Source organism: Rhinoderma darwinii, chromosome 10 (assembly GCF_050947455.1).
Source record: "Rhinoderma darwinii isolate aRhiDar2 chromosome 10, aRhiDar2.hap1, whole genome shotgun sequence".
NCBI classification, from domain to species: Eukaryota; Metazoa; Chordata; class Amphibia; order Anura; family Rhinodermatidae; genus Rhinoderma; species Rhinoderma darwinii.
In genome coordinates, this window is record NC_134696.1 from 96,642,150 (window position 1) to 96,786,328 (window position 144,179).

A 144,179-nucleotide genomic window follows, 5' to 3' on the forward strand; every position below is an offset into this window, starting at 1 on the left:
TGACCATGAAGATCTATCAGGACGGGGGAAACGTCAGCAGCCGCCGCCGCATGTGGTGCACCGAGGTCACCGGGTTAGGACCAGCAGCATTTCATAGGGTTATGGGTACGTTCACACGCTGTGTTTTTTTTAGGCATGTTTCTTTGGGGGGTAAACGCCTTGAAATACGCCTTGAAAAAAAAAACCCCCCGCTAAACACCTACAAACATCTGCCTAATGAATTCAATGGAGCAAAACGGCGTTTCGTTCAGACTGGGAGTTTTTTTTAATGACGCGGCTATAAAAAATGACGCGTAAAAAGAATTGCCCGCCACTTCTTGAGCCATTTTCATGGTTTCAATAGGAAAACCGCTCCAAAACCGGCCGTAAAAAAACGACTCAAAAATAGTTTTTCCGCTTCAAAAACAGCTGAAAATCAAAGGCTCCGTAATTTTCAGCCGTTTTTACTTGTGCGTGTGAACACAGACCAAGGGTACGCATTAGAACTGATATATATATATATATATATATATATATATATAGTGCAAGCAATCCAAGGATTGTTGGTTCATGTTCCTTAAGGGAACTTTATAAAACAAAAAAAATTTTTTTTTTTTTTCTCTAAACGAACACTAAAAATAATTAACACGGCCAGTATTGCTGTTTTTTGGTCACCTTAGCACCTCCCAAAAAAATGTAATAAAAAAAAGTGGTCAAAACTTAATATGTACCCCAAAATGGTACCAATAAAAACTACAGCTCGCCCCGCTCAAATCGACTTATAAAAAGAAGTTCTGGTTCTCAAAATGTAGCGACATGAAACGATTTTTCCCCTCCTTGTAAAACAAAAACAAAACTATGAATTTGGTATCGCAGGATCTGTATCAACCCCATACAGGTCATATATACTGCACAATTAAAGGGTAACTAAACATTTGACAAACTTCTGACGTGTCAGAAGTTTGGATTGGTGGGGGTCCAAGCACTGAGACCCCCACCGATCGCTCTAGAACGAAGCAGCTGCAGCGCTAGTGTGAGCGCTCGTCCGCTTCGTGTCTGTTCGGCTTTTTCCGGAAATAAATGTATCGTGTACAGACTCAATAGAAAGTCTATGAGCCCGTACTCCGATACATCGTCTTTTTCCGGAAAAAGCTGAACAGACACGAAGCAGAAACTGACCTGGACATTAAGTGTCCTCTTACATGGACCGACATTGGCCAATCAGACAGCTCGTTGATCGGCGCTCGTTTGCTCCTTTCATATGGCATGATGAACGATCGTTACATTTTATGATCGCTACGCCTCCAGTTGCCCTTTAAATTACTTATTATATGACGTGGTCACACATCGGACTCCGGGTGAAGACCGTTGGTCGACGACTCAAGAAACACGCGCATGTTATTCTTCACACACACGCATCAAACCACAGCAGCTCCCGGCAGTCCTGAAGATCCGGTCAGGGATTGTGACTCCGAGCCTCACTTACCAGCAGTCCCTGCTCTTCTCTGAAGGTCGGTGGAGAATTTTGGTAATAATAAAACATGTTGGAATTTTAAAAGGGACCCGAGTGCAAGATTTTACGGGAGAACAGACATACGTGAAGGCTGACTCACGGAGAATCATCTGTAACCCTTTCTGGACCAGGGCTTCAGAATAAACAACCTAAAGTCTATGGGATATATTGACCTTGATTGTAGAATACAAAAATTTACACTATGGAAAAGGTAAAAACCAAAACAGCCGGGAGATCAGCACAACATACAATCACGCGGCAACATAACGGACTAATTTCCTTAGTTCCTATCCCTTAGGCCTCATGCACACAATTGTAGCCATGTGCACGGCCGTGATTTTCTGGTCAGCCAGGGCCAGAGTGTCACCTACGAGCCACCCACAAATCATGCACATGGCCGCTGCAGTTATTTGCTTTGACCCCGGACCGCAGGACACGGCCGTAATAGGACATGCCCGTTCTTTCTGCGTTCCCGGCTCCTGGGCCATGCACGGACCGTGGAAACCAGTCGTGTGCATGGCCCCATAGAAATGAATGGGGCCGCAATTCTCCTGTGGATTTTCAGGGGAATTTCGGCTACAAAGCACGTTCGTGTGTATGGGGCCTTATACTGTAATGGAAGACCAATGAACTTCACCATGTAACTATCCGAGGATCATAAATCTATAGTCACCTGGCATAGTCAAAGCCCAGAACCTCTTATTGATCGGCGCCAACATTTTGGCATTGAGATTTGCTGTATTTCTAACGGGGTTTAGCAGAGTGGGTGGGGTTTAGCAGAGTGGGTGGGGTTTAGCAGAGTGGGTGGGGTTTAGCAGAGTGGGTGGGGTTTAGCAGAGTGGGTGGGGTTTAGCAGTATGTATTAGGGCCCCATGCACACGACCATATTTTCATCTATCCCAAAATATGGATCCATAAATATAAAATTATATATATATATATATATATATATATAAATAAAAGCAAATGTCAACATGTTGTATAGCTACATTTCCGCAAACAGACATTTACACCTCCGTATTTACAGAAGTACCCATAGGCTATGGAAGAGTAAGTGCCGTAATTACGGCCAACAGGACAGGTTCTAACATTTTTTCTCAGCCTGGACACTCATCCATAAAACCACTGAGAGCTGTCCATGGCCAATAGAAATGAATGGGTTTGTGATTATGGATGAAATATACGGTCATGTGCATGGGGCCTGATGGTTAATGCCAGAGGAGGGGGGGGGGGGGGGGTGCCAGTCTACAACTAGATATCTTCATTAAAGTCACTTATCTTAATGAGTTTGGTGCGGTTTACTCCATCCTAATGTTGCTGAAACTCCATCCTAATGCTTATCCCACTAAAGATCCTATTGGGGTTCTGAGCATGGCCCCCTTCTGCGTGTGGGCACACCATGTTATGGGCCATTGGCATTTTGGAAAGGGGGTACAAAGGACTAAATAAAAAAAAAAGTGTCTGGAGAGGAAAGTGGTAAATTAGATGTAAGACAAGAATGAAGATATCTATTCAGACTCTGGGCGCATACACGTTAGACCATTTTAGTTTAGCAACATTTAGTAGGACCAAGTTGTCTGTACTTGCCTGGGAATTGTAATGCCTTGTTAAAAGCAATGTCATAAAACTGCTAACTGAAAGCAATCGGCCAAGATAAGAACATGGCTACTCTTCCAGCTACAGCGCCACACCTGTCTACAGTTTGTATCTGGTATTGCAGCCCAGGCCCATTCACTTCACTGGGGCTACAAAACCAGACAACCCATAGACTGGGGTGGTACCATTACGGGAAGGAAGCAGTCGTGTGCCTCTAAAGGCATAGTCCAGGATTAATATGTAGAGAAACTCTACATTTCAGACAAAATACAAAAAAAAATAAAAAATCTAAAAGAAATCCGCACACAATGGACCATTTAAAAGATTTATTCTGCAGTACAAAATCGGTTACACTATCAGTTGTCGACTTGTATATAATAGAAGTTACTAGCCAATAAATCAGTCATGACAACCCATTTGTCAACCGACACCAATAACCATTCAAGGCAAAGACATTTTAAAGGGATTGTCCAGGATTAGGAAAACCGGTCTGATTTTTTTCAGAAACAGTGCTACACCTGACCATGGGTTGCATCTTGTATTGCATCTTAGCTCCATTGTTGATTGAATGGAGCAGAGCTGCAGTACCTCATGCAACCTGTGGACAAGTGTGGCGCAGTCTTAGAAAAAAAAACACACACAACCAGGTTCCCCCCCCCCCCCCTAATCGTGGACAAGCTCTTTGAGAACCAATCTCCAGAATGAGGATATGGCACATCATGGATGACAAAATCACCTGTATGGAAGAGCCACAAAATTTCCCATTTTCTAGGCATGCTGCTTAAAAATAAAACTATGGACAAATTCTTAAGCTCTTCCCATCATTGGCCAGAAGGTGCCCAGATTGTGAAAATGGCCAATAGTCCTCATGGTTGTAGACCTCAATTTGACCATCTTTCCTGGAAATCAGTTGTAGTGTCCAATGATCAGACACCATGTATTGCATAGGACTGCCAAGAGCCACAAAGACATTTGATCTCAGGAAGACGCCATGAATAGTTCATCCCCCAGTCTTGCTCATTGAGCTAGCTGAACTAAATTACCAGCCCGTGACTCTTCAGGTGTCTAATGTTGGACTCCATTCTATAATAAGTGTAGGGTACATGGGTCATCATAGGCTTTCCTATATCACCAAGGATGTACCATCTGGTCTGGAGCTAATAAAAACCTTCTCAACTCACCCTGTTGAGAGATCCAAAACCCCACTTTGAAGTAGAGTCTATAGATGGCCAAGACATCGTGAAGACCAACATATTACTCCTGATATTAGGAAGAAGACTCATCAACCCTACTGACATTCTGTAGTGTAACCAGTAACTTGTACCTGCAGTTTAGCACTGACCCCTCTGGGACATGCACAATGGATTGAGAACGTGTAAAATACCCTATACCCGTCAGCTAAAAGATGCCTATATATCCATTGTGGTGCCTCCATACAGCTGAAAGCTAAACCTTGTTCATTGAAAAGGCAAACTATCTGGGTTTAGCACATTTGTAGCAGTACCAAGTCCAATGAGGCCACAACTTTAGGCCGTACTAGGACCTCCATGCTCAGACCCTTTGTCGTTTTACCCTACCAACTCCTCCACCTGGGTGTTGAATGCAAAAACTGCCAACCCAACTAGGATTTTCTAACCAGTTACAGAACCGGCTCTCATCAGATCTTTGGTATCATTGTTGGTTCGGTTAGTGAAAAAGCTACAAACTCCATGAATTAGTGAAAGGTCTAAGCCAAAATAAAAAACGGTCAGGTACAGAAAAAGTCTAAAATAGTAAAAATAAATAAAAAAAGTGCTAAAATACAAGAACCCAGCCCTTACAGGAGCTAAGAACCCACTCTGGAATAGGCAGAGAACAGTTAGCCCTTCAGGACCAGTTACGTTGACCATTAACCCAAGGTGCCCAGGCTCTAATAAGCCAAGCCACCTTCAGACCTTGACTACACTTCACCCTCTACTTGAGGATCAGGGTCAAGTTAAGACACATTTGATTGACTTTTCCCTAGCTCCAAAAACCATGAAGCAACAGATCAGTCCCACCAATAGTTGGATGGCAATGTCCATGGCATGACTGATGAAGGTAGTCAGCTGAATGTACCTTTGACCCATTACACTAGGCATCGTGACCCAAAAAAGGTATAAAGCATCTCAGGCCAAAGAGATTAAGACTAGACCTGGTGGACATCAGGAGCAAACTCCATTCATCCTTACTAACAAAAACATCTAAATACATCTAGCTCCATTATAGAGCATTGCCCATTCTGGTCAAGGTTTAGCATCTTAGGTCATCTCAAGCTTAGTCTATTCTCAGAGTGTTAAAATATTTTTAAAAAGTAGTAGTGCCGTGTCTAATGTTCTACAAGAACATGGGACTCTTAGCTTCCATTTCCTACTGACAATTCTCTGGTTTCTTGGGCAACTTGCTCATCCATGTCTGAACCAGTATGACACGTCGTCACTTCAGAGTCCATCAACTCATCCACTGGAGTCTCAGCGTTTGAAGAGGATATTCCAATAGCTTCATCTGGTGCAATCTCATTTTCTGTAGTGGTGGCTTTTTCTCCAGAGGTCTCATCATCGGATGAGTTTTCAGAAATTGTTCCGGATGAAGGCCCCGCAGAGGAATAGTCAGAGGTCTCCCGTTCTGGACAGTCAAGAACTGGCTCCGATACCACAATGTGTTCAAACGTGGCAATTGTGAAGTAATCGGTGTGTTCTCCAAACCTGTGGAAGAGTTTAGACAAGGTTTTATTCTCCAATATGGTCGATCTAGTCCAACGCTATGGAATAGATGTGGGAAGAGGTTGAATTTGCTCACAGGTCTTTGTTTGAGAAGCCCTGAAGGCCCCTTAGACACAGAAGACTACTGTAGAGGTACAGTGTTGGTGGAGATCCCACATGCATTGGGCTCCAGAGGACTATGATACATTGAGGATTTTTATAGGATGCAGAAGGTCTACACCGTTGTCCTCACATTTTAGGTTAGTCAGAAGATATTAATCTAACCTAATACAGGTTTAGCTAAGTGGTCCTATGAAGTGTCAACATTGGTTTATGTATTTTACTTCCGGAGAATAATCACATCCGCTCTTACCTTCCACACACGTCAAAGGGATCAATCCAGAGGGTAATTTCTTCTGGAAGAGGAAGCCTGGAGTATTCTATACCACATTTATTACAGGCCTGAAGCAAGGACTCATCAACATATTGCCAGGAATTAATACGGATACACCTGCCGAGAGACAAAAAAAAAAAAATCAGTATATCATTGGGCCATGTCATCTATGATCATGTGGTCTTAGACTTCAGATATTCCTTTCATGGAGTTGACTTGGACCATAACACAAGAGGAACATGTCCAACATACTAGAGTCCCAAATACAAAGATGGAGCTTCAGACCAGTAGGCTAGACAAGGGTGGAGAAGCAGCCAAAAAAAGTGTCATGTGAGTTCAAGATGACCAAGACTCCCCACCGTTTTATGAACCTCGGAAACTTCTAGCTTCATAGTTCAAAGTGTATTATAGGTCACCATTATAAACGAGCCATGTCCTTGGGGTGGTGACTGGGCATTGGAAAACAAAATCCTGGAGATGATCAGTATGGCCTCTATTGCCAGATTGTGATCTATAGAACAGATTAGTCAGCCATGTAGGTGGGGGGGGGGGGGTGTGTATGGATCTTGTGGAGACCACTAATATACAACCGACTCAGAAGGTTGAGACCAATGCAAGTTAACCTCCCAAGCCCAAATCATAAGGTTATTACATTATACACTGCCAACCCTTGTTAGAGAAGCTCCACCTTCATACAAGGTCAGATAATTTTGATGCAGAAGGTGGACAGGATCTGTTCCGGCTGGTACTACAACCCACTGGATTTTTTTTAAAACAAATCTACAGGATTTCCACACTGTGTGGCGGGCCTCTGGGTGAACTTGCACATAGCGGATTTTCCACGTAGATTAGTTCATAGATAATTTGCAGCTGATTACAATACCAGCCACGTAGGGAGGTTTGGAACAAATCCACATCGGCAAAATTTTTGGCCATGGAAGTTGACCTGCAGTGCGGATCTTTAAATCTGGAGCATATCAGTTCTCAATGTAGAATCACCACAGATTTGTTACATTTTTTCCATGGAGTTCATTGTGGATTTACCTTGTGGCATCGATCACATCACTGGTGGCTGGTACAGAGACTAGTGGGGGGCAGAGAAGAGTTGCCATGAGAACACCAAGGGATTGGTAGGGAGCGTTCCTTCTTTTTGCGGATCAGATATTAAATAAAAATTCCACAATGAGGAAATCCACAAGACCAGGATCTGATTGTCCAAATTCTACTTCTTCCCGAATGAATGCAATGGAAAAATTGGAAACAAAATCCACAGCAAATCTATTGTGTGTTAATTACCCCATAGAGTGGTTTGGCACAACTTGCCACACTTTTCGTAAGTGCGGTAAAAATTGTGTCAAAACAGTCGTGGATTTACCGAAATTGTAAATATACCCTACAGAGAGAAAGACACGTATCTGCCCAACCAACTAACGTGGTCACCGGCTGTTATGGGAATGCAGTAGCCAGGTGCAGTTGGCTCCGACCACTGATTAGCGGCCATTCAGCAGAACTGCGGCTCTGTCCTACACATTTTGATACCGCATCTCAGCCGCTATTCTTTGACCGGAGCGATCAGTTTCCGGCAATATTGTCCAATGCCTGGAAACAGCTGTGTCAGAGGATAGTTTTTTGCTCCCTGTAGGAGCGGTATCAACATCCACAGCTTTGGCAATGGAGTTGCCGGGGATTCTGCCCCAGGATAAGTCCCTGACTTCACTGTCCATATATGGACAGTGAAGCCAGGGACTTCTACTGGAACGGTGGTGCCATCTACAGAAAGGGGAGGCAAAAAAACAAAACAAAAAAAAAAAAACACAAATGAAATTAATCAGTTTTTAAAACGGACAGGGAAATAAAGCAGAATGGGTCAAAATCGGCCGTTAAAAACGGAAACATGGCCCGGAACGGATGCAAAAAAGGCACAGAAACAGACCAAAAGGGCTGTTTTTATCAGCCAACACTGACAGTGTCGTGTGAATGGAGCCTAAGGCTCTGTTCACATCTGCGTTGGGGTCCCAGTCTGATGTTCCATCAGAACGGGACCTTGAGCAGACAAATGGAAACCAGAGGTTTCTGTCTCCATCGCCATTGATTTCAATGGTGATGGATCTGGTGCCCGTGGTTTCCGTTTGTCTCTTGTGCACCAGATCCGTCATTTTGCCGGAAGCAGTAGTGTAGACTACGCTATTGCTTCCGGCAAAACTACGGATCCGGTGCACGAGAGACAAACGGAAAGAACAGGCACCAGATCCATCACCATTGAAACCTCTGGTTTCCGTCTGTCTGCTCAAGGTCCCGTTCTGACGGAAACCTCCGATGGAACATCAGAACGGGACCCCAGTGCAGATGTGAACAGAGCCTTAGTCAATAATACCAAGACGGGTTACTGGAACCGGGCACAAACACTGCAGTTATGAAGGTAAAAATAAAACTAGGACCAAGAGACGTTCTGAAGAATAGATCATACCTGAAGGCTTGGCCCCTGGCCGGCTTGTCGGGGTACCAGTGTCCTTGGTATTTATCGCACAGTAGGCATACGAGGTTCTTGCCCAGAGCATCCAGTTGATCCGGCTTCAGGGTCTTCTTCAGACTAAAGATCTTCACAAGGAAGTTGACGGCAGCCTCGATTTCTAGACGCATGTTCAGATGTAGGTGGGAGTCTGGACAAAGAAGAAGTCCACCAAAATTATTTTCCACCTGAAGCTTGAAGTCAGGGCAGTAGTTACGCTTGACAGTACATTTGACAGGGAAACTACCACCCAACTTGCTGACTGTCTCCCGCCACCACAAAACTTAAAATGGAAATGAAGTGATAACTATATTTTCATGAAATTACACATTTAAAGGGGTACTCAAGTAAATTATAGAATTCTCCAGCCAACAGTTTTATGGAAACCCAAAACTACAAGACGTTTGCAGCCACCGGAAAGACCCAAAGGCAGGAGGCAGCGATTTCTCTACCCAGTTGCAGAAACTCTCAACCAGACAAAACGCAGACTCTATTTTCCGTGTTGACCCTCCTATATGGAAGAGGAGCTGTGAACATATTGCATTAGGTTGTGTAGAACGATACAGATGTAGCAGTGCTGAGTTGGTCATCTGTCATACACCACATGATTTACATGTAACCTTACATTATCTTCAGAGTTAAATTGCCAGCACACAAGTAACTTAGCAGAGGTTGTCATTTATATAAAAAAAGTTTTCCAATATATATTTCCTATATTAAGTACTCACAGCTTAAGATCTCTGCTTGTTGTCATTCAGTAGGAACACTCGTTATACAGCCAGTGGGTAAAATTCTGTCCCCATTGTCATGCGAAGGGAGCACAGGTACAGGGATCGTGTGTATCAGAGCGGAGTCTTCCCAGGGCTCGTCCACATAATGGAATTGCTGCATATTTTCCGTCCGGAATTGCGGAGGGAAAATACGCAGCAGAATACGGTAGCAGCAAAGCGGGAGAGATTTAACAAGTCTCATCGACACGCTGAGTAAATATTCCGACCAGAAATTGGCCTCTGGTGCGTATTGGTCGTACCGCAGCATGTCAATTCCTGCCGCGGAAAGCGGACAATTTTTTTTTTTTGCCCGTGGTGCTGAGTGGCCGCAGCTAAGAAAGTGGTGGCCGGTCAAATCTCTTCGAGGAATTTTGAGGCAGATTTCAAAATCTTCAGTGTGAACAGGGCCTAACAGTCCCAGCACCTATGTGTCCATCACATGACCCTGTAACAAGCCGCACACCTGTCATCACATGACCACAACTTTATCAAGTGAATGTAAATAAACGCTGTTACTGAATGGCAAGCAGAGATCTTGAAAACCAGGAGGAGCAAGTACAGAGAGAGAAAAAACAAAACAAAACATTGAGATGTATATAAAGTGGACACCACCATTATTGCCTGGACACCCTGCACCAGAAGCCAGTGCCCGGAGGCAGACAGAGCAGCTGATCGGTGCAGGGTCCGGGTGTCAGACCCCCCAGAATACATACTGATGACCTATCCAGTAGGTAAGCCATCAGTAGACAACCCCTTTAGTTATAAACAAACACTATATTATGTAACAGAACCAGCCGGTAACACCACAGCCAGCCACTAGAGGGGGCATCAGAGATCACTGCCACATGAGCAGGCGAGAGTATAAGCCCTCATTCATACAGTGCAGGTTTTTGTAGCCATGACTAGAAGCAGTGGGGGGGGGGGGGGGGTAGTTTACATGAAAAATTCTACTTCTCTTACTTTGCATCCACTCCCTTGTTGGAATGTCAAAAACGGCACTGTGTGAATACACCCTAAACCGCATATAATTTGGGGCACACAGATTTTGTATCAGAACCGCAAGGAGCACCCCCAATGGACACTATAACTATATATATATATATATATATATATATATATATATATATATAAACTTAACCCCCACACACCCATTATCACAGGATTTCTGCACAATGCTAAAAAGTAACACATAAAAAAAAGCTCTACTCCAGCCGCCACTGACCTCAGAGCATCAATCTTCTCACCCACTCAGGTAGAACACAGCTACGACACTGACACCCTACAACAGCACTGCATCATGGGACTATATATGGCGGGAGGTTAGAGGTGATTGCCATCAATTGGCCAATTAGTAGATAATTCCTGCCGGACACCTGGGCACGGCTCATACATGGGTCACTGACATCTTATTCTTACCTGTATAATATAATATTACACCCAGGTATAAGATGCTACGCACTTATATTATATCAGACGTACTGCAGGTGTGATTACTGTCCGATATAATGTCAAGTCTGGGGTATAAGACTGTGATTATTGGATGAGGTAAAGATCGCCACCTAATGGTTAATTCCTGGAAAAACGAAAAACATTTGTTCACTCCGTGCAGTTTTGGCTGTGAGGACATGCTGGGAGTTGTAGTTTCGCAACAGCAGGTAAATCGTGAGTTGCAGAGCACTGTTCACATGTGTGTAGGAAAAACATGCAGTGAAATTAGTTGTTGGTACCACAGTTTTGGTGCATTTTTTTCCTTAAAGGGGTTTTTCCAAAAAGAGAGCCCCTCAGTATCTGATGAGTGGGGGCGACTCCTGGCACCCCTGCCGATCAGCTGTTTTGAAGGGGCCGCAAGAGCCATGGCGGACCCCCAGTGATCGGCTATTAATGTCTTATCCTCAGTAGAGGCCATGAATTTCCTCTATCCGGAAACCTCCTTTAGGCCACATGCCCACGTTGCGCAATACCTGCAGATTTGCCACGTGTTTTTCCCCGCAGCGTAATACTGTCCCAGATTTCAAGAAATCTTATCTACACGTCGCAGAATTTCTCTGCGCGTAAATTGACCCGCGGGGCGTGTTTTATAATCCTCAGCATGTCAATGAGTCTTGCGTTTCCGCCTGCGAATTGTATCGGACTAGTTCATAAAAAGAACGCACCCAAATCTGCACCTTAAAAAAAAACGCACCTATTTCCGCATCAATATGTAAAAAAACGCACCTGAAAACGCATTGAAAAACAGTATTACGTGCGGATTTTACATGCAGAATTACCTGCGTTTACCTGCGGTTTTGCAGTAAATGCCTTAAAGCAGCTTCGCAACGATTGTTTTTGGTCGTTTGTGAGCCGCGGTAAAATTGCGGCATTGCGGTGTCTTCCAATGGGAGTAAAGTCCTGTAACGATCGCAAGAATTTCCACATTGGGCCAAATTTACTTTTGGTATTGCGCCAAAATTGACCGTCGACACATTTATCATTGAAATGAAGAACAAGAACGTATGTTTGAGAGTTTTCCTAAAAGGGGCGTGGTATACAGAAAAGGGGAGTGGCTAAAGAGGCACTAAAATTGTGTCGCCAAAAAGTGGTGTAAATTAAGCCAACCAAGAGGTGGTATAAAGTTAGAAAGAGGTATCTAAACGTGCGCCAAATAGAGTTTTTGACACTATTAGAAAATCTGCCGCATTGTCTCAAATTCTTGAAAAAGGAAACATTGTTTCAAGTCGCACAATGGTTCCGGTAATCTGTGATTTTCCCGTATCTGTTAAGCACCAATCATACACAGATGACCTGTCCGGTGGATAGGTCATCAGTTGTCATAACGTGGAAAACCCCTTTAAGTGTGATGTCATAAGTAGGCGGGGCAAAGGTGTGATGACATCATATCAACCACTTTCTTACTATACACAGGGTTTTTTATTGGTTAGGTGGAGGGTCCCCAGGTCTAGATTTTGCGCTGGGGCCCAGGAGCATCACACTGCACCTCTGCTATACGTAGAAGGCACAAGGTCAGTGCAATGACACAGATCTTTCTCGTGAGCTATTTTCCTGCTAGACTGAAGCGTCACTTGTAGCATTAACAGCAGTCAGAGCAGGAAATCTCTTGTACATAATATTCACCCAGGGAAACCCAATTATAGAACACTTCGTCTTGGCGTTACACATGGACGTCCTGGTGTCGGAAACTTTTCAGTGCCACATTGTAACTACATAGGTCCAGGCTCCCCCTAGTGGTGAGTACTGGAAATATTTTATATAAAAGTGTATTATTGGCACAAATACTTATTGTTTGTCATATCTGCTTGTTAACCATCTACATGTCAACATAACTATAGTGGAGGAGGGGAAAGGAGACTCTTAATATAAGTTGTATTCCGTCATTGTACCTAGAGCAATACCAATACATTTTGCTCTTATCAGTATTTATATATTTAGAAGAGCGTGCAAATTTTTTTTTCTAATATTCAGGAATCCGCACTTGGAATACGGTGTCATCAGAAATACATACAGGACTGATGCACTTAATGCAATGGCTGCTAGGGTGGACTCCTATGTTCAGTCTCCCTCTAGTGGCCATCATTGGAAACATTCTATTAAACTTCAGAGCTTGTCCTTTTCAAAGATACTCAATAGCCTTTCCTTGTGGCAGACTGTTTTCAGTTTAGGTATGTGGACTTAAGTATGCAAAGTCTTTTCTTTTCTATGCAAAAAAAAAAGTTGGGTAACCTACACCAGTTATGAACATTTTTACCATAAAGAAAGCTGCATTCACAATTCTGCAGCCTTCAGTGCTGAAATCTCTCTACATTCCCTTGTGGCTTAGCGTCTGTTTAGAGCTTGCTGTGGGAATTTGCATTGTAGGAGCTCAGCTAATGTGTCAGAGGAGCGTCTGATGAGCAGCTCGCTGACTGTTTCCAATGACAAACAGCTGTGACTGTAACTAACGTTCAGTACAAGATATTTTTACAAAGTGACTCAAATTTTTATGCAGATTTATGTCTATATGTTATTTCAGTAATACACATTAATGACTTGTCCTTATGATAGTCATCAATGTTTGACCGGTGGACTGCAATTTGTGGCGCAGCTACATGAACGTATGCACCACTGCGTCTGGAGAACTATTAAAGGGGTCACAGGAAGTGCAGGGAGATTTCAGCTCTGAAGCATGCAGAATTGTGAACGCAGATCTGGAGTATAATACAGGATGCAACTCAGGATCAGTACAAGATAAGTAATGTAATGTATGTACACAGTGACTCCACCAGCAGAATAGTGAGTGCAGCTCTGGAGTATAATACAGGATGTAACTCAGGATCAGTACAGGATAAGTAATGTAATGTACACAGTGACTCCACCAGCAGAATAGTGAGTGCACCTCTGGAGTATATTACAGTATGTAACTCAGGATCAGTACAGGATAAGTAATGTATGTACACAGTGACTCCACCAGCAGAATAGTGAGTGCAGCTCTGGAGTATATTACAGTATGTAACTCAGGATCAGTACAGGATAAGTAATGTATGTACACAGTGACTCCACCAGCAGAATAGTGAGTGCAGCTCTGGAGTATAATACAGGCAGTAACTCAGGATCAGTACAGGATGAGTAATGTATGCACACAGTGACTCCACCAGCAGAATAGTGAGTGCAGCTCTGGAGTATAATACAGGATGTAACTCAGGCTCAGTACAGCATAAGTAATGTAATGTATGTACACAGTGACTCCACCAGCAGAATAGTGGGTGCAGCTCTGGAGTATATTACAGTATGTAACTCAGGATCAGTACAGGATAAGTAAGGTAATGTATGTACACAGTGACTCCACCAGCAGAATAGTGAGTGCAGCTCTGGAGTATAATACAAGATAAAACTCAGGATCAGTACAGGATAAGTAATATAATGTAGTACATAGTGACTCCACCAGCAGAATAGTGAGTGCAGCTCTGGAGTATAATACAGGATGTAACTCAGGATCAGTACAGGATCAGTAATGTAATGTATGTACACAGTGACACCACCAGCAGAATAGTGAGTGCAGCTCTGGAGTATATTACAGTATGTAACTCAGGATCAGTACAGGATAAGTAATGTAATGTATGTACACAGTGACTCCACCAGCAGAATAGTGAGTGCAGCTCCGGTGTATAATACAGGATGAAACTAAGGATCAGTACAGGATAAGTAATGTCATATATGTACACAGTGACTCCACCAGCAGAATAGTGAGCGCAGCTCTGGAGTATAATACCGGATGTAACTCAGGATCATTACAGGATTAGTAATGTAATGTATATACACAGTGACTCCACCAGCAGAATAGTGGGTGCAGCTCTGGAGTATATTACAGTATGTAACTCAGGATCAGTACAGGATAAGTAATGTATGTACACAGTGACTCCACCAGCAGAATAGTGAGTGCAGCTCTGGAGTATAATACAGGCAGTAACTCAGGATCAATACAGGATGAGTAATGTATGCACACAGTGACTCCACCAGCAGAATAGTGAGTGCAGCTCTGGAGTATAATACAGGATGTAACTCAGGATCAGTACAGGATAAGTAATGTAATGTATGTACACAGTGACTCCACCAGCAGAATAGTGAGTGCAGCTCTGGAGTATAATACAGGATGTAACTCAGGATCAGTACAGGATAAGTAATGTAATGTATGTACACAGTGACTCCACCAGCAGAATAGTGAGTGCAGCTCTGGAGTATAATGCAGGATGTAACTCAGGATCAGTACAGGATAAGTAATGTAATGTATGTACACAGTGACTCCACCAGCAGAATAGTGAGTGCAGCTCTGGAGTATAATACAGGATGTAACTCAGGGTCAGTGCAGGATAAGTAATGTAATATATGTACACAGTGACTCCTTCAGCAAAATAGTGAGTGCAGCTCCGGAGTATAACACAGGATATAACTCAGGATCAGTACAGGATAAGTAATGTAATGTATGTACACATTGACACCAATTATTTGTAGATTTATTCTATACATGAACTGTAAAATGGTGATTATTGCTGGACATAGACTTTTATATCGGGTCATGTCCATGGGTGATGTCATATCTGCAAATGTCCTTTAATGGAATAAATAGTAAACATCTTCTCCTTCCAGATCCGTTGTGCACTGCTCCCCACCCTCCTGCCTGCGGGGTATAGGGCCCTTTTTCCACAATCTGCGGTTGGATCAGTCCAAACCGAGGTAACACCCTAAACCTTTATAACACCATTAGAGCTGGGGGCGGTGGAGAACTGTATATAAGAGTTGCCCATGTAGTCACCTTTTATATACAGGTGACTATACACTACGTATAATATTGCATGTCGATGGCAAACTTAAAGGGATGTTTCATATTTTTATGTAAGTAATTATAGGGAACTGTACATTTCTTTTCTGCATATTTTTTCTGCTGCATGTGGATGAAATTTCCTCAAATCTGATCCACTTTGCTGTTACTGTAATTTCTGCACAGACAATCCGGACGGAAATTCTGCAGCAAATATGCAACGTGTGCAGGAGGCCTAAGGTGGTTGTTTACGATTAGAAAAACATGGCAGCTCCAAGCCTGTCCACAGGTTGTGAGTGGTATTGCAACTCAGCCCGATTGACCTCAATGGAGATAAACTGCAATACCAGACCCAACCCACCTATAGGTGTGGCGCTGTTTCTGTAAAAAAAACAGCAATGTATTTCTAATCTCGGAAATCCCTTTAAAAACTCCGGAAAGACGTGAGATGTCGATATCTCGCAACATCACTCTCCCGTGTAGGACTGGCGTCCGGCTACTAGCATTTAAGGGGGTTCAGGTTTTTAAGAGAATTTAAAGGAACCATTAAGGAGCAACGGTGGGGGGTCCTGATAGTCCAACACTGTCCAGATGGCAGATTCCTTCTTCGCTGGCCACATCCTTGTTCTGTTGCTGGATATTCCGGGTTAGTTCAATAAATCATGACACTTTATTTTATTATAGTTTATTACAAAATTAAGATATACAGATCTGTAAAAAAATATATAAAATGTGTAGAAAAGACAACAACACTGCTGATCTGTACAAAGTACGGGACCCCCTCCCCCACCCCATGGCATTTACATCACTGGTGTTCTCCTATATGGGACCCAGTGTAACAGTAACATTTGCACCCTCCGTATACGTCACTGGATTTAAGTTTATGTATTTTTTGGATTCGCAGAACAGAAGATAATGTAAAAATCCTTAACAGCTAAAATAGCGTTTCTTCACTTAAAGTCTCCTAAAATAACAACTGGAGGAGCAGAAGAAGCAGCCAACACCCCTGACTCCTTAGAAAATTACAGTTCATGGATTTAAGGAGGTATAAATTCCCTTTCAACTCTGCTGCATGTCTGAGGGGTCTTCTTGCGGGGAGGGTTATACACACAGCTCGTATATTGGCACTTGGGTCCTCTAGTTTACCACAATGAGGGCATTTATAGGGTGCCTTATAAGAGGTTTGTACCAGTATGGGGTTTCCTTTAATTTTGTATTATTGCAATGGCCTCCTCCATGTCTTGTGCTGCTTATTTGTACGTCTTTTTGGTGCTGAAAAATATATACAATCCTGACATTAAATCCTATACCATCACTATCGTCACCTGCCTGCAGCATCACTGTCATCACCATCACTATCATCACCTGCCTGCAGCATCACTGTCATCACCTGCCTGCAGCATCACTGTCATCACCATCACTGTCATCACCTGCCTGCAGCATCACTGTCATCACCTGCCTGCAGCATCAATGTCATCACCATCACTGTCATCACCTGCCTGCAGCATCACTGTCATCACCATCACTGTCATCACCTGCCTGCAGCATCACTGTCATCACCTGCCTGCAGCATCACTGTCATCACCTGCCTGCAGCATCACTGTCATCACCTGCCTGCAGCATCACTGTCATCACCATCACTGTCATCACCTGCCTGCAGCATCACTGTCGTCACCTGCCTGCAGCATCACTGTCGTCACCTGCCTGCAGCATCACTGTCGTCACCTGCCTGCAGCATCAATGTCATCACCATCACTGTCATCACCTGCCTGCAGCATCACTGTCATCACCATCACTATCATCACCTGCCTGCAGCATCACTGTCATCACCTGCCTGCAGCATCACTGTCATCACCATCACTGTCATCACCTGCCTGCAGCATCACTGTCATCACCTGCCTGCAGCATCAATGTCATCACCATCACTGTCATCACCTGCCTGCAGCATCACTGTCATCACCATCACTGTCATCACCTGCCTGCAGCATCACTGTCATCACCTGCCTGCAGCATCACTGTCATCACCTGCCTGCAGCATCACTGTCATCACCTGCCTGCAGCATCACTGTCATCACCATCACTGTCATCACCTGCCTGCAGCATCACTGTCGTCACCTGCCTGCAGCATCACTGTCGTCACCTGCCTGCAGCATCACTGTCGTCACCTGCCTGCAGCATCACTGTCGTCACCTGCCTGCAGCATCACTGTCGTCACCTGCCTGCAGCATCACTGTCGTCACCTGCCTGCAGCATCACTGTCGTCACCTGCCTGCAGCATCACTCTCGTCACCATCACTGTCATCACCTGCCTGCAGCATCACTGTCATAACCATCACTGTCATCACCTGCCTGCAGTATCACTATCATCACCTGTCTGGAGCATCACTGTCATCACCTGCCTGCAGCATCACTATCATCACCTGCCTGCAGCATCACTATCATCACCATCACTGTCATCACCTGCCTGCAGCATCACTGTCATCACCTGCCTGCAGCATCACTATCATCACCATCACTGTCATCACCTGCCTGCAGCATCACTGTCATAACCATCACTGTCATCACCTGCCTGCAGCATCACTGTCATCACCTGCCTGCAGCATCACTGTCATCACCTGCCTGCAGCATCACTATCATCACCTGCCTGCAGCATCACTAACATCACCTGCCTGCAGCATCACTATCATCACCATCACTGTCATCACCTGCCTGCAGCATCACTGTCATCACCTGCCTGCAGCATCACTATCATCACCTGCCTGCAGCATCACTCTCGTCACCTGCCTGCAGCATCACTATCATCACCTGCCTGTAGTATCACTATCATCACCTGTCTGGAGCATCACTGTCATCACCATCACTGTCATCACCTGCCTGCAGCATCACTGTCAAAACCTGCCAGCAGCATCACTATGATCACCTGCCTGCAGCATCACTAACATCACCTGCCTGCTGCATCACTATAATCACCATCACTGTCATCACCTGCCTGCAGCATCACTATGATCACCTGCCTGCAGCATCACTATGATCACCTCCCTGCAGCATCACTGTCATCACCTCCTTGCAGCATCACTAACATCACCTGCCTGCAGCATCACTATCATGACCTGCCTGCAGCATCACTATGATCACCTGCCTGCAGCTTCACTAACATCACCTGCCTGCAGCATCACTATCATCAGCTGCCTGCAGCATTACTATCATCACCTCCCTGCAGCATCACTATCATCACCTGCCTGCAGCATCACTGTCATCACCTTCCTGCAGCATTACCTGCCTGCAGCATCACTCTCATCACCTGCCTGCAGCATCACTATCGTCACCTGCCTGCAGCATCACTGTCGTCACCTGCCTGCAGCATCACTCTCATCACCTGCCTGCAGCATCACTATCGTTACCTGCCTGCAGCATTACTGTCATCACCTGCCTGCAGCATTACTGTCATCACCTGCCTGCAGCATCACTATCATCACCTGACTGCAGCATCACTATCATCACCTGCCTGCAGAATCACTATCATCACCTGCCTGCAGCATCACTATCATCACCTGCCTGCAGCATCACTATCGTCACCTGCCTGCAGCATCACTGTCATCACCTGCCTGCAGCATCACTATCTTCACCTGCCTGCAGCATCACTATCTTCACCTGCCTGCAGCATCACTATCTTCACCTGCCTGCAGCATCACTATCTTCACCTGCCTGCAGCATCACTATCATCACCTGCCTGCAGCATCACTATCTTCACCTGCCTGCAGCATCACTGTCGTCACCTGCCTGCAGCATCACTGTCGTCACCTGCCTGCAGCATCACTGTCGTCACCTGCCTGCAGCATCACTGTCCTGACCTGCCTGCAGCATCACTATCGTCACCTGCCTGCAGCATCACTATCGTCACCTGCCTGCAGCATCACTATCGTCACCTGCCTGCAGCATCACTATCGTCACCTGCCTGCAGCATCACTATCGTCACCTGCCTGCAGCATCACTATCGTCACCTGCCTGCAGCATCACTATCGTCACCTGCCTGCAGCATCACTATCGTCACCTGCCTGCAGCATCAATATCGTCACCTGTCTGCAGCATCACTATCCTCACCTGCCTGCAGCATCACTGTCATCACCTGCCTGCAGCATCACTGTCATCACCTGCCTGCAGCATCACTGTCATCACCTGCCTGCAGCATCACTATCTTCACCTGCCTTGCAGCATCACTATCTTCACCTGCCTCCAGCATCACTATCATCACCTGCCTGCAGCATCACTATCTTCACCTGCCTGTAGCATCACTATCGTCACCTGCATGCAGCATCACTATCGTCACCTGCATGCAGCATCACTATCGTCACCTGCCTGCAGCATCACTGTCGTCACCTGCCTGCAGCATCACTAACATCACCTGCCTGCAGTATAACAGCCTGCTACTCCATAAAGGATCCTTCTCTGCTGTGATCACTTCAGGTGATGACTATTCTTCTTGGTCATTGCTCTCATAAAGCAAAATGTCACTACCTCAGACACGTGCTCAATGATGGTGGATATAATGTCATGGGCAGACAATCAGGAGAGGAGGTATTCCGCAGCAACATTATCCCAAATGTCATTCATATACATCCCTGTCCATAGTGGTCATTCATATAGGTCCCAGTCCTCATTGGTCTTTCATATACTATAGGTTCCCATTCCATAGTGTTCCTTCATACTGGTCCCTATCCCCTCTGATATTAGTCCCCATCCATAGCGGTCATTCATATTGGCCCCTCTGGTCACTCATACTGGTCCTTGTCCATAGTCGTCATTCATATTGGTCTATCTCCTCATTGGTCTTTCATATAGGTCCCTGTTTTTTTTGGTTACTTAGGTTGGTCCCTGTCCGCAACAGTCACTCACATTTAATCACTCATATCGTCGTCATTCATCCAGATCTCTTTCCTCATCAGTCACTCATATTGATCGTTATCCTCAGTGGTCACTGATATTCACCCCTATCCTCAATGTAACATCCGTATCTCATGTATGTACTAGAGCCAATTAAGAGGGTAGTAAATGTAACTATATGCATGTTTTTTGAGTGTGGGAGAGAGCTAGAGAAGTAGGAGTAAACTGATGTGAATACAAGGAGAACATAGAGTCTAGATGCTGCGCCTAGTGGTGCATGTGTGCAATTACACTTTATCTGCCATACTCTCCTCGATCACTCAGTGATCACATAAGGTTATGGGATTTCCTTCATCGGTTGGGTGGCGTCTTTTCATGCAGAGTTGCAGTAATACACGACGCCCGGCTCCTCAGAACCTCACCTGTGACATACTTTTCCTCACAGGTTAAGGGTCTCAGGGACAGAGAGAAGTGCTGACAAGGCAAGAGAAGACCGTCACCCCCTTACCTGGACGACACTGAAGAACCTGGAGGAAAATAAAAAGAAGAAGGGTTTATCAAGAAGGGATCATGAAGGACAAAAGGTGAAACAGACACGGACTATAAACTTCAGATGAAAATTTTCCTATAGACGTGAGGGCACACGACGTACATACAGGGTATAACTAGGGGGCGCTATGTACCCCCTGTAGAGCTCCCTGGATCTAGCTGGAATGGAAACATTGATACTGGAGACCTTCTCCTGGCATAGCTGAGAGTACCATTAGCGCCCCCTAGCTTAGCCATATATGGGAAATTCAAAAGGAAACACAATGCAATCTGTAGGAATTCCCGAATAGATTTACATGGATATTTAAAGGGAATAAAATGTTTCTCCGATGGGGCTAACCCTTCCCCCATTGTGTGCTAACCTTGGGTTTTTGTAGACGTTGGCGGTCTATATAATAGATGACCCTTTCCAAAATTAGACGATTTTAGCAAATTGGGTTATAAAGGGGTTCTCCGAGATGTATGGTTTTTTTTATACAGAAGAATAAGAATGATTTGTAATATGAGCTCATTAAAAATCAAGAATAATGGGGCCATATATAAAAAAAAAAAACGCCCCGGAGAACCCCTTTAATGTCAGATACCGTCTGTTTATCCTCCGGGTTCTGTCTATAGGTCCCTATGGATATACCTCATGTGACGCGTGTATTTTGACAAATCGAACCTCAAACTGTGGCCCCTGCCCCAAGATCAGCCCCTCTCCGGGGCCAAATTCTATATTCCGAAGAGTAAGCATTACATGTGTCATGTTAGCATAGCTTTAGGAAAAAGTCTAGGACCCCTTTATGTGGTAAAGGGGTTTCTCCGGCAGATAAGGGGGATTAAGGCCAAAATATATGAACTCTGAAGAAAAACAAACTAAAAAAAGAATATTCCGGGAGTTAATGGCCTAAATTTTTACAAGTTTAGCGGGAAACACATGAAAAAAGAAAAAATTCCTCTGTATTGCTCCAGGGGACGTGATGTTTTTGAGGATTTATAAAGATGTTACGTTTCTTAAAGTGACAGAAGTTGTTCTATAAAAGTTTTTTCAGAACTTTTACGAGCAAAGTTGAAGCTTAGAGGATCGGGGGCAACAATTTGAGTTTATTCCGCGCAGCCTCCACATTATCAGGAGCGATGAAGAGGGAAGATTGAACCTAGATAATGTGAGGGCACAGGGGTGAACTGACAGGGTCCCAATACTGGGACTGATGATGTCACTTATTCTGACATGTTCATCCGATCGAGTGATTGAAGTGATGTTTACTATATTGACAGCTACAGACGGGGTGCAATACTGAACCCCCTTACCTAAATGGGGGAAGAAGACCTCTTTTAGGCTTTTTTTTTCTCTCAACCACTCAGTCCTCAGCTTGATCGTGACTTGGAATACATCATTTAGTTATTATGTGACTTCATTTTTAGGTTTCCCTCACCATTTAGGCTACAGCAGAGCTGAGTTTGTCATTTGGCACAACTTGTAGGATATTCTGTAGAACTCAAATTAAACCTGTTGCAAATTACCACTAGCGGAACAGTGAAATGACACATTCAGCTCTGCCATATTTGTCCATAGTATATGGACAAAGATAACGTGTATAATATATGTAGCAGAGCTGTGTTTGTCATTTGGCACAACACATTTCGATATCACATTGAGTTACAGGACTGACAATAAACCAACTACTTCATCTTAGAGGAGTTTTCTGTGACGTGTACAGATGACCGCACAGTTGTGACGTGATGAGGATTAGTCGTATTGTTTACATATAACGGCAGGTGTCATACAGCGGGGGTTGGGGTTGAATTCATAAATTGGTAAATGCCATTTTTATTTTAGGATGATTCCAGCACAGTCTCATAACTGCTTCTACTCCAACAGTTACCTCCGTGCACAAGAGAAACCGTTCATTGACAAACTCAGCTCTGCTACATCACGATATTCGTTTTCACAAACCGTATTTTGCTTTATAGGAGGTTTTGAGCTAAAAAAAAATTACCCTGCAGGGAAACCGTATTATCTAAGCCTCATATATTTTGTAGACAGAAGAACTGGATTTCCAGTAAGGTGACCACCACATTACACTGCCAACTAAGCACAGAGCTGGTAGTCACCCAGTGTTCTATGGGCTGTTGCTAAGCAGCGGACTCCAATTAGTAAATATTCTTATATAAAAAAATCTATAAGGCAAATAAGTCAACAGTACTCAAGTAAATCAGAAACGTAGAATGTAATGTGGAGTATAAGACCGAGAACATACAGATAAGTGGAGTTTCCCTTTAAGCATGGAAGGATTGGATGGAGGCGGTCACTAAGACGCCTCCATCCAATCAGCCTTAAAACATTCTCTTTCTAACCACATAGATCTACATTGATTTGATAGATACTGCTTTATCCAGAAACAGCGCCACTCTTGTCCATGGCTGTGTCTGGTATTACAACTCATTCCCATTCACTTGGTTCAACTTTTGTTTGTCTAAAGTGATTGGATTGGTTTCCTGTTGACATGGCCCCTCCCACATTAATTCTTTTAACCACTCCTATTTCACTGACCCGGAGAAGAGTTGTCTGGCCCGTCCCACTTTAACGTTCTACAGACATGGAGGAGTTAATGAGTGGATATTAGTTGTTCAGTTTGTGGGTGTCGATTACTCAGCCTGAATATATATCAGCACCATGGGGAGCGCCCAACGAAGAAATAATGATGCAATGATTTGTACCAAATAGACCCTATAATAACTGTAAGCTGATAAGAGGCCGGAGGTTTGTCAGAGGGATTGTATTTTCCTAGAGTTGGGAATTCGTTGGATTAAGCTCGTAGGGGGGTGTAACTGAGCGGCACCCCAAAAAATAAACCAGATTCGAGTTGTTTGAAAGCTCCGTGTGTGAGAGGTGTGAAAGGAACACTGATGGATTTTAGACAACTCTAGGGTGTGATCAGAAGGGACAGCAAATATTGGATAGATAGATAGATAGATAGATAGATAGATAGATATGAGATAGATAGATAGATAGATATGAGATAGATAGATAGATAGATAGAGATAGATATGAGATGATAGATAGATAGATAGATAGATATGAGATAGATATGAGATAGATATGAGATAGATAGATATGAGATAGATAGATATGAGATAGATAGATAGATAGATAGATAGATATGTCTGTGTGTGTCTGTGAGTACGAGTATATATGTATGTGTCTGTGTATGTGTGTCTGTGTGCCCCTGTATATATGTATGTGTCTGTGTGTACCTGTATATATGTCTGTGTGCACCTGTGTATATGTATGTGTCTGTGTGTGTGTGCACCTGTGTATATGTATGTGTCTGTGTGTGTATATGTCTGTGTGTGTGTGTGTGTGTGTGCATCTGTATATATGTGTCTGTGTGTACCTGTATATATGTCTGTGTGCACCTGTGTATATGTATGTGTCTGTGTGTGTATATGTCTGTGTGTGTGTGTGTGTGTGCATCTGTATATATGTGTCTGTGTGCACCTGTATATATGTATATAAATGATCACAATATATTAACCGTTAGAATGACAAATGAAATAACTTCAGACTATAAATCCTCACAGACGACGCGGTTGCAGAAACGTTGCGTCCCAGACAACAATAGAGCGGACATCTTGTCTATTGTCTGGCTCAGGACTGTGGGGTTTGAGCTCTGGGGACAGCAGACACGTCCACACCTCATCACATTCATCCGTCTTACCTCTCGCGTCCTGTCGCCCCTTCTTTTTCCTAAACGTTCACAATGAAGAGCAACCTCCGGAGTCTTGGACTAAGACACAGGATGAAACGAGTTAAAGATGATTCAGTATTAAAGTAACACGCTCAGAAAAAACAAATGGCTTCAAACGATTTTTGGCCAGGACTTTGCAAAAATAAAAACACTCTGTATAGTCGGTGCCATCTTTCTACCTTTTGCTGCGCCAGATTTGCCGTCTCGCAGCCGGGGGCGGTGGATTCCCTCTGCATTATCCAGGAGTAGTCACAGAGCAGCATAACAAGTGTCCGAAAATGGCACTTCACGGACTGTCGAAGCAGCGCACCCCACTAATGCGTGTCCTCGTTTTGCCCAGTCTGTATTAGCAATTTAGGGAGTGGTTGCAGGAAGTGTCGGCAATAATTGGGGGGGCCTGGTGCCATAATACTTCTTCTTCACCTACAATGATCCTCGGTATGAGGAGACCTCTGCCCGTCTGGGCGGCACAAGCCTCGGGCCACCAGATTTGGCCGGGCTTATTGATGCTTTTTCTGTCGGTAAAAATTGACGCCAGGCGTAGCAACAGGAGTCTCTGCAGTGACCTGCACCCTCATTACATGCAGGACGTATATATATATACTGTATCTAATGCTTGGCATGTGAGGGGCACAGACCATCTGCTGCACGTACAAGAAGACAAACACCTCTAACTATAAGAATGCAACTGGCAAGAACCCCCGACCGAACGCCGACACACCTCGTCTGACACCTGCCGTCAGTCTACCACCTGCAGCAGTAGCGACGGGTAACAAAGGGAGGCACGCACACGTACAATGTAACAGGTGCATCCAGACTGGCGAGGAATCACCCAGACAGACAATGCGCAAAATGGCGACTAGACCGCCGCAGAATATTAATCAGCGATTGACCCAAAACTGAGACGCAGAATCAGACGGTCGCCCCGGACCCACCAGTCTGCCCGCTACCGATACCAAAAAAAACAGCAATACAAATGGCACAATATGCAAAGACGGACGACATAGAGGCAGCGACGAACAAGACGCTTAAGATCTTAATGCGAGACAGAACCCTACATACAGGCGCCCCCCAAAAAGAGCAAGCAGATGTGTATGCCCACTACAACAAAAGAATATGCAAGCACTAAATCACTGCCAACCGCACGTGCAACACCGGCAGGAAAAAAGTGGCAAAAATGCACATTGGCATCCGTCGGAGATGCCCGCCAACCCTGTACCTGACCTCCAGCTGCCTCTGCCACTCTCCCACTGCTGTCTGTCTGTCTCCATCCTCAGTCTGAGCTGTGAGAACGTCATGAGCGAGTCTATGCCACCCCCTCCTCCTCCTCCTCCTCCTCCTCTGCCCTCACATACACTCTCACCCCTCTACATGCAAAACCTGACAACCACCACGGGCACATCGCCTGCTGAGTACAGCTAATCCGTGCAGCCTGTAACAGGTAGCTATGCCCACCGTGCTCAGTACCACCGCCGGCCTGTGGAGCACCTGAATATACAGACTCCCCCCCCCCCGTGTCTATAGACCGTCTCCCCGTTCTCCTAATCAATAATCGCCCGTGCTGCCCGGCGCTCCACGACCGGCACCTTGTGGCTTCCTTTAATTGTTGCAGCGGATACAATTGCTGTGGGTTTCCCTCCGCTGCCTTTGTGTGTTTGCGTTCCTCTGTACCTTTATCCATCATACACCTGCCGCTACCTCTTTGTCTGCTCTCCTCTCTAATGTGCTGCCTCTGTCTGCCACCTCGCTCCCCTTGCTGGCATTATACTGTCGATGCTCTGTCTATGCCGTCGCCGGTGCTGCCTTGCTCCAGTTTTTGGATGTTTTTGCATTTTTCCCTTACACCTGTCCTGCCTCTTGCAATCCAATTCGGAAAAAAAAAAAATTACCCGTAATTTTGTGCATTGACCCCCTTTCGCTTTACGGGTTAAATCCCATTGTGCGCTGCGCGTTTCGCCTCCCCCAAATACCTGTTAGCCTTCTTCATTTCCTTGTCTGACCATTCTCTCTTCCTTCTTCCTCGCTGCTCTCTTTCACCATCTCCCCCCTCCTTTTGCTGTCTCTCGCTCTCCATTCTCCCCTCGCTCCATCCCTCCCCTCCTCCCATGCTCACTCTCCGCCTCCTGGGCTGCCTTTCATTTCCAGACAGGCAGAAAGCGCAATGCGGTTCTAGTCAGGATGGGGGGGGATTTATTAAACTTGTCTGGCTCAAGATACAGAGGGAGGGTCTGTCTCCGTCTATGGGGTGATGGGACGGAGGAGACACCGGAAAAAAAAAAAAGAAACAGGGAATGGCGGGGTGGTAGGAAAAATAGTAAAGGTGCGTAGATCTCCCCCAATTGTTTGGATCTACGATATGTCTATATAGATTAACTCTTCGCTGTCAGGAGACGGTGGCGCATTGCAGAGCGCGCTTGGAGCAAGAGTTAATGTGGCGTACGGAGACGGCACACGGTGTAAAACCTGGTTTAATCCCGCGCCAGTTTATAATGCTCGAGCCGAGACTGGCATATTCTGCCACCTGTTACAGGTCTAGCCCGTACCGGTAACGTATCTCTATGTACGTAGGCGTTACATCTGTACGTGTCGGCTATTCGAGGTGCCAGTCATGCGCCCAGTTTGTTTGCGTCGCCGTGCCGTGATATATTTGACTGCCGCTGCAAATATAAAGCGCCACATATTTCTGCGTCTGGCTCGTGTGCTTTTTAAGGTCCGTCGCATGGCCGTGCCCCTGAGCAGCCATAAATCTTCATTTTTTTTTCCTCGTCCTCAGTCTAGACAGAGACGTGCCGGTTTATTTTTGAAGCTCTGACCGCACGTCTGTCCAAAAAACGCACGCTTATACAGGTTATAGACCGTAAAGCGCAAAGTGAGACTGGAGGCTGAGTACAGTCCTGTGCCGTAAATACCCCAACGGCTCATTTTGGGGGAGCAGACACAATGCGACTGAGGGTGAGGGGCAAAAACGGACCCTACTGGGTGTAGAAGCATCTTCTCTCTAGTCGGCATCCGTTAAATAGATCATTTAGAACTACAATAACCAGCATGCCCCATCAGCCTAGGTCTAACTAGATTTGCTAGAAGCTCCGTTCTACAATTGCTGGAGTTCTGGCACTGTGTACAGGTTGCCGATATAAAATATTATTCAATGCAAAGTTATTCTGGCTCCTAATATTTTATTCTATCCTTGTCTGTCTCTGTTGGAAGTGATAGAACAGACGGAGAAGTTGTGCAGCTTTACAATGCAGCTTCCTCCAGGGGGCGCTGTAAGACTATCCACTTGCAAGGTGCAGCAGAGGTCGCTGAAGGCCTGAGGTTGGGTAATTTCCCAGTGTAGTGCCGGTGTTCGAACAGCAGGTGACGCTGCGACACTGAGGAGACGACTCGGAGCTGCGTACAGACTGAAAAAAATCATGCAGCCGCCCTCTGCATGGCAGCACAGACACAAAAGATTAAAAAATGATCCTGCAGCCTTTGACTCTACAAACCGATAGCGCCAACAATAAAAATATGGGAACACCGGGTACAATACAGTGTTCGAGAAAACCAGGCAAAATATAGAATATATAAGATCACAATTAAAATGAATAACTGGGCGTCCATCCTTGAAGACGATACAAAAAGATTCCTGCGGTCTTCTTCACATATGTATTGAATATCGTGATCCCGCATTTGTCCCCCCCCCCCCCCCCTACCCAACATCATGTTAATATCGGCAGAAAAATCCAATAATCCTAACGTATGGTAGTGGGGATTTCAAAAACATCGCCACAGCCCTTTAAATCTGTCAGCAGTCCCAGGACTGTAGTTCGGAGTCCACCGACTGCTCCGTTGAAGTTTGCTGAGAAATTGCTATGGCGGCCATTGTTGGAATACTTTGACTATGGGCTTTGGCACAATATTGGGCAATTGTTAGATAAGCGATGCCCTAAGACACTCTGGTGGGATCACTCAAGATGCCCCTTCTGGTTGAAACCACAATGGATGGAACATTGGTCACACTTCTTCGGGTGGCATCCTAAACGAATACTCCTTCCTTACTTGCCTGTAGGGTCCCGTATCCAAGGGATTGATCAGAGTTGCGACGTCATGGTGAAGCCCCAGGGAAAGATAGGAGGCTGTACAGTTATCTCCTGTGGTGTTATCCTCAACTATACAACCTACTACCTCATCCTGGAGCTCACTGAGCAGAGGTCCCCTACAAGCCGTAGATGAGGTGTTTCATGGGTCCCTACTAAGAGGAGTATGATGAAGAAGACAAGATGGAAATCCATATATTAGAAGAACTCACATGCAACATAGTCTTCACCAGCCAGGACGTATTCAGAACATCCATACGGAAGTCAAGCAAGACACAGATTCAAAAATTTTGTGACCCAATGCCATCTTCTTACTGGGCATGAGACCAAAACTCTACAGAGAACATGTATCACTCGCCGCCGTGGCCAAGCCGACACAGACCCGCACACTCGAGCTTGTGAGAAGGGCACAGCACAAGTTCGGATCTACGGGTTTATGGCAACCAGCAGAACATGTCTATTGTTAAAAAAACTCGAGTAAAATAAACTTTTTGTAATTGGAGCAAATATGGGGCATCTTCGTCTTATACGGTATTTGTACAATTGACTTAATTGGTACACACAGGTTCATTGTTGGCTCCGAATGAACCAGGAGGTTGTCGTAGTGAGTCTTGAGCAGAAGATCGTACGCCAATATTTTAACGAAGAGCGGACAAAAAGAGAAAACTCCCGATCACCATTACGATGTCCAAGTTACCTTATTGGTGGCTTCCTATCACCCCTATATGTCCTCGCCGGATTGCACGGTCGACAAGTAACGGCCATGTTACATGCTGCTTGGTGTGGGCGGACGTACTGGGCCCTGTGCCATGACACTGAAGGCGGCGTTGCATTTTTCGTGGCCTCTCTTTCCTTCCTCCCCCACCCTATGGACAGTCTCCGTCGCAACTAGAAAGAACAAAGGAGAGAAATTAACATATAAATGCAGGTTGCAGGTTGGCACAGACTGGTAGATTTGCTTGGCAGTATCTGGCCTTGAGAAAAGGAATCCCTTCCTTCTTTCCTAAACCCTTCAGCATGCCATGTGTCTGTCCGCCCTGTGTTTTCCGAGCATGAACGTTGTCTACCAAACCTATGATGTCACCGCTTCTTAATACTCTTTGTCTACCTTATCAATACTTCCCTGGATGTCGTCATGCCCTTTCCTCCTAGCTGCCACTTTTGTCCTTCCGACGACTTTTATTTTTTCTCGTCAAACCACCAGTTAACGGAGTCATTCTGCTCTCCCTGGTTTCGAGGCTACGATCTTACCGTTTTTTCCATCCCTTCCATGGTCACTTTGACGATTCTTTGTTAACTATCGATCCCTGGCTCCAGTCCTCTCCCACCCCGATTCTCTTCATTCCTTACACTCCTCCTTTTTTTAACACTATCTCTTTCTTCCACTCCACTCATATGTCTCACAGCTAGACTCATATGTCTCTTCTTCTCGCCTAGGTCTCCTCAGACTTTTCTTCGCTGAATTCTCTTGATCGCTCATGTCCCTTTCCACAACAGTCTCCCTTTACCTCCCTCCCTTTCCCCACCCGTCTTTCTCTTTTCCTGAATACCTATTTACCCTTTTTTTTCCGACCCATACAATACAAACTTTTTATTTCCCCTTTCCAAATCAAAAATGAGATGCCAACAGCTCGAGTGACCCTTGCATTTTTTGCCATTCTATATGTCGATAAAATACTACGTATTCAGATATCTTTTCTTTATAGCTCTCTGGTATCCCCCGTTCTTTGTATCAAAAATTTCCAAAAATGACAATCGATTTCAGGCGGAAAGACAAGACCATAGGGCTCGATGTTGCCTGTAGAAGCCAACAGCATTCTGCCGTCTGTTATGGCACTGTACATGTTAAAAATAGGAGGCATTCTCCAACCAGGGAGCCCGTGCCAGACCTCTCAGCATGTGCAAGTCACAGCAGAGCCCAACAACATTTGCAAGGCTGAAGATCAAATGAAAGTAATGAAGGGAAAGATATCCGATTATTATTTATGTATCCCATACAGAAACTCAAATGCTCTAACATGAGGACGCTTTCCGGCTTGCTTTTAGCTTACAATTTCAATAAATCCAAATCTACCAGAACCGATCGAGTAGACCACACCGCCCCCCACAGAAACCCTGTTTTTTCAGAGTATCGGTGAACCAAACTCATGGACCTTCACCGAGGTTATGATGACCATAGACGTTTGTGAAGACTTGGAAATCTCCTTAAGTATTCCCATAAGGTATTAATACATGGTATATACAATATCTTTCATTATCAAATTGGTCTAGTGTGGTCAACCCCTGATACGCCTAGGAATATTGAACCTAAAAAGAACTCAATTACCCCAATTTTTAAGACTGTCCACATTTATGTTGGTTGGGCACAGCCTTATGATGTCACGTTGGTCACCATAACACCTCAGTGTTGTGTCTCTATGTTCACGAGATGGCCAAATTTTAGAGCATCCCATTATTATGTTTGGATACACCAACCCTATAAGCAAATGCCTGACTTTCCACATCGCCAGTTCAGGCCGGTAAGAACATGTCATAGGTCATACTGTATGTGTATCCTATTGCAACCTTTCTCTGTAATATTTTTTTCCTTCTCCAAACATGTGCATGCAGGTCCTAAGGCTTCACGTTTAATACAGGACGATACGGGTGAATTCCTGGGTAATGTTCGTAACCTCAACACATCGGTGAATTCTTAACATTTTTTAGCGATTTGCATTATAGAGGGAACAAAGAAAGTAGGTGTGAACAATATAGCTAGTAGGAAAGGAAAGTGCAGACTGGGTATAGCATAAATGTTTTTGCGAGCTATTGTAATATTGTAGTGTTAGTATTTGACAAGAAGCAGCACTCAATGTCAGGCAGCTGCTGCGAAAGCCAGAACAAGTTTTGAAAAGGAAAATATATGTGAGAAATAATCACTGTTTTACAACTGTAAGAAAGTCACTGAGACAAAAAATGATGATCACACCAAAAAAGCGTATTGGTCTAGCCCCTAAAACGGGAGACCGCATGATTTTTAGTTCCTAAATGCTTGTTACTGGTTGTATTGGCTGAAATATTAATGAGCTCCCTAAATTTTTGTACATTTTAAATTGCCTCCCTTATCTTTTTAGCAACGCATTCGCCCATCTCTACCGCTACAGAATATTTCACCCCCATTGTAGCACATTTTCTCCTTTCCACCTGATTCATCCAGGGGCTCAACTAGATCTATTTGGATATTATTTATATATAATTTTTTTTAAACCTCACCCCTTCCGCCAAACATTAGTAATAAGGGACTAAATGGGAGACATAGTTAGGCCTCATGCACACGGCCGTGTTTTTGAGTCCACAATTCACCCGCAAAAATGCGGATGAATTGCGGATCCATTCATTTCTATGGGCCCATGCACACGACCGTGGTTTCCATAGTCCATGCATTGGCCGGGCTCATCTAAATCAAGGTGTGCACTGTCCGTGAATTACGGAGGGCCCGCGGATGACACTGTGCGGCCGTCTGTGCCGTAATCACGGCCCATGAACACGGCTACGGCTGTGTGCATGAGGCCTTAGAGAGATTTATGAAAACTAGTTCAACAAAAAAAAGAGGAGTTGCTGATTTTTTTTTTCTCCCAAAATTAGCTGAAATCTGATTGGTTACAATGAGAAAATTTAAGTCATTGTTTCTTGCGTAAAGTGTTCGGTGGTCTAAATCGAGATGAAAGAGGGGAAGCCGAGTTTAATAGGGTGTAAAGTTCCAGGTTGTGAATTTGTATTTTATGTAAAGGGTCTGAGCTGTAATGATTATTGAAAACACATGTTCCTAAGAGTGTTCGGGGCTTAACGTCGTTATTTCCACTTGTTCTGTGGCTACAATATAGAGGCCGATTGTACGTAGTAATGCGACGGAGCTGCACCACATTTTTAGTATGTAACTTAGTACTCTGGCTGCACAACACGAATATTCTTCTGATGTGGAAATGCTGGTCATACAAAGTCAAAATATACTGCCCATTGGGAAGCAGGACCGAGAGAGTTGGAAGTGCTTGTTGGTGCGACCATTGAGGTTCCAAAAAGTACCTTCCTTTCTCCAGAAAGAAGGAAGGTATCCCCCACCATTATGGCGGTGCATAGGAACCTAAGGACAGAAAGATACCCTACGATTATTGGTGGTAGTGCAACATCTGCCTGCCCATGGTTACCCTAGAGGACTAGTCAGGGAAGCCTAACCACCACCTAAACATCACCTCTATTTGTCTTGATGCTGCATCCGTCTACCTTCCCGATTCTACTATACGAGGGCCGTCTTATGAATATAGATTTGGTCAGAGAAGTTAAAAACTTTAGAAAAGAGGCACCACTTATCCAGAGAAGAGAGGTCAAACCAGGTAGGTATGCTTCAAGTCTTTATCGGCAGGCGCAAATCACGTCAACTTGTTTCAGGACCAAACTGGTCCACCATGGTGGCTTTTGTCTTGAAAACAGGACCAGTTCGGTCTCAAAACACGTTGACGTGATTGGCACCTGCCCATAGAGACTTGAGGCCTACAACCTGGTTTGACCTCTCTTCTCTGTATAAAAGGCACCTGATGAATTCTTTCAGGACAGGTGTCTAGAGAAAATGAATTTTTCTGATTTGGTGGGAAATTCCACCTGTCATCACTCTACAGAAAAATGTTGGTGGTGGGATGAAGTTCTAGAAGTTGATATTTTGGGTCTTGGCTCTTTCAGGTAGACGATACATGGGCACACTCATAGAAATGATCATTGCGTAAGCATCAACAGCTTGTAACGGGTCAACCCTTCATGTTTATTAATTTTTTTGCAACTTCGAAAAGCAATTGCGTTTTGAGATGTTGTCAAAATTAGGGTAGGACTTTACCGCCATACTGGTATCTAGTAGTAGGCAACACATCCATTGTTTAGGGTCTTTCTGGCCGCTATCAACACGTCATTGCTGCGTTCCCTCATGATAACTTGGACCAGTGGTCAAAATTTGAGCCACGATTGCTGCTACCACTGGATCGGAAATATGGTAGACTTTTTGGACAACGATAAGACATGTCCAGAAGTTGGGAACCTCTATCATGTTGAGAAGGAACGTGTCCCTGCCAGCCAGGACTTGTGTTACTCAACATTGGCAGGGTTTTTTAGATGTTAGATCACCCCACTGATGTGACCCTTACGGCAATAATTAATTTTCTCCTCCCATCCCATGCAACTTGCTTTGTGCCCCTTGGAGATATGCAGGCCCAGCTTAGGTTGGCTCCATCCTCTGTATACAATCTTCCCACATGTAAATCATCATTAGAAAATAAGTAGAGATAAGCAAATTGGCCAAAATTTGTTTCGGGTCCAATTTGATCAAATCAGCCGCCCGGTTCAGTCTAAATAAATTTGCTGCAAATCACAAGTGCTCTGATTGCCCTGAAAGCTCGCGTCTGACTCTGTGATATCATCTAGGACTGTATCCAACCCCTTTTAAGCCAACATTAGTGATGTCATCCAAATATACCCTTCATGATTGGCTGTACTAGAGGGAAGGATAACCACAGTACATTTTTGGAAAAGTGCCTGCAAGGCATTATGGGGAAGTAGCCCCAGGTCTTGTGATCCTTTTGTCTAATGTGTAAAATAGTGGCCCACGCAGGCAGCTGCCATCTTGTCGCAAACTCGAAAAGTTTTGGATTTCAATGAAGTCGAAACTTTCGGGTAATCCGGACCGAATTCAATTCGTGCAGAATCGGTTCGCTCATCTCTAAAATAAGGGATTATTGAATCGCCCCAAAGGTTATGGAAAGGTCATGGGGTGCAAACAACCAAACTAGGACCAGATTGTCTAGTTTTGGCGTTTAGACTTTACGTGCCGCCTTTCTATTTTAATTTGAAGCTATGGATCTACTCATTGCGCCGATGGTGGTTGTTTTCCAAATTCCCTGATGAATTTTATAGACCCACCACAAGAAGTTGAGGAATAGGTAAAATCTTTTTTTCACTCAATAAAACTTTTGTGGGTAATCGCTACAAAAATATTCTCGTCGTTGTAAATGAAGGAGCTCGTCCCCCGTCACCTATTAAGAAAGCCTTTGAAAAAAGTTTACAAGGACAATTTTTTTTTCGATGGTGGGAGGAGAAGACGAGAAGACAAGAGGAAGTACGAAGACATCATCCATAACCTGCAGAGTAATATGAGATTTCATCCGTGCGGAGAGGGTAGACGGTGGCAGAAGTGAAGCCTTTAACGTTAGTCCTGACCCTGTTGCTATGGGAGCAGAATCAGCCGCTCGACAATATATTGGGCACATGCCCAGATATCTCTCCTCCTTTGTCTCTCCCTCCTTCTTCTGCTCCCCCTCCCGAGTCACGGTCTGCCTGTTTCTTGTTCCTCGCACCTCTCCTGCTTCAGAATATCACACCTTTTGTGTCTCGCACATCTCACCCTTATTCCTTCATTGCTTTCTTGCCATTTCTACATAAAATTCCGGTTGTTATTTTTTTTCCTTCCTTTTTTAGCCCTCCCTTCACCTCAGAACATTGCCCTTGCCCGCCACTCGCCCATTATTGCCGTTTTGCGTCTGTTCCCTTTTAATATTTATTTCTTTATTCCTTTTTCGTCTCTCGTCTACCCCCCCCCCCCGCATTTCTCGCCTCTCCTCGTCTTCCTCTCCCTCCCCCTACTCTCATTAATTCATAACACGCAGCACTGCGTCTGATGCCAGGATACCAGGCTGGCACCCGCCATCATGCTGAAGCTCGCAAAGTGCCACCGAGACACGGCTATCCGCAGTGCCTCCATGAAATCCGCTGCCCACGATTTAGAAACATAATTTTTTGCTATTTTTGGAATTTTTGCTATTTTTGCTATTTTTGGTATGTCTGCAGCGGTCGCCTGTAGCATTTTATGCCCATAAAAAGTCGTGTTGACGGGCACCGTAGGGGTTAACGCTGTATGACTAGGACTCGGGCTTGTAGGGATTAGTTGGCAATCTCGTACTCTGTCACACACCGTTAGTCCTTTTTGAGTTATTGAGTCTGCTGTGATTGCCACAGCCAATTCCGACCAGCGTGTTATCCCCCCACCCCCAGACTCACATAGTTATCTGTGACCGTGCCCAGAACGACTCTCTCCCTGACCTGCTTTATGTTTTCTTTGTATGGTATATATATATATATTGTTAGCTATTTCTTTCTATAAATTGCTTCCACAGCAAGTGCCATTGTGTTCTTGGAAATCTGGGAAGCTAGAAATTAGCAACCAAGTGTCCTGTATGAACTTGAAATCAATGGATGTTATGGCCTTATGTAAATTGTATGTCGTGCTGAGAGATAGATAGATAGATAGATAGATAGATAGATAGATAGATAGATAGATAGATAGATAGATAGATAGATAGATAGATAGATAGATAGATAGATAGATAGATAGATAGATAGATAGATAGATAGATATGAGATAGATAGATAGATATGAGAATGATAGATAGATAGATAGATAGATAGATAGATAGATAGATAGATAGATAGATAGATAGATAGATATGAGATAGATAGATGTAGGATAGATAGATAGATAGATAGATAGATAGATAGATAGATAGATAGATAGATAGATAGATAGATAGATAGATAGATAGATAGACAGATAGATAGATAGATAGATATTTGTTTGGATATTGAGGATAACATCAGATGGACGGTTTAGCAGGTGATTTTCCTGGGACTTGTATTCCTACGATCTCCGGGTAGCCATAGATACGTACGCCATTTTTTGTGGCTGGGGGTCACCTCCACTAGTCGACCTTTCCTTTATCTCTATTCTCCTCCCCAACAGAAAAAAATAAAACCAGAAATGATCTCACGACTTGAACGGAATCCAGAATTGTCAAGTTTTTTTGCTCTGAAGTGAAACAGATGTTAAAGTGGTATCGCCCTATTGTGCGCACCCTGAGAAGGCCAACACCGATCCCCTATAATATTGCATCAAGACGGGGACCGTTTATAGAAACTTCCGGTTAGTCTGGTCCGTCCACCCCCCCCACCAACATTTCCTCTGCCCACAAATATACCTTGTGCCCTCCTTGACCTGGGCGACTGCCAGGAGCCAAGTCCCAAGTGTGGCGTGACCCTTATTACATGATTATATTCGCCGCTGCTCAGTGCCCGCAGTTCTGTCGCCTAAGACGTCGTCTTCTAATTATTTCGCACAGACGCAAATCAAAGACTACACAGCAAACATCTACAGATATGATAAAGGAAAATACGAAAAAAAATACCTTCACGCCATCGTTACGGTGTCATGACAACGGGCGAAATGGCTGCCGATCCCTTGTTTCATTGTCAACTTAATGTTTGTCGTCTTTTTGCGACGGCCCCTCCCACCGAGCCTGACTTCACCCGGGCACGAAAACTTCTTCCTTAAGTCCTTGAAACGGTAACGGCAGAAAAATGTCCTACATACGGGGGAACTCAGGAGGGTGAACGGACGGTATAACGGTGGCGAGTATCACCCCATGCCATAATTACTGGGGCTCTTCCTCTTGGTTTCCCTCGCTCTTCGTCTCGTTTTCTTTCTCACCCCCCCCCTCCTCCGCATGCCACCGGCTGGCGTGTCAGACTGCCAGGGGAGCCAGCTCCCTGGCAACGCTGAACCCTGGCACATCTCCCAACACTCGCTGACTCAAGCTGCGTTTAACACCTTCAAGCCTGAGCTCGCTCTGCCGTCACGGAAGTCTGGTGCATCGCGCAAAAAAACAAAAAACAAAAAATAACCATAGAATTTCTAAAAAAAAAAAAAAACTTGTAATAATTTTCACTGTAAAGGAGGAGAAATTTTGCCACTTCCAGTGGTGATGATTTCTCGCCGCATTTATTAACCCCTAAGCGGGTCCGGAGACTTTTTGAGTTTTTTAAAAAAAAAAAAATTATAAAAATTCGGGCAAAGTCGGATGGTTATCGTAACATAGCCAGATAATAACTTCATCTAACAAGGTCCACTAATTTGATCACAATTTTAGGACCTTTCCCCGTAAAAAACTTCTAAAAATATGTTGTTTTCCTACATGGGTAAGAAGTGCTGGGTGACAACCATTTGAGGCAGCCATTATTGTGCCCATGTGGGTTGTCACACCGCTTTCCACAGGCCCTAGGTGGCATACAATCTGTATGGTTAGGTGATTCTGCACGAAAGTGTCTCAGGTGGGGAAAAACCTGGGTGACAACCATACAGGAGCACGGTAATGGCGGCCATTAGTGGTTCAGCACACGAGAAAATGACGACAGCACACTGCGAACACTAATGTTACCTAAACACTATAAATATATAAATAAATCTGCATTACTGATGAATCTACTTACAATAGGGAGGTTCTTAGCGCACATTTTGATCAAATTGTGTAAGCCCACCTGCCACGACAAGGCGACCTCTATGAGGTGGGAACCTACGCTGCACATACACCCAGAACTGGGACTAAGCCTACATATATACCTGGGGATGGTAGGAACCAGCATTCAACAAATTAAAATCACTAAGGGCAGAATGTGAGGAGTGCAAGAACAAAAAATGGAGGCACAGGCGTAAATAAATATTTTTTTTGGGAATGTGCTGATCAAGCTTTTGTGTTGTTTATGTGATCCATATATGTGGGGTTAGTGACTGCCTCCATTTTTGTTCTTGCACTCGTCCCATTCTGCCCTGGGTGATTTTAATTCGTTTAATGCTGGTTCCTATCATCCCCAGATATATGTAGGCTTAGTCCCAGTTCTGAGTGTATGAGCAGCATAGGGACCCACCCTATAGAGGTCGCCTTGTCATGGCAGGTGGGCTCACACAATTTGATCAAAATGTGCGCTAAGAATCTCCCAATTGTAAGTAGATTTAGCAGTAATGCATATTTATTCATATTTAGTGGTTTAGGTAACATTAGTGTTCTCAGTGTGCTCTCGCCATTTTCTTGCGTGCTGTATATATTTGCAGTCACGGGCGTTCCGGCACCTGTATACACGTTTTTTCATTTTGTTGGAATGTGCTGTTCAGACTTTTGTGTCTCTTCGTAGTTGTCACCTTTGAAATGCCATCATCTTATAGGCCAAGATAGTTCAAAAACAGCCGAACAGTCTTCACAAAAACTAAAGGAATTCATATTTTTTGGGGGGAATTATGCTTTAATGTATGATCAAGAATTTCAAGGGATTTTCCAATTTGGGATAACCTGCTAGACGCACGCCAAATAGCTTAGACAGGGAGCCTCATCCAGAGGTTTGTCTTGACGAGGTACACATTCCCCACCACCAACCCACCCCTGATATGAAAAAACATTGTTGAATATAGACAGCCCCTTTAAGTAATATTATATTATTTCATTATGATAGTATTGGGGGAGGAGCTTTGACAACCTCTCAATCATTTTCATTTTTTTTAAATGCAAATGCACACATAGCGGGAGAGCCACTATTCATGGTGAGAGAGACCTAATGTAGCACCAAGACCATGAGGTGCCTCATACCTCATTGATTATTAAGTGGTAACCACCACTGTGTACACTCAACACATACACTTGAAATATTAACAGAATTGGGAATGACCCGTAGCGGTTGTGTTTTCACTATGTGGTGACTTTACTACCATCAGATTACTCTCAATCTGCTTCATAGGATAAGAAAAAGGCTATAGATGGACACACTTGGCTGGAAACCCCCCTCTGAGTCCTTCATGAGAAGCCAAAATAAATTCTAAAACTTTCTTCTGCCACTAGGGGGAGCTTAGTGCATTTTTATTTATTATATTATTTATTATATATGCAATGAGCTCCCTCTAGTGGTGACTGAAGGTAGACACAATTTTATCATGTAATTCTATGGAAGCCGGACATTGAGAGCAAAGTTTTGCACGGGGAAAATACATGGTGTAATCTTCTAATCAGTATTGTCGAGGCTTGAAGTTACAGCCCCTATGTCTGCAGCAATGCATGCTTATGACAACACTTCCTGTCCTGTGCTCTGGTGGGACACTGTGCGCATTCAAATCCCCATCTACAGCAATGTCTTCATCCTAACTGAATATTTGAATATTGACACTTTTGTGCTTGAAGGCTATTGTCCCTATGATAACACTGAACCACCAGAGCACAGGCAGGAAGTATTGACATAGGAACACAGAAATAAAGAAGTTTCAGGCCTGTAACTTCCAATACTCACAAGACGTAAGATATTACAAAAAAACTTTTTTACATTTTATGTACAAAATAATGGACTATTATCCTGCAATGGACGCGGCGGAGGGCTACACGTACCAGAGACGGACTGAAGGAATGACATAGTAATTTAGTAAAACAGAAGAAGAAAACCAAGCGTGAATAACGTTTCATGTTTAAGGGATATTTCCATCTTGGACACTTATGGCAAATCTACAAAAATATATCGGAAAAACCCTCAAAGATTATTGATAGCTTTATAAAAGTATGACATTACTACAACACTTGTGGGTAATAAATATCACTTCAGGATAGATAGAAATAGATATGATATGAGATAGATATGAGATAGATAGATAGATAGATAGATAGATAGATAGATAGATAGATAGATAGATAGATAGATAGATAGATAGATAGATAGATAGATAGATAGATAGATATGAGATAGATAGATAGATAGATAGATAGATAGATAGATAGATAGATATGAGATAGATAGATAGATAGATAGATAGATAGATAGATAGATAGATAGATAGATAGATAGATAGATAGATAGATAGATAGATATGAGATAGATATGAGATAGATATGAGATAGATAGATAGATAGATAGATAGATAGATAGATAGATAGATAGATATGAGAGAGAGAGATATGAGAGAGATAGATATGAGAGAGATAGATGATAGATAGATAGATAGATAGATAGATAGATAGATAGATAGATAGATAGATAGATAGATAGATATGGGATAGATAGATATGAGAGAGATAGATGATAGATAGATAGATAGATAGATAGATAGATAGATAGATAGATAGATAGATAGATAGATAGATAGATAGATAGATAGATAGATAGATAGATAGATATGAGATGATAGATAGATAGATAGATAGAGATAGATATGAGATGATAGATAGATAGATAGATAGATAGATAGATAGATAGATAGATAGATAGATAGATAGATAGATAGATAGATAGATAGATAGATAGATAGATAGATATGAGATAGATAGATATGAGATAGATAGATAGATAGATAGATAGATAGATAGATATGAGATAGATATGAGATAGATAGATAGATAGATAGATAGAGATAGATATGAGATGATAGATAGATAGATAGATAGATAGATAGATAGATAGATAGATATGAGATAGATAGATAGATAGATAGATAGATAGATAGATAGATAGATAGATAGATAGATAGATATGAGATAGATAGATATGAGATAGATAGATAGATAGATAGATAGATAGATAGATAGATAGATAGATAGAGATAGATATAAGATGATAGATAGATAGATAGATATGAGATAGATAGATAGATAGATAGATAGATAGATAGATATGGGATAGATAGATATGAGAGAGATAGATATGAGAGAGATAGATGATAGATAGATAGATAGATAGATAGATAGATAGATAGATATGAGAGAGATAGATGATAGATAGATAGATAGATAGATAGATAGATAGATAGATAGATAGATAGATAGATAGATAGATAGATAGATAGATAGATATGAGATAGATAGATATGAGATAGATAGATAGATAGATAGATAGATAGATAGATAGATAGATAGATAGATAGATAGATATGAGATGATAGATAGATAGATAGATAGATAGATAGATAGATAGATAGATAGATAGATAGATAGATATGGGATAGATATGAGAGAGATAGATGATAGATAGATAGATAGATAGATAGATAGATAGATAGATAGATAGATAGATAGATAGATAGATAGATAGATATGAGATAGATAGATAGATAGATAGATAGATAGATAGATAGATAGATAGATATGAGATGATAGATAGATAGATAGATAGATAGATAGATAGATAGATAGATAGATAGATAGATAGATAGATAGATAGATTAGATAGATAGATAGATAGATAGATAGATAGATAGATAGATAGATAGATAGATAGATAGATAGATAGATAGATATGAGATAGATAGATAGATAGATAGATAGATAGATAGATAGATAGATAGAAAATTATACGAGATAAATAAAAATTCCTTGAATTCAGCATCCAATGGTCTAGTAAATCTATATAGTCTACAACTTGTTTCTAGTACAGAAAATAAAGTTAATTGACAATTTCAGAAGATGGAGCAGATATAACCGGTGATGACGGATAACGAGGTGATAATAATATATCTTATGTTGGCGCTTTCTTTTGGCCTGTGTTCCGGAAGTTTTCTACCTTTATAATGAACCTTCAATAATCCACAATATTCCAGAACTGGGAAGTAGTTGTTGAATATATAACATGGGACCTGCTGCTTATGTATAAACTCAAACATTGATTGGAAACTACGAGGGCCTCATGCCCTCTGGTGGTGAGACTGGGAAGTGCAGGAGGAATTTCATATATTTACCTGGCATGTATGCTGCTGATAATAGTGTTCTGCTTACAGGTGACTCATGTAAAACACAAAACAGGGAATCTGTGAATGGAAATAAAAGAGAATGAGACTCCGCAGTTGTGGGTTATCAGTGTAGGTACAGAAACATATTACAGCCGGTTGTGATATCATATATTGCCGGATCACTCGTGTTTTATTGAATTGGTGTAGAACGACATGTCAGACGATCTTGTGATCTTATTGCAGTGGTAAAAGCTGCTGGACACAATCACAATATGATATGGAACGCCCATAGGAAATAATGGGTATTACATGTGATAATGGGCCATACATAGTCTATTAAACTGCTATAGGGCCCTTTAGAGGAGGGGCCCGCCTCAGGCTAGCCCTTATTTTCTATGGCCTGTGTGAACCTAGTGGCTATCCTGTCCCTAAATGTGAGGGTGCGATGGCATAAACCAGCACCAGCAGGAGACCCCTTTAAGTTTTCGCTATGGGATCCCATCTGCTCTGTATATGCCCCAGTTTTTGCAGCCGCCGACTGTCATCGAAAGGCGCAATTTAAATTTTTTATAGTCTCTTGCTCTGTAGAAAATGATGTAGGTCGAATGCAAACCATTATTACTGAATCTGATTCTTAGCTGCCCCGGGTTGTTACAGTTGTAATGGTTCTTGATGATATATAATGGATGGGATAAATTGTAGCGGTTTCCGTAAAAAAAATAAAATCCTATTTGTACCAATTTTCCTGACGGTCCTTAGGCCCTGTTCACACAGAGTTTTTTGCAGGCAAAAAATTCTGCCTCAAAATTCCGTCTGGAATTTTGAGGCTGATTTTGATCTGCCTGCACGCCGTTTGCCGCGTTTTTCGTGGCGGTTTTCGCCCGCGGCCCTCCAGAGAAGTAAACGCACGAAAATAGGGCACGTCGCTTCTTTTTTCCGCCAGACGGTTTTTCCGCTCGCGGGGAAAAAAAACGTCTCCGCCTCCCATTGAAATCAATGGGAGGCATTATCGGACGTTTTTTTGGGCGTGTTTTCCGATGCGGTTTCCGCGTTAAAAAACGAGTCAAAACACTCTGTGTGAACTGGCCCTTATTAATGTCTCAACGCTTCGTAAAATCAGCAAGAAAAAAAAATAAAAAATTCAAGAGTGATTGCAGTAAACCCTAATATTCCCCAGCCCCCATGTCACTCAGCAATCGCGGAAGCTGAGATATAAGGAGCTGTTTGGTGAGGTCTGTATAATCCGAAGCAGACGTACCATAGGTGCGCCCTGTACAGCTGCACCGGGGCCCAGTAGGTATTGGGACCGTTAGATTGCATGTAAGGGACTAAACTCATTCATTTCTTAGGTGACCATTACTGGGGGATATAAGGGGGAGTTCTTTGATGAACAAGGGTCCCGTATTCTGTTTTGACATGGGGCTCTCTGCGGTTCGCGTCCACTCCGCTCAACCTGTAGCACTTCTTTAGCTGCCCCTACGTCTGCGTGTGACATAGTAGGAGTAGTATTTGACCCGGGTCAAATAAAAAAAAAATCCTTGACCCTTGTAAGGTTCTGTCTACACCTGCGCCGTCGTTCCCTTGTATAGCGTCACGTCCCTGTGCCGGCCTTCATTGGTGTCCCATCTTGGCATCTTGTTGATTTACAGCCTACAAGACACCGATACACTGAAATGACGTCATTGCGGCTGTCCGCACCAAGATGCCGACGGCGGAGTAAACGGTGGAGCATGACAGCTCCCTGCTTCATGGAGGAGGCAGATACAGTTGGCAATGGTGCCCGCCCGGGGAACCGGGGCACCGGACAAAAGTCTGGGGCGAATGACTTGGATGCTCGATGCTAAATGGGCCAGACTCTTGTGGGAAAAGAATCACAGTGGGCCCCTTCGAGCCTTGAGCATGTTTACCTATATTGCCATGGGCCCCTCAAGTCCATTGGGCCCAGCCATTACACCAGCCGTAGTCTCATTTCTATGGGAGCATTTAGACAACCCCACCATCATAGGCTATCCTGGCATGCCTCTACCTTTTGTTTGGGCTGCCCCTATGGTACATATACCCCCTCCCAGCAGAAACTTGTTTCATTGCCGACTGTTCAAGGTTCAGATTTTGTTAGTTTGGTTGAAAAAATAAAAGACAAAAGTCGATTAAATAAGTGCCCCCCCCCTCCAGTTGTGTCATCGTACTAGGGAATGGCGGTACATACTGTATATTATACTATGATAGGATAGGCTGGTTGACCTGTGCCATTACATCTGATGGATTGCTGGAAGTTCGTCCTCATCAGGCAGCTTGGCTCATTAACGGCGAGCTGCGATCAGTAGGATAATTAGATATGCGCATATTACATTTGGCATGATGGGTAGAATAGCACACAGCGCCTTTTCTCAGCCGCACAGTCAAATGGCTTTTATATTTATTATACTCATTGGCTTCAATCACTGACTGTAATCATGTCCAGGATATTGTCTCTCTAATGTGGTACACAGCGACTCCACCAGCAGAATAGTGAGTGCAGCTCTGGAGTATAATACAGGATGTGACTCAAGATCAGTACAGGATAAGTAATGTAATGTATGTACACAGTGACTGCACCAGCAGAATAGTGAGTGCAGCTCTGGAGTATAATACAGGATGTAACTCAGGATCAGTACAGGATAAGTAATGTAATGTATGTACACAGTGACTCCACCAGCAGAATAGAGAGTGCAGCTCTGGAGTCTAATACAGGATGTAACTCAGGATCAGTACAGGATAAGTAATGTAATGTATGTACACAGTGACTCCACCAGCAGAATAGAGAGTGCAGCTCTGGAGTCTAATACAGGATATAACTCAGGATCAGTACAGGATAAGTAATGTAATGTATGTACACAGTGACTCCACCAGCAGAATCGTGAGTGCAGCTCTGGAGTCTAATACAGGATATAACTCAGGATCAGTACAGGATAAGTAATGTAATATATGTAGACAGTGACTCCACCAGCAGAATAGTGAGTGCAGCTCTGGAGTCTAATACAGGATATAACTCAGATCAGTACAGGATAAGTAATGTATGTACACAGTGACTCCACCAGCAGAATAGTGAGTGCAGCTCTGGAGTATAATACAGGATGTAACTCAGGATCAGTACAGGATAAGTAATGTAATGTATGTACACAGTGACTCCACCAGCAGAATAGTGAGTACAGCTCTGGAGTATAATACAGGATATAACTCAGATCAGTACAGGATAAGTAATGTATGTACACAGTGACTCCACCAGCAGAATAGTGAGTGCAGCTCTGGAGTATAATACAGGATGTAACTCAGGATCAGTACAGGATAAGTAATGTGTGTACACATTGACTCCACCAGCAGAATAGTGAGTGCAGCTCCGGAGTATAATACAGGATGTAACTCAGGATCAGTACAGCACAAGTAATGTAATGTATGTACACAGTGACTCCCCCAGCAGAATAGTGAGTGCAGCTCTGGAGTATAATACAGGATGTAACTCAGGATCAGTACAGGATAAGTAATGTAATGTATGTACACAGTGACTCCACCAGCAGAATAGTCAGTGCAGCTCTGGAGTGGGTGGAGTAGGACGTGTGGAGAGAGCTGCTGAGACTACCGTGCAGGCCTTGGATCCAGGGACTTTCCTTATTCTATCTGCCCAGGCCTCATACCATCTGCCTGGGCTTGGAAAGTACCCTGAGGGGGGTTCCATCCTAGGATGGAGCCTCAGACCTCTACCTCCCGGAGCATGCCAGCGGGGGGTAGAGGGTCATCCCAGCTGGCTGGGAATATGCAAACAGTCGCGGGGGTGAGGAGATCATCTCGGGGCAAGGCTGTCCTGGCTCCCCCTGACGCTGGAACCCTGGATAAGGGTATGGAGACGCGGTCCGGCAGGGTGATCGAGGTGCTGTCATCTGGAGAAGGACCAGCGCCGTCCGGACATTTGGATGACGGTCGTGTGGAGGAATGGGGACAGCTGAGGACCGGAGAGACGGTGGAGAACTTCAGCTCCCGTCTGGCTATGCGGTTGGAGGAGTATCGGGACCTCAGGAAGTCGCTGCAACGGCTCCGTGCGGACTTGGCGGTCGCCAGAGGAAGAGCTGCAAAAGCCTCAGGAGGTAAGAGGTCCCGATACCTTTTAAATGTGAAATCCTTGTTGGAGGAAATAAAAGAAGTGGAAGAAAGACGTGAGGAGATTTTGGCAGGCGGAGGGGTGTTTGGTGAAAAATTAAAAAATGAAGAGAGGTTTGCCGAGATGGCAGAACCTATAAAAATAGAATGTGTGGAGGAAGACAGCAGAGCCCCAGACACAGCAAAGGAAATTGTGGGGGAGAAAATGGAGCATGAGAATGCAAAGTCCAGAGAAGGCTCAGATTCTGATGCACCCAGGAGCAGTGAGGAGGAGGAGGGTGGACTCACAGCTGGGAGAAATCAGGAGAGTTTTGATACTGACAGTGAGCGGCCTCCAGGATTACTTACACAGATCCGTAACGTGGAGTCGCCGGTATCCTTCCAGGGATTTTGTTTCGGTACGGAGTTACCCGCAGAGGAGGAAAAGCAAAAGAAAAAAAAATTTAAGAAGAAAAAAAAGACAAAGGAAAAAAAATCTGCTGAAGGTTCATTTAAAATGGTGTACACAGCAAGATCCTTCCTGTGCTCTGAGCCTGATGAAAGTCAGGATCAGAGCGCAGGTCCCGCAAGACCCCCAGCTCAAGCCTCTGCAGTGGGGCTGGAGCGGGAATGCGGGGAGAGTGTTACGGGTCCGGCATTAGAACACGTGGTGGTCAAAATGGCGCCGGACGCCAACCCCTGCAAAGGGGGCGGTACTGGTGGCCTGGTGACGCCAGGGGGTGTGTCCCCGTGTCCGGTTAATGGCGAGCCCGGGAAACTGGTCTCTGATGCGAGTCAGCGGTCTGGAGAACGGGTAAACCAGAAACCGGATGTGGTGTCTGAAAGCCGGAAGTCTGTCGGTGTCGCAGTAAAGCCATCAGACGTTCCGGACAAGGGCGGTCACAGAGGGGGCTCCGGCTCTGTTGGCCACTCCTCTGTGGGAGGGGGGAGTGGTCCGGCGCCGGAGGCGGCTCCAGTGACATCAGTGGCTCCTTCGTCCGCATCACTGAAAAGTGGTGTAGGCGAGAAGGGGGCTGCTGGCGTCGGGGGCGGCGGTGGCCCCTTTCCCAAAAATGTTCCGCACATAGAAAAGATGGAGGTTAATGAGGCGGAGGGCACAGCGGGGACACCGCTTATAACATCTGGTGGCGTCCCTGCAAAGGTGCCTGATGATGCGGAGACTGAAGCAGTGTCTACCCACACAAAATGTACTGAAAAAATGCATAACATAGAACCAGGCCTGGCCAGAAGGATGACTGCAGGGGGACCTGGTGGGTTAAATAAAAAAGTTGCGGCTGTGGATGTGGGAACTGCTGGGGGTATGCAGGTGTCTGTAAATAAAGATGCTGGAGTGTCTGCTGGTAATGGGGTGTTGAGTGCTGTGTCTGTAGGTGGTGAGGTGGTGGGTGGTGGGGATGGGGTATCAACCAGGGGCAATGGGCCTGGCGCTCCTCTTGCTGTGACATCCGGCAGGTCTTATGCTGGTGTGGCAGCGGGGGGACAGCGGGCCCACCCATCTTCATCCTCAAGGTCCGGGGACGGTAACTTGCAACAACGTCTCTTGGACGCTTTAAGAGAGGGAAAGCAAACCCTAACCATAGGGGGAGTGCAGAAGGACCTGTCTTTCTGGATAGACAGATATGGTCTAAATGCCTTCCGAGAGCAACGAGGAGATCAGTGGTCGCTCCCAACAGCCGGGCAGGCTGTAGCCAGGAGGAATGTGGTCCGTCTCCGGTGGCGTGGCAATGATGCGTGCCCTCCCAGAAAGAGGGTGGTGGAGCTGCTGCTGGGGATGGGCTTCAAGGCGAGTGACATCTTTGCCTTGATACATCCTCATGGCTCGGTCGAGTTTGACATCAGCTTTGTTCACCTAGGGGGCCTTGAGGTCTTCTGGGGGAACTACGAGCTGATGAAGGACGAGCCTGGCTGGCGAGACTTTGCTGCACAAGCAATATCTCGCCAAAGTGGTCCCAAGAGAGTGACCGTTCTTACCCGTAATGAGTCACTCTCTTGTATTGATATCATGACCTGGTTGGGAAGGTACGGAGAGGTAGTAGAGATGCCACGGAAGAACATGGATGAGTTTGGCATCTGGTCAGGGGCCTGGACGTTCATGGTTAAACTAAAGCGTCTGGGACAGACGGTGTCCCACATACCATCGTCTGCTTTCCTGGGAAGAGATCGGATCCTTGTCTTCTACCAGGGGCAGCCGAAGTTGTGTCACCGGTGTGGCGACCCCTCACATTTGAGTGCAGGCTGCAAGGTGCAGAAGTGTGCTCATTGTGGGGGGATTGGTCATCTAGCCGCATCGTGTGACCGTATTCGCTGCAACCTGTGTGGTGACTTAGGTCACCCGTTCAGTCGGTGTCCTCGCTCTGTTGTCAATGCTTGTTCCAAACCTGCGGAGGATGAAAGGAGGGAGGCCTCCGTGGGTGAGGGTGCGGGCAGGGACGATGGGGCACAGGGGCAAGGGAAGAATGCAAAGAAGGGTCCCCCTTCTCGCCAGAGAAGGGCGGAGAAGCGAAGGAAGGAGAGGATTTGGAGGGCGCTCCAGGAAACTGGGACAACCTCTGATTCGGATCTGGATGCCCCCCCTGAATCTGATGCCCCTGGGGAGGCCGAATTGAATGGGGAGATGAGGAGGATCCAAAGGGAGCAGAGGGCTGAGGACTCTCAGTCCTCCCACTATGAAAGTGTGGGAGAGGAAGAGAGGACTCAGCCTACAGCAAAAGGGACACCGGGCAAAACCCAAGGGCCAAATACATCTGGCCCCGCCCTGGCCCAGGAAGGTAAATCCTGTACCCCCCTGGTGCGCTCTACTGATCGATACTATGCTCTCGTGGACATTCCAGCCTCTCATACTAAGAGGGAGGGCATGGTAGGGCACCCTAGAGTCGTTGAGCCTCCCCTGCTGCAGGGGCCGTTGCCCCCAGAGGGGGAGGTTGACCCGGTACTTGGGGATGAAGATGGGAATAGGGTGGTGAATATGGACTCCTCAGTTTGCAAGAAGCGAGGCAAAGAAGGGGGGTCCTCATCAGATAGAGGGGGGGGTGGGAAGAAGAAAGCCGTCTAACTCAAACATCCATGATGGCGGCACCCACTCCGTTGACGCTGGCATCAATTAACGTTGCCAGCATTAAGTCAGATAGGGCGAGATTTGCAGCCTTTGATTTTCTTGGCCGAGTTGAAGCCGACATTTTGTTTTTGCAGGAGACCAGGCTGTCACTTTTGGCAGACGTCGTTAAATCTAGGAGGGAGTGGCGACGCGGGCCCTCCTACTGGTCTCTTGCGGCTGAGCCCTATAGCGGAGTGGCGGTCCTTTTCACCGCACCGGTAACATGCCGACGGATGATTGAGTTAGAAATGGGGAGGTGCTTGATCTTAGATGTCCTCATGAGGGGACAGGAATTAAGACTAATCAATATATACGGACCCCAGAGCAAATGGGACCGTAAAAGTCTCTTCATGAGGATTAAGCCTTTCCTTTTTTCAGGTCGACAAGTTATCTTTGGAGGGGACTTCAATACTGTCATGAGACCCCGAGATAGAGGAGGTTCCGGAGATAAAAAATTGACCTACGATAGTGTAGCATTAAAAAATATAGTTAGCGATGCTCGCCTGGTGGATATCCACATCAGGCATACCCCAGGCCACTCGGGTTTCACCTATCGTAGAGGTAGTTGTAGGTCTAGGATAGACAGGTTTTTTTTGAAGGAGGAAGCCATCTCTTCACCAGTGTCCGTTGTTGAGGTGGAGTTCTCCGATCACTGTATGATTATTTTCTCTTTGAACATTGCAGAGTCCCTCCAGATGGGAAGAGGTATATGGAGGCTGAATTCTACTCTCTTGGAAGAAGCGGAGATAAGACAGGCCTTTGAGGATTTTCTTCAGAGCCAGGTACCTTTGTTGGATCTCAGTGGTACTAAGTCTGAGTGGTGGGAGTTGTTTAAAGTCCGGGTGGCAGGATTTTTCCGCAGGCTCTCGAGCCTCAGGTCCATGAGTAGGTACCGCCTATATCAGGAACTGAGGAGGAAACTCGAACATCTGGTCTCAACCGGGGGTAGTGGGGAGGAGATCTCCGTGGTGAAAGCTTTGCTCAGGAGGTGTCAGTATGATAGGCACACATCTTTAGTTCTTGAGAGGGATTTCGGGAGGTACCGCTCGCCCGACCCCTACAGGAACTGTAAGATGTCAGTGAGTCGTAAGGTTGTGACAGGACTGATTGATAGTACAGGATCTCTGAAGAGATCCAAATCAGGGATCTTGGAGGTCGTCAGATCCTTCTACTCGCACCTCTTGGGGAAGCAAGACCCAAACCGAGACGAGATGTCGGCTTTCCTGGCTGAAACCATCCCTGAGCCAGGGGTAGACCCCTCTCTCGGTGTTTTGATAGATTCGATCAAGGAAGAGGAAGTGGGATTGGCGATTGATGGGCTTGCCCTCAAAAAATCGCCAGGGCCGGATGGCTTAACATCCGAGTTTTATAAGACTTTTAAAGGAACCCTAGTTCCCCTCTTGACTGAGGTGTTTAATGAGTGCCTTTCCTCGGGTACTTTGCCAATGTCAATGAGGAGGTCGGCCTTGATCGTTTTATCGAAGGGTAAAGACTCGACCCGTATTGAGAATTGGCGTCCCATAGCGCTGCTCAATACGGACAGAAAGGTTCTCGCAAAGGTGCTGTTTAATCGGCTGGTGAAGTTTGCATCCCGGCTCCTTTCGCCGGTCCAGCATTGCTCTGTTCCAGGCCGCAGCACATTTAGTGCTGTCCTCAGTGTCAGAGAGGCAGTGGAGCAGGGAAATTCTGGTCGGTGGGAGGGGTACATCCTGTCCTTGGACCAGGCCAAGGCTTTTGACCGGGTGGACCACGAGTACCTCTGGTCGGTCCTTCTGAGGTACGGCCTACCGGGGGGGTTTGTCAATTGGCTACAGACCTTATACACTGGGGCTGAGACTTTTGCGCTGGTGAACGGTTGGGTTGGAACCCCCTTTGAGGTTGGGTCTGGTGTCCGCCAGGGTTGTCCCTTGAGCCCTTTGCTATATGCGTTCGCAATTGATCCTTTTCTTAAAAGGATCGATCGTGGGCCATTGGCGGGAGTCGGGGCCGGCCTGGAGGGGCCGGAGGCCACTCAGAGGGTGGTTGCGTACGCAGACGACGTCTCCATTTTTGTCTCCTCGAGAGGGGAGGCAGAGTGGGTGATGTCGGAAGTGGAGCGTTACTCATTGGCATCTGGGTCCAAGATCAACCGGGATAAGTGCAAAAGTCTCTGGCTGGGAGGAGGAGATCCTGGTTTTGATCTCCCGGACACCCTTCCAGAGCCTCAGGGGTCTGCTAAGATCTTAGGAGTCGAATTTGGCCCGGGTGATTACCCCAAGAAGAACTGGGAGGATAGGCTGAATCTAGTTGCCCAGAAGGTCGACCAATGGAAGGGTTGGTCCTTAACCCTGAGGGAAAGGGTTCACTTGGCCAAGGCCTACCTGGTGCCCATGTTGCTTTACCTGGGCAGTGTGTGCATCTTGCCAGAACCTCTCTGGACTCGGGTCTATAGCCTGTTCTTCCAGCTGTTATGGGGGAACAGGCTCAACCTAATCAAGAGGGAGGTTACTTACCTACCAAGGACACTAGGCGGGTTAGGTATGGTTAACCCGGTGGTGTTCCTAGTGAACACCTTTGTTAAGATCAACCTGGCAAACCTCTGGCAAGAGAGGGCTCCTTGGTGGATATCCTCCTGCAGGGGGTGGTTTCGGCCTTTCTTCCAGGAATGGGAGAGAGGAGGGCAAGTGAAAGACCTGCGTACACCTCACGGACATCTCCCGGCTTATGCCACCCTGGCGCTGAAGATTGTTCGCCGGTGGGGTCTGGAGGTGTGGGAGATCAGGACCATGTCGAGAAAATTTCTTGACAGGAGGGTCCTGATGACCCACTTCCAGAAGCCCCTGGCGCTCAAAGACTGCCCAAGTAGTGACCTCGGGGTGGGATTAAAACTTTTAAATTCAGCGAGGATTCCCCAGAAGTTTTGGGATCTGGCTTGGCGTTGCTTCCATGGGAGACTGTATGTGAGGGACAATCTAAAGTGCAGAAGCTCTGATGATCGGGATTGCCCCCGGGAGGAGTGTGGCGGAGTGCTGGAAAGCATGGAGCATTTCCTGCTTCATTGCCCTTTCAATACAGAGGTATACAAAAGGGTGGGAGCCTCCATTGGTTGGCCAGGCCTAACCAGCCTCTCCTATGCTGGGTGGGCCTATGGAGTGTTCGGAGACCTCGGTGGTAGGGACCATTGCACCTTGTTTCTAGTCAGTATAGTGGTCAGGCACTTTATGTGGAATGCACGATGTCTAGTTTCTACCCAGAAGAAAATCCTCCTAGTGGATGAGGTTGTTAGCAATATCATGGGTGACCTGGTGAAGGTGCATTCTTTGGAGGTTGGCAGATTGGGAGCATCCAAAGCCTCTCGTCTTTGGAGGGGCTTTTCCTTTTGGGTGCCTTAATGTGTCTGCCTTCATGAGGGAGGGGGAGTCGTCACCGGTGCTCAACTGGAGGTGGGGGTCTGCGTTCCGCTGAGGCACCAATAAAAAATATAGCGATAGGACTCGGAATAAGGGAAAGGTGAGGGTCAGCATAGGGTCAGCTTTCAATAGGGTCAAGAAAGGGTTAGTAATAGGGTAAGGAGATAGGGCAAGCGATAGGGAGGGTGCAGCGGTGGACGTGGTACCTTGGCCTCTGGGGGGGAGCTGGGGGGGGCTTTCCCTTCTCTCTATCTGGTGATGGGCTAGGTAAGCACTGGAAGATTTTTGTTTTGTTTAGGATTGAAATGGCAGGAAAAAGGTTTACAAGCGACCGAACTTGGTGCTTTCGGGTACGGTGTATTTTGTATATGGTTTGGTATTTGGACAGGTTGGTGACGTGTATTGTATTATAATGTAGAAATGTTGTTAGAATAGGGATAGACTTAAGGGGGTTAATAGATAGGTTGGGAGGGGGTCGGGGGGGGGGGGTTTGCCTGACCCAGCCCCGGACTATGCGGACATGGGAGGACATGGGGCGGGGGGCTGGGCTGGGGTGTTGGGTGTGGTGGTGGGGGCCAGCATCTGGACTATGCGGACGTGAGAGGACATGAGGCGAGATGCTGGCTGGGGTGGTGGAGTTTAGGTAAGAAGGGTAAGGTTAGGGAAAGTCAGGATGTGTATAGTGTGATTAAAAAAAATATATATATATAAAAAAAAAAAAAAAAAAATTGGGATTAGTATTATTATATTTTGGATTTTTGGGGTTATTATTATTATTATTTTATTATTATGTTGTTGTTGTTTTATTATTATTATCATCATTATTATGTTGTTTCTTTAGGCCCTTGGTTGACGCGGGTCGGGGGATTTTCTGTTAGTACTTTTGATTACGTTTATATGAGGTTTGTATATATTCTAGTTATTGTTTAGTTTCGGATGAAGTGTAGATGTAAGTATATAAGAGTGGGGTGTATGTGGCCGGGTCTGGTATCGTTTTCTCTTCTCATATACAGAGATGTATAGAAGAAAATTTGTTTATAAGAATTGGGTTGTGACTTTTTGGTTATATGGAATTAGTTATGTATTTGTTTTTCAGTTTATGTTTTGTAAATTTATATAAAATAAAGAGATACAGGGTATAACTCAGGATCAGTACAGGGTAAGTAATGTAATATATGTACACAGTGACTCCACCAGCAGAATAGTGAGTGCAGCTCTGGAGTCTAATACAGGATATAACTCAGGATCAGTACAGGATAAGTAATGTATGTACACAGTGACTCCACCAGCAGAATAGTGAGTGCAGCTCTGGAGTATAATACAGGATGTAACTCAGGATCAGTACAGGATAAGTAATGTAATGTATGTACACAGTGATTCCACCAGCAGAATAGTGAGTGTAGCTCTGGAGTATAATACAGGATATAACTCAGGATCAGTACAGGATTAGTAATGTATGTACACAGTGACTCCACCAGCAGAATAGTGAGTACAGCTCTGGAGTATAATACAGGATATAACTCAGGATCAGTACAGGATAAGTAATGTAATGTATGTACACAGTGACTCCACCAGCAGAATAGTGAGTGCAGCTCTGGAGTATAATACAGGATATAACTCAGGATCAGTACAGGATAAGTAATGTAATGTATGTACACAGTGACTCCACCAGCAGAATAGAGAGTGCAGCTCTGGAGTATAATACAGGATGTAACTCAGGATCAGTACAGGATAAGTAATGTAATGTATGTACACAGTGACTCCACCAGCAGAATAGTGAGTGCAGCTCTGGAGTATAATACAGGATGTAACTCAGGATCAGTACAGGATAAGGAATGTGTGTACACAGTGACTCCACCAGCAGAATAGTGAGTGCAGCTCTGGAGTATAATACAGGATGTAACCCAGGATTAGTACAGGATAAGTAATGTAATGTATGTACACAGTGACTCCACCAGCAGAATAGTGAGTGCCGCTCTGGAGTATAATGCAGGATGTAACTCAGGATCAGTTCAGGATAAGTAATGTAATGTATGTACACAGTGACTCCACCAGCAGAATAGTGAGTGCCGCTCTGGAGTATAATGCAGGATGTAACTCAGGATCAGTTCAGGATAAGTAATGTAATGTATGTACACAGTGACTCCACCAGCAGAATAGTGAGTGCCGCTCTGGAGTATAATGCAGGATGTAACTCAGGATCAGTTCAGGATAAGTAATGTTATGTATGTACACAGTGACTCCACCAGCAGAATAGTGAGTGCCGCTCTGGAGTATAATGCAGGATGTAACTCAGGATCAGTTCAGGATAAGTAATGTAATGTATGTACACAGTGACTCCAACAGCAGAATAGTGAGTGCAGCTCTGGAGTATACTACAGGATATAACTCAGGATCAGTACAGGATAAGTAATGTAATGTATGTACACAGTGACTCCACCAGCAGAATAGTGAGTGTAGCTCTGGAGTATAATACAGGATGTAACTCAGGATCAGTACAGGATAAGTAATGTAATGTATGTACACAGTGACTCCACCAGCAGAATGCTGAGTGCAGCTCTGGAGTATAGTACAGGATGTAACTCAGGATTAGTACAGGATAAGTAATGTAATGTATGTACACAGTGACTCCACCAGCAGAATAGTGAGTGCAGCTCTGGAGTATAATACAGGATGTAACTCAGGATCAGTACAGGATAAACAATGTCATGTACGCATAAAGTTACACAACTGTTCATTTAGATTGATAAATTGGTATTCACTGCTTGCCATTGGCTCGTCCTTTCACAACACTGGAGAACTACAACTTTGCTCATCTTAATCAATGGATTGCATAGAGAGTTATTAATATGGAATAGACGTTATTTCTGTGGCTTGTTTTGTCAAAACTGGAGAATCCCTGTAAGCAGTTTATTTTTGGGTCAGTGGTTCTTTTACTATTTGCAATAAATATCTGTGGCCCTCAGGATCTCTTGAGTCTATCTATCAAAGAGCGCAATACTTGCTATGCTCAATGGTTGTCTTATGCCGCTCTGGTTACTATGACAACTAGCATTAGGCGCTGTGACACATAATTTAATTGCCCGCTGGACAGATACAGAATGACAGATCAGATGAGGCAACCGTGATCGCTTAAGACATGAATCATTCAAGGCTATTTATATATATAAAAGAAACATAAAGAAGTCCATATAGAAGGTTCCTGCAACGGCTACGGGGCCTATGGAGATGGGGGATGCTTAGGTTGGGTGCTGCTGTGAACCTGGCGGTCGTTCCTCCTGCTGACAGGCATTACAACGGAGGAGAAGTGGTCAACAATATACCAAGGCCCAAGGGTCTGACCTTCCTTCCCTATTAGAGGGCATGGGACGGAGGGTGACCATGTCAAAACATCCGAGCAGCGCTTACTTTACGGTTTCCACATCTCCCATAGAGCAGAATGTAAGGAGTTGCGCGCATGCTTGGAGACCTCTCCACCTAGTCCGCGCCTGGAATCGGCTGCCGAAACGGGGTTTGATCAACTCTCAATCCTTATATAGGGCGGGTTCCAGATGCATCTATCAGACATTTATGGAATATCCTGTGAAGGGAAGGATTGGTGCAACTTTCTAATTAGTTTTTATTACAAATTATTTTTGCTTTTTGAGATACAGCTGCTTTGTATCCTGTATGCAGAGCAGCTGTATCGTGCGCTAAACCTGAATCCGTCAGATCAGCGGGACTGACGGGTTTAGTGACAGCGGGTCCATGAACTTACACGTCATCGATAACAGCTCGATCCTGCGTGACAGAGACCCGCAGGACCCGCTGGCACTGGACCCGTCAGTCCCGCTGATCTGACGGATTCAATCTTTGCACACAATACAGCTGCTCTGTATACAGGATACAAAGCAGCTGTATCACAAACTAAAAATTATTTTTAATAAAAAGTATTTAGAAAATTTCACCAAACACACCGAAAAACTATTTAAAAAGGAGTACATAGACTTTAAGGGGACTCGGGACCCCCGTTCTCTTGATTGGTAGGGGTCCCGATAATTGATAAGGGGTCTGGGGATAGGTGATAAGTTAATGGGTGGGATACCCCTTTAGGTCATTATAGTGGATAACTTTTCTGGAGCATCTCTACACCCCCGAGTCCCGTGTCTTGACCGGACCTGCGCATAGTCCACATATATTATTATCACCCGGTGTTACATTTTCACCAGTCACGATCAATATCGATTTGTTATCATGAAAAATAATTGTACTGGGAAAATATATGAAGTTTCCAACTCTCTGATGTAGTCACCCATTTAACCCCTTCCCGTCGTAAACAACTTTCACATTTTAATTTTCGTTTTTTCCTCCCCACCTTCCAATAGCCATAACGTCTTTATTTTTCCGTCTATATAGTCCTACGAGGGCTTGATTTTTGCGGGACGAGTTGTAGTTTTTTGTAGCGCCATTTATTGAGATTCCTCCATTGTTTTTTGCGCTTAGTTTTTACGGAATTCACTGTGCAATTAAAACAACATGATAACTTTATTCTGTGGGTCAATACGATTACGGCGATACCAAATATGTGTAGTTTTTTTCTATATTTTACTTCTTTTACAAGTAAAAACCTAAGTGTAAAAAAGAAAATTTATTTTGTGTCGCCAAATTCCGAGAGCCGTAACTTTTTTATTTTTCCGTCCATTAAGCGGTATGAGGGCTTATATTTTGCGGGATAAGCTGTAGTTTTTAATGATACCATTTTCGGGTACATGCGACGTTTTGATCTCTTTTTATTTAAATTTTCTGGGAGATGAGGTGACCAAAACATAGAGATTCTGGCGTTTACAATTTTTTTTTTTTACGGCGTTCACCGTGCGGGTTATATAACGATATATTGTAATAGTTCAGACTTTTACGGACGCGGCAATACCAATTATGTTTTTTGTTTTTTTTTCACTATGCTCTAGGGGGAAAATGGGAAAAAGGGGTCTTTTTGAACTTTTAATTCTTTTTTTTTTTTTTTTTTTTACATAAAAAAACCCCTTTATTTTACAAATTTTTACTTTTTTTATTATTCCCCCTAGGGGACTTCAACCAGCGATCGTTAGATCGCTTGCACGATATACTGCAATACTAATGTATGGCAGTATATCGTGATTCTGACAGGCCGGAGGCAGGGCTTAGTAGGAGCACAAAGATGGCGGACCTGGGGGTCTTCATTAGGCCCCCAGGCGGCCATAGCAACCATCGACCCCCCCCCCCGCGAATGCATTGCGGGGGGGGCGCGATGAGCTGCCAGAGGGGGTCGCCCCCCTCTTTCTAACGATTTAAATGCCGCGGTCGCTATTGACCGCGGCATTTAACGGGTTAAACGAGTGGGATCGTGCTCAAGCATGATCCCGCTCGTTACTGTGAAGTGTCGGCTGTAACATACAGAAGACACCAGCATCGTATGGAGCGGGTTCACTCCGTGAGCCCCTTCCATACTTCCCTTACCCGGCTATGCCATATTAATAAGAGAGTAACTCCTGTATTGCCTCGGTGATGGCGTTGCGAGGACTTGTCCTCCTCCTGTATGATGATGGCGTTGCGAGGACTTGTCCTCCTCCTGTATGATGATGGCGTTGCGAGGACTTGTCCTCCTCCTGTATGATGATGGCGTTGCGAGGACTTGTCCTCCTCCTGTATGATGATGGTGTGAGCCGCCCTCCACTTGTATGTACCAGACCTATTAGTCATGGAAAGAGTAGGATGAATAAATGGGTAAGGAAGTTGGAGAAGGGTGGGAGCAAGAAAAACAAGACGACAGAGAAAGTTGTTTTCATGCCGAGCTTCCATGGTGCATATCAGCGTGTGTAACTGCCCGGGAGAGCTGCCTCCTGCAGGAATGTCCAGGACAATCTGCTCTCCCCCTGCAATAACAAAGCACAATTTCCCACTCCTTCCTGCCAAACACTTGTTAGAGAAATAATCCTCACTGAATCTGGAACTCTGATCTCATCGCTGGATCCCATATACATAGAACACTACATCTCCCAACATTGCCGACCACTGGACATGATCATAATGCAATTCTACTATGCTCCATACATAGAACACTACAACCCCCAACATGGCCTTATCAATGGACATGACCTTAATACAATTATTGTATACTCTATGCATAGAACACTACAACCCCCAACATGACCCAACCAGTGGACAAGACCAGAATACAATTCTTTTATACTCGATACATAGAATACTACAACCCCCAACATAACCTTATCAATGGACATGACCTTAATACAATTATATTATACTGTATACATGGAACACTACAACCCCCAATATGGCCCAACCACTGGAGATAACAACGCAATTCCATTAAACTCATTATATAGAACACTACAACTCCCAACATGGCATGACCAACAGATATAACCATAACACAGTTCTATTATACATAGAACAATACAACATCCAACATGACCCAACCACTGAATATGACTTTAAACAATTCTATTATACTTCATAAACAGAACACTACAACCCCCAACGTGACCTGATTACTAGACAGGACCATAATACGATTTTAATAATACATAGAACACTACAAACCTCAACAGGACCGAACCACTGGACAGGACTGTAAAACAATTCTAATATACTCTTTACATAAAAAACTACAACACCCAACAAGACCCAATTACTGGACATTACATAATACGGTTCTATTATATTCTATACACCTGAAGACTACAACCCCCAACGTGACCTGACAACTAAACATGATCCTAATACAATTCTATTATACTCTATACATGGAACACTACAACCCCCAACATGACCCGACCACCGGACATGACCGAATACAATTCTATGACACTCTATACATAGAAAACTCCAACCCCCAACATGACCCGACCACTAGACATGATCATAATACAATCCTATTATACTCTATACATAGAACACTACAACACCCAACATGACCCGACCACTAGAGATGATCATACTATAGTTCTATTTTACTCTATACATAGAATACTACAACCCCCAACATGACGTGATCAGCGTAATACAATTCTATTGATTTAAAGGTAAAGTACACATCATGGACCAATAGTAATTCTTTTACTTAATTGCTTATTAAAGAAACAGGATCTAAGTACTGGTGAAGCTGGACATGGAAATCCTATTATTAACCTCGTATTTTATGAGCGTCTTCACTGACCACCACAACTAGTCTGCGTCACCGGAAGATCACGTGACTTCAAGAGGTCACAAAAAGTTGACGTTGGGATTTGAGATGTTGTCTATGAAGCCCCCCTTAGTGTTACTGGTGAGTGCTGTTAACCTTTGGCTTTCCTTTTTGTGATCCTTTCCACCCACGTCTCCTGTGGCCTCCCCCATATTTCACCGCGGAGGTCCAGTAGACCTTCAAACCACACAAAGAAATAACAGCCGAAAGAAAAACTCTTCCCACAATTCATCGCACTAAAAATGCTCTCTGATCTGGACATGATCTAAAGCTCTGTTCATCCTGCTCCACCTGGTTCATGACTACAGTGAACACTGGTAATTACACAGGGGAGAGGAAGCAAAAGGAATGCTCCAATATTCGCTATTTTGGGTCGGTGGGTGGCTGGGGGGGGGGGGGCATGGTACTGTAATGTAGGCCATGGGTAGTAGTCATCCAGTATCTGTTACCTGCCGAGTAAATACTTCACACAGAAGAAAAACTCAGGACTTCTTTAGAAAATAAGACCCAATATCAAATTTTACTTTAGATAAACATTGGCCCACCATGGTCCACACATAGAGAAGTATCAGAGATGTTCCAGTCCTGAACCTCCAAGATTCATCAACATGATAGATGGACCTTCCTAAATGGAAAGTCTAGATCCAAGATGGGCCTTTTGATGCATGATCAGTTCGGTAGAGATTTGACCTTGTGGGGATAGCGGGGATCGTGCCATCTTTTCTCGTACCTCTACTCAACTGACCACGTATGGAAGGCTCGATATTGACATCTTAAGTTAAAGGACTAATTGTACATCACATGCAGTGCATAAATATAATGGTTGTCCACCCTGGACAGTCCGTATCCATATGCCTTAGTAATATTGTGGGCTCCCCCCTCAATTAGACAAGACAACAAAGACTGTCACTTTGGAGAACCATTGATCACATGGTGTCTATACATTGAGTTCAACAGGTGCCACCAATGAAAAATGGGTGTTTACTGAGTGTTTTTTCTGGTAAGAACATCTGATCATGAGGGAATCGGCAGTGGAATCCTCACTATCACATGTCACTAGAAACTACCTGACTAATGTGATGGGGATGCCCCAAGTAGACAACTTCTATAAACTGTACATTTCATATCGAGACAAGTGACAATAAATGAAACTACGGAAATGAAAATATATTTTCTGTAGAGAAATTTTTGAGATTGTGGACACTTCGGCCCAGTTTCCTCCATTCTAGGTTTTTGAGAATACTCTAGACAACCATGAAAAAAAACCAAGTCGATCCTTGAAGAAACCAAGCTCAACCTTCCACTGAAGCACAAATGACCAGAAGATGACCTCATCTTACTCTAGACCAAACTCATTGAACAAGACATTCTTGAGCACGCAGTTGAGAAGTTTCCTCTAAAGGTGCCCATATATATTAGATTAAAGTTGGCCGAACCCGTCTTTCATGCCCCAGTCTCACATGTTGAGGGAAAGAAGCATCAGGCATGCCCAATTCTTTGTACCCACGGGAGATTAACCTCTGTCACAGAGCTCTGCCAGTGGCTTATTCCTCTCTCCCCATTGAAAACACATGACGAGCATGCATATATATAGGGGAGTCGGGAGGAATAGCTGTGGGTCGAACGAACATTCAGCCGAAAGTTGACAGTTAAAGTATTGGGGCCTCTGATTGTCAGTGTTGATGAAGATTTTTAAGAATCCAATGCTCAATAAGGAAAAAAGAAAAGATGACCATTGACCAAACCAAGCTGAACCCTCCCCAGGGAGCAAAAATTACCTCTATCTTCTGGGCCAGTTATGAGAAGATCCAATTAATTGGCGAAGACCAATATAATTAGAAGAGTTTGAGGAAAGATAAAAAAGGACTACCAGGAAGAAAATGGATAGAGGCAATCCTAGAAGCATCATCGAGACTCCTACCCTATAAAAAGTCAACCAGCCACCTCTGAAAGTTGAGGCCGGCACTTTGAATAAAGCAGTTTACAGGCTATAAAGGCTCCACAGAAAACATCACAAGACTTCATATATGAACATATTCATTCATTATTTTTGAGCATACTACCAAAATCCATATTATCAAATATATATTTTTTTTAAAGTTATCAAACAGGCAACAGATCTTCTGTGGGTCCCCATGCCCTTGCTTCCACACTTGCTGGGCAATCCATGCACTAGGCTAGGATTGTGAGCTGGTGGCCATCTTCTTCTTTAGGTTGCCAGTGTCCAGAAGGCCTGGAGGTATCTATATTTGCCCCTAGCGCTTCCTAACTATAGGACGTGACACATCTCCAAATAAGCGTGGTGGTCCAGACATATCAGCCATTGGCCGTGGCCTCCGCAACTGAGCAACCAGTAGGGGCAAAAATAAATAGTCAAAAAGACTGGGGTACAAATGAAAAAAAATTCTTGGGATTTTTTGCCATACTTTCTATTCAACCACTAACTGTAAGGATGAAGATCTGACACCTGTAGGACCTGGTAGTGGTTACGATAAGATGTTTTTGAACAGATTGAACTACAAACCTCAAGTATATAGTATTTCCCATTGTTGTGCATTTCGAGGCCCTTTAAAGTATAAAACCACTTAAATAACTATAATGTTTTTGTATCTTCCCCCTTCTTTCCAAGATTTGGGCCGACTTTGTATTGCCCGAGCTGTAGAACCAAGCCCTCTCGGGTGTGGTGGATCTTTCTTAGTAAGAGATAGTCAAAACATTGTTTGAATTCTCAAGGCAGAAATGTTTGAAGAATTCCAAATGTGCGCGAGGGGGCAGGATGAACGGAGCGGCGGGTGAGAATGGATGTTCTGCAAGAGGAGTCAAAAAGGAAAAATAATAACATTTCTAGTTCCAGCGTAAATATCTCCCTCCCTGACCTGGGCGTTGGTGATTATATACGCCTATGGCTGATATTCTGGCCTCAAAATTAAGGGTTACTTCATTGAAAAAGAAAACCTCTTGTTGCAAATCTATCTTCTCTACATCAACACCACATGATCGTATATATTATCCCGTGTTACGGTTTCCTATTCAAACCTATTCCATATTGTAGACCAGAAACCCCATTAGTAAATCATGTCTTGGGACAAAGGCCGGTGTCAGCAAACTTGGGCAGATTCCAGGGCCCTCTGGGCTTCGGAGGCCCATAATGATTTGGGAAAACATGCTCTAGGATTACCAAGCCAAGAATGGAGTAGACAAGGGGCCCACTATGACTCTGTTGCCCAATGGCCCACATAGTCCTGGAGCCGGCCCTGGCTAGGACAACCTCTTTAACCATGCTACACAAAAGGATGTTATATCAAGATGAGCTCTTGACAAAGCACTGAATCCCACCTAAAGTGTTTTTTCGGGAGATTTTTTTTAATAGCCCTTCCTTAGGATAGGACATCAATGTTCGATAGGTGATGTTCCTACCCCAGGACTATCACAGATCAGCAGGAGCACCACTGCACCTTAATTTTGTTGATCGGTAGGGGTCCTCAGGGTCAGACCCCACCAATCAAACATTGATGGCTTATCCTAAGGATGGCCTATCAATTATTTACTTCTGCAATTATGTTACCCAAAATTCTTCAAAATAAATTGAGGGATTCATTGACAAATCTTACTATCTATGGCCAGCTCTAATAAAGTGAGGGCATATCGCAAGGGGATGCCATCAATTTATGATCGGTGGGAGTCCGACCTCCTGGGACCCCAACCGATCCTGAGAATAAAGGGACCACAGCACTAGCTTAGCACTGTGTCCCCTTCTACACTTCCCTGCACAGTGGCGCTCAGTGGATAGACAGCAGCACTAAATCAACTATGCCGTGCCTTTATTCTCAGGATTGGTGGGAGTCCCAGACGCCAGACCTCCATGGATAATACAGTGATAGCATATTCTAGCGGTATGCCCTTACTTTATTTGATGGGGAAGCCCTGCATAGGTTTACACCACATATAATGGCGATTGGGGTCAACTGCCCATCCCTCCATCTCCACCACTGCTACCGGGACTTTATCATACCGGCACAAAGGCAAACATAGAAAAAAGGGGAGTCCATTACAAAACATCAAAGGGTGCCCCTATCTTGCCACCCCACCCCATCGGCCCCATACCATGACAAAAAGGCCAGTGCTCATTTTTACCCCCTCCCTAATATTTCTATAGTGTTGGGAGTTCGGATGGCAAGACCCTTGGTCCAGTTCTACTTTTTCTTGCTTGGCAATGTTGAGAACCCTGCACAGGTCCACACCACATATGATAGAGATTGAGGGTAATTGGAGTGAGACACCTTTCCCCTTCGACCCCATACGGCCCAAAGGGGCAGCCTCTTGCACAATGGAGACGAGGTATCTGTATACATTTTTTATCCCCTTGGATCACTTTTGCCTGATTATCGAAACTTGACATTTACTTGTAACGGACACTTCATAGAATATTTATAACATAGATAGAAAGTTTTTACCAAGAGATACAAGCAAAAATATAATTGACTGCCCAGCCTGGATATATGTGATCTAAATATTTCATACATCTGATACTCTTTAAATATGGATAGATAATGTGTCTGCATCAGGTCCTCATCCGATATATATAAGCATGGGGGTAAAAAAAAAAAAAAATGGGTCCATTCCAGGAAACGGGGAAAAAAAATTTCTTATAGTCAAATTCTTCTCCAGTGAAGCAACACAAGGATTTCATCAAGTCGCCCACGGTGACATTCACAGATTTCACAATATATGGCCCCTTGTTTTCTGGCATTACTGCTCACACCCATTTGCGGTGATGATACCGGAATTTAATGTCTTCAAAAACCTCATTTCTGGCATCTCATGAAGACGGAGCAGCCGTGACCTCCAAAATTTGGAAACGTAAATGGTGAATCACTCAATTTTCCCCGAAGCAGAAGGTAAAAAAATATCCTTAGGAGGAACACTTCCGATACCAATGACCTTCTAGACGTCAGCCAAAAGACCAAAACATGATCTGGGGATATGAATAGTTCTCTTATGTGAGGTCTATGAATATTCTGTTCTTTTTACCATTATATTTTAGGTATTTTTTAGGCTGTTACTAATCTCCCACTGAGTAATGACCACCAGTAATGGGCCCAATTACAGTGTCCATGGGGTTGTCAACTAGATAAAAAAACGATTATATATTATTATTCGATAAAGGTCTTTTTACACGGGAAGATATCAGGCATGTTAAACGAGCGCCGATTGACAATACAGTCGATCGGCGGTCGTTTGCTCCATTCACATGAAGCAATGATCGCAAGTATGAGGACGAATACATTATGCATCTTGTTGGTGGCACATCCTCTGTTTACATAGGGAAATGTGTTCTGGACAACCGACCATTTTTTTGGTCGCATAAAAGGTGTGATTGGCCATTGAACGAGCGTTTGTTCGATCATCGGCTGATTGTTGCCCTGTTTATACATGCCATTGATCGGGAACAAGTGTTCATTGGCCCGTGTAAAAGGAACTTTAGTGATAGATAGATAGATAGATAGATAGATAGATAGATAGATAGATAGATAGATAGATATGAGATAGATAGATATGAGATAGATAGATAGATAGATAGATAGCAGGGGCGTAACTAGGAAAGACTGGGCCCCATAGCAAACTTTTGACTGGGGCCCCCCCTCCGCTGGGTATCACACAACCCCCCCTTGTAGATAGTGCCTCCCTAAAGATTTCACCACACAGCGCCCCCCTATAGATAGCACCATACACAGCCCCCTGTAGATTGCGCCATACACAGCCCCCTGTAGATTGCGCCATACACAGCCCCCTGTAGATAGCGCCATACACAGCCCCCTGTAGATAGCGCCATACACAGCCCCCTGTAGATAGCGCCATACACAGCCCCTGTAGATAACGCCTTACAGCCCCCTGTAGATAACGTCTTACAGCCCCAAATCCCCCTGTAGATAATGCCATACAGAACCCCCTGTAGATAACACCATACAGACACCCCCTGTAAATAATGCCATACAGCCCCCCTGTAGATAATGCCATACAGACCCCCCCTGTAGATAACGCCATACAGACCCCCCTGTAGATAAAGCCATACATAGTCCCCCCTGTAGATAACGCCATACAGAGTCCCCCCTGTAGATAATGCCATACAGACCCCCCTGTAGATAACACCATACAGTACCCCTTTGTTGATAACACAACACAATACAGACCCCACCTGTAGATAACGCCATACAGAACCCCCCCTGTAGATAACGCCATACAGACCCCACCTGTAGATAACGCCATATAGCCCCCCCCCCCCCAAAAAAAAAGGCCTATAGTTTGTCCTACAAAAGAGATGTATCCCCTATCCACAGCGATAAGTAGAACGGGGGACCGAAAGTCCCCCAATGTTCTCCATGACAAACCTCGGACTTCCGGCGTCTGCGCAGTTCAATAAAAATGAAACAAGCGCTGGTCACGCATGCGGACAAGCACGACCGGTGCACAAGTCATTTCTATGGAGCTGCAGACAGACCCCGGAAGTCCGAGGTTTGTCATGGAGAACGTCAGTTCTCCCTATCGCTGCCAGCGATCACACATGTATCCCCTATCCTGTGGATATCCTGTGGATAGGGGATGCATGTCTTTTGTAGAAACAACCCCTTCAGTGGCGTCGCGCTGTAGCAGCCATAGCGGCTGCTAGCGGAGCTTCGGGCCATGGGAAGGGGGGCCATGCTGCAGGCCCCGTAGCAGCCGCTATGGCTGCTATAGCGGTAGTTACACCACTGATAGATAGATATGAGATAGATAGATAGATAGATAGATAGATAGATAGATAGATAGATAGATAAGTAGATAGAAAGATAAATAGAAACAAGGGTATACATATCTAAGGCTTCGTTCACATCTGCGTCGGGACTCCGTTCATGGGTTCCGTCTGAGCTTCCCGTCAGGGGAACCCATGAATGGAAACCAAACTGAAGCAAATGGAAACCATAGGTTTCCGTTTGCACCTCCTTTGATTTCAAGGGTGACGGATCCAGTGAAAATGGTTTCCGTTTGTCACCGTTGTTTAAGGGTTCGTCCACTTTGACGGATTCAATACCGTAGTCGACTGCGCTATTCATTCTGACAAAACGACGGAACCCTTGCACAACTGAGACAAATGGAAACCATTTTCACTGGATCCGTCACCCTTGAAATCAATGGTGATGCAAACGGAAACCTATGGTTTCCATTTGCTTCAGTTTGGTTTCCGTTCATGGGTTCCCCTGAACGGAGTCCCGACGCAGATGTGAACGAAGCCTTAGAGGATGCTATGGGGCCCCTGAAGAGAGGTGCTATCTCATTTGCTACTCCAGAGGTACTGTATTTATAACATACAAAGGGCTAGGGAACTGACCTAAGGGTCAAGGAGAAGAAAAAAAATACTAGGTCCCTTTGTCATTGTGGCAAAACATGGCACTATAAAGGGGGGCTCATTTTGATCTTTGCTATGCGGCTCTTCTAGGAATATAGATAGATAGATAGATAGATAGATAGATAGATAGATAGATAGATAGATAGATAGATAGATAGATAGGGATCGGGCATGTTGAAACCCAACTGCCGTCTAAGGTGTTTTGTTGGAGGGAAAGACGGGAGACCCCCATAAACACATAGAAATCTGCTGGTTCTACCGACTTTTATCTGATGTACAGTATATGACCAGCTTTAGATTATATTCACATTTGGCAGATTTGTTGCAGAAATTCTGTGACTGAAAATCTGTTCCATACTGTTACATGTGAATGGGGTCATTTCTGCAGCATGTGCAAATCCGCTAGGTCTGAACTTGGCCAAAAGGTGGTTTTACATGGACAGATTTTCGTAGGGTAACGAGTGCCGATTGACTATAACAGCTTGACGCTTGTCGCTTGGCGCTCGTTTGCTCTACTTAAACAGAGCAATGATGGGATTGTCCCCATACATTTGGCATCCTGTCAGCAGCACGTCCCTTATTTACACAGGAGGATGTTCTGCTGACAAGCAACCAATGTTTTTTGGCTGCATAAAAGACGCGATCACCCGACAATGAGCGTTTGCTTGTTTTTGTCGGCTGATCGCTGCCCTGCTTACCCGGGGCAATGATTGGGAATAAGTTTACTTGGGGACGCTCGTTCACCTGATCATTGGCTTGTGTAAATGGTGGATACGGACAAGTAGTGGCAAAGACTCATAAGTAGAGCCAGGACTCTTCCCTGTCTGGGACTCCCGAACATCTTATTTGCATAGGTTTCTGGGTACAGATTGCCCCTATAGATCCAATTAGAAAACAGAAAAAAAAGTAATAGTTTTGCTTCGAGGACCGGACTACTCCAGTATGCGCATTTTATATGGGGACAGGGTCCCTTTAAATACAATCGGCTCTTACGCTCCCCTACGGTTACTTGTATATATCATTTTACATAAGGCGTTTGACCAAAAATATCCAATTTGATCAATTTGGTGAATGTCCAACCACCGGAGATCAGGAGGCAAGAAAAGAATGAATGACAAGCCGCATGTGACCACGGCTATAGGGGCTGCACCGTTTCTTTAGCACCGGTAGTCTATAAGCTTTTCCGTATCTACTACTCGCCAATGGTCTTGCTCCAGATCGCCAAAACATATCACAGCCATGGTCGTATGTCCTACTGATCGCCCACCGGCATGATCCATGTATCCAATCCCTGTGCCGCCGTCCTATAGGACAGAATTTCCATAGTAGTAGAGCCCCTTTAAATGGTCCGAATATACACGGTTGTCTCCATTACATTCAGTATATGTAAAATTTGAAAAAGGAGCGGAGAATCGACATAAAAACCAGGATGTTGGCGGCGTGATAAGGCGTAGTTATAGAGCGTGGTGTAATGTAGGAGAATGTGGCTTGTGACCTTGTATTGCGGGCCGGGGTCAGGGATATATATAAGGCAAACAAGGTAATGTCTGTAAAAAAGAGTCACTTTCTCCTGTCCTAAATCAATACGGCCAGGAGGCATGTTCGCTATTAGGCCTCGTCGTCATGGCAGCAGACACGGAGTCTAACCTTAGCACAACCCTCGCACCCCGTCATAATGACCTGTTTTCCCCGTCTGAAGAGATTACACCTACTGAGCTCTACCAGGTGTAAAAGGCTTTGCTGCCGGGGCCGTATATCTATTCAGAGATAATTATATACAACACGTTTACCTAAACTGTGTCCACATATTTATTGTTTGAGAAAGATTTGACATAAATAGAAAATTGAAAAAAATATTGAAAAATAATAAAAGTTTTTGTTTAAGAGAAATTCTACTAAAATAGAAAATTAAATACATAAAAAAAATATAAATAATGAAAAAAAATTGTTGCTTACCGGAAATTCTACTAAAATAGAAAATTAAAGGGGTTTTCCCCATCACGGACATTTATGACATATCCACAGGATATGCCATGAATGTCAGATATATGTGAGTCCCAGCTCTGGGATCCGCACCTATCTCTAGAACGGGGTCCCCTAACCCCTGTTCTACCTTTTTCTGCTCCTGATGCCTCCCGGCTACTTCCAGACTATATGGTCGGGACTTATGGAAACAGCGTAACTCAGCGAGCTACGCTGTTTTCTTTTTCATGGTCGGACATCACTCGATGAAGCCGCAACACAGAGCGGTAGAACAGGATTTAGGGGACCCCGTTCTAGAGATGGGTGCGGGTCCCAGAGGTGGGACCCGCATCTATCTGACATTTATGGCATATCCTGATGGTAAAACCTCGTTAAACTTAAAAAAAAAACCACCTAAATATTTCAATAATATCTACATTGTGGCTTGAAGGGAAATTTTACTAAAATAGAAAATGAAACAAATTAAAAAAATAATGAATTTGTTACTTGGGAAATTCTACTAAAGTAATAAAAAAATAAATAAAAAAAAATGGACAAATACAAATACATTTTTGCTTAATGGACGTTCTATTGAATTAAAAAATAAATTGCTGGAGGGAAATTCTACTAAAATATAGAAATAAATAAATAAATTATTATATAAAAATTCTAAAATAAAAATACTAAAATAAAATGGCACAGTCACGTCTAGATATCATTTTATTTTTTTTAAATTAAACTTATAAAAAAAAAAAATACAAAAATTTCTGTTGACATTGGGAAGGAAAACCTTTCCAAGACCAGAAGAAAAAAAATAAATTAACATTGACTAGAGCTTTACGGCGGGGGGGGGGGGGGAATCTTCTATATGTAACGTATTGATGACTAAAGAAGACAGGAACAGGTTGTATTGGCTTAAGGATAATGACCTGGGCTAATCACGTGGGTCAAAGGTTAATGTGGGGGGCGAGCCCATGAAAGACTCTCTGCAAATCAAAGACAAAACAATTAGAAATCCCTGTTCCTGGAACAATCAATAAGTGAAGAACAATGCGTCTTCTCATAGCGGCTTGACCATTAGTCCCTTGACCGTCACTGCCTATAAAATGTCCCATCAGTCATTCCTCATTATAATCTGCCCGATCGGGGGCGAGAACATGTGACCAAAAGAAAGCCGCTCTGATTATTCGCCTTATTTTCTCTGCTATATATTTTTGTTTTGTTACATTTTTAATAAGAGTCATTATTTATTATATTATTATAATTTTTTTTATTTTTTTTATTTTTTTTATTATTATTTTTTATATTTTTTTATTCTTTTTTTTTAAATTATAACATAAAAAGATTTTTATTATAATTTTTCACCCTCCTCACTACCAGTTCTTTTGCATATTAATTATTTTAGCTGCCATGCTAAAGACTGGGCAGATTATTATTTTTTTCACCTTATTCATATAAGCACCTTCTGCCGGTGAAGCCCGCCGTATAGGGGCCAATATTATCAGTATAATATTGGGAATGATCGAGGTCGGACGAATGGGCAATCGTCGCTCTAACCCTCATTACCCTTTCAATGACGTTTACCTTAAATGAATACCATTAGAGCCTATGGACGACAGTGTGCACGGCCCGTGATTACGGGCACGGACGGCCGCGGAGTGTCATCCGCGGTCGTCCGCAATCACGGAGCGTGCACATACAAGACGTGCATTGACTCTAAGTAGCCCAGACCGCAAATGCGGCCCGTAAAATGACTCGTCCTATTTATTTGCGTTCTGGGCTTCCGACCAATGAACGGACCGTGGAATAAAATGTGTCCTATACTATCCGCAATTGCGGATAGTACGCGGACCGTAACGCACAGTCGCGTGCATGAGGCCTTAGGCTTTATTCACATGACCGAGTATCAAATCGGGTGTGTAAAACGAACGTTTTTCACGGCGATTTGCATCCGTGCGGGACCCGTTTTTGCAGATCCCACATAGACTCTATTTAGGGATCCGGGAAACAGGGCAAAAATAGGACATATCCGATTTTTCCCGGGCCGTTCACACGCCTTGTAAAAAATAAATGGCCTTGTGAATAGCCCCCAAAAAAACCCTGCAGATTATCCCTATCATGTGAATAAGGCCTTAGGGTCCCGTTCACACAGATTTTTGACACTGATTTTGACGCAGAAACCGTATCGGAATCCGCGCCAAAAAAAATGGCCAAAGTGGCCCTCCATTGATTTCAATAAGACGCAGAGGCGTTATTTATTCCGGGCAGCTCGCGGCGAAGAAAGTTGCATGATCTGTCTTGTCGCAAATTCCGCCTCTAACCTCCTATTGAAATCAATAGGAGACAGGAAAACCCGTGGTCTTGTTTCTAAGCGGTTTTTTTTTTGGTCATTTTTTGCCTACAGTCCTTGCATTAGATTCAATGGCCACAGGTGAAAAACGTGGAAAGAAAAAGCGTTAAAACAATTCTGTCAGTTCAAGATTTTTTTTTTGCCTACCAAAAACGATGTGAACAGGGCCTTAGGTATCTTACGCATCCGTCACCCATAGATTATAATGGCGTCCGTTTAACGGATACAGCTCTAAAAAAATCTTATGACGTATTTGTTAAACGGATGTCTACAACAGACACCATACAATGGCGTCCGCTACCCGTCGGCCATCATGATAAGAAAAGTATAAATAGAACATATACGTTATTTTACTGACTGGCGTAGTCTACCACGCTATTCCATAACTTTTTGCGGTATACTTACACACGCTGGCCAGACGGAGGCCAAAAGGACAGTGAAACCGTATGAACACGTTTAACGTGTAACTCGGGAGCTTTTCTGACGCACGCGCTAAAGGTAAACAAAAAACGTAATGTGAGCAGAGCCTTAAAATGTTTCCATGAGTGCGCTGTTCCCTTAAAGAAGACCGATCCCCCTCTCCTGACACGTCTGTTTTAGTAAATACTTGTATTCTCCATGAAATAACAATTGTGGAATTCTACATTGTTCCTCTGTCATTCCTCCTAGAAATTATTATGAATGAATTGACTACTGGGTGTTACCAGTTGGGGGTGTGTCCTTACACAGACTGACACTGTCCAATCAGTGCTGACAGAAAGCCAAGTGTTGCGACTTTTACGGCGTAGTCGCAGCGATTACGCTGCAAAAATCCCAACTCCGGAAAAAAATAAATCATACTTACCTAAAATCCTCTTCTTCTTCCTGCAGTCCGACGTCCTGGGATGAAGTTGCATCCCATGTGACCGCCGCAGCCAAATCGCAGACTGCAGGGTCACATGGCCTGCAACGTCATCCAGGGAGGCCCTAGCGGGCATCGGAGGAGGGAGGGGGTAAGTATGAACCACTTTCTTTCGCAGCGGATATTCTGTTCAGCAAATTTTTAGTTATATCTGTTTCTGGGGAATTTGGATGAGAACTTATATGGCCGGGAGGGCCATACGTACCATAGAGGTAGCCCATGTGGTTGCTAAAGGGTCCGTGGAGAGAAGGGGCCCAGTTTTGGTCTCATCCCATTTGCTATTTAGTGATGAGAACCCGTGCAGGACGCCCCTCTCCAGGGGAACTGCATTGTTAGCAAAGAAGGGGGTAGGGAATTGGCCCAATGGCCATGGAAACGCAGTATATGGGAAAACAACCTCCAAAATAAGAACTCCGGTTTGATCTTTACTATGGGGCCGCTCTCTTCTACATATGCCAGTGGTTATCAATGGAAACCAAAATGCAAGTGTGAACAAAGCCTAATAAAAAATTAATACAATTTTTAAAAACTTAATAGTAGGGGACAACTGTAGGAATTTTTTGAAGGAAATTTTTTGATTTAAAGGGGAAATGCTTTTAATTATTTATTTTTTTCTAAAAATAAAATGGATGTAAAAGCAAAACAGGTGTGATAATATCAAGAAAGGTTAAATGTTTAACGGCCTCGGTAAGCAGCGCATGACTAGAAGGTGTGTGAGTAGAGATTAGAGGGTATGTGAGGTGACGAGTAACTAAGAGGGGATCTAGGGTGAGACATGGGTTGTTATGAGAGAGGATAGTAAGTCCCCCAGGGCCTGTTGTTCCATTTCTCTGCCTTGTTTTATAGAAAACCATTTACATTTCCGCCTATTTCGATGTCAGGAAATGTAACTAGAGCTTTGTGAGTGGAACATTTCCACGAAGGGCCCTTGGTACTAGGTCGGCACAGGGACGCAAAGGCATTATAGTGACGACAAGATGGAAGCAGAAATAAAAGTACAATATTTTAGCAAATGAAAAAACTTTTTAGGGGTGGTGGTGGTCTGTAAACTATGATCAATAAGGGGTAGACATGACCCAGAGTGGTATAATCTAAAAATATTGCTTTATTTACTTTGTACTAATCCTGTATTATACTCCAGAGCTGCAATCACAATTCTGCTGGTCGTCATTGGAAACAGTCGACAAGCTTGTTGACAGACACGCCCCTAATAGCAAAGCTGAGCTCCTGTAATGCAGTGGAACAGTTCGTTTTTCCTATATTAGATTTTTACTAGATTTGAAATTCTTACCTTTCCATGTTTTGTGTCATTTGGGACAATTACCCTATGGTGGCATAGGGTAACAGGGTCACTGAGTATGAATAAGAGGTGAATCACTGGTTGGACTGGCTACCCCAGAAAGCCAGTTGAAATAATTCGCACCTGTACCAGGGGGCTAGGATTGGCCCAACCGGTGAAGGAGCATATAGCCTGGGCAGGTTGGCCCGATTTAGGGATTGGTTGAGCAGGTCTTTAAAAATGTGTGCTAAGCCAGCTTCCTGCAAAAATAGTCCCAATGCCTCAGGTAATCCATCCCGCTTACAGATTAGGTCCACAAAGGCAACATTACTTACGAACAATAGTCCCATAAAACAATGTATCTGTCCTCTCACAATTCCATGCACTACGAGACACTGGACTTACAGTACTGTTCAAACTGGTCTTTCTGATCAATGAATAAAATGCCAGACATTTGCGGTAAAGACTGACACACAGGCAGAGCAGTGAATGGAAACAGGTGGAATGTAATTCTGCATTAAGCACAGACTGATATGCCATTCAACACTGGTGCAAAGATGGGTGACAAGCCCGAAATGCACCGTAGTTGTCACCCAACATCTGTTACCCATGCAGAAGACCGGTTTTTTTTTGGGGGAAAAAAACATCAAAGACTGTAACAAACCCAGACATTAAAATACTGCAGGAATAGCAATTCCCCAATACTTAATACCCCCTTAAAAAAAGCAGGAGGGATTCACACCCCCGCAGTTTCCCTGTCAGCCCTTTTAGCAGACTTGCTGTTTTACGACAGCCCGTATCTTACATCACTACATGCAGAATACAGGCTGCCATACATGGCCACTTGTAAAATGAATGAATCTATAGGCGGCTTGACTCCGCTTTGCGTCCCATTTTTTAGGTGTTTTATACGCTTTTTTAACATGCTCGGCGTGGAGGTGTGGCTTAGGGAGAAAGAGGTGTGGTTTAACGGAAATAGGTGTGGCTTAAAATGTGACATCGTATGCCAAAAATGCGCAAACCTATAGGTGGTATAAGAAAGAGAAAAGTGTCCAACGTGTCTAGCAAGTTGCGCCAAATTTATCATACAGCGTGCACAACTCTGATCAATTTGGCGAATTTTCTGATTGTCTGGTGTAAGTTTATGCTGTATAAATTATTAGTAAATCTGCGCCAATGTATGACGCACGGGGCAGAATTTTTAATAATGGCTTAGAGATAGCGGTGCTAGGCTGAAGATGCGCACAATTTTTCAATGACGTGCGCGCTGTTGATAGATTTGGCGCATCTTGGCGCATGTTAGGCTTCTTTCTCTTCTTTACATCGCCTTTTCGGTGGTATACTTTACGCCAGTATTCTGCGCCAGAAAACTGGCGCACAAAAGTGTTAAATCTGCCACATTTCACGATACGACAAATCCACGGCCATTTTTTAAGTAAGCCATCCGAAAATCAATGTCCTTTCTGGTGCACGCATTAATAAATTTGCCCATCAACATATGCGCCAAGAAAACAGACACAGGAAACGCCAGAAACCAGGCGCAAAGACAAGAATAAGGCGCACAACCGAACTCTACTTCTACCCGGTAATGAGCGTTTATATAATAATCATGTTTATTTTAGGGGTTGTGTCCCTTTAAGTTAAGGAGGAAGGGAACAACCGGCGGAGCTCTACTAAACCCATTACAATCAATCCCCCTGATCAGAGCTGATCGTGGCTGTGGTGGTGTGGGATTTATTAGACGTGATGTGTAAATGTTTGCCGAGTTTTGTTGTGTGTTTATATGTGAATTGTAAAACAAATATTTATAATAAGATCCCAGTCACATTGTGCTGCGTGTCCTCAGGAGGCTTCAGATCCGGGGAGGCGGGGCCTGTTAGTGGTATCACCAACGTGGTCTGCCTTCTATATAATTTACAGCTACTATCTATCTATCTATCTATCTATCTATCTATCTATCTATCTATCTATCTATCTCATATCTATCTATCTCATATCTATCTATCTATCTATCTATCTATCTATCTATCTATCTATCTATCTATCTATCTATCTATCTATCTATCTATCTATCTATCTATCTATCTATCTATCTATCTATCTATCTCATATCTAATATCTATCTATCTCATATCTATCTATCTATCTATCTATCTATCTATCTATCTATCTATCTATCTATCTATCTATCTATCTATCTATCTATCTATCTATCTATCTATCTATCTATCTATCTATCTATCTATCTATCTATCTATCTGTCTATCTCATGTCTATCTCATGTCTATCTCATGTCTATCTCATGTCTATCTCATGTCTATCTCATGTCTATCTCATGTCTATCTATCTATCTATCTATCTATCTATCTATCTATCTATCTATCTATCTATCTATCTATCTATCTATCTATCTATCTATCTATCTATCTATCTATCTATCTCATATCTATCTATCTATCTATCTCATATCTATCTATCTATCTCATATCTATCTATCTATCTCATATCTATCTATCTATCTATCTATCTATCTATCTATCTATCTATCTATCTATCTATCTATCTATCTATCTATCTATCTATCTATCTATCTGTCTATCTCATGTCTATCTCATGTCTATCTCATGTCTATCTCATGTCTATCTCATGTCTATCTCATGTCTATCTATCTATCTATCTATCTATCTATCTATCTATCTATCTATCTATCTATCTATCTATCTATCTATCTATCTATCTATCTATCGTCCACTGGTTCTGTTTACTATGGACTTCTATAAACAATATTTTTGCCTTTACATTTTGTGGTCTATTACTATGTTACGTCCATACGTGAGCCCCCAACGTGTCTATTTTGTTGTTATTATTATTAAGCGTTATTTACATAGTAGATCATAGAGGATGGACTCACATTCACTCCTGTCCAGTATTTCATTTTCCAATCTCAAGCACACACAGGCCAACTCCACGGGAAGCCAAATAACTTCAATGATCAACAAACATGACCATGAAGAGAACATTCAAACCCCATTGAGTCTCCTAGAATACCCAATCATCAGACAAGGTTGTCCTAACACTGCGTCTACCTCACCTGACACCATGTAGGCCCTGGCCGAAGAACCTTCAACCCTACTCCTCGGTGAGGGAAGACACAATAATGGAAACTAATTATCTTCTCTGAATCTTCTGGCCATCATCCAGATTTGGGACTCCTGGCCAGAGCCACAGCTTAGGTTACGCTTTATCTGGGACAAAGGTCCAGTTTGCTTTCCACATCCCTGAATCTAGTTATCCTGGCCAAGGTAAAGTGTCTTGTTGGCACCCTCCCGGTACACCCCAAATTTTGTAAACTTTAAGAGAACTTGGCACTTTCATGATCAGGCGATGACCTTTAATCATGATTATAAGTTACAGGACCAAGCTGATAAGGACCACTTGGCAGAAGTTGTCTACTCACGGTGCCACCAGCTGCTAAGTCCCAAACACCACTTGATCCTGGATTTTTTTTATATTTCAGATACTATTTCATTCATCTCCAATGGGTTATACATTCCTTCACTTTGTTGCTACAGCAAATCTGAGAACCGAGGACAAGATCCAAAGTCTCTTCTCCTGAGGATTCAACATAAGATGTCTACAACCAAAGACTCAGCTCATGTCCAACCTGCTCACTTATGCTGTGGTTCTCAAAAATTATTATAAAATATGTTTTTCCTCTATAAATTATATGGATTTGCAGATTTTTTTGATATGCACCCATCATGGTATGGTCCACCAAAATTTTCCAAACACCTTTTCTATCCGTTATCATGGTATGGACCTTTCCATATGAATTTTTATTAAAACACTTTCTCAGTCAACTCATCATGGTATGGTTCCTTTTATCTAAAATATTCTCTCTATCCCTCTAGCATGGTAAGGTCCAGTGGATTTCATTAGAACACTTTTCTTAATCACCGATCATGCTATGGTCTACCGGAATTTTACATAAACAGCTTTTTTTAAATATATACCCAGTTATCATGGCATGGACCACTAGAATGTGACATACAATGCTTTTCCTATCCACTGATCATGGTATGGTCCACCAAAATGTTACGGTATCTCATCATTTTTTTAAATCAATTTATCATGGTATGTCCACTGGATTTTATACAACTCTTCATCTATCTATCTATCTATCTATCTATCTATCTATCTATCTATCTATCTATCTATCTATCTATCTATCTATCTATCTATCTATCTATCTATCTATCTATCTATCTATCTATCTATCTATCTATCTCATATCTATCTATCTCATATCTATCTATCTCATATCTATCTATCTATCTATCTATCTATCTATCTATCTATCTATCTATCTATCTATCTATCTATCTATCTATCTATCTATCTATCTATCTATCTCATATCTATCTATCTCATATCTATCTATCTCATATCTATCTATCTCATATCTATCTATCTATCTATCTATCTCATATCTATCTATCTATCTATCTATCTATCTCATATCTATCTATCTCATATCTATCTATCTATCTATCTATCTATCTATCTATCTATCTATCTATCTATCTATCTATCTATCTATCTATCTATCTATCTATCTATCTATCTATCTATCTATCTATCTATCTATCTATCTATCTATCTCTCTATCTCTCTCTATCTCTCTATCTCTCTATATCTATCTCTATCTCTCATCTGTCTATCGTTCTCTGGAATTTTTGTTGCACTTTTCCTTGACACATAAATATATGATGTATCATTTGATTCCATTACCAAAAAAAGGATAAATACGGACAGTATATGTTTTCTTAGTCAGTGATTGAATACATTATACGAATAAACATTATTTTTGAAGGACATTTTGGAATGGGGCATATGAAGAACACTTGTGTGGGGGCACAATCTCCTCATTGGCATTCATGGCTCATGTATCCCGGGCACACAAGAGGTGAACAACGTACAACCTGATTTCGGGATTAAGAACGATTCCTTTAATTCGCCCCGTTCCCTCCTCCCGATATCCAAATCCCATTGATATGATACACATCACATTTTTGTATATGGGGAATTCAGACCCGTCCCGGACCTGTAAGAATTCCTCCTGAAAGAATTTTTCTTTTCAAGGAGTCACCCCATTTCTTGTCGCCCTTCTTCGCCGTCGGTGAGTTTCCGAATTATTCCAGCATCTGAATCAGAAAAAAGGGGGAGAGGCGGGCGCGTGTGACTGGACGATACAATGGGGTGGGCGAAAATTCATATTAAAAGCGCATCCTTGTTAACTTCTTCAGTGCCAGAAATATCCCCGCGGTGCACTGCAGTGCGACATTGTCACCCAGGCAGGGGTTAATAGGAAAAAGAATGACGGCAGATAAAAGAAGTCGGGTACGGTGGAAAGGGAAATCTCTCCGTCACCCCACATCTTCCAGCACAAGCTCCACGTGCTTTATACAATGGTTGGAATTTCTTTTTATATTTCGACCCCCCCCTCCTCTTTTACAGGCGCATCCCCCCACCACGGTGCTGTCTGCCGCCGGCTGCCAGGTGCATTATACAGAGTCATCCTGGTATACGGTGCCAAGTGCCAACCTCAATTTTTGCATATTTTAACACACAATTTAGAAAAGACGTCTAAACGCCGGACCCACGTGCCCCTTCCAGTACCAAAAATGGCCGATAGCGTCGTACCGCCGAGTCACTCGTTCCATACGTCCCTTATATACGTGGACGATAATTCACTTATACAAAAACCAGCGTGGATCCATGTGACCCTCGGGAGGCAAGACATTTTTTGTGCCCGATCACAGGTGACAAAATATACAGTAACGACTTACGGCTCCCACGTGCCCCTCTCCGGTATGGCACCCCTCACAATCCAATTACAACCATCCAATGTGCTTTTACGCTACGTATGACCTGACCCTAAATGGGTGCCCCTTACCCCCTTACATGCCGACACTCTTATAACCCTCCACACAATGAGTAATACAAGACATAGTATATATATAAAAATGAAATCGCGTACATTCCGATTGATGTATTTTTTGGATACGCCCTCCATCACCTCTTAACTTCTCCCATTTCAAAAAATTCTAGACTCTCAAATTTTTGAAAAAATACTTTTTTTTTTTTTGCAATTAAAGGAGAACTTAAAACTTACATTTTGTCGACCCGCGTTAAATCCGCATTTGCTGTAAAATCTCGTACGGTGCCAGATGTTGCATTGATGGAAGATGAAGATTTTTTTTTTGCCCCCTGTGAAATCCACAGTTCTGGCCTTGTAGAGCGCTGCCTGGTTAACCCTGCGCCTCTCGCTCTCCACTTCTCCACTGTATGGGGTGAAGGAATTTATAAGCACGTGTTTTCTGCCTTTTGAATCCTTTCCAACTCCCTTGGTTTTGCTGTATGAAAAGCAGAAAGGATAAGACCCAGCCAGCTCTATATTGCCTTTCGCATGATCTGACTTTCTGGATGGCCGCTTGCTGTGTTTTAGTGGGAGAGGGGGGGGGGGTGGGAGGAAGAGGAGGGAGGGATGAGAAGAGAGAGGGGGGGCACGGAGGGAGAGAGAGCGAGAGAGAGAGAGAGAGAGAGAGAGCTAAAGTGGCATTGGCTTTGACAGTGTGTAGAGGAGACTGGAAGGGGTGGAAACAGAGAAAAAGGAGAGGGCGGGAGGTGGGAAAGAGAGAGAAAGGCAGAGGAGAGATGAAAAAAAAGTGAAGGTGACAGAAGGAGAGCGAAAAAAAAAAAGGAGAGCGTAAAATAAAAAAATTAATTCACAACGACTCCAATGGCACAACTTTTATGGCAATTTTGGCCAATTTCCCAAATTATGAGCATACACGGCCGGCCTTAAGAGTGTGCGATCTGTGCGTTGGCACAGGGCGCATGAGTCACCCCTGCCTAATGAGGCTCATCCATCAGAAGGCCTGGCACTGAGATTTGTGACTACCATCAATCATAATATAAATTTTATAGCACTGTATGTTGGTATTATTTGCGCACTGTATGGTGATATTATATGAGCACTGTATGGTGGTGTTATATGAGCACTGTATGGTGGTATTATTTGAGCACCCATATGGTGGTATTATATGAGCACTGTATGGTGGTATTATTTGAGCTCTGTATGGTGGTGTTATATGAGCACTGTATGGTGGTGTTATATGAGCACTGTATGGTGGTATTATTTGAGCACCCATATGGTGGTATTATATGAGCACTGTATGGTGGTATTATTTGAGCACTGTATGGTGGTGTTATATGAGCACTGTATGGTGGTGTTATATGAGCACTGTATTGTGATATTATATGAGCACTGTATGATGGTATTATATGAGCACTGTATGGTGGTATTATCTGAGCACTGTATGGTGGTATTATATGAGCATTGTATGATGGTGTTATATGAGCACTGTATTGTGATATTATATGAGCACTGTATGATGGTATTATATGAGCACTGTATGGTAGTGTTATATGAGCACTGTATGGTGGTATTATATGAGCACTGTATGGTGGTGTTATATGAGCACTGTATTGAGGTATTATATGAGCACTCTATGGTGGTATTATTTGAGCACTGTATGGTGGTATTATATGAGCACTGTATTGAGGTATTATATGAGCACTGTATGGTGGTGTTATTTGGCCACTGTATGTTAGTATTCTATGAACACTGTATGGTGGTATTATTTGAGCACTGTATGGTGGTAGTATTTGAGCACTGTATGGTGGTAGTATTTGAGCACTGTATGGTGGTATTATTTGAGCACTGTATGGTGGTAGTATTTGAGCACTGTATGGTGGTAGTATTTGAGCACTGTATGGTGGTATAATTTGAGCACTGTATGGTGGTATTATTTGAGCACTGTATGGTGGTAGTATTTGAGCACTGTATGGTGGTAGTATTTGAGCACTGTATGGTGATAATATATGAGCACTGTATGGTGGTATTATTTGAGCACTGTATGGTGGTAGTATTTGAGCACCGTATGGTGGTATTATTTGAGCATTGCATGGTATTATTTGAACACTGTATGATGATATTTGAGCACTGCATGGTGGTATTATATGAGCACTATGTGGTGGTATTACTTGAGCACTGTATGTTAGTACTATAGGAGCACTGTATGGTGGTATTATTTGAACACTGATGGTATTTGAGCACTGTATGGTGGCATTATTTGAACACTGTATGATGGTATTTGGGCACTGTATGGTGGTATTATATGAGCACTGTATGTTGTATTATATGAGCACTATATGGTGGTAATATTTGAGCACTGTATGGTGGTATTATTTGAGCATTGTGTGGTGGTATTATATGAGCTCTGTATGGTGGTATTATTGGCACTGCATGGTGGTATTATCTAAGCACTGTATCTTTGTATTATATGAGCACTCTATGGTGGTATTAGTTGAACACTGTATGGCGGTATTATTTGGGCACTGTATGGTGCTATTATTTGATCACTGTATGGCGGTATTATTTGGGCACTGTACGGCAGTATTATTTAGGCACTGTATGGTGGTATTATTTGAACACTGTATATTGGTATTATTTAGGCACTGTATAGTATTATTTGATAACTGTATGGCGGTATTATTTGGGCACTGTATGGTGGTATTATTTGAACACTGTATATTAGTATTATTTAGGCACTGTATAGTATTATTTGATAACTGTATGGTGGTATTTACATTGTCTGGCATTGCCACTTAGGTGTATGGTAATGGTGGCAGCACTGTATGGCATTGTTACTTAGGCAAAAAGCAGTCTAATTAGAATCAATGCGTTATCAAAAATGTTACAAGATATATGTAATAAATATAGAATATAAATATATATTGGTATGGATGATTGTTATTAGTCACAACAGATGAATGTATCACATTCACAGTAAAATCAGGATTGATACAGATGTAGCAGAGCTAAATCTGTCACTAAACTGTTTCTTTTGTGCACTATGATGAGTCTTTAAAAGTTATTATTCCCATTTCAACCATTTTATATCATATCCACAGGATATAACCCATACATTTTTCGGACCTATGGGTACCTCACCTTTTGAGAGAGACCCCTATTCCGCATACCTCCCAAAATTGAAATCCCCATTTGTTGGACATTATTAAGCTCCGCCCATAAGTGCCCACAAGACCACCCAGAACGCCCACTTTAGGACATATCTTCATAAGCCATGCTGCCTATAAGGTATAAATGGATGTACCAATTCCATAAAAAAACAAAACAGGACAGTTAAGAGATATGCAGTCCGTCAGTTCAACAGATACAGATCGAAGGAGAGGTGGGCGCACATGTACACGGCTCTCCCCCTTTAAATCGGACGCCACTACGCCTTTCGGAATGCGGGATGGGGGAGACTGTCATCCATCAGACATTTATGGCATATCCAATTTCTCTCTCTAGCTCCGATACCCGAATTTGTATCCAGGTTATACTTAACCCCCACAATTACCCCAAAACCTTCCCGGTTTTTGCAGTTGCCGGGAGCGTCTCCTGTTATAACATGAGGTTATGGGATTACTACTTAAGCAATTGTCTAATATTCTCTATAGTGTGGGACCAAAGGCGAAGCTTCATTAATAGTTGATATCTGACATTGCTGGAATGTGTCTGGTCTTTGGAGGCTGTCCAGGAGATAAGGCGTTATTAATGGCCGACCCTCTCATACCGTCTCTGAGTCATCGCGTACGTTGTGATACGTCTGAGTAGATGCAAAGTATTTAGCCAGCCGCACAACCCTCTGTAATATAATAATGTACAGATATAGCAACATAAGACGCGTAGAATATAATACAATGTATATGGAAGAAGAAAAGAGCAGGAGCCGCAGAATATAGAGAGATGTACAACAAAAGTCCTTTAGTCCGGCAGTAACGGGACCGGATATATTATAAAATGAAAAGTACAAAAAACTGGGACACTTCAGGTAAGAACATGTCCACGGCTTTTGGTTATTCTGCTCCATCATAGGAGCAGAACAACGGAAAACTGGAGCCGCCGGATCCGCCGCATGATGGAAACCAGCGGCACCTGATGGAACCCATTGACTTTATTAAGTTCCGCCGGGTTTCTGTCATGGTGTTTGCCTTTTTGGCAGAAAAAAATAGCGCAAAAGTGCCAGATAGACGAATATAGATAATTCTTTGGTCAGTCTGAAAGATTGGCCACAATTATCTATCTATCCATCCATCCATCCATCCATCCATCGGGAAAAGGCTGAGGGAATAAATTAAAGGGCTATTCCGGGTTCAGCAAATAAAGGCTATGTTTTTATTTAATTAAAAGCTATACAATATTCTAATATACTTTCTGTATTTAGTCCTCACGGTTTTCAAGATTTCTGATGGTTACACGAACTGTAACGAGCCGTAGACCTGTGTGTCCATCACATGACCATGTAACGATCACAGCACCTGTGTGTCCATCACATGACCATGTAACGATCACAGCACCCGTGTGTCCATCACATGATCATGTAACGATCACAGCACCCGTGTGTCCATCACATGATCATGTAACGATCACAGCACCCGTGTGTCCATCACATGACCATGTAACGATCACAGCACCCGTGTGTCCATCACATGATCATGTAACGATCACAGCACCCGTGTGTCCATCACATGACCATGTAACGATCCCAGCACCTGTGTGTCCATCACATGACCATGTAACGATCCCAGCACCTGTGTGTCCATCACATGACCATGTAACGATCACAGCACCTGTGTGTCCATCACATGACCATGTAACGATCACAGCACCCGTGTGTCCATCACATGACCATGTAACGATCACAGCACCCGTGTGTCCATCACATGATCATGGACACAATTGTGTCCATTGGAAGGAAACAATGAATGTGTCCTACGGAATGACAACAAGCAGAGATCTTAAAAACAGTAAATAATACAGAAAGTATATTAAAACATTGATTAACTTTTAATTACACAAAAAATAACATTATAAATAATTTGCTGAATCCGGACAACCCCCTTAACATGATAACATTAATAATAATTATAATAACAACCCTCATGTTCAGCCACCATGTTAAAGTCCCATGAAAATTGAGACTCCATAGAAAAAAAATGTCGTTTATCATTGGCTAATTGCTATATTTCTATCAGTGCGGTGTCAGCTATTGATCTGTGTTATCAGCCACATCTGACATGAAAGGTATAGATCTTCGCTTAGAATATTTCATCACATTGTATATAAAGATTTTCTCGGCCTCCTTGATTATATATAATTGTATTTAATGTGAACGGTCACTGGGTTATCTTTATTGGGTGTTAGTTATGTGTAAGCGGCCTGTTTAACAGCTGCCGTCACCCTGAGGGACCCGGTGTACAGAGGCGAGGTGACGGCTGAGGACTTAATGAGCCGAGAACCTCCCACTTGTAACAGAGTTATGGGGTTTCTGAAAATAATATATATTTTTTAGGTCTACTTCCCCTTTAAGAGATAACTTTTTGTTTTCAGATGTAATATTTAAAAATATATATATTATATAATAATAATAATAATAAGAAGAAGAAGAAGAAGAAGAATTGCAGGAAAGTCCTAAAAGCTGTTAAGATAAATTGTAATATATAGTAAAATTCCTTTAATCTGGCATCTGATAGTCCAGAAATTCTGATCTTCCGACCTTGTTTACGACACAAATAATCAGACAGTCTGATCAGAGGGATGAGATCCAATTATGAGAATCCACGGACTAAAACATGTTAGTTTGATATATTTCTTTATGACTGTTTGCTAATCCGGAAAGTTTTATAATCTGGAACGTTTCATAATCTGGAACGTTTCATAATCTGGAACGTTTCATAATCCGGAACGTTTCATAATCTGGAAAGTTTCATAATCTGGAACGTTTCATAATCCGGAACGTTTTATAATCTGGAACGTTTTATAATCTGGAACGTTTCATAATCTGGAACGTTTCATAATCTGGAACGTTTCATAATCTGGAACATTTTATAATCTGGTTCCTATAGACTACAGAGTAAAGAAAGCCAGCGCAGAGATTATCCAGCATATTTCATAATCTGCCGCATATCAAGTCTCGTTAATGCCGGATTAAAGGAATTTTACTGTTCACATATCTATATCCCACGGCAGTCTTGACCTATTCCACATATGCTCTCATCCTCTTATATCTTCTTCTATATATTCTATTCTGTATTTTATACTTTCCATTCTATTATCTAGAACATTTGGTAATCTGCAAATTCTGAATTATAGGAATTTTGCTGCAGATTATATCTACAAGTGTCACCTAAGACTAAACAATCGCCATAAATCAAATGGATTTCCCCCTGGACATACGATGAAAACATGAACCAAAAATACTAATATTCAAGTATAGCAACATGGCATCAATCCAACATCAATGGAACCTGATAGATGCCGAATTATCAGATATTCTGGATTATCGGACAATCATAGAAAAGTCTATAAACCTCATTCATAAGGATAGAGAGCCCTCAAGAAGACCATGAGCCCAAAACTCAATCTTCTGCTTCTATTCGTGTGCTATTTCTTTTCTGGATTACCAGATGCCGGATTAAAGGAAGTCTAATTTTACGGTTTGCTCTATTTTACTTTTACTACATATGTACAGACGTCTCATTTGGCGCAATTCGTGGTGATATTACAATGTGTTATCTGGTGTTTTACATGGGACTGCAGGTAAATCTCTGCCCGATTGAACAAATAAAGTGATTTGCTGAGTATAGGAAGAAGACGCAGGGAATTCAGGGGGGTTTCTGGGGGATAGGGGGGTGTATGACCTGGGTTTTGGGTGCCAGATGGGCACCCTGCCTTAGCCATAGACTCCTGGATCATTAATGAACAGAAACGGGCGGGTAATTTGCCGTCTCCGTCCTTGACTTTCCTTCAAGTCTTCTAAGAACAGAGTCTCGCACGTGCAGGGGAATGTAGTTATTCCTCCACCCGTCTATCCGGGGTCCTTCGTCTTGGAGTGTATTCGGCGCTATTCTCAGGGTGCGGGAGGGGGGAAGGGGGATTTTTCTAGCAATCCATTCATCAGCCTTCAGGGAAGGATTCTTAGAGTTCACTTTCCCTTTTTTAGTCTTAAATCCCCCATGTAAACTTTTACTAGTCACCTCGGGAGGTGGCCGAAGCCATTGTGTGGGTTAAACCGATCTCCAGAAGACTAAATTCCAATAATCCGGCGCCATGCAATCATTGACGTTCAACATACATAATTCTCTTAAGTTTGGTCAGTGACCACTCAATTATTTATGAATATCGGAAGCCACCGGACACCTGAGATTGGGCCAAATTGAAATGCTATACGTGGACGTCTACTTGGCTCTTGGGATCTATTTTCGTTTTTTAAGGGGATGAAAAAAGTGGGTAGAATAAGGACGGTAGATATGCCAATGCTCATGTGCCCTTCTGTTCATTAGGACATTTTATACATGTCCGAACATCATGGGTTCTGGTGCCAATCACGGAGGTCTACCGGCTGACAACGATGAGTAGACTTCGCCGTTCTGCCTCCACTGCCCTGAATCGCATCTTAATCTGCGACCTCGCCGGCAGCACGTGACACTAACACCAAACCGGGGGGCTGCTCTCAGTTGTCCCACCCATCATATTAAAGGGGGCTGCAGACAGGTTAGGTTGTACCACAGACAGGTTTATTGTACCCCTAGTAGATGAAAACGTGTCAGTTTCTATCATTCATAACATCTAATACCCATTAGATACCCCAACATAACCATCTTCTAAGAAGAACGACATAGTAAGGATAACAGATACCCCAACATGACCATCTTCTATCATCCATACTATGCTGTACCTCTTAGAAGATGGGTATGTTGGGGTGTCTATCATCCATACTATGCTGTACCTCTTAGAAGATGGGTATGTTGGGGTGTCTATCATCCATACTATGCTGTACCTCTTAGAAGATGGGTATGTTGGGGTGTCTATCATCCATACTATGCTGTACCTCTTAGAAGATGGGTATGTTGGGGTGTCTATCATCCATACTATGCTGTACCTCTTAGAAGATGGGTATGTTGGGGTGTCTATCATCCATACTATGCTGTACCTCTTAGAAGATGGGTATGTTAGGGTGTCTATCATCCATACTATGCTGTACCTCTTAGAAGATGGGTATGTTGGGGTATCTATCATCCATACTATGCTGTACCTCTTAGAAGATGGGTATGTTGGGGTGTCTATCATCCATAATATACTGTACCTCTTAGAAGATGGGTATGTTGGGGTGTCTATCATCCATATTATGCTGTACCTCTTAGAAGATGCGTATGTTGGGGTGTTTATCATCCATAATATACTGTACCTCTTAGAAGATGGGTATGTTGGGGTGTTTATCATCCATACTATGCTGTACCTCTTAGAAGATGGGTATGTTGGGGTGTCTGTCATCCATACTATGCTGTACCTCTTAGAAGATGAGTATGTTGGGGTGTTTATCATCCATAATATACTGTACCTCTTAGAAGATGGGTATGTTGGGGTGTTTATCATCCATACTATGCTGTACCTCTTAGAAGATGGGTATGTTGGGGTGTCTGTCATCCATACTATGCTGTACCTCTTAGAAGATGGGTATGTTGGGGTGTCTATCATCCATACTATGCTGTACCTCTTAGAAGATGGGTATGTTGGGGTGTCTATCATCCATACTATGCTGTACCTCTTAGAAGATGGGTATGTTGGGGTGTCTATCATCCATACTATGCTGTACCTCTTAGAAGATGGGTATGTTGGGGTGTCTATCATCCATACTATGCTGTACCTCTTAGAAGATGGGTATGTTGGGGTGTCTATCATCCATACTATGCTGTACCTCTTAGAAGATGGGTATGTTGGGGTGTCTATCCTCCATAATATGCTGTACCTCTTAGAAGACTGGTATGTTGGGGTATCTATCATCCACCCTATACTGTACCTCTTAGAAGATGGGTATGTTGGGGTTTCTATCATCCATACTATGCTGTACCTCTTAGAAGTTGGGTATGTTGGGGTGTCTATAGTCCATAATATGCTGTACCTCTTAGAAGACGGGTATTTTGGTGTATCTATCATCCACCCTATACTGTACCTCTTAGAAGATGGGTATGTTAGGGTGTCTATCATCCATACTATGCTGTACCTCTTAGAAGATGGGTATGTTGGGGTGTCTATCATCCATACTATGCTGTACCTCTTAGAAGATGGGTATGTTGGGGTGTCTATCATCCATACTATGCTGTACCTCTTAGAAGATGGGTATGTTGGGGTGTCTATCATCCATAATATGCTGTACCTCTTAGAAGATGGGTATGTTGGGGTGTCTATCATCCATACTATGCTGTACCTCTTAGAAGATGGGTATGTTGGGTTATCTATCATCCATACTATGCTGTACGTCTTAGAAGATGGGTATGTTGGGGTGTCTATCATCCATAATATACTGTACCTCTTAGAAGATGGGTATGTTGGAGTATCTATCATCCATACTATGCTGGACCTCTTAGAAGATGGGTATGTTGGGGTATCTATCATCCATATTATGCTGTACCTCTTAGAAGAGTGGTATGTTGGGGTGTTTATCATCCATACTATGCTGTACCTCTTAGAAGATGTGTATGTTGGGGTGTCTATCATCCATAATATACTGTACCTCTTAGAAGATGGGTATTTTGGGGTGTTTATCATCCATACTATGCTGTACCTCTTAGAAGATGGGTATGTTGGGGTGTTTATCATCCATACTATGCTGTACCTCTTAGAAGGTGGTTATGTTGGAGTATCTATCATCTATACTATGCTGTACCTCTTAGAAGATGGGTATATTGGAGTATCTATCATCCATACTGTTGGGAACTCAAAAATGATGGAGATCACTCGAACAATACTATGCTGTACCCCTTAGAAGATGGGTATGTTGGGGTGTCTATCATCCATAATATACTGTACCTCTTAGAAGATGGGTATGTTGGGGTGTCTGTCATCCATACTATGCTGTACCCCTTAGAAGATGGGTATGTTGGGGTGTCTATCATCCATAATATACTGTACCTCTTAGAAGATGGGTATGTTGGGGTGTCTATCATCCATAATATACTGTACCTCTTAGAAGATGGGTATGTTGGAGTATCTATCATCCATACTATGCTGTACCCCTTAGAAGATGGGTATGTTGGGGTGTCTATCATCCATAATATACTGTACCTCTTAGAAGATGGGTATGTTGGGGTGTCTATCATCCATACTATGCTGTACCTCTTAGAAGATGGGTATGTTGGGGTGTCTATCATCCATAATATACTGTACCTCTTAGAAGATGGGTATGTTGGGGTGTTTATCATCCATACTATGCTGTACCTCTTAGAAGATGGGTATGTTGGGGTGTCTATCATCCATACTATGCTGTACCTCTTAGAAGATGGGTATGTTGGGGTGTCTATCCTCCATAATATACTGTACCTCTTAGAAGATGGGTATGTTGGGGTGTTTATCATCCATAATATACTGTACCTCTTAGAAGATGGGTATGTTGGAGTATCTATCATCCATACTATGCTGTACCCCTTAGAAGATGGGTATGTTGGAGTATCTATCATCCATAATATACTGTACCTCTTAGAAGATGGGTATGTTGGGGTGTTTATCATCCATACTATGCTGTACCTCTTAGAAGATGGGTATGTTGGGGTGTCTATCATCCATACTATGCTGTACCTCTTAGAAGATGGGTATGTTGGAGTATCTATCATCCATAATATACTGTACCTCTTAGAAGATGGGTATGTTGGGGTGTTTATCATCCATACTATGCTGTACCTCTTAGAAGATGGGTATGTTGGAGTATCTATCATCCATAATATACTGTACCTCTTAGAAGATGGGTATGTTGGGGTGTTTATCATCCATACTATGCTGTACCTCTTAGAAGAGTGGTATGTTGGGGTGTCTATCATCCATACTATGCTGTACCCCTTAGAAGATGGGTATGTTGGAGTATCTATCATCCATAATATACTGTACCTCTTAGAAGATGGGTATGTTGGGGTGTTTATCATCCATACTATGCTGTACCTCTTAGAAGATGGGTATGTTGGGGTGTCTATCATCCATACTATGCTGTACCTCTTAGAAGATGGGTATGTTGGGGTGTCTATCATCCATACTATGCTGTACCTCTTAGAAGATGGGTATGTTGGGGTGTTTATCATCCATACTATGCTGTACCTCTTAGAAGATGGGTATGTTGGGGTGTCTATCATCCATACTATGCTGTACCTCTTAGAAGATGGGTATGTTGGGGTGTCTATCATCCATACTATGCTGTACCTCTTAGAAGATGGGTATGTTGGGGTGTTTATCATCCATACTATGCTGTACCTCTTAGAAGATGGGTATGTTGGGGTGTTTATCATCCATACTATGCTGTACCTCTTAGAAGATGGGTATGTTGGGGTGTCTATCATCCATACTATGCTGTACCTCTTAGAAGATGGGTATGTTGGGGTGTCTATCATCCATACTATGCTGTACCTCTTAGAAGATGGGTATGTTGGGGTGTTTATCATCCATACTATGCTGTACCTCTTAGAAGATGGGTATGTTGGGGTGTCTATCATCCATACTATGCTGTACCTCTTAGAAGATGGGTATGTTGGGGTGTCTATCATCCATACTATGCTGTACCTGACTAGATGTAGATGGGTTTGTCGTGGGGACATCTACTTTTTGTTTTGTTTCTCCCTTTCCACATGGGACCCATGGCGTCCTGTCTAGCACCATCTTAGCGATCAGATCACGTACATCTTGTGTAGTACAGATGAACGGCTTTACATAATCAATGGTTCTTACTACTTACAGGTAGCGGTAATCTGACATTGACGGTCGGAATGAAGGGGAAATGGTCACGAAACCCGGCCATAAACATTAGCCGGCGCTGCTGCCCCTCTCCCCTTGTTCTTTCCCTTTAAGAAACAGTCACTCGTTGGAATCCCAGCGTTGACTTTGTGCCAGTCGTGTCCCTATTGCCTGGCATTGGTGGGGATCTGCCTGAATAATGTATCCCCCATTATTAATATAAATAAACCTTATACACGGGCAGATGGCGATACGAGGGAACATACGAGCGACAGCCGCGCAGATTACACTGTAGTTAAATGTAATATTTGGCTGTTGTATTTATAGGGTTTATAAATAGAGCTAGACGCGCATCAGACGGGAAGGAGGCTGGGTATCGGGGCTGCACACAACGTACAAAGCTGATCCAGATTTAGGAACTTGCGCACTGGGGAGAAGATAAGAGAAAATAAAAATTCCCACTTTGCAGAACCTTGTCGTGTTTAAAGGAACATCTTAGAATCCAATTTTAACCCTACATGTCACGTAAAACCAATCTGGTACTGATGATGTAGCAGAGCTGATTTTCTCATCTGGCACAGTTTTTTTAATGACATCACCACGTGTTATCTGTTCTTTTACATAGGACTGCAGGTGAGTTATGGTGCACAAAGACAGTTCAATGTTTTTACCAATGCACTTTTTTATGTAGCAGAGCTGAATTTGTCATTTATATGTTTCTTTTGTGCAATGGGACAATTCACAAAGTCAATCTGCCCCTGATCCGCAGGGCCGGCTACCGGGGCTCAGGGCGCACTAACAAGCCACTTTGACGTGGCCAGGGTATTTCGAACTGAACCTTATCCCCGGGTGAAGGAAATCTAGCTGCGACCAGTGATCCTATATTTTTCACTTATGGGACGCCGGCTGTTAATAGTCCATATAATGCAATTTTATGCCAGGGAAAGAGATTCCATTGGTCGGAAGCGACCGTTTCGCTGACATACTAATGAGAACGGTCTTTTGCAGTCGTATATGTATAATTAAGTGGGTGGGCTCCTTTAAGAGAATGTATATAGTTAACTGCAACCCTATGGAAAACCACAGACAACACATAGTGATATCCCCATGAGTTGTGGTAAAGGAGAAACCCGGCTCTGCTACATCTATAAATATTTAGCGACGCAATTTAACGTATATTATACCGGCAAAGTACAGCACGTATATGAAAGAAAGAAATATATGTACTAAGGATTTATTTTTTTCACGGATGGTATTCGTTGCTATGTACCCGGCGGCTTTGAAGGGGTTAAATGCGGCAAAACCCTGTCCACCTGGCCCGGCTATTGTAGTTAATTGTCTATTCACCGGTTCTGTATCTTTTCGGCTTGTATTTAATTGGCGCCTTTAAGAACCTGCTCTTCCTCGTCTCTTATGGTTTACTAACGTTTTACCCTTTCAGCGTCGCCCGCTCTGCCACTCCTTTCCTGCCTGTACCAGTCTGCTCTCTGCTCTCCTTCTTTTTTCTGATTTTCTCGTCTTTTTTTCGCTCCCGGCCTGTCCCCTTTCCCTCTCGTAACCACAGAAACCTTCCTGCGTTTGTCTGTAGACAGGTCCGACAGGGCGGTGGGCCTTCGAAAAAACCGTTCGCTAGGCCAGCCTTTTACGGGCCGTGCCAGGCGGACGCCATTTCAGAGCTCCTTGAATCCAGAGCCGTACAAAATGGTGGCACCTCTCCAACTGCAGCATGGGAGCAGCTGTAGGGAGCCGTCATCGTGCCCGCTCTGCACAATGCCGTCTGCTAGGCCTAGCAAAAATACTCCAGCCGAGATTATGAACTAAAATAAAACGCTCAACCGGGGTAACGCACTGTACACGATGAAAAAGACTGTATTATTTCATACAGGTATAGCAGAGCTGAGGCCGTAGTTTAACCCTTCAGGGCAGATTAAGTTGAGATAACGCGGCAGGTATAACCACAGATTATGTGGGAATATGAATTATCATGAGTTGTGCCAATTGGCAAACTCAGCTCTGCTACATCTGTCCACAAATCAGATCACACCTATTCACCTGACGGGCCCATCAGTGCCCAAAATAGTATTTTAGACGATTACTTTTATAATGTATTTCCTGATTCGGATGGACGACCAATTCAACATCTCCGAGAATGTGAACAAGTCCGATCGACCCCGGGAAGATTAAAATTTTGGTATTTTTTTTATTACCGTTAGGAAAATAAAAAAGTTGCCCCTCCGGTCCCTCTTCTAGCCCTCTCGCCAGAGCCACATGACACATTTCCCTGCAGCCATGAGTTGGTGGGGGGGGGGGGGGCTGCGCTTTGCTTTTGGCTCAGATCGGCATCATGGCGGCCATTGAGACGGAGCGATTGCCCCGCCGGGGTCTGCATGAAACAAGCTCATTTCTGTATGAAGTTGCTGTCAATAAGGCCTGGCCTGAGGGGGAGACCTGGATTAGACATGGCCCAATGATGACCCCCCTCCATGTTCCCGCTCCCGTTTCATACGCCAGTCTTGTTAGAGTGAATTGCGCCAAATTTATTTAAAAGGAGAACGCCTTTTAATAAACTTGGCACATTTGAGATTATTTTAAGTCACAAAATAAAATCTACACCTTCCTTCTATGAGACCACGCCCACTGCAGGTAAACCCCACCCACTTTTCAAAACTGGCAAGTGCAGATAAAAGTCGCCATGTGCGCGCCATGATGCAAACTTTTTTAAGCCCAAAAAAACCTGGCGTAAATCCATTGATAAAGTCACTCTTTGGTGTCATCAGTCCAAACCAAATGTTCTTTCTAATATAATTTCTTCAATTCCTCGCCCCCTTTCAAGACCTCTGCTTGCTGTCGGCGCACTGAAACATTCATTCTTTAAATTCCGGAGCTGAAAACTCGTCCTGATTATCAGGTGTGCGGCTTGTTACAGTGTGTCAGACCTGCAGCTGCATGAATTGGACAGGTTTAGGATTTCAGGTTCTGAATGTTTCCATTCATTTGCAGCAAGCACAGATCTTGAAAATAATGATGAATTGAAATTGATGCAAATGTGTGCCTGTATGCTGCAGACTGGCATTGAGCTGCCACTGAATCTGGAACCAGAGCACTTTTTTTAGTTGTGTGGGAAGGGTCACAAGCTGGGGTGGGGGGTGGGGGGGGGTTTGTTATTGAGACAGACAAGGGTCAAAGGTAACAACATCCCAGCTGCAGACAGTCTGGGACTGCAGACAAGGTCAAAAGGCAAGCAGAGGTCACAGCGGCTGAACAGCTGAAGTCTCATATGCCGCATCAGATAGGAAGTGACCTGTAACCTAGTCAGCCGCTCCTATCTATCTGCAGGGTTACTGCTTGATATGGAGACCCCCGGGGACCCCCTTTGTGTGACACAATGCCAAAACGGGAAAAAAAAAATCCTTTACGCCCCACAAAACATTCCTCCTCAGACACAATGACAGTGACTGGCGCTGACAAACATTGATCAAGCGTATGTCCTGTGCACTGACAGGATGTGACAAGACAATAGCAAGCCTCGAACCAGGGCCGTCAATGTGGGGCCCACCAAAAAAATGGAGCTAGCCGGGCATGTGCCCCAGGTGATGGGTGCCGGGGGATGCCAATTAGCCACTCTGCCTTGGCCAGGTTATTTCGATGATGGGCTAGGGGCCGAACCAAACTTTTGGCCTAGGCGTCAGCAACCTTTGGCACTCCAGCTGTAGTGGAACTACAATTCCCAGCGTGCCCGGAGAGCCTTTAGCTGGATAATAAAGCCTTTGGCTGTCAGGGCATGCTGGGAGTTGTAGTTTTACAACAGCTGGAGTGCAGACGGTTGCTGACCCCCCTAGCCTAAGTGACCAGACTAGGGCAGGGGGTCATTTCTCTTTCTGGAAGGGTCCAACAAGTTAATGCATTATATGGGTGGCCCGATCGATTTTTGCTCTATTTGCCCTGCAGCTCATGATTGTGTGACCTGTCAAATAAAAAAGGCTTCATCCAAAAAGGGAACGACCCATTTAAAGGGGTTCTCCAATCTGTTGCAAATAAAACTGAAATCATTGCATAATGAAAATATTTCAAGATCTATGCTTGTTGTCGGGGAGTGGAAACATTCTTGCTTACATTTAAAAAACTGAAAACCCCTCCTGACCACATCCTGGTCACACAGCTGAAAGGTAGTTACAAAGCAGTAGTGATACAATATATCAGGACCAATCTCTCTCCTGCCCTGTATTAGAGGAAACTATAGCTATTTCCTACACTGATACATTGTGACAAGCTACAATGGTCTTAGCAAGGTTAGGTTTCAGCCTCTAAATATAAACAATAAATATTACCATTCACTGACAGCAAGCAGAGATTATGAAAACGGTAGAGAAAGTGACAACCCCTTTCATCGTACTATATTTAAGCTTCATTTACATAAAACTGCTGCTCTGATCTCAAGCGATCAGATTTGATCTATGGGAGAACCTGGCCGCAAGTGTTCAATTCCTCTGCAGCGCCGCCACAGGTGAAGTGAAGCATTACACAGTTCCAATTAAAATCAATATACTGTCTGTGTAATGCCGGACATGCCAGGTCCTCCAGAGTGAGAGACACTCTTTGTAGTCGCTCTAGCTAATAGAGGAGGCTCCTGAACTAAGGGATCGCCCTCTATTAACTCAGGATTCCCATATAGGGTAATTATAAATGGGTTTTTACACCAGCCCCTATAGGTACGCTTCTAATCGTCCGTCCATACTGGAATCCCTCCGAATGTTCAGATTGAGTTTTTATATCCTCCTTGGTAATTTTTTTGGGGCAAAATTGCAGGTTGTGTTTCCCTAATAATAGTCCAGCCCAGACAGAATCCTATTATGAGTGATCTGAGCGATCATTACTGACAGGTGTGGATGCGTCTGGTGACCATACAGATCTGTCTAATTTGGTTTTCCACAATTGCTACCAATCATCCAGAACCTCGAATGGTATTTTACCCAGAATCCTAATTTTACTAATAATCCTACCAACCCAAAACGTCTGTAAATGCCAGCGCTATATAATAACAGGGTTAAAGATGCCATTACTATGACTGCAGTACTCCGGACCTCACATTTATACCGTGTTACAATACATATACATAGTTATAATGTTATCTACCTTATTGCAGAAGCGGAAGTCCGGCATGCAACATTTGTATTTTCTTTGGGATTGCAGCCCTATATCATCCATTGTCCCTGAAAACAGATGAGAAGAGAAAATTCAGACCACGCGTCTGTAATACCTAAAATATATAACATTCTGGTCACTATTCCACATTTTACTACAATATTGCATAATCCTGTACTGATCCTGAGTTACATCCTGTATTATACTCCAGAGCTGCACTCACTATTCTGCTGGAGGAGTCACTGTGTATATACATTACATTATTTATCCTGTACTGATCCTGAGTTACATCCTGTATTATACTCCAGAGCTGCACTCACTATTCTGCTGGAGGAGTCACTGTGTATATACATTACATTACTTATCCTGTACTGATCCTGAGTTACATCCTGTATTATACTCCAGAGCTGCTCTCACTATTCTGCTGGTGGTCAATGTGTACATACATTACATTACTTATCCTGTATTGATCCTGAGTTACATCCTGTATTATACTCCAGAGCTGCACTCACTATTCTGCTGGTGGAGTCACTGTGTACATACATTACATTACTTATCCTGTACTGATCCTGAGTTACACACTGTATTATACTCCAGAGCTGCACTCACTATTCTGCTGGTGGTCAATGTGTACATACATTACATTACTTATCCTGTACTGATCCTGAGTTACATCCTGTATTATACTCCAGAGCTGCACTCACTATTCTGCTGGTGGAGTCACTGTGTACATACATTACATTACTTATCCTGTACTGATCCTGAGTTACATCCTGTATTATACTCCAGAGCTGCACTCACTATTCTGCTGGTGCAGTCACTGTGTAAATACATTACATTACTTATCCTGTACTGATCCTGAGTTACATCCTGTATTATACTCCAGAGCTATACTCACTGTTCTGCTGGTGTAGTCACTGTGTACATACATTACATTACTTATCCTGCACTGATCCTGAGTTATATCCTGTATTATACTCCAGAGCTGCACTCACTATTCTGCTGGTGGAGTCACCATGTACATACATTACATTACTTATCCTGTACTGATCCTGAGTTACATCCTGTATTATACTCCAGATCTGCGCTCACTATTCTGCTGGTGTAGTCACTGTGTACATACATTACATTACTTATCCTGTACTGATCCTGAGTTACATCCTGTATAATACTCCAGAGCTGCACTCACTATTCTGCTGGTGTAGTCACTGTGTACATACATTACATTACTTATCCTGCACTGATCCTGAGTTATATCATGTATTATACTCCAGAGCTGCACTCACTATTCTACTGGTGGAGTCACTGTGTACATACATTACATTACTTATCCTGTACTGATCCTGAGTTACATCCTGTGTTATACTCCAGAGCTGCATTCACTATTCTGCTAGTGGAGTAACTGTGTACATACATTACATTACTTATCCTGTACTGATCCTGAGTTACATCCTGTATTATACTCCAGAGCTGCACTCACTATTCTGCTGGTGGAGTCATTGTGTACATACATTACATTACTTATCCTGTACTGATCCTGAGTTACATCCCGTATTATACTCCAGAGCAGCACTCACTATTCTGCTGGTGGAGTCACTGTGTACATACATTACATATGTAACGCAGGTCTGAATCATACAGTCACGCATACTACACCATAATAACGAGGAGCTTTAGTCCAGTTAAACATAAAAACAACAAATAGATTTATAGTAATGAGGGACAGACACGTGGAGTTAGCACAGTCTCCATTTCATAGGCAGGTCCCTCCCCATGACTATTATGTGCAAGGTGTTTCCTGTCGATTTTTCCTCCTGTGGACATGATTTATACAACTCTGAAAAATGTTGAAAATTTGTTCTTAGAAGGTGAAAGATTTAGGGATTTTTTAGCGGAACCCAGGACACGCCGACATCTGCAGCCATTCAGAGGAGGAACCTCAAATTACATCATGTACTACTATTAAAGCGGATCTGTCCCCTCTCCTGACACGTCTGTTTTATTAAATACTTGTATTCCCCTTGAAATAACAATTCTGGAGCATCTTTTCTTAGAACTCTGTGTTGTGCCGTCCCTCTGTTATTCTTCCTAGAAATTTAGGAATAAATTGACAACTGGGTGTTACCAGTTAGGTGTGAGTCCTTACATAGACTGACACTGACCAATCAGTGGAGGGACACACCCATTTGAAGTTGCAGGCCGAAGCCTGAGGCTGCACTACTACATGTCCCCTGCTGATTTCTGTCATGTACAGCGTTTGACTAATAGTTTTTAATATTTTCAAGTGAAGTTTAATATAAAGAATGTCTGCGACCTCATTACATCCATCAGGGCGCACTTCCGACCCTTCGACTGCAGGGGAATTAAAGCTAAATGTATTAAGCCATATGATAAATGTACTTTACTTATCTAGGCTAAATCATCATTACCGTAACGTAGCGTCGTACGTATCGCAGATGAAGTGGAGACCTCGGCTCGCAGCTTACGGTAAACATAATGTTTGTGGGAAGAGTCACAATCCGCTTTATGGATTTCTATTTGTCCTTTGACATTTCTCTTACAGTCTAAGAAAGTCTAGTACAACCCGTTGCTCTCCAGTCATGGCATTAAGGGCATGCTGGGAGTTGTAGTTTCACAACAGCTGGAGAGCTACAGGTTGCAGACCACTTGTCTAGGAGACGTTTCTCAGTGTTGTGAGTATGAAGATGGAAACCTTGTTCTAGACAACAGCAAAACGACCCTATAAAATCCACATAACAGTGCCAAACCATCAAATAATAGCATCATACAATCCGAATCCTGCCTTGTTAGGGTCCCTATAAAGTGCCTGACACCACAGTGCCCTTCTAATAGTACCTGCCAAAGTGCCCCTAGAATAATGCCCGCTTGATAGCAATTTTAATATGGTGTGCCAAAGTTTCCCTATTACAGTGCTTCCTACAGTGCCCCTATAATAATGTATACTTCAGTGCCCCTATAATGGTGCCTATTACAGTGCCCCATAATAGATCTTACTACTGCCCCCCTATAACAGTGCCTCCTACCGTGCCCCTATAATAGTGCTTACTACAGTGGCCCTATAATAATGTATACTTCAGTTCCCCTATAATGGTGCCTATTTGATTGAAAAAGACCCTCACTTGGGTCGAAACGTCGCTACTTATGGTGAAATAAAGACACCTTTTTTTGATACCTGGTTAACGTGTGTGCTGCGGTCTCTCTACTTTTTTGTGCCTATTACAGTGCCCCATAATAGTACCTACTACAGCCCCCCTATAACAGTGCCTCCTACCGTGCCCCTATAATAGTGCTTACTACAGTGCCCCATAATAGATCTTACTACAGTGCCCTTATAATAGTACCTACTGCAGCCCCCCCTGTAACAGTGCCTACTACCATGCCCCTATAATAGTGCTTACTACCGATCCCCTATAATAGTGCTTACTACGGTGCCCCAATAATAGTGCCTACTACAGAGCTCCTATAATAGTGCCTACTACAGGGCCCCTATTATAGTGCCTACTGCAGTGTCCTTATAATAGTGCTTACTACAGTGTCCCTATAATAGTGCTTACTACAGTGCCCCATAATAGATCTTACTACAGTGCCCTTATAATAGTACCTACTGCAGCCCCCCCTGTAACAGTGCCTACTACCGTGCCCCTATAATAGTGCTTACTACCGATCCCCTATAATAGTGCTTACTACGGTGCCCCAATAATAGTGCCTACTACAGAGCTCCTATAATAGTGCCTACTACAGGGCCCCTATTATAGTGCCTACTGCAGTGTCCTTATAATAGTGCTTACTACAGTGTCCCTATAATAGTGCTTACTACAGTGTCCCTATAATAGTGCTTACTACAGTGTCCCTATAATAGTGCCTACTACAGTGCCCCTATAATAGTGCTTGCTATAGTGCCCCTATAATAGTGCTTACTACAATGCCCCTATAATAGTGTCCACTACAGTGCCCCTATAATAGTGCTTGCTATAGTGCCCCTATAATAGTGCTTACTACAGTGCCCCTATAATAGTGCCTACTACAGTGCCCCCATAATAGTGCATACTACAGTGTCCCTATAATAGTGCTTACTACAGTGCCCCTATAATAGTGCTTGCTATAGTGCCCCTATAATAGCGCTTACTACAGTGCCCCTATAATAGTGCCTACTACAGTGCCCCTATAATAGTGCCTACTACAGTGCCCCTATAATAGTGCTTACTACAGTGTACCTATAATAGTGCTTACTACAGAGTCCCTATAATAGTGCCTACTACAGTGTCCCTATAATAGTGCTTACTACAGTGTCCCTATAATAGTGCCTACTACAGTGCCCCTATAATAGTGCTTGCTAAAGTGCCCCTATAATAGTGCTTACTACAGTGCCCCTATAATATTGCCTACTACAGTGCCTCTCAATAGTGCATACTACAGTGTCCCTATAATAGTGCCTACTACAGTGCCCCTATAATAGTGCATACTATAGTGTCCCTATAATAGTGTTTACTACAGTGTCGCTATAATAGTGCTTACTACAGTGCCCCTATAATAGTGCTTACTACAGTGCCCCTATAATAGTGCCTACTACAGTGCCCCTATAATAGTATTTACTACAGTGCCCCTATAATAGTATTTACTACAGTGCCCCTATAATAGTGCCTACTACAGTGCCCCTATAATAGTGCATACTACAGTGCCCCTATAATAGTGCCTACTACAGTGTCCCTATAATAGTGCCTACTACAGTGCCCTTATAATAGTGCCTACTACAGTGCCCCTATAATAGTGCTTCCTACAGGGCCCCTATAATAGTGCCTACTACAGTGTCCCTATAATAGTGCCTACTACAGTGCCCCTATAATAGTGCTTACTACAGTGCCCCTATAATAGTACATACCACAGTGCCCCTATAATAGTGCCTACTACAGTGCCCCTATAATAGTGCCTACTACAGTGCCCCTATAATAGTGCCTACTACAGTGCCCCTATAATAGTGCCTACTACAGTGCCCCTATAATAGTGCCTACTACAGTGCCCCTATAATAGTGCCTACTACAGTGCCCCTATAATAGTGCCTACTACAGTGCCCCTATAATAGTGCCTACTACAGTGCCCCTATAATAGTGCTTACTACAGTGCCCCTATAATAGTATTTACTACAGTGCCCCTATAATAGTGCCTACTACAGTGCCCCTATAATAGTTTTTACTACAGTGCCCCTATAATAGTGCCTACTACAGTGCCCCTATAATAGTGCCTACTACAGTGCCCCTATAATAGTGCCTACTACAGTGCCCCTATAATAGTGCCTACTACAGTGCCCCTATAATAGTGCCTACTACAGTGCCCCTATAATAGTTCTTGCTATAGTGCCCCTATCATAGCGCCTACTACAGTGCCCAATAACAGTGCTTGCTATGTTGAACTTATAATACCTTTCAAAGGTGCGTAGCTAAGTGGGGGACCAGTCGCACCTCTGCCATGTAAGGCTATGTTCGCATCTGCACTACGAATTCTGTTTTTCTATCCTGTCATAGGAGCAGAAGAATTCAATGCTGTGACGGATTTGTCACATGATGGAAAACAACGGCGCCCGATGGGTTGTATAGCTTTCCGTCATGCGTCGGCCATTTTTGATGGAATCTGCAACGGAGGCTCCAACACAGATGTGAATGAAGCCTTAGAAGACACAAGTATAATAAAGGACACATGATAGGTGGAGGGCCCCATTGAGTAGCAAACAATATATGGCTGCCATTATGCCACTCATAGAAGTTGCCACCTCGCTTTCTAATTTCCTAAGTGGCAAATCTATCAAGGTAAACAGTGATTAGACACGCAGAAGTAGAAATCTGGGTAAAAAGCTCTGTGGGGCTGTAAGGCCTCATGAACACTTCCATCACCGTTTCCTCGGCCGTTTTTGACGGATCCGTGTGTCCGTTTTGGTATCCGTGTGGTTTCCGTGTGTACTCAGTGTCCGTTCCGTGTTTCCGTTTTAAACGGACGTTGTGCTTCCGCTTCGCTTCCGTGTTTCCGTTAAGAAAACGGAAGGTATTGAACTTTATTTGAACTTGTCACATGTCTGTGAACTTTGGCACGCCCTGGCGTTGCTAGGGCAACGGATCCGTCAAAAACGGACGGCACACGGAAGCCTTCCGTGTGCCGTCCGTTTTTTTGACCGACCCATTGACTTCTATGGGCCCCACGATCACGGAATCACTGACCAAAGTAGGACATGCTCTACATTTGAGGGACGGAACAACGGATTCGTCAAAATAACGGAAGTGTGCATGGGCCCGTTGAAATGAATAGGTTCAGGGTGCTATCAGTGACAAAAACGGATCTCACCCAGAAGGAAAAAACTGAAGTGGGCATGTTTTTTTTCTTTTTTCTTTTAGGGGAAATGGCTTTTTGTTCTTTTCGTTTTTGGTTATTCTCATGTATTGGTCAACAAAGACCATGTTCACACTGGGAGGAGACTTCTTCGAGAGCTTTTTCCTTTCCCCTCTGGATATGATCATCCCGTAAAGACAGATTTAACGTGTCAGTGTTATCAACTGATAAAGGGTGGAAATTCTGCTCGTCCTCTCCACCCTCTTCCTGTCAACTATTCGCTTTCCCCATTAAAACTCAATGGCAGCCGGGGGTTGGTAATGATACAAGCTTCCTGCGCAGCGGGTGATATACGGTATTATCAATGTTCTCAGAAGTTTTCCGATTCTGGCGCAGCTGTGAGAAGCGTCTCCGTCACCACCGCGCCCGGCTTATCACAGAACCCGCTTCTAACTAATGTGAACTAAGAATCTCAATGAGCAAAAGCAGCTTCTCAAGAAGCCATTTTGAGTCTCCAAAGGAGGGATTACCGAGGAAACGCTTTACGCATGGGTTAATTCAAGATGGCTACCATGACAACAGCCTGGATTAACTCTTTGTTACAATTCTCAACATATACCAGGCCAATGGGGTGAATGGGACCCTATAGAGTAGTTCGCCGTGTGTGCCTGGGAGTCTTTCCGGCGCGTACACTGAACTTACACTGCGAACGTGGCGTGAATACACTCTATGTACAGTGATTGTGCTCAGCTGTTTATCACTTTCCTTGGACAGGAAGTAGCTGTCTGACACCTACTATTGCCCGCCATATTAGCTCTCAAGGGGCTTCATTTTCTGTCAGCTGGTGACCCAGAGACACTTCCTCTCTCTGGTCTTCCTGGCAGTCAATCACAGTGAAATAACCCTCCCATCACTATCACTGTGCAGAGACATGCTGGTTCCTATGACTGTGGGGTTCGAAACATGATCTCGTATCAGTGACCGAAAAGATTTGTCCATCAGTGATGCTTCAGAGAGACCTTACCCTAATATATAGCTAACCCTCTAATATTATTTGGTCACAATTTTGGATTTCAAAAAACAATAGTTCCTGGGAACATGAGGGGACAACCTGTATGGACACTGTAATCGCGGTCATTACTGGTGGTCACTTAGATGCAGATAAATGGCTGAACCGGATATTTAAAAAAAACGTCACGAAAGGACGAGCCGGGGACTTATTTTTGCAATTTTTGATGTCCCAAATGGGGACAACCCTGAAGAAACGGCACCATGAGTAAATGCAGATCCTGCACGTCTCCTCCCCAAAAAGTGACTTTTTACTATTTTGTTGCATTTCTGAGGAGAATTTTTATCCAGATTGACCGCCCCGCAAAGCTTCGAGATGTTTCACGTCTCGATTTCCAGAGTTAAGAGAGGATTTTTCTTAATCGTCTCCTTACACTGACGGCGTCTTGTAGAAATACATTTTGTATGGAAATACCCTTTAATTTCATCCCGGTCCCTATTGGTCCTCGGTGACATTTCCCCCCCTTTTATCATTTTACGCTGACGACCCTTTCCCAGCCTCTCTCCTCTGTGTTCGCCCCTCACTTCTTCCTCTCTCTCTTCTATCTCTCCCTCGTTCTCTCCTCTTTGCTTGGAGAGGCAGCGCTGGCTCAAAGCCAAGGCGAAAAATTCCATCTCCTCATCCAGTACAGAGCCGCAGGGAGGGAGAGAGGATGGGGGGAGGGAAGAAGAGAGACATGGGGGGAGGGGAGAGGTGAGAGGGAGAAAAGGGGGACACAAAGACGAGAGCGACTGCCAGAGACACAGAAACATACCCGCTGAATATCACTGAGCGCCGCTAACGGAGGACGCGGACCGCAGAAAGGAAGGAGCTGAGGCCTTAAAAGATAAAATGTCCCATATAAAACAATCGCCCAAAAAAAGTTACTTTTATAGGTTAATCGCAGTTTGCTCGTCTATAGTAGACGACTATCGGTTACACAGCGTTTTTAAAAAAAATAAAATTGGCGCACGGCGGACCGTGTGAACAGCGCTTCCTAATTTTTTATAATTTTCTCGGGCCGATGGGACTATTGATGCTGGTGCATTTCGCACGTATTGAATCAAGTTAGATGTGGAGTGCACCACATGATGCCGCGGTGTGCGCCAAAGGGATGTCGTCTTCAAAATATATATATTATACCTATACGCAAAGATATATGGTGCAATATATATGGTCTGTACTGTGTATATATAGTTTGTATCTATGGGTTTTGGAAGATTAATAAAAGAAAAACCCTAGCAACCAATCAGAGCTTTGCTTTCATTGCTCTTCAAAAATGAAAGCTGAACTGAGATTGGTTGCTATGGGCAACAAGGCCAGTGTTTTGCTTAGACAGTTTTGATAAATGAGGCCTAGTGTGTGATTTCCAGAATATATTCTTTATATATATATATGTGTGTTTCGCCCATTGGTACATGGCACCATGGAAATCACACGCTAGGCCTCATTTATATACACACACCATGCCATATCTAACAAGTCGGCATGGCAGACTAAGGCCCCATGCACACGACCGTATTTTGCATCCGTAATTACGGACCCATACAGTTCTATTGGATACGGACACCTTTCCTATGTCTATGGGAGCTTCCGTAAATACGGACGGCTATGGATGTGCATCCATAAACCGTCCGTATATATGGAAGCGTTGCTATGCAACATGTTGGTGCCAAAATTTGCACCCTTTTTTTACGGATGCAATACGGACCGTATTTATGGACACCCTTCTGTATATACGGATAAAATACGGATAACAGTAAAATAAGTATTTCGGGATAGATGAAGATACGGTCGTGTGTACGGGGCCCTGTCTGTAGTAGGGTCTCATTGCACTCCATAGCGGGCCCAACACGCCCCCCACAGGGATACTACTACCCCAATACTATTGGCAATCGCCGCCATAGGGCTGGACTTTCAGATTACTTTAAATGATGGTGGTAGCGTCCATCGCCTAAAAATGTTTTTTTTTCGGCCGCGTGCGGTTAGTTAATAATAGATAATTCAGTCTTTGCGATCGTTTCCTTGACCATAATTTCTGCATCCACGGTTACAAAAAGGTCAGTTTATGGAAATCTATGCAATCCAACGAAAAATGTATCCGTCGCAATCTTTTTTCACCAGTAGAAATAATTGCAATCGTGACAAGTTATTTCTTAGATATCAGGAAATTGCTTATACAGCAATTCCATAATAGACTTGTATTACCGGAATCGCTCCATTCGCAAGTAATGGGGCAACGACATCAGAAGAAAACAGGTGCCGCGTATAGCGGGGTGATCATGGGGTGCTGGTGACCGCCATGTCATAGAGAATTCCAAATATAACAATTCCATAATATAGGAAAAGAATGAAATGACAGATTTGTCTACACGATATCTAACCTGGCACCCTCATACCCGCGTCGGCTGGCAAATTTCCCAATGCCCCCGGGTTCTTGGCAAATAGACTAAATACAATGTATGACACGTGGAGTATACATGAAATATACAGTCCATGCAACTAAGTCTCTGTTCACATCTGTTCAGAGCCTACGTCGCAGATTCCATTTAAATTTGACGGGAAAAATATTGTCAAAAGGTCAAAAAATGTATCGGGCGCCGATACTATCAATTATATTTCCGATCCGGCAGAACGTTGTGGATTTTGTAATGAACGCCCGTGTTTAGTATGGCGACTTTTATATTAGAAGAATTTTATTTCGAATTTCCCGTAATTTACCATTTCAAAAAAATTACAAAAAAGGGCCAAAAAATATAAAAAAACGAAAACGCATTCCACCACAATAAGAGGACTACCCCAACAGCTGAGCCGGGAACAAGACTCTGCAAAGGCATTCTGCCTTTGGTCTCTATGGGTGCGATGCTCTGCAGAGCGACATTGTCTGGCAATATCTGATGATAGGAAGGTCTGATGGCGGTTAGCGGTGGGAGGTCGCGGCTCCGCCATGGCTTGGATCATGGGAGTAGTAGACTGCAGAGAGAAAGTATTGCCTATTAGCTAGCATAATATACAGCTGGGAATGTTCGCGACAGGCAACTTTGCAGGAAACGTTGGGCGGTTTGCGGCGCACAAGTAGAATTAAAGGCGCAGTGCTCTGCAGCACAATGCTCTGCAGCTTACGGATTCAAGTCACAATTGCTCTGTTGCAAGTAAAGAAGGTTTTGCAAGTGGAATTCCCATGATGGGCGACCAGAACAAAGCTTATGAAGAGGCCGGGCCCAGCTGGGAATAGCCAGACAGGATCGAGTGCGACTAAATATAGCAGGAGATATGGGCGGCGGGGGAGTGGGGCACTGTAGGAAGGAGTGCAGGGCTAGGGAAAGGGCTTTGGGGCTACCGATGAATGTGTGAGGGGCAGTGAGGCGGTAAAGACGCAGGTAAAGCAGAAGAAGAAGAAAAGGGACCGGGAACAAAGCTGAGAGAGAAGAGGAGACAGAAGAAGGAGGAGGAGGAGGAGGAAGGAGACCTGCAGTGAGGAGGGAGGGGGCCCCACTGTCTGTCCTTGTATAACTCTGTCACACAGCACTCTGTCACTTGCTGATTTCTGTTCAACCTCAAGAGCATTGCACTTAACTCCTTAGCTGCCCGTACTAGTCAGGACTATTTGCTGGAAAAGACGACCGTGAAGGAGAACTGTGATTACCGCCCGTCAGTTCATTCCGAAATCGTCAAAAATAAGAGATTTGCAAGTAAAAAAAATTAAAACAAATTGTAAAAATTATGATTGAATTCAAAGATCCATACAAGGTTACAATGGAGACTCCGGCACCCATAACCGGGGGGCCGACAGAGACAGCAAAGGGCCCCCATGCAAAAACAGTATATGGGCCCCTTGCTTTCCAATAGCTTATTATAGAGCACCCCCTTATCTTTCTAAGGCCCCACTCACACAGAATTTTGTGCAGGTAGAAAAATCTGCTTCAAAATTCCGTCTGGAATTTTGAGGCATATTTTGCTCTGCCTGCACGCCGTTTGCCGCATTTTTCGTGGCGTTTTTCGCCCGCCGCCATTTACCGCCGCGGGCAAAATACTCTGCTAAATACGCTTTCTCTGCCTCCCATTGTTGTCAATGGGAGGTCAGAGACGTAAACGCCCGAAGATAGGGCATGTCGCTTCTTTCTCACGCGAAAGGTTTTTACCGCTCGCGGGGAGAAAACGCCTCCACCTCCCATTGAAATCAATGGGAGGCGATTTCGGCCATTTTTTGCTGCAGTTTCCGTGTCAAAAACCATGTAAAAACACTCAGTGTGAACATACCCTTAGACCTGCCTGTTTAGCTTCGTGCGTTTCGATTTCTCTGCCTCCCATTTAGGTCAGAGATGGAAACGCATGAAGAAAGGGCATGTCGCTTCTTTTTCACGCAAGCGTTTTTTTCCCGCTCACGGGAAAAAACCGCCTTGATTTCAATGGTAGGCGATTTCGACCATTTTTTGCCATTGTTTCCGATGCGGTTTCCACAGTAAAAAAAACCTCTGTGTGAACAGGGTCAACAATCTGCCAATAACTCGGAGCCAATGTCACTAGCTCAGTAAGAAACTCCTTTTGAGGTGGCAGTGGGCGCTTTTACCATCTCGGCCCCAAACTATTTTTATTTTTACACTGATGTAGGAGTTTTATGTTGTTTTTTTCTATGAATAGTTGTACTTTTTTAAGGCACCAGGGTGCATATACATTACCATTTCATGTACTTTCATTTATATTATGGAGTAAATTGAAAAAAAAAGTTCTGCCATGTTGTTACAGTTATGGGGATACCAGATATGTCTTTATTATTTACTATCTTGGGATTTTTTAAAAACTTTATTTTATGTCTTATTCACCATTATTTTTGATTATTTTTTATCATCAAAGAATTTTTATTTTTACCTAAAAGGTTTCGAAAAAACCATGCTTGATTTCTTACAAAAACAGCTCCACACCTGTCCACAGGTTATGTGTGGTATTGCAGCTCAGTCTTATTCACTTCACTGGAACTGAGCTGCAATACCAAACACAAACCATGGACAGGTGTGGCGCTGTTTTTGGAAGCTGCCATGTTTTTCTAAATCCTGGACAACCCCTAATGTATTGGCATAGATCTACATGCCAGTACATTATCCTAGGGCTAGGAATACACAGGCACTTGTTAAGACAGTATATTATTAGTCAACCCTGGGGTTCTTCAATGGACCCTGGACTGTGTGCCCATATATGGTAGGGCATGGGCAGCGATCGTGATCAAAGGGGTCGACCTATATCTTCTCCTATGTACACCGCAATTAGTATTGATTGTAGTGAACAAAGGGTCAATGGCGAAGATCACAGAAAATGCTGTTTAATATACAAGCAGCATCTCCTGCATCTGCATAATACAGACTGCTATTTATGGCAGCCTGTAGTCTGTGAATAATATGCAGGGCAACCAAGGAGAATTAGAATCTTACAGCTGCCCTAAAGGTAGTTATCAAGTTCCTCCTCGGTCTTAATTTTTGGGGAATTACCATTTATTACTATTTGTGCAATTCCAATGTGTTTATTGCAGTGACACTTCTTCTGTATTTGAATCCCCCCCCCCCCCCCCCGCTGTGCCACTTCAGCTCTATAGCCAAGAGCTGTATCCAACCAACAGCAGACATAATAGCCATTTATTCAGATCAATGGGCATCAACATTATAAATATTGCGGCTTTACAACTACAAGCAGCTGGTTGGGGTGAGACCCCCCCCCCCATACTTGACCTTGGGGCGAGGGATTCATAGTTTAGAGGGCTGTTTCAATATTTCATTCTATCAAAAGTCCCTTAACTAGGGATGTAAACTACAAATCAAACTTCTAAATTTCTATTTATAATATAATTTCCCTTGGTCGGGTCAGGCGGTCATTCACACTTTCATGTCCTTAATACACACAGAATATCATCACCACTTCCCCAATATTTTGCAAGCCTTTTATTTTTTAACCACAAAGTGCATCCTCGTGTCAGAGGGGCAGAGGTCAAAAGCTGTGAATATTTTAAGAATTACCAATGACAGGGTGACCGCTGCATGAAACAGGTAAAGAGCGACGCTGTCTGATACTGTCACTCAGGTGATCCAAGAATCTGTCACCTGTGTCATCCTGTACTGATCCTGAGTTATATCCTGTATTACACTCCAGAGCTGCACTCACTATTCTGCTGGTGGAGTCACTGTGTACATACATTACATTACTTATCCTGTACTGATCCTGAGTTACATCCTGTATTATACTCCAGAGCTGCACTCACTATTCTGCTGGTGGAGTCACTGTGTACATACATTACATTACTTATCCTGTACTGATCCTGAGTTACATCCTGTATTATACTCCAGAGCTGCACTCACTATTCTGCTGGTGGAGTCACTGTGTACATACATTACATTACTTATCCTGTACTGATCCTGAGTTATATCCTGTATTATACTCCAGAGCTGCACTCACTATTCTGCTGGTGGGGTCACTGTGTACATACATTACATTACTTATCCTGTACTGATCCTGAGTTACATCCTGTATTATACTCCAGAGCTGCACTCACTATTCTGCTGGTGGAGTCACTGTGTACATACATTACATTACTTATCCTGTACTGATCCTGAGTTACATCCTGTATTATACTCCAGAGCTGCACTCACTATTCTGCTGGTGGAGTCACTGTGTACATACATTACATTATTTATCCTGTACTGATCCTGAGTTATATCCTGTATTATACTCCAGAGCTGCACTCACTATTCTGCTGGTGGGGTCACTGTGTACATACATTACATTACTTATCCTGTACTCATCCTGAGTTACTCTATTATACTCCAGAGCTGCACTCACTATTCTGCTGGTGGAGTCACTGTGTACATACATTACATTACTTATCCTGTACTGATCCTGAGTTACATCCTGTATTATACTCCAGAGCTGCACTCATTATTCTACTGGTGGAGTCGCTGTGTACATACATTACATTACTTATCCTGTACTGATCCTGAGTTACATCCTGTATTATACTCCAGAGCTGCACTCACTATTCTGCTGGTGGAGTCACTGTGTACATACATTACATTACTTATCCTGTACTGATCCTGAGTTACATCCTGTATTATACTTCGGAGCTGCACTCACTATTCTGCTGGTGGAGTCACTGTGTACATACATTACATTACTTATCCCGTACTGATCCTGAGTTACATCCAGTATTATACTCCAGAGCTGCACTCACTATTCTGCTGGTGGAGTCACTGTGTACATACATTACATTACTTATCCTGTACTCATCCTGAGTTACATCATGTATTAGACTCCAGAGCTGCACTCACTATTCTGCTGGTGGAGTCACTGTGTACATACATTACATTACTTATCCTGTACTGATCCTGAGTTACATCCTGTATTATACTCCAGAGCTGCACTCACTATTCTGCTGGTGGAGTCACTGTGTACATACATTACTTATCCTGTACTGATCCTGAGTTACATCCTGTATTATACTCCAGAGCTGCACTCACTATTCTGCTGGTGGAGTCACTTTGTACATACATTACTTATCCTGAGTTATATCCTGGAATTTCAGACGGAAAACATGCAGCAGAATTCTATCTATCTATCTATCTATCTATCTATCTATCTATCTATCTATCTATCTATCTATCTATCTATCTATCTATCTATCTATCTATCTATCTATCTATCTATCTATCTATCTATCTATCTATCTATCTATCTATCTATCTATCTATCTCTCATACATATATGTGATTTTTCTGCACTCTTGCCGTGGTCACATTTTCATGTTTTTAGGGTGTTTGTAGCTTTGCATGTAAAAACTTAGGACTGTGCTTATAATGATGTCATGATATAAGAGAAGTAGTTGGGGACAAGGAAGGCCATTTGAGGACTGAGCTGATCTTCTTGGGGTAGTGACCTGTGCACTCCTAAGATAATGTTGGTGAGGAGAGCGGCGCATGTGACATGAGGGGAATGGAGGCAAACGTCACATCACAGCTAGAAAAATAACTTGTAGGAACCCTTAGACCAGGATCACACACATGCAGTTTTTGGTGCAGTATTTTTTTTAAGCCAAACAGTAGTGGACACAAGATAAAGGAGATTCATCAGTCTTTTCTTTATACCTTTCCTTCCGCATGGACCTACTCCTGGCTTTGGTTCAAAAATCTGCATTGAAAACTGCATCAAAACTGTGTGTGTGATCCTGGCCTTAACAGCACAGAGTATTTAAGGAGATGAATATACTAATCTAATGGGTGCCAATACATTTTCATGATGATATATAGAGTGAATTGAAGTCCAATGAGAGGTCTAGGGCTGTCAGTATAATAAGCATGTGCTCTTGCAGCACAGAGTATTTCAGGAAAATAATCTGCTGATCTTTTATTATCAGTGAGAACTGGGCTGTATGAAACAAGGGCAATGTCACGATGTTAGGAGGGGAATGGAGACTACAGGGAGACCACAGGCGAGGAGGGTCTCCAGCAGCGCAGAGTGTTTCAGGACATGACTGTCATGATCTTGCGGGGGCTGCATATGTATATATATATATATATATATATATATACAGACAGTTTTTGGACTGTTAAGCGCTTCATGGTGCTGAAAATAAATTGAGCTTGTAGCAAATAATACGATGGGCTGCTCGCTACCTCTTTCTGTAATCCCGTATTTTTAGATGTCTGTCTGCAGCTGCTCATTTATTCATAAAGCAGCGGGTTCATGCACTGGGGCATCTCCAGACATTGTGCTGGTCTTATAATAAGCTGCCTGCCCCGCAGATCTTAGGGCTGTGCATTCCCCCGGACAATGCCTGGTGTATCATAAAAACTCATTTTGAATTCCCTTTGTCTACCTGCAATCCTCCCTCCAGGACGTTCCCCGTGTACATCAGATCCACAGCTGGAGCCAGATTCAGGCGGCTCCATTGTTCAGCGCCAGGCAGGCGATCGGGGCAGGGATCGGGTTAACCGGGTCTAGAACCGAATATAAAAAATCATCCATAACACGTTGCACCAGCCCGCGCTCCCTGCAGCTTTTCCTCAGCAATTCCCGCTGCCCCTTGTAACCCCAAATCCCCCGACCGCAGAGCTTTAGAGGTGTCTTAAAAGCTATTTTTTAACCAGTCTGGCAGATTTAAATAGCTTTATATTATCTACGCGGCTTTCCGTGGTTAAGAAATAACAGCGCCGCTAAGCTGCGAGGCACAGGACTCAATATGGCGCCGATGCACGACCAGCGTTTTTCTTTTGGGTGTGTCCGTAGAACACAAAACGCTACAAAACTTTGGTGGTAAGAAGGTGACCGTGTAAAGTATCCAAAGAGATTCCGATACAAATAAACGGGGGGGTCGATGAATTCGATGTAGTTGGCGACAACTAACGGTTAATCGCATTCAGTGGTTAGGGACGTATGTTAGAGGAGCAGGGGACCCCAGGGCAAAAATCAGAAAGGGGTTCCCTCTCCTGGTGAGGGTTCATGCCAACACCGATTAGGTGGGCCCAGCACTTGTTACTTATAATGGAGAAAAGGGGCATGACCCTAAGACTGGTAACCCCCCGCCACCCCATACCTTGCACAGGCAACTATTACCCACTTGGTAAGAGAATAAACCGGGCCCCTCCTTAGTGCACGGGCCCCAGAGCACCGAACAGGGGCTGACAAGTTCTCAATAGCCATGGCTGAAATCTGCAGCAATAATACGGAAAAAATCTGCGACATATAGGGTATTCTGCGCATTTGATCCGCAGAATGTCGTAAACGCTAGTCTGAACAGTGCCTTATATACTATCCAGGCGGCAGGCAACGGATGCTACCATGGAACCCCCTCTTAAGAGATACTACAACTGCTGGCATAACTTCAGTAACCTGCGGTAAACTACTATAACTTTTAAATATACTTTGTTTCAATTCATCACCCTTTTCAAGATCTCTGCTTGCTTTAAATCAATTAGAACATTCTTGTTTGCACCCAAAGGCTGAAAACCTATACAGATCTAATATTTCTCCCGGCTGAGGGTTTGTCACAACTGTATTCAGTCCAGACAATTCTTTGCAAACGAAATACATCAGCAGCTAAATCTCTCTCATGTGCTGATTGTTTGCTACAATGTATCAGTGCAAGTTAAATCCAGCCTGTTTAGCTCACTGAGGATTGTCTGGACTGGATACAAAATGTAGCAAGCTCTCTCAGCTAGAAGGCGCTGTTCACATTATATGTGATCCTTCCTTCATAGTAGGCTCTCATTTTACAAAAAACGTATACGTGCGGTTAACTTTGTTTACTGTATTTCTCTGTAGAGAATCATGTAGTTTAAAACGCTATTCTATACAGCAAACAAAAAAAAATATGTTGACACATACCGACTCGGCATATGCCAAAATGACACACTTTTGGCATACGTCGGGCGAATGGGGCCCAATGGAAATGCTCCACATATGCACTGGAAGCTTCCCCGACACGTATGCCGAAGGTAGTTCACAAACGGGGTGTAAGTAGAGCCTGAGAAGTATTAGGTCACAACAGATTTTTTTGCCTGTAAAACGAAGACAGAATGGTTCCATTCACTTACAGCAAACAGAGATCTTGAAAGAGTTGAGGAATTGAAACACAAAGTATATTAGAAAGTTTCAGAACTTTTTATTATTCAGGTTATTATATAAATTACAGACAGGGCTGCTATCCATAGACATAACAATCCTGCCGTGGAAGTAGCGACGATTGTCAACGATCCGACACGATCATTAGGTCTATGGTAATAAAGGAAATATGGAAATTCTGGCTACAATTATCGTTCGTTACAAATTAAATTAGAAAATTTAATAACAGGAGGTAATACACAGGAACGATTCGCAATAATGGGAACGATTTTTGGTAAAAGGAAAATCAAATATTTTGCAGTGACTGTCCCTTTAACAACCAGTCGGATCGACGGATCGGGATCAACTTGTCCCTGGGACACACACAGCTCAGATAAATATTCAATCACTTATGAAAAAAATTATTTTGTCTATGGGCAGTTTAAGCAAATGTCCGAAATAAGATAAACCCGTCATAGCCGGTACTATTACCCCCCTGAGAATCAGCGCTGAAAAAAAAGCCGTTCTGACCGGATGAAGACATAGGTCGTAGAGAACACAAAAATGTAGGAGGGCCCCATCACTCCCACTAGTCCCCTGACTAATGAACCAATTGTAGCCTATTAATTGATAGCCCTAATTATGTAGACAAGTAGTAAATGTGGGACTGGGGTCCTTATGTGGACAGAGATGGGGGTCTAAAGACTGCAAGGGACCCAAATCTGAATTTATTTATTTATTTTTTTTAAAATCTTTTTATTTATTTTAAATGAACTTTTATTTATTTGTTTTAGTTTTTTATTTATTTTAAATTCCTTATTTAAAAAAATCAAAACAAAACTAATTTGTATTATTTATTTATTTTTTATTTATTTTAAATTCATTCGTTTTTTTTTTATTATTTTGTCGTTTATTTCTTTTAGATTGATTTGTTGTTTTTTTTTTTAAATCAATTTATATTTGACTAATTTTTTTTTCTATTTCTTTTAAAACCATATTCATATATTTTTTTTAATTTATCCATTTTTTATTCATTTTCCATTTTTATTTTTTATTGATTTAGGTTTAATGTTAGAAAAAAAAATATTTCAACGATGAAATGTCCCATTTCTAAAGATAAACCAGCTGATTGTAGACATAACGTAGTTGCCGGTAAATTGCGCCAATTTTGTCGGGACCCCTACATTTTTTTTTTTTATTGAATTGGATTTCTCCTGTCTAATCCTATTCTCTGCTGATAACCGTGGCGGAGGTGCCTGGCAGCCGCCCATCTACCGTTACCACCCTAAAATGACTATGCCCATTCGGCTGAGCCGACGTGCATGTTTGGTGGCGAAATTGGCGGGTTTTAATTACGGCAAAAAAATAAAAATCAACAATTCCGGAAAGTCTATATACTTTTATATATTGTATTCTTACTTGTGTCAATTGCTAGACGCCCAGTCAAATAGACCCAAAATTCACAATATACAACAATGCCCTAATTCTGGCGCAATATTTAGCTCTTCATATACTACAACCCCGGTCCGGCACAGTATATTGGGAGTTGTTGTATCTGTGTATTCACTGTAGAGGGGACGGAAGTGTCTAGAAGATATATGAGCCTATTGAACTATACGAGTCGGATATTCTTTGTGTCCCGCCATATAGGTATAGGGGGCATTGGAAACGCCAAGTGTGGCCGTCTTTTAAGGGAGTTGCCTCCCAGTTTATAGGAATGAAGGGCATGTTCAGCACCTGATTTCTGGATGCCGTCAGCAGGGAGTGGGGAGAGATTGGGGGGGGGACTCTCGGTGGGTGGAGAGGTGTTTGGGGGCCTATAAGGGTATAGCACAGGAGGAAGAGGAGGCGTATTTGGGGGCCTGGAAGAGAATAGGAAAGAGGGAGGAGTATTTGGGGGCCTGCAAGGGAATACCAGAAGACCGCCGGGAGATTCAGGGCCCGGAATGGGAAAAAGGAGCAACTGAAGAAGGGCAATATGGCGGCGTGTAATGATGCGGATAGGACTGGATAAGTTACAGCGGACAACGCTGAGGCATATTGGTTCTGGAATTAAACACATTACCTATACCAGGTGCTTTAATGAGATAAATATGTCATATACAGATGTAGCAGAGCCAAATTTGTCATTTCAGCTCTCTGGGGCTGCGCTGATGTGTTATGTTTAATTGCAGTCCCATGTACAAGCCATAGGAGTCTGTACCTCGAGTTGTGCCAAATGACAAACTCAGCTCTGCTGCATCTGATATTGATATAGAGATTTGACTGTCGTTCGCACTGGAAATCACATTCTGACTTCGCCAGGCGATCCCTGCAGGTGTTTAACTAGAAGCTCAATCACAGGCGATCCTTATAAACGCTTGTGAAAAGCACTGCATGACTTCCCTGGCACTGAAGACCAGAATGCACCAGGATCATGTGACTGTCCGTGTGATCTCTCCGGCAGGGACAGGAGACATGCACGCTCTTGTCTGGTTACCAGGCACAGTGTGAAAGCACCAGCAGGGAATGAGTTAATGATGCCTCTTTATACAGTGAAGGAGTTCATAAAGAATCCTGCACTTTTTTTTTTTTGGGGGGGGGGGGGTCTTAAAGCTGCAGGTGTATAATTTTTTTTAATTCTTAAGGCCTTTTCCGTCAATAGAATATATATATATATATTTTTTTTAAGATGCACCAGATACATTATTCTGCAAGGGTTAATATTGCAATCCCAGGCCCGGTTTTGCAGCAGTGAAGAGATTGAAGAGATTAATTTTGCATCATGTGATGTTTTATAGGACAGGACGTGTTGGTCTGGGAAGGGGTTAATCATGCAGCTTTATTTCAGGCTATGCCCGGCCTTCTTAAAAGTTGCAGGATAATGTAAGGAAATGATGGGCAATTTGCAACTGTACCACCTTTAATGGGCGACCGCGCAATAGATAGCAGGACTGCAGTGTGTAAGGGGTTAATTCGGCAGGATCAGCCGGGAATGATTTGATGCCAAAGAAATGCAGTGCTCAAAAAGGAAAGGGTTAAATCTTTAGGATCGTAAATCGCTTCAGAAGAAGGGGGTTGGGAAAATTCAGAGTTATAGGTGGAGGATCGTTCAGGGAAAGGGTTAATGCTGCTGCGCTAGACAATGGAGAGAAAGGAGTCAATGTGTCAGGAAGGGGTTAATTTATCAGGATCCCGTCGTGTTTTACAAGACAATCTATCTGGTCTTGAACACCTGCAGTCTCTCTCCAGCAGGGACGGAGTTAATTCTGATGGACTATGTATTGATTTGACTGATCCCTGCAAGGAAGGGGTTAAGTTGTCTTACAAAAAAAGGGACAAATGCTCTTTGAGTATTCCTGTGGTAAGGACTGTGTTAATTCTGCAAAATATCAGCTGCTTGGATTGACCTCAGTAAGTAAAGGGTTAATCCAAGCAAGAATGCCGTGTTTTAAAAAGGGAAAGGATCATTGCTAATTGGATCTTTCCCCAGCAGGGATGGGGTTAATTCTTCAAGACCACTCTGCTCGAGAAACAAGGGGTTAACTAGCCGTGTAACTGCAGCGCTTTACAAGGAACAGGAAAATGTCCTTTCAGCATGAAGGGGTTAATTCTGCATGTCTGTGCAATTGCCTTGATTTACACGGTCAGCTCGGAAGGGGTTAAAGCCGCGGGACCAGATATAATGCTCTGTGTGAACTCTACAGCAGGGAGGGGGATAAAGCGGCAGGACCCTATATATTGCTCCAGGTCGCCTGCCCTGCGGGGAAGGGGTTAAAGCTGCAGTGTCCTACAGATTATTCCATGGAACTTCTTTAGCAGGAAAGGGGTTAAAGCTGCAGGACCCTATAGATACACATACATATATATATATTACTTTGTGGGTTCTTCTCAACAGGGAAGGAATTAAAACTGCAGGGCCCTATATATGACTTTGGGCCTCCGTAGCAAGAAACGGGTTAAAGCTGCAGGACCCTATTTATTACTTTGTGGGGCTTCTTCAACAGGGAACGGGTTAAAGCTGCAGGACCCTATATATGGCTCTGTGTGGCCCGTTCAGCCGGGAAGAGGTTACCCCATTGTGGGTCATGTATTCGCCCCTCCGCAGGCCTCTCCTATATGAAATAGACAAGGAATGTCACTCTTACCTCCCTGGTTGGGATGCCGGCTCCGGTGTGTAATAAGATGCTGCTGTCTATTCCTCCTCAGGCGTCCTCCTCCTCCTCCTCACTGACTGTCTCTCCTGTAGTCTCTTCCTTTCCTCCTTCCTCCCATTCCCTATCCCAGCAGTTCCCATTCCCTGCTCTCCCACCCTCCTCCGCCCTCCTGGCCTGATCCTTCTCCATCTCCTTCTCCATCTCTTTTTCGCTCTTTTCCCCCCTGTCTGCCTTTCCTCTCCTCCCATGTCCCTCCCAGTATTCTCCTCCCTTTTCCTCCCTCATTCTGTCTTTTACTCCATCTTCCTTCCTGCAGCCCTCCCTCTGCACCTCTGTGTACTGGTGTCCCCTCTTCTTGTCCCTCCTGTCACCCAGGGTCCTCAGTCTCCGATTTTACTTTCCCGTCTGGTCATCTCCATCCCTCGATGACCCAAATATCAGTCCCTCTTTTCTTCTAAGTGGTCCTTAGTGTGTCTCCTGTATACAGTCATGGACAAAAAATATCTTAAAATTCCGATACATATTCCTTATCGGACTGGGCTCTAGAGTTCAAATCCGACCAGGGCAAATATCTACGTGGATGTTTTTCCCCTTTGTTTTTGTGGATTTCCCCCGGGTTCTCCAAGTTTCTCCCACACTTTAAAAACATTCTATTAAATTGGCCCTATATGTCTGAGATAAGTAGATTAAATTATGAGCCCCACTGGGGCCTGGGACTAATTTGAGATGTTATAATCTATATACAGTGCTGTGGTCTATGTTGGTACCATATAAACCATGAAAAATAAATAAAATAATCAATATTTTCCAAAGCCATAGATGTTAAGATTTGGCCATAATACTATGACTACTCACAAAAAGTTATTTCCCACAATTTACCAAGTTTTTGAGATTCCCTTAAAATTCGACACTACGTGGCCAAAGTGGACCCCTGAACATCCTATCTACAGGCGTCTGTGGAACATCTCATTCCAAAGCCACAGACATGGTTTGGTTCCACTACTATAGTAGCCTCCACTTTTCTGGAGTTTACGTCCACTTGGCTATAAGATCATCGTTGAGGTTGGACATTGATGTTGGGATATAAGACCTGCGTTCCAGTTCATCCCAAAGGCGTTTGACGTGATGGGCTTGAGGTCAGGGTTCTGTGCAGTCAAGTTCTTCTAAGGCAAAACATTTTTCATGGATTATAGTTCATACAAGGTGTGAAGAAGGAAAAGGCCTTCCCCAAACTGCCGTCACAGAGTTGAGGCTCACAATTTTGTAGGAGCAAGAAGGTTTCTCTCTTCAATGGAACCCAAAACAAAAAAAACAGCCTCAAACCGCCATTCCTCTTCCACCAATCTTTAGATAGGAACGGTTCTCCTGGTATCCATTAAACCCAAAATCATCCACCATCCTGCTACATGTTGAAGAGTTATCTTCACCGAAAGTGTTTCCATTGCTCCATAGTCCAGTGGAGATAGCTTGACGTCACTCCAGCTTGGCACACTGTATGAAGATCTCACATCGTTTATGTGTGGCTACTTGGCCATGGAAATCTCACTCACGAAGCTCCCAATGAACATTTTGTGTGCCAATGTTGCTTCCAGATGGCCCCAATGATTCTCCTGCGATCCATCAAGCCCAGAATCATCCACCATACTGCTACGTGTTGAGGAGTCATCACCAAAAGTCTTTCCACTGCTCCAGAGTCCACTGGTAATAGCTTTATGCCACTCCAGCTTGGCATTGTGCATAAAGCTCTCACTCTTCTCTGTGGCTACTTGGCCATAGAAAACGGACGATTAAAGTACGCAATGAAAATTTTGTGTGCGGATGTTGCTTTAGAGATTCCAGAGGACCCCAACGATTCTCCTGGTATCCACCATATTGCTACATGTTGAGAAGTAATTATCACCGAAAGTGTATCCCCTGCTCCAGAGTCTAATGGTAATGGCTTTATGTCACTCCAGCTTGGCATTGTGCATAAAGATCTCACTCTTCTGTGCGGCTACTTGGCCATGAACCAAACCCATGAAGCTCCCAATGAAAATGTTGTGTGCAGATGTTGCTTCTAAAGATTCAAGAGGACCACAAAGGTTCACCTGGTATCCACCAAACCCAAAGTAATCCTCGAATCATCCACCATACTGCTACATGTTGAGGAGAATTTGTCACCGAAAGTGTTCTTTAGTTTCCATAGTCCAATTGTTCTAGCTTTACGCCACTCCAGCTTGGCACTGTGCATGAAGATCTGGTCATGGAAACCCAACCCATGAAGAACCAAATGGACCTTTCTTGTGCTAATGTTGCTTTCAGAGATTCCAGAGGACCATTGGTGGTCCTGTTCTGTGAGTGCCCGTAATCAACACTTCATGGTTGAACTATTGTTGCTCTTGGACTTCACTTGACAATAGAAACATTTAATGGTGATCCGAGCGGCTCTGAAAGGTCAAAAGATTGGATGACCTGACTTGCTGGGAAGGTGACATCTTATATCAGTGCCATGTTGAAAGTCATTGAGGTCCTCAGTGTGAACATGTTCTATTGGGTTGACTTATCTCTTAGCAAGGGGTTGACTAGAATAGTTCAACCCACAAATTTTAAGGGGGTGTTCATGTCCCTGGGCCATGTGGTGTATGATAGAATCACTAGTAGGTGTGAAATATTTTGCCCCGGTGTCTTTCTATATCTATTTTGACATGACCCTATGTAAACTTGGCATTTCTGGGAATAGTGATGCTACGTTAAAGGGTTTGTCTGCCTTACATTTTTTAAAAACACTCTATTAGTGAATTCCGAGATAATAGAGGGGTACCCTGTTTAGGACCCTCCTGTATTAGCCAGAGCAGAGAGCGACTTTAAAGAGCATCTTTCCCTCTGGAGGACCCGGCATGTCCATGCATTACATTGGACAGCCCATTGATTTCACTAGGTACTGTGTAATATCCTAATTGTCCTGTGGAGTTGCTGCGGTGGAATTTAGGAATTTAAACCCTTGGTTTCAGGTTCCCCCACAGATCACAGCTGATCCCTGGGGTTCCCAGCAGTGGGACAAATTATTGTTGGTGTACCCCTCTACCCCTTTTCTTTTGAATCTCTATCCTATTAAATCCCAAAACTAATTTGACTAATAATCTGTAGAAAACAAAATATATTGGTTTTATGCCGCACGATTAACAAAAACAACAAAGAGCACTGAATTGTTTTGAAATTGCTCTTGTCATTATATCAGTATAGCTATGTACAGATGTAGCAGAGCTGAGTTTGTCATTTGGCACAGCTCATTGCGATATCACAATGTGTTACCTATGGTTTAACGTAGAACTATACGTCCTCCTGCTCCATTAGGTGCACAAAAGTAAAAATGATAAGTCAACTTGGGGTCCAAAGCCAAATCTATATCCAGAACTGTTTTTGCACAGGATCCCTCTGCTGTCTGTGTCCACCCCTGCCCGCCTCACCACCTCAATAAAAAAAAAACAACTTTGCAACAAAAGAAAAACATTTTGTAAACCACATTTACAACACCCGACGCAAATTTTTGAAACACATTTTTCCATTGGGGTAAAAAAAAAAAATTTTTAAAAATTCAAAAATTCCGATCACTGAAATGTTATCTATGCCTTACAAACATACACACAAAAAAAATAATCCATACATTAAAAATACCAGGGTAAACCGGGTCTTTGCACCCCAGAACCAGACATGAAGGGACATTTTTGGATTTTTTGGGGATTTCAAAAACAATAACTATCTGAATGTCAAAATTTGAATAATAACGTGACTGTATCTTTTTTTTTTTGTAAGGCTCGGGCTGGGGTCAGGAAGCCATGATTAAATTCCAGTACTGGAAAATGCGCCCTACTGATAATCCGGAGCGGACAGCGCCCCTCTCTGACCCCCTACCCCTCATCCACTATATCCTTCTATCGTCAATTCCACACGAGGGGTTAAAAATAATCTCACCGTGTTTTTTCATTTACCATGCTAATTATCGTTTCTTGACCACGCTGGCTCGTGACCAGCTTCACCGGACACGGCGGGCGGCCTGATCTCACCCTTTCTTTAAAAATTTCGGGACCAGTGTCTGTATTCATTTCCCCACGTACAGTATTCGTTTCCGTTCTGCAAAACCCTTTAGATTCTTCGCCCCCCCCGGTTGGAGGGATATAAATAAAATGTATACGTACAGTGAGACGCGGGCGTGAGCGTACGTTCCACTCTCCCGCAGGCCAGGAAAAGACCGCAGAAGGAGGGGATCTGGTACTGCAAAGGTTAAACTTCCGTCTCGCGGGAGGTCACTTTGGGACGCTGAATATCTGTTTCATGTCCCCGCCCTGCTGCAAAATCTGCTCTCTGCCAGGCGGATTAACTCAGGCAGTTAACCCCGTGGCTGCCGGAACCATCTCCCTATATACGACTTTCACCTGTCTCTAGCTCCACGGCGCCAAATCTATCATGGAGGATCCTCGCCATGAATCCGCAGAAATTTTTATATTTCCCATATCTCTAATATCACGCGATGCCATCCTCTGGTACATTCCACGTTAATGCCCCGTTTTTTTTTTATATATATAAATTTTTTTAAGCCCTCCCTTTGCGTCCTGTTTCTATTCGTCTATATTCGCAGTGCACCGCCATTCGCCGGCGGCCATTTTTTTTATCATTTGGCCGTGTTGGATTGGCACAGGGCGTCCTATTTTGCCCACTGAATGACTTCTGAAAGTTTTCACTACTTCAATGCCAATTCGGAGTTTAACCCCTGCTGTGCCACCCTTCTGAATGTATAAACCTGCAATAATGTCCTGTCAATTATATGTATATTAGGGATCGGTTATCTGCTGTGATGATATCTCGGAACATTCTAGATATTTCCCGTCTCTATAGGGTCCCATACTAAGGTCTCCGGTACTTTATATAATTATCCTGCCCATTGTCGTCTTGTCCCCCCCCCCCCTCTCCGCACGCCCATAAACCGCAGGGCATTGTGGTCTGTGTAGTTTCCTGTGCTTGCAAAGTGCTCTCTGTTCTGCTCTAGTCCCTTTGCTCACGCGCTCCGTGATTGGTCGTCGTGGCTTAGGGCGCTGCCAGGGGCGGGTCCTGTCGCCCTGAGTATATTCCGTAGTTCTAGAAATAATTTTTAGTGCCGGGGTTCTTCACTTGATTCTCCAAAAAGAGACACAACTTAATTCCTCTATAATGAAAAGTTCTGCAACTTTCTAATACACTTTGTTTTTTTTCAATTTCTCATCATTGGAAATATCTCTGCTTGCTGTCGATGAATAACAGCCTGTCCTGATAATGTGCCGCTTACACAACTGCAGGGCTCGATAGGAGACAGAGCTCTGATACACTGTTACGATCCGTGTACCTGTGAGCAGCAGATTTTCCGGATGAGAATGTAAACAAGAATGTTTCAATTCACTGACAGCAGAGATCTTGAAAATAAGAAGAAAATAAAGACAAATGGCCTAGTGTAAGCCAGTGCAGTAAAGTCTGATAATCAGATTTTCCATATTATTGGATTTACACTTAAATAGAACCCCCCCAAAAAAAATAATAAGCCCCTGAGTCGTCCTATTTTAGACAATGGCTACACGGCGACATTTGACAGTGCGCGAGTCACCGGAAAACAGCGGGATTATTGCAACTGCGCAGCAACAGTAAGGGTATGTTCACACGAGGTCATTACGTCCGTAATTGACAGACGGATTTCGGCCGCAAGTACCGGACTGAACACAGTGCAGGGAGCCGGGCTCCTAGCATCATAGTTATGTACGACGCTAGGAGTCCCTGCCTCGCTGCCAGACAACTGTCCCGTACTGAAAACATGATTACAGTACGGGACAGTTGTCCTGCAGCGAGGCAGGGACTCCTAGCGTCGTACATAACTATGATGCTAGGAGCCCGGCTCCCTGCACTGTGTTCAGTCCGGTACTTGCGGCCGAATTACGTCCGTCAATTACAGACGTAATGACCTCGTGTGAACATACCCTAACATTTCCCCAATTGGAGACAAGGTCGTGGTGGAACATATGACCTTGAAAAAAAAAGTCTGTGCCTATCGCATGGTTGCCCACAACCTGGTGTCACGTGGGAAACATTAAAACTGCAGAGAGATTGTCGCTGTGCAGCCCCTAAGTCTCCAACACCGATAAGGCTTCGTTCACATCTGTATTCAGGTTTTCCATATCTCTGCTCCATCATATCTATCTATCTATCTATCTATCTATCTATCTATCTATCTATCTATCTATCTATCTATCTATCTATCTATCTATCTATCTATCTATCTATCTATCTATCTATCTAATCTATCATGCTCAAACACAATGTGAATAGAGCCTAAGAATAACTGCAGCACACCCTCGATTGGGCAACATGGTGTTTGCATCGAAGTCGACAACTCAGTTTATGTTAAAGTATAAAGTTCCTTTAAAGTGAAACTCTTTTTATATTAGGTAATTGCACTGTGAGCGATTTTCTAGTAATTGTTTGAGGATGAGTGGTGGGCAATTCACATAATAGAGCTATTTTATCATCCCGTCTGCTCCCTCCAGAAATTGTATTGCTATAAATAACGATATCCTATTGGCGTTGGGCATGGGGGGCATGCGTGGTTGCAAAGGGCGCTACCGCGCTTGAATTTCCTGCCGTTTCCCTGCACCATTACATACAATCTACGTACTTGTAATGGGAGCAGTTTGTATATATTAGACAAGTGATCAAAATGTAATTCCCTAATGTACCTGCGGAGGCACTGCTTCATTTTATCACTGTTCTGCATTTTTCCTCAGTTCCTCTGTTTTCCTTTATATAACAGGATGAATGTGCTCTTTTTTGCCGGCACCCTGTCTATTCTCAACAAAGATGAAAGACGACTTAAAATAAATGTTACTCATTTAAAGTGAATTATCCTATAAAGTAAAATTTCATTTGGACATGAGGGTCAAATACTTCGAGTCCTTGGGGAAATTCATTTTTCAGATATAAAATAAGCTTTCATTGCCTCAGGCTGCGAGATATGAAATCAGAGATGAACTGAAAACAGAGCAGACGCTGAGTAACTGATGCGTTCTGCTTCTATCCAAGCACGATGACATCACAGGAGCTAGTGATGATGTCACACAGGGACATGACAACCCAGGGCGGGGAGATATGCGAAGGATGTTCACAGCTATATATCCATCTATCTATTGTATAAGCCATTTATATATTTGTACAAATTAATCAGATCCTTCCAGAGCTGGATCAAAGTCTGTTAAGGCCCCTGGTCCAAATTTTCAAGTGTCCCCTTCTAATTTGTAAAGCCGTACTTTCATAATACAGCCCAAATAATACAAAATATTGAGCATACCGGTACCATACAGTTTCTATATACTGTAATAGTGCCATGCAGTGCCTACATACTGAAATCGTGCCATAGAGTACCTATATAATGTAATAGTACCCTACAGTGAAGACATAACAGTATCATACACTGCCTACATCCTGTAATAGTACCCTACAGCGCCTACATCCTGTAATAGAGCCATACAGTGCCTACATCCTGTAATAGAGCCATACACTGCCTACATCCTGTAATAGTGCCATACAGTGCCTACACCCTGTAATAGTGCCATACAATGCCTACATCCTGTAATAGTGCCATACACTGCCTACATCCTGTAATAGAGCCATACACTGCCTACATCCTGTAATAGTGCCATACAGTGCCTACACCCTGTAATAGTGCCATACAGTGCCTACATCCTGTAATAGTACCATACAGCGCCTACATCCTGTAATAGAGCCATACAGTGCCTACATCCTGTAATAGAGCCATACACTGCCTACATCCTGTAATAGTGCCATACAGTGCCTACACCCTGTAATAGTGCCATACAATGCCTACATCCTGTAATAGTGCCATACACTGCCTACATCCTGTAATAGAGCCATACACTGCCTACATCCTGTAATAGTGCCATACAGTGCCTACACCCTGTAATAGTGCCATACAGTGCCTACATCCTGTAATAGAGCCATACAGCGCCTACATCCTGTAATAGTGCCATACAGTGTCTACATCCTGTAATAGTACCATACAGTGCCTACATCCTGTAATAGAGCCATACACTGCCTACATCCTGTAATAGAGCCATACACTGCCTACATCCTGTAATAGTGCCATACAGTGTCTACATCCTGTAATAGAGCCATACAGTGCCTACATCCTGTAATAGTGCCGTACAGTGCCTACATCCTGTAATAGTGCCGTACAGTGCCTACACCCTGTAATAGAGCCATACAGCGCCTATATCCTGTAATAGAGCCATACAGCGCCTACATCCTGTAATAGTGCCATACAGTGTCTACATCCTGTAATAGAGCCATACAGCGCCTACATCCTGTAATAGTGCCATACAGTGCCTACATCCTGTAATAGAGCCATACACTGCCTACATCCTGTAATAGTGCCATACAGTGCCTACACCCTGTAATAGTGCCATACAGTGCCTACACCCTGTAATAGTGCCATACAGTGCCTACATCCTGTAATAGTGCCGTACAGTGCCTACACCCTGTAATAGAGCCATACAGCGCCTACATCCTGTAATAGAGCCATACAGCGCCTACATCCTGTAATAGTGCCATACACTGCCTACATCCTGTAATAGTGCCATACAGTGCCTACACCCTGTAATAGTGCCATACAGTGCCTACATCCTGTAATAGTGCCATACAGCGCCTACATCCTGTAATAGTGCCATACAGTGCCTACATCCTGTAATAGAGCCATACAGCGCCTACATCCTGTAATAGTGCCATACAGTGCCTACATCCTGTAATAGTGCCATACAGTGCCTACATCCTGTAATAGTGCCATAGAGTGAAAGCATAACAGTACTAAACAGGTCCATACAGTGAACACATCCTGTAATAATCCCATATTGTGCTAACATACTGTATCAGTGCCATACAGTGAACAAATAACAGTACTATACAGTGCCTACATCCTGTAATAGTGCCATACACTGCCTACATCCTGTAATAGTGCCATACAGTGCCTACAACCTGTAATAGTGCCGTACAGTGCCTACATCCTGTAATAGTGGCGTACAGTGCCTACATCCTGTAATAGTGTCATACAGCGCCTAAATCCTGTAATAGTGCCATACAGTGCCTACATCCTGTAATAGTGCCATACACTGCCTACATCCTGTAATAGTGCCATACAATGCCTACATCCTGTAATAGTGCCATACAGTGCTTACATCCTGTAATAGTGCCATACAGTGCCTACATCCTGTAATAGAGCCATACACTGCCTACATCCTGTAATAGTGCCATACAGTGCCTACATCCTGTAACAGTGCCATACAGTGCCTACATCCTGTAATAGAGCCATACAGTGCCTACACCCTGTAATAGTACCATACTGTGCCTACATCCTGTAATAGTGCCATACAATGCCTACATCCTGTAATAGTGCCATACACTGCCTACATCCTGTAATAGTACCGTACAGTGCACACATCCTGTAATAGTGTCATACAGTGCCTACATCCTGTAATAGTACCGTACAGTGCACACATCCTGTAATAGTGTCATACAGTGCCTACATCCTGTAATAGTACCGTACAGTGCCTACATCCTGTAATAGTGCCTACATCCTGTAATAGTGCCATACAGCGCCTACATCCTGTAATAGTGCCATACAGTGCCTACATCCTGTAATAGTACCGTACAGTGCCTGTACCCTGTAATAGAGCCATACACTGCCTACATCCTGTAATAGTGCCATACAGTGCCTACATCCTGTAATAGAGCCATACACTGCCTACATCCTGTAATAGTGCCATACACTGCCTACATCCTGTAATAGTGCCATACACTGCCTACATCCTGTAATAGAGCCATACAGTGCCTACATCCTGTAATAGTGCCATACAGTGCCTACATCCTGTAATAGCGCCATACAGCGCCTACATCCTGTAATAGAGCCATACAGCGCCTACATCCTGTAATAGTGCCATACAGTGCCTACATCCTGTAACAGTGCCATACAGTGCCTACATCCTGTAATAGTGCCATACACTGCCTACATCCTGTAATAGTGCCATACAGTGCCTACATCCTGTAATAGTGCCATACAGTGCCTACATCCTGTAATAGTGCCATACAGCGCCTACATCCTGTAATAGAGCCATACAGTGTCTACATCCTGTAATAGTGCCATACAGTGCCTACATCCTGTAATAGTGCCATACAGTGCCTACATCCTGTAATAGTGCCATAGAGTGCCTACATCCTGTAATAGTGCCATATAGCGCCTACATCCTGTAATAGAGCCATACACTGCCTACATCCTGTAATAGTGCCATACAGTGCCTACATCCTGTAATAGTGCCATACAGTGTCTACATCCTGTAATAGTGCCATACAGTGCCTACATCCTGTAATAGAGCCATACAGTGCCTACATCCTGTAATAGTGCCATACTGTGCCTACATCCTGTAATAGTGCCATACAATGCCTACATCCTGTAATAGTGGCGTAGAGTGCCTACATCCTGTAATAGAGCCATACAGCGCCTACATCCTGTAATAGTGCCATACAGTGCCTACATCCTGTAATAGTGCCATACAGTGTCTACATCCTGTAATAGTGCCATACAGTGCCTACATCCTGTAATAGTGTCATACAGTGCCTACATCCTATAATAGTACCATACTGTGCCTACATCCTGTAATAGTGCCATACAATGCCTACATCCTGTAATAGTGGCGTACAGTGCCTACATCCTGTAATAGTACCGTACAGTGCCTACATCCTGTAATAGTGCCATACAGTGCCTACATCCTGTAATAGTGCCATACAGTGCCTACATCCTGTAATAGTGCCATACAGCGCCTACATCCTGTAATAGAGCCATACAGTGCCTACATCCTGTAATAGAGCCATACACTGCCTACATCCTGTAATAGTGCCATACAGTGCCTACATCCTGTAATAGTGCCGTACACTGCCTACATCCTGTAATAGAGCCATACACTGCCTACATCCTGTAATAGACCATACAGTGCCTACATCCTGTAATAGTGCCGTACAATGCCTATATCCTGTAATAGTGCCGTACAGTGCCTACATCCTGTAATAGTGCCGTACAATGCCTACATCCTGTAATAGTGGCGTACAGTGCCTACATCCTGTAATAGAGCCATACAGCGCCTACATCCTGTAATAGTGCCATACAGTGCCTACATCCTGTAATAGTGCCATACAGTGTCTACATCCTGTAATAGTGCCATACAGTGCCTACATCCTGTAATAGTGTCATACAGTGCCTACATCCTGTAATAGTGCCATACAATGCCTACATCCTGTAATAGTGGCGTACAGTGCTTACATCCTGTAATAGTACCATACAGTGCCTACATCCTGTAATAGTGCCATACAGTGCCTACATCCTGTAATAGACCATACAGTGCCTACATCCTGTAATAGTGCCATACAGCGCCTACATCCTGTAATAGTGCCATACCGTGCCTACATCCTGTAATAGAGCCATACAGTGCCTACATCCTGTAATAGTGCCATACAGTGCCTACATCCTGTAATAGACCATACAGTGCCTACACCCTGTAATAGTGCCATACAATGCCTACATCCTGTAATAGTGCCATACAGTGCCTACATCCTGCAATAGTGTCATACAGTGCCTACATCCTGTAATAGTGTCATACAGTGCCTACATCCTGTAATAGAGCCATACAGTGCCTACATCCTGTAATAGTGCCGTACACTGCCTACATCCTGTAATAGACCATACAGTGCCTACACCCTGTAATAGTGCCATACAATGCCTACATCCTGTAATAGTGCCATACAGTGCCTACATCCTGCAATAGTGTCATACAGTGCCTACATCCTGTAATAGTGTCATACAGTGCCTACATCCTGTAATAGTGCCATACAGTGCCTACATCCTGTAATAGTGCCATACAGTGCCTACATCCTGTAATAGTGCCATACAGCGCCTACATCCTGTAATAGAGCCATACAGTGTCTACATCCTGTAATAGTGCCATACACTGCCTACATCCTGTAATAGTACCATACAGTGCCTACATCCTGTAATAGTGCCATACACTGCCTACATCCTGTAATAGTGCCGTACAGTGCCTACATCCTGTAATAGTGCCGTACACTGCCTACATCCTGTAATAGACCATACAGTGCCTACACCCTGTAATAGTGCCATACAATGCCTACATCCTGTAATAGTGCCATACAGTGCCTACATCCTGTAATAGTGCCATACAGTGCCTACACCCTGTAATAGTGCCATACAGCGCCTACATCCTGTAATAGAGCCATACAGCGCCTACATCCTGTAATAGTACCATACAGTGCCTACATCCTGTAATAGTGCCGTACAGTGCCTACATCCTGTAATAGTGCCATACAGTGCCTACATCCTGTAATAGTGCCGTACATTGAAAACATAACCGTACTATACAGTGCCTACATCCTGTAATAGTGCCATACTGTGCCAACCATGTCCATAATCTGGTGCTGGGTCCTTCCTAACAAGCCTTTTTTTGATACTAAAAATAAATTAAATTCTCTTCAGAGCTGCGGTTCTCCATGTTCCTTATCATTTTTTTTGCACTTATTTGCACTTTTCCCGGCACAGGAGCCGATCCCGATCACTATTGATGCCACTATTGATGCCAGTGATCTGTATTTTTTGCATAGTGGCTTTATGTATATCCAGGGGTGGGGGTTGGGTCATTGTTGGCCTCTCTGCATCATGTTCTCCACCTCATGAACCCGTCTCCGATATCTCAAGCTGCTCTTATTTGTGTTTTCTCGGGTAATTGAGGAAACCTCCCGCTGTGCTGGAATAAGCGTCTAACAATAGCGTGACAGGACCGCTTATCTCTCGTCTCATTGCGGTAAGTATAAAAGGGAGTCCTTTAAATTTTATGTGAACCATCACTTGACTTTATTTCTGTATTGCATCCAGCAAATTCTCTCGCACTTTTAGCCGCGGAGACGAATGTAAAGAAAATAATAATAATTGTGAAACTGTAGGCCGATGCTCAGGTGCGCAGTCCTGCCTTGAACATAGACTTGGGTAAAATGAGATGGGGGGATAGTGCATAATGTAATGTAAATAGCCATTCTCATTGTATTCTAGTAGTCTTATGGATTTTATTCAAGACCTTTATTTTCTTGAAAAACGTTTTTTTTAAAAACTGTCAAAGGGGGTGGCGCTGTGTCATTGGCATCTATGAGGAAAGCAGGTGTTGATTTTAGTGGTGAAAAGTGGTACTGCAAATAACTTTTTTTTTTTTTTTTTTTTATTGGGAAGGGGAGGAGGGCAGTTGCAAGCTCCTGGGCCCAATACAAAATCTCTGCCAGGGTCACTGCTTACCATTTATAGTAATCATAGTACTATTATCTATGCTTATGCCACTGGGGGAGGGGTTGTTTTATTTTACATTGGAAGGAGTGCCCATCTTACAGGAGTCACTCATTGGTTGCTAGATTGGGGACAGTTCTAATGATAGAAGCAGTGTCATAATCTTAGAAGGGTAATAGGGACAAATGGGAGATCACCGGCAAAATTTAGATAGTGTCTCCAGCAGCACAGAGTATTTCAGGAAAGGAGTGTACTGACTTTGTAGGAGGCACAGACTTGTTATTTGATTGAGTGCAGCGCATATCACACGGGCAGCCTAATGATGTTAGAAGGGAAATAGAGACAAATAGGAAGTAAAAAAAACTTTTTTACATTTTTTTTATAGTCTTTAAGCAGTACAGAGTGTTTCAGGAGAGCAGTGTGGTGAGCTAATAGGAGGCAGTGACCTGTCAAGTCATATGATGATGTTAGTAAAGAAAGGCAAGTATTTGACAGGGACAGTGTCACTGGAGGTCACAGACATAATGAGCATCTCCCAGCAGCACAAAGTATTTCAGGAAAGGAGTGGGCAGATTTTCTGTGGGACAGTGATCTTTGGTAAGGAAATGTAGAGTGACCTGTCCAGCTAATGTCATGATTATGGAGAGAAGCAGTGAGGGCCGCAGAGTACAAATCAGATATTGAAAGAAGCAGGGTGCCACAGCGGCACAGAGCATTTTAGGAAGGAGCTGGGAAAAAACGGGGAATAGCAAAGTTAGGACAGTCAATGGAAAATTCTTTGAATGCAATGGAGGAAATGTCATCTGCTCCTCATTCATACATCCCGCGTAGTCGTTTAGTTTTGTGGCGACGTCTGCGCTGACACCGCGTGATTTATGTGCATTCAGAGTCAGCGACATTCACTGACTTACTCATCACTATGCACAGAAGATTGCTGGTGTCAAGCAGAAATACGGCAATCAGCCGCGGCGGTGGAAGGTCCCGCTGTCGTCTCCCACCACTTTACCTTGTCTATATCATTACCTAATGTAAAGGAAAATGTTCCACCTGCTGTGAGTACCCCGGCGTGCCGCCGTCATGAGGGCCTAGAGGCGGCAGCCATTATAATCGCCCGTAGCCAAACACTCTCCCTGTGGAATGTAGCGCTATAGTCAGCGCCACGCTGTGCTCAGACAACCGGGGGGAATTATGGGAAACCCGGTCATCCGAATAGCGCCTGTCACCACGGCAGGCGGTTCATCGAGTACGGTGAGACACGGGAGGTGCTGGCTGCCCGAATATACAGTGAAATTCCTTTAATCTGGCATCAAATAATTCAGAACGTCTGATAATCCGGCATTTGTTTCCAGTACAGGACTATGATGTAATGTGGAGGGTCACATGATCAGGAGCGGAGGCAACCAATCAGGGAGTGATAGCAGCACATTTGGTGTTACTTTTATTTTGGTTTTTTTTCTAAATGTGACCGCCAGATAATCCAGAATATCTGATAATCCAGCATCTATCAGGTCCTCTTCATGCTGGATTAATAGAATTTTATTACATATGGAGCAGACATGAAATTCATTTTTTTTTTATCAATTTGACATTTATGAACCTCGGATTGTATTATAACTCTTTCTTTTACACTGCAAGTAACATAAAGGTAACTCCCGGGATGGAGACGGGGCCCATGGAGGAGAATGTCACCTGTTTAGTCATACAAGGCGCATCAGTGGAGCCCCCTGCTGCAGGGGGCCCCACTGATGGCCTGGTACGTGAATCTTTTATAGTACCATATAGTACTTGTATAGTAATATAATTTAGACATTATATCGTGCTGTTACTAGTTGCTTTATGTATGGAGGTGTTATTTGAGCACTCTATGGTGGTATATGAGCTCTGTATGTTGGTATTATATGAGCACTGTATGGTGGTATTATATTGAACACTGTATGTTGGTATTATTTGATCACTGTATGTTGGTATTATATGAGCACTGTATGTTGGTATTATATGAGCACTGTATGTTGGTATTATTTGATCACTGTATGTTGGTATTATATGAGCACTGTATGTTGGTATTATATGAGCACTGTATGGTGGCATTATTTGAGCGCTGTATGTAGGTATTATATGAGCACTGTATGTTGGTATTATATGAGCGCTGTATGTTGGTATTATTTGATCACTGTATGTTGGTATTATATGAGCACTGTATGGTGGTATTATTTGGGCGCTGTATGGTGGCATTATTTGAGCGCTGTATGTAGGTATTATATGAGCACTGTATGTTGGTATTATATGAGCACTGTATGTTGGTATTATATGAGCACTGTATGTTGGTATTGTTTGATCACTGTATGTTGGTATTATATGAGCACTGTATGTTGGTATTATATGAGCACTGTATGGTGGCATTATTTGAGCGCTGTATGTAGGTATTATATGAGCACTGTATGTTGGTATTATATGAGCGCTGTATGTTGGTATTATATGAGCGCTGTATGTTGGTATTATTTGATCACTGTATGTTGGTATTATATGAGCACTGTATGGTGGTATTATGAGCACTGTATGTTGATATTATTTGAGCTCTGTATCGTTGGTATTATATGAGCACTGTATGTTGGTATTATATGAGCACTGTATGGTGGTATTATGAGCACTGTATGTTGGTATTATATGAGCGCTGTATGGTGGTATTATATGAGAACTGTATGGTGGCATTATTTGAGCACTATATGTTGGTATTTTATGAGCACTATATGTTGGTATTATATGAGCACTGTATGGCAGTATTATTTGGTCACTCTATGGTGGTGTTATATGAGTACTGTGTGGTGGTATTATATGAGCACTGTATGGTAGTATTATTTGGGTACTGTATGGTGGTATTATATGAGTTCTGCATATTGGTATTATATAAGCACTGTATGGGGGTATTATTTGGTCACTGTGAGGAGGTATTATTGAGCACTGTATGTTGGTATTATATGAACACTCTATGGTGGTATTACTTGAGCATTGTATGGTGGTATTATTTGGGCACTGTATGGTGGTATTATTTGGGCACTGTATGGTGGTGTTATATGATCCCTGTATGGTGGTATTATTTGGCACTGTATGTTGGTATAATATTGCACTGTATGGTGGTATTATTTGGGCACTGTGTGGTTGTATTATTTGGGCACTGTATGTTGGTATTATTTCAGCACTGTATGGCAGTATTATTTGGTCACTGTACGGTGGTATTATTTGAGCACTGTATGATGGTATTATATGCACACTGTATGGTGGTATATGAGCACTGTATGATAGTATTATTTGGGTACTGTATTGTGGTATATGAGCTCTGTATGTTGGTATTATATGAGGGCTGTATGTTGGTATTTGGTCACTGTATGGTGGTATTATTGAGCACTGTATGCTGTTATTATATGAGCACTGTATGATGATATTTGAGCACTGTACGGTAGTATTTGAGCACTGTATATTGGTACTTAAGCACTGTATGTTGGTATTGAAGCACTGTGTGGTGGTATTATGTGGGCACTGTATTGTGGTAATATTTTAGCACTGTATGGTGGTATTCTTTGGGTACTGTATGGTGGTATTGTATAAACACTGTATAGTGGTATTTGAACACTGTATGGTGGTATTATTTGAGGACTGTATGTTGGTATTATATAAGCACTGTATCGTGGTATGTGAGCACTGTATGTTGGTATGATTTGGGCACTATTTGGTGGTATTATATGAACACTATATCGTTGTTTTATTTGAGCACTATATGGTGGTATTATTTGAGAACTGTATGGTGGTTTCATTTGGACACTGTGTGGTGGTATTAGTTGAGCACTGTATGTTGGTATTATTTAGGCACTGTATGGTGGTATTATATGAGCACTGTATGGTGGTATTATTTGAGCACTGTATGGTGGTATTATTTGAGCACTGTATGGTGGTATTATTTGAATACTGTATGTTGGTATTATTTGGGCACTGTATGATGGTATTTGAGCACTGTATGGTGGTATTTTTTGGGCACTATATGGTGGTATTATTTGGGCACTATATGGTGGTATTATTTGAGCACTGTATAGTGGTATTATTTGAGCACTGTATGGTGGTATTATTTGAGCACTGTATGGTGGTATTATTTGGGAACTGTATGGTGGTATTTGGGCACTGTATGGTGGTATTATTTGAGCACTGTATGGTGGTATTATTTGGGCACTGTATGGTGGTGTTATATGATCCCTGTATGGTGGTATTATTTGGCACTGTATGTTGGTATAATATTGCACTGTATGGTGGTATTATTTGGGCACTGTATGTTGGTATTATTTCAGCACTGTATGGCAGTATTATTTGGTCACTGTACGGTGGTATTATTTGAGCACTGTATGATGGTATTATATGCACACTGTATGGTGGTATATGAGCACTGTATGATAGTATTATTTGGGTACTGTATTGTGGTATATGAGCTCTGTATGTTGGTATTATATGAGGGCTGTATGTTGGTATTTGGTCACTGTATGGTGGTATTATTGAGCACTGTATGCTGTTATTATATGAGCACTGTATGATGATATTTGAGCACTGTACGGTAGTATTTGAGCACTGTATATTGGTACTTGAGCACTGTATGTTGGTATTGAAGCACTGTGTGGTGGTATTATGTGGGCACTGTATTGTGGTAATATTTTAGCACTGTATGGTGGTATTATTTGGCCACTGTATGGTGGTATTATTTGGCCACTGTAGGGTGGTATTATTTGGGCACTGTATGGTGGTATTCTTTGGGCACTGTATGGTGGTATTATTTGAGCACTCTATGGTGGTATTCTTTGGGCACTGTATGGTGGTATTGTATAAACACTGTATAGTGGTATTTGAACACTGTATGGTGGTATTATTTGAGGACTGTATGTTGGTATTATATAAGCACTGTATCGTGGTATGTGAGCACTGTATGTTGGTATGATTTTGGCACTATTTGGTGGTATTATATGAACACTATATCGTTGTTTTATTTGAGCACTATATGGTGGCATTATTTGAGCACTGTATGGTGGTATTATTTGAGAACTGTATGGTGGTTTCATTTGGACACTGTATGGTGGTATTAGTTGAGCACTGTATGTTGGTATTATTTAGGCACTGTATGGTGGTATTATATGAGCACTGTATGGTGGTATTATTTGAACACTGTATGGTGGTATTATTTGAATACTGTATGTTGGTATTATTTGGGCACTGTATGGTGGTATTTTTTGGGCACTATATGGTGGTATTATTTGAGCACTGTATAGTGGTATTATTTGAGCACTGTATGGTGGTATTATTTGAGTACTGTATGGTGGTATTATTTGGGAACTGTATGGTGGTATTTGGGCACTGTATGGTGGTATTATTTGAGCACTGTATGGTGGTATTATTTGAGCTCTGTATTGTGGTATTATTTGAGCTCTGTATGTTGGTATTATTTGATCACTGTATGGCGGTGTTATTTGAGCACTGTATGGTGGTATTATTTGAGCACTGTATGGTGGTATTATTTGGGAACTGTATGGTGGTATTTGGGCACTGTATGGTGGTATTATTTGAGCTCTGTATGATGATATTTGAGCACTGTATGGTAGTATTTGGGCATTATATGGTGGTATTTGGGCACTGTATGGTAGTATTTGAGCACTGTATATTGGTATTTGAGCACTGTCTATTGAGCGCTGTATATTGGTATTTGAGCACTGTATATTGAGCACTGTATGTTAGTATTTGAGCACTGGATATTGGTATTTGAGCACTGTATATTGGTATTTGACCACTGTATGTTGGTATTTGAGCACTGTATGGTAGTATTTGAGTTCTCTATATTGGTATTTGAGCACTGTATATTGAGCACTGTAAGTGGAGCACTGTATATTGAGCACTGTATGTGGAGCACTGTATATTGAGCATAGTATGTTGAGCACTGTTTATTGAGCATAGTATGTTGAGCACTGTATATTGAGCACTGTATGTGGAGCACTGTATATTGAGCACTGTATGTTGGTATCTGAGCACTGTATATTGAGCACTGTATGTGGAGCACTGTATATTGAGCATAGTATGTTGGTATCTGAGCACTGTATATTGGGCACTGTATGTTGGTATCTGAGCACTGTATGGTGGTATTTACTTAGGCTCTGTACTATTTATGTTTTTTGCAACACTGTATAGCATTTTTTTTATGCAACTGTATGGAAATGTTATTCGACCAATGTATGGCACTGTTATTTCGGCACGACACTTTATGGTGTTAATAATAAGGTACTATATGTTAAAGGATTTGTACACTGTAAGGCCCTACGCATACAGCCGTAATTTTGATTTGCAATGATGGACCGTTATTGCGGTCAAAGTACGGACCCATTTATTTCTATTGCCCACAGACACCTTCCTGTATATTTACGGGAAGGTGTCCGGGCTATAGAAAGACTCCGCAAAACATAGGACATGTCCTATTTTTTTTAATTTTACGGACCGTTATCCCATGCTTTATAAGGGACCACGGCCTGCAAATGCGGGTGACTGTCTGCGGCCGGCTGTAGCTGTAATCACGGACTGGAATTACGGCTACAGCCGTGTGCAGGGGGCCTATTACAGTACACCAAATGGGGTGCACCAACAGAAGTTAACCGCACAGAACAACATACAACGTGGGAGCACCAGCTTAGGTCGGCTCCATTTCCCTTCACTCACTGTCAACACACCACAAGAAAGCCCGAGGATGAAAGTAGTGCCAGTCCCTGGGGTTGCCGTGCCATTAACCATTACAAGTAGGGGGCTCTGTTTTAGGGTTTTGTTGTAGTGCCCCCTCTCCCCCTGTTCTGTTCTCTGCTGTGTACAGACAGTGTGTGTGTGTGTGTGTGTGTGTGTGTGTGTGTGTGTGTGTGTGTGTGTATGTGTATATATATATATATATATATATATATATATATATATATATATATATATATATATATATACACATACACAAGGTTTCTAGAGCTGCAGCCGGGGTTTTCCTACCTGCCCAACCCTGCGCAGTGTTCACCAGCTGCTGTCCAGTACAGAGAACAATAGCTGGGTGTGTAGCTGTCAGGTCACCGTGCCAGGAATGTCTTATGGTTTTGTGTGGCCAAAAGGATAAAAAATAGACTCGAAAAATAGTAACAAAAAGAGACAGAAGCATCAGGAGGCATAGGATGACAGCGATTCAGAAAACAATCTGATAAGATGCTGTATCTAAGCCTATATTATGCTATACTATCTGCTGAGCCAGTGTACCTAAGCCTATCATGTGTGATACTGACTGCTGAGCTGCTGTATCTAAGCCTATCATGTGTGATACTGTCTGCTGAGCTGCTGTATCTAATCCTATCATGTATGATACTGTCTGCTGAGCTGTGTACCTAATCCTATCATTTGTGATACTGTCTGCTGAGCCAGTGTACCTAAGCCTATCATGTGGGATACTGTCTGCTGAGCTGTGTATCTAATCCTATCATGTGTGATACTGTCTGCTGAACTGTGTATCTAATCCTATGATGTGTGATACTGTCTGCTGAGCTGTGTATCTAATCCTATCATGTGTGATACTGTCTGCTGAGCCACTGTATCTAATCCTATCATGTGTGATACTGTCTGCTGGGGCCATGTATCTAATCCTATCATGTGTGATACTGTCTGCTGAGCTGTGTACCTAAGCCTATCATGTGTGATACTGTCTGCTGAGCCAGTGTACCTAAGCCTATCATGTGTGATACTGTCTGCTGAGCCAGTGTACCTAAGCCTATCATGTGTGATACTGCCTGCTGAGATGGTGTATCTAAGCCTATCATGTGTGATACTGTCTGCTGAGCTGTTTATCTAATACAATTGTTTGTCATACTGTCTGCTGAGCTGCTGTATCTAATCCTATCATGTGTGATACTGTCTGCTGAGCTGCTGTATCTAATCCTATCATGTGTGATACTGTCTGCTGAGTGGTGTATCTAAACCTATCATGTGTGATACTGTCTGCTGGCTGTTTATCTAAGCCTATCATGTGTGATACTGTCTGCTGTGCTGTGTATCTAATCCTATCATGTGTGATACTGTCTGCTGAGCGGTGTATCTAATCCTATCATGTGTGATACTGTCTGCTGAGCTGTGTATCTAATCCTATCATGTGTGATACTGTCTGCTGAGCCCTGTATCTAATCCTATCATGTGTGATACTGCCCGCTGAGCTGTTTATCTAAGCCTATCATGTGTGATACTGTCTGCTGAGCTGCTGTATCTAATCCTATCATGTGTGATACTGTCTGCTGAGCTGCTGTATCTAATCCTATCATGTGTGATACTGTCTGCTGAGCCCTGTATCTAAACCCTTCATGTGTGATACTGTGCTACTGAAATAGTGGATCTAAGTTTCTCATGTGTGATACTGTCTGCTCTTCTGTGTATCTAAGCCCATATTGTGTGATACTGTCTTCTGAGCTGGTGTCTCTAAACCCATCATGTGTGATACTGTCTGCTGGGCTGGTGTATCTAAGCCTATCATGTGTGATACTGTCTGCTGAGCTGGTGTATCTAAACCCATCATGTGTGATACTTTGCTACTGAGACAGTGGATCTAAGTCTCTCATGTGTGATACTGTCCGATGAGCTGTGTATCTAAACCACCACGTGAGATACAGTCTCAGGGAACCACAAAGCTCTACATTCCCTATCATAGAATATTAATGACTCCCATCCCAATAAGGGTCACGGTGCTGGTGTATCTAAGCTTTGTACACGTTCCATGACTATAAGGGGCTCCACACTTTACATTTTGTATTGCCCCTTCCTGTAGAAGTATGTGGCGGCACACAGGACCCGGCTACACATGGTTGCCTCTTGCTTTGCATATCGCTAATCCCAGGCTTAATCCCAGAATTATCAGGAATCGCAACAGCCCAAACAGCACCCGGGACTCCTACAGATCAGGCCAATTAACCTGGATTTATGAGATGTTTTGTTTCTAATTAGCCACAAGATGGCGCTATAATTACATATACTGCAGTTCTACATGTGATATATTTTTTTATTACCATAAAGGCACAAAGTACTATCACCACCACCATCATCATCATTATTATTATAAAGTGCTATTCATTCCCGCTCTTACACCCAACTTCCCCAGACACCTGAAAGGCAAATCTGCAAGTGATGCAGTAAAACATAAATGGTAAATTATCATTACAATGAACCTGAGTGACAACCAAGCTTCTTTACAGCTCTGACAAGGGTTGCTACCCAGCTTTCCTAGAATGCTGAATGGCAAACCAACCTAGTTATGCAGTAATACAACCACTAGGGATTATACTCGTGAAACCGTATTACCACCATTAGATCTCCTACAGGGCTTATCACTCAGCTTTCCAAGTCTCCTGAATGGCAAGTGATACAATAATACAGTAGTGGAGAATCATCATCATCATCATCATGATCATCATCATCATCCTTTCCCTGCAGCTTTTCCTATGTGACCTGTCTTATAAAGCTATCTAGCACCCTCTAGTGGTCAGCAGGAGTTATTTGCATGAATTGCAATACATTGAGCAGAATTCTCCTTGTTAATGAGTGGAAACACATAAAATAAATTGTTTTGGTACATAACATAATATAGATGTGACTTATTCATCTATTTCCCTGCCTTTGAGGTTACAGATGAGAGAGAAAATTAAAAACACCACTTCTTCACATTATAAACCACGTCAAGAACTGCACAATAATACCATACAATATACTCTTGTTGTAGGGCCAGCTTCGGGGGGCAAAAGTCCAAGATTAGTTTCAGTGAAGAAAAATGTACTGCAAAATACATGGGGTCAGACTTTAAAAATATTGTATAAGGGAAGGGAACAGGAGAAAAAAGACACAGGGAGCGTTTCTAGCCCACCTATCCTCTTGTGTGGTCCCGTGAAGAGACTGTATAGACATAATAAAATGATAGTGACACTTTTAAAGGCAGTGTTCATGCTCTAAAGCATCTAAAGTAAAAGATACATTGAAAAAATTGTGTTGATAAAAAATATCTGTGTCTCCATGGTTACAGACTACAAACAAGCCCTGTGTAGTCTGACCCTGCAGTCGTGTGTTCCTCCCCTGCTTCTTACTAACCTCCTCCTGAGCTCTTTAAAGTGTTCTATGTGGTCGGAGCAGGTAAGTATTATTAACACATAGCAGGTTATAGATCCCTGAGGAGACGTCTGAGCTGCATGTTCTTCTAGGAATCAGCTTATAGAGCTATGCCAATGTGAGATAAGGAGGAGAGAAGATACACGGGCACACAGGCCTGAGCGCTGAGAGAAGGACAGAGGAAGAGGACAACTTCATAGGGAACGCTCACTGAACCCTGAACTTGCAGCTCCACAAGCGTGGAAGAGAAAGTAGGTCTAAAAAATGACATGTGCAAAACAGAATCCAGCCAGTAATAGGGTCAGTCCACACGTAGCGTAAATACTTTTTGCGATTCCGCCACCCAAAAAATTGCAAATCAGGGAAAAAAAAATCTTACTTACCCAGAACTCTCTGCTTCTGCGTCCAGTCCGGCCTCCAGGTATGATGTTTCATCCCATGTGACTGCTGCAGCCAATCACAGGCTGCAGCGGCCACATGGGTTGAAACATCATCCTAGAAGGCCGGGGCTGCAGGACGTCAGAGGGACGTGTCGCCATGGCTACGGGTAAGTATGCTTTTTTTTTTACCTGGACATTCCAGCCGAAAAACTGAAACACAATTTGGTGCGGTTATCCGCCCTGTGTGAACATAGCCTAGTGCAACCTGAACCTTTCCCGGTACAGAGATATGTATCGAACAATTTTTGGATTTGGGCAGGATTGGGAGCAAATAGACCCAATTGTGAACACGGCCCTAGTGGTCTACTGTTGGCTGCAGTAAGAGAATTCACAAATTTGGCCATTAAACCAGTGTGATCGCCCCTGTGACGCTGCTCTGTATATAACACAAACTCGTGATTTATAGCACACATAGATCGCCCTCCGCTCCAGCGCTGCGCCCTTCCGTACGTCTTGTTTCTATAGATACATTCAAGGCTGAGAAATACTGAATGTTCTCATTTGAGTCATTGTCCTTTAAAGTATTACACACAATGTAGACTAATAAATCTAAAGATAAGATCATTTCCAGTAAATAAGAGCCAGCGAGCCGTCGTGATTCTACTCGGCTGCGTTCACACAGGGCGGATACGCGGCGCAAAAGCACAGAGAGTGTCCGTCCTGTGCGCCGCATGGAATTCCAGACGAAAAACTGCAC

At 43.3% G+C, this 144,179-nt stretch overlaps 1 protein-coding gene and 1 long non-coding RNA gene across 2 annotated transcripts; both read right to left on the reverse strand.

Moving 5' to 3' along the window:
- Positions 1–3,881: 3,881 nt before the first annotated feature.
- Positions 3,882–8,971, reverse strand: LOC142661594 (protein BTG3-like). The gene is made up of 3 exons (XM_075839019.1): positions 8,670–8,971; positions 6,182–6,319; positions 3,882–5,811 (listed from the first exon to the last, which is right to left on the reverse strand). The coding sequence occupies exons 1-3, from the start codon at positions 8,840–8,842 to the stop codon at positions 5,463–5,465; spliced, it is 660 nt and encodes a 219-aa protein (XP_075695134.1). The 5' UTR covers positions 8,843–8,971; the 3' UTR covers positions 3,882–5,462.
- Positions 8,972–29,552: 20,581 nt separating this feature from the next.
- LOC142661595 (uncharacterized) lies at positions 29,553–97,439 on the reverse strand. Its single transcript, XR_012850770.1, has 3 exons — positions 97,361–97,439; positions 42,617–42,685; positions 29,553–29,901 (listed from the first exon to the last, which is right to left on the reverse strand). It is a non-coding gene; the product is annotated as an uncharacterized LOC142661595 (long non-coding RNA).
- Between the last annotated feature and the right edge of the window lie 46,740 nt (positions 97,440–144,179).

Bases quoted from the DNA above. Each gene is read 5' to 3' on its own strand.
- LOC142661594 (XM_075839019.1), bottom strand. From the start codon at position 8,842: ATGCGTCTAGAAATCGAGGCTGCCGTCAACTTCCTTGTGAAGATCTTT. The intron at 6,320-8,669 runs GTATGATCTATT...GTCTCTCGGCAG, and splicing joins GCCAGGGGCCAAGCCTTCAG to GTGTATCCGTATTAATTCCT. The intron at 5,812-6,181 runs GTAAGAGCGGAT...ACTCTTCCACAG, and splicing joins CCCTTTGACGTGTGTGGAAG to GTTTGGAGAACACACCGATT.